Source organism: Hemicordylus capensis, chromosome 2 (genome assembly GCF_027244095.1).
Source record: "Hemicordylus capensis ecotype Gifberg chromosome 2, rHemCap1.1.pri, whole genome shotgun sequence".
NCBI lineage: Eukaryota > Metazoa > Chordata > Lepidosauria > Squamata > Cordylidae > Hemicordylus > Hemicordylus capensis.
Genome location: NC_069658.1, coordinates 404,139,871 through 404,244,131, shown reverse-complemented (window position 1 = coordinate 404,244,131; position 104,261 = coordinate 404,139,871). Strand labels below are relative to the sequence as shown.

Below are 104,261 nucleotides of genomic sequence, written 5' to 3'. Positions count from 1 at the left end.
CTGCATGCATGCATGCATGCACTAACATGTGTGTGCTCATGTGCACACAGACAGGCACAGAGAAAGCTGGGTGATCTCATAAGCTTGTTTAAGCTAAAAATGAGGGGGGCAAAGTACATTTCTGGGTACTATGTTCTCTCTAACAGGAATTCCCAGCTGTTGCTGACTACAACTCCTATAATGCCCAGCCAAAGGCCATTGCATCTGGGGATGCTGGGAGTTGTAGTGAACAACATTTGGGAATCCTTGTTAGAGGGCACACGGGTGGGCGAGCTGTGTGTCCCATTGTAAAATTTCTGAAAAAAGAAAGGGGGAGCAACTGGGGGTACAACTACTTTTCTGAAGGGGCGCTTGCCCCACACTTGGAGCCACTCTTGGTTGAGTCCTGGCACTGAAAATCAGATTCTGAGGGTTGAATGCGCTGCTTCTCCAAGACGTTCCCGTTCCTACAGCTGAGAGCTGTACACCCCACTTTGTCGCTGCGTACTGACCGGCAGAGGGCGACGGAGAGCAGAACAAGACCCAGCCCCGCCGATTGAACGCTTCTATGTCACCAAGAGGAAGCCTCCCGCGCGCCTGGTTGTTTGTGTACAGTTTGGAAAGATCTCCAGGGGACCCGAAACAGCAGGCGGCAGACAGAGCGCGGCGTCAGACGACGCGAGCAGAGAAAAGGCTGAGCTTCACAGCAGATCCCACATGGGGAACGGCGGCGGAGTCACCAAAGGCGAGACTCAGATAGGGCGGCGGCAGCAGCAGCAGCTTGCAAGAGTTCTCCGAGAGGGGAAGGCAGCGTGATCCTGGGGAGGCAGCAGAGAGGGCGCAGACAGTTAACATAGGCGGGGAGGGGGAGTCACAGGGAGGACAAAGAGGGCTCGGATGATCTTGAATGGCGGCCCCGAAGCCTGCCCCCACATTACCGGCAAGGATTCATTGAGCCTGAAACGGACCAGGAAGGGAGGGAGAAAGAGCGAGGTGGAATTGACCAGGCAAAGGGCTGCTGCTGCTGCGGTCGTTCGTACCTCGGAGCGCACCTGCCATGATCATGAAGGAGACGAGTGATTCCAAGGACCAGCAGCTCACGGTGGGTGGAAGTTGCTGCTTCACGCATCCATCTCCTGACGGGGCTGTAATGACAGGGTGCGGGGAAGCTCAAAGGCGGCAGAACACGTGGAAAATTCGGTAGAGCTCTCCTTCGTCCTTGGGGGAAATATTTATTTATATCATTATGAATTGATAACAAAGAAGCAAAACACAGTGGAATGGGAGTGACATGAGGGTGTTGGGGAGAAGGTGTACCTGAGAAGTCGGCATGGGTGGTCTTAAAGAAAGAGTCCACTCGGGTCTTATAGAGACTCTTATCAAAATGGGATCCAGAGCTTAGCTCGGTGTCCATCAGCAAGTCTGAATAGCGGTAGGTTATGCGGTGGACTTGGCTAAATCCTCTCGTGCCCCAGACCAAAGAGGTCAAGCCGCTGCGAACATCTTTCGCTTCAAATAATGACCTGGGGTGGGAGGTAGACTCTGTCCGACTTCTCCCTCCCTCCCACTAGTTTTAGGAGCTGTCAAAGCTATTGGCTAACTATTATAATCAAAAAATAAGTGGTCTCTCTAGACTTCTGTAGCTAGCTAGTCATTGCCTCTGTGTTATTACTGTTAAAAGAAATGTAAACTATTGGGCATCTTAGTAGGGAGTCTAAGGAGCTGTGGCTGCTTTGTGAAAGTATCCAGTGATACAGAACTCTGCATTTCTTGTGTATGGCATCTTCTTGAAGGATCTCATGTTTGTGAATGAATATCTGGATAAGGGGCAGGGAGGAGTGCTACCCTGCACATTATGCTGATATGAAGACAACAGAGTATCTATTATTCTGCACAATGAGGAGATCTCTTGGATTATCAGTATTCAGATAATTATGAAGTGTTATTTATTTATTTGGTTTATATACCGCCCCTCCAAAATGGCTCAGGGCGGTTTACAACATACTGTCTATAAAAGCTATTGTATTTTTAAAGTTATACTGTCACCATCGATGCACCTTGATGGGAGCAGAAGTGAAAGAAAGAAAGAAAGAAAGAAAGAAAGAAAGAAAGAAAGAAAGAAAGTCCGCCATCCCAAGGAACTTATAATTTAAAATCAGACAATGGAGAGAGACAATGGAGATGGGGGGAAGAAGAAAGACAAAGGTAGTAAAGGATTCATGTGCACATAAATGCAGTTAGGCAAGAGAATGGTTCTTTCCGACATGCAAGTGGTCACTTGATGCTGCAGTCATTAAGCAATGAAAATACATGGGTGAACAAGGTCAGGCAGGTCAGTCCTTGTCATACAAATTAACTATGTGTTAGTGCTCCATGTATATTCAATCACTTGTCAATTGCACTCTGCAGTTAATGTGTGGAAGGGCTGGCTTCCTGACCGTTTCTGAATGATGTTCAGGTATGAGGATGGATGAGGTTCTACTGTGTGCATGTGACAACATGGGCTTTAGTAGAAATGAGCCCAGTGGTTTGAAAATAGTGTGTGCATGCAAGCAGAGTAGGAACATAGGAAGCTGCTTTATACTGTCAGACCATTGGTCTATCTAGTTCCATATTGTTTATACAGACTGGCAGCATTTTCTATGTGCTGTTGTATAAAATGGGATTTTAAAGTAAAATCAGAAGCCATCAAGGAACATTTCCAGATCTGCCATTATGTTGTGTCAACAGCAGAGGAAGAAAAAGAAACGAGCAGATTTTGCAGACATAAGCAACGAGGCTAGATGTCTGCAGGAACTCTTTGTTTTGAACTCTCTAAAATCAACCGTGCTCCACTTCTAAAATGCACTGTCTCACCTGGAACTTGTATTCCCTAGGTTCTGTGTCCTAAAAGGACTTTCCTTTTGATTTCAGACACCATGTTACAAATGCGGGAAAATTACTCTGCACATGCATAAGGGTACTTCCTTCATGGGTTCAGTCCCAAGATTCCAGGGTTGCATCCTAGTCAGATTCAGCCTTGACATCAAGGGGGTGTACATCAGCAGGTGATATCTGGTTTTGCTAGCACTCCCATCGTAAGGGGGTATTTTGGTCAACAAACAGCTTGCATTATTGAGCATCTTGCAGCTTCCACGGTTGACTTTAGAGGGCGAAAAGGGGAAAGAAAGAAAGAAACATTGTTGGCTCACGTGGCTGAAGCTGCTTCTGTTGGTCCATGGCTTGGCAGTGTGTAAAGCTAGAGATGCTGCTCTCTGGGCGGTGTTTCCTTTCTTCCAGGAAAAATAGTGTAATTGTTTGTGTGCGGCTGCCTGCCATGGCCTCTGAGAGACACAGATGATTGTCTCTCTAGGCAGGCAGTGCCTCAGGTGAGGTGTACTGGGCCAGGAGGAGGTGGAATACCTTGACCAGAAGTGCCTTAAGTTTGCAGTGGAAGGAATACTCTTCTTGCTCTCTGCCTCTGCATGGTAATGGCAGGGAGGCTCGTGATACCCATGCAGGTCATGATTCTGCCTACTTCTTTCTCCTTCCTTGCTTTGCTAGCTGCGAGATACTTCTATAGCTCATCCATTTCCTCCTTGCATTCTAGGTGGCCCTTCGCATCCGGCCCATCAGTATGGCCGAGCTGGAAGAAGGAGCCACACTTATAGCCCACAAAGTGGATGGCCAGGTAAGGATGGGAGCCTTTCCTCGCTTCTCATGATGGGGCATGAAGGGGGTTGTATACTATTTGGTGGCTCATAACTAGTTGAGGTGGCCTTTGAGATGCAAGAGCAAAGAAAGCTTCAGGAAGTGATTTGGTGGGTGGGCTTTCATTCTTTATATGCAAAAGAAGAAGGTGATTCCATAAAATGTGACTGCAGGCCACAGACAGGCAGTGCAAGCTGAGTTCAGTGGCAGAGTGGGTGTGGGTGGGGAAGGGCATCATCCGGTCTCTGCCTGGGAAGCACAACATCTCACTTGGAAGTACTGATGCCTAATCCCACAGCTGGCTGGCATTTCTGACTGTATCTCACCTGCTCTAGAGCTTAGTTTTGGCACTGAAAACCGATCTGACCCCTGGTTCAAATAAAAATCTTGCATGAGGTGTTAGGAAAATTTAAAGTGGGCGGAAAGGGAGGGTCCCGAATTGACATCACATGATAAACTCATGAAGAGTTCCAGAGTTCCTAGAACATGGTTTGTGAAGTTTGGCTATAGACCATGTAGAAGTGAAGGAAAAATGCATTTTAAGTTTTAACTTGCTTCTGTTATATATAATTCCTGAATGTAAATGATTTGAACTCATATAGTTAAATCTTCATGTCTATGTATAGATTCCCATTTAAATATTGGAATTATCTCCATTAAGTGCCAATATCATTATTTCTCCAGTGATGGATGTTGACACGGAACTAGAAAGATAGCCATGCTTCTGCAAATTTTAGAAAGACCAGCAGTAAAGTGGCAACACAGACAACTCCAGAACTTAGAGTAACTACTTCTATTCCCTCCTGAAAGGCATAGCTAGTCAGAACATCCTCAAATGCAGTGGACCAAGAGTTCACAACTTCTTTTGTTCTATAAGGGTTTCCAGAGCCTTCTGGGGCTCTCCTTCCTTTAACACACAGTCTCCGTCTCCTCCCCACCTTTCTTTTGGGCCTTTGTTTCTAGCTTCTCTTGATCTCTGGCTTCTCTGTCTACCCTTCCCTCAGATAGTATTTCTTAGCCCACCACTTACCCTGTCTGCACCCATCAGCCCTGCCATGCTACTGGCTCACAGTTCTTTCACTCCCTTGTTCTTCTCTAAGGATTTGTCTTCACAACAAGGTTAGAAATGAGCTTTTTCATTCAACAACGCATTGAGATTCCAGTTACAGAAAATCCCCATACTGTGGTTTCAGAAGCTATATTTGTGCTGTTAAGCAAGCATTGCCCAACTGAGGCACTGAGAAGGGGTGGAAAGCACACCTTAAATTAATCCCTGGGTGTAACTGCACCACTAAATGAAAGTTTAATGCTTGTGTGATGCTTTTAGAGCAGCTGGCAGCCTTTGCAAATCCATGAAATGTAGCTATCCAGGAGACAGACATTTTGGCTGGCCTGAATATTCAAGGTCATTGGGGGCACAGGGTGTGAAACAAGGCTGGGTTAATCAGGAGTGTAACTTCCCCCACATGCTGGGAAGCCCTTTCAAGCCAAGAAAACCCTCGGACACACACCTTTCCTCCTGCCCATCTCACAGTTTCCATAGAACACCATCATTTTCCTCACAGCATATAGAAACCTCAACTGTCCTTCTGCGTCAATGTCTAGATAGCCCTAGGTTCGCTTTTTGACCGATTTCTGCACCCTCTCCAGACTAGATTTCCCATGAGCCTCCCCCATTGTCTTCCCTCATTACCATTTTCATTGCCTTCCATCTTCAGCTGTTCTCCTTCTTATAGCTGCCATTTTAATTTTATTTATTTATTTACTGCATTTATATAATACCACCCTATACAAAAAGTCCCTGGGCAGTTCACAATACAAAAACCACAAAATCATCAACATAATTAACATTAACCTAACATTTTTTAGATGCCAGAACCAGGTTCAGGGGGGAGATCTTGCCAGATATGAGTGTTCTTTATTGAACCCTGAGATATGCATTTTATGTAGCCTTCCCATAAAATGGGTGTTATAGTGGTGATTCTCAATCTTTTGCTGTCCTCAGATTGCTCAGAGCACAGCCAGTAAACCAAGGTAGGTCCCCAACCGGATGCTATTTGTGGTCCCCCCATACCCCTGTTGAACCGCCTCTGAATTGTGCCTCATTAGCAGCTGACAAGGAGCCATGCTTAGTTCCCGCTTGCTAGAATCAGGAGGGAAATTAGGTGTGTTGATTCAAAGGATATTTTTTACTCCCCTTGAGAGTTGCTGGGAAGAGATGACTTCTGTTGACCCAGAAAGCTTGACTCCTGGGACCCAGATCGTTGGTCCCTTGTGAGAACCAAGCTGTTGTGACCTATATGTTACATGTAGTAGGGTTGAGGAATTGCATCAGGCCTGGGCAAGGCAAGACTTTTTCCGATTTCCTTTGGGCTGGAAGATAGTCTTTTTCAGAGAGTTAAAGTCAGTTTGAAAGGGAGATGAGTGCTGGGATATGTACGTATCCCACTTTGACCTCTGGCAAACAAGAGTCTCCAGTATTTATTCATGTATACACACATACACACATACATACATTTCTATCCCGCTCTTCCTTCAAGGAGATCAGAATGGTGTATATGGTTTATATTATCCTCACAACAACTCTGTGAGGTAGGTTAGGCTGAGAGATAAGTGATTGGCTTTGCCCAGAGTCACCCAGTGAGTTTCATGGCTGAATGGGAATTCGAACTTGGGGCTCCCCAGTCATAGTCCAACACTCTAACCACTGCACTGGTTTTAGTCAATAGTAGTTGCAGGTTTAGTTAATCATGTTTTGGTAAACAGATATAGGCCCAGTTCAGACGTAACAGGAAACCAGAGTTCCATTCAACTCCGGTTTCCTAACCCAAACATCCAAATTCAGGGAAATGGAGTTTGCGGGGCCGAACTCCCTTGTCAAACTCCACTCTGAACCTTTCTGTCAGAGTGGAATTTTGCCACCGCAAACACCATTTCTGGGGTGCCAGCATTACATCTGAACACTGGCACCACAGTTTGGGCCCCACAGAACCGGAGTTGAGGAAGGAAGCTCCTCCCTCACTCCGGCTCAATTGGCTTTGTGAGCTGTCCTTCAGGAATGAAGGAAGCTTTCACAGCCAGCTCCCCTGCCACTCTGCAATTTCACTGACTGCAGAGAGGTAGCTTTCCCCAACATCCGAATGCGGATGGGAGAGCAGGGAGATGGGGCGCGGAGCCACGGGTCCATTGAACCTGCAGATCCATGCTACCTCTGAACTGGGCCATTGTATTTGGATAGCTGTACGACAAAAGAAGTATGTGCATCTCACAGTATGCTAAACGTCTTTCAATAACTATTGTCTGTCTCCTGCTTTTGATTGTAGAAGACATTCATAAATCTTGTCTCTCCCTCTGCCATTGTATGTTTCTGCCTGTCATCCTGCAGTTGTAATATTATCAAAATGCTAAACAAAGGACAAATAGAGGCCATAATCAGGGTGCTACTGGAAACATAATGAAAGCAGGAAATGAAGGTGCATCAGTTAAAGTCTGTTTTTACCTGCCTGGGGAATGTTTCTTTGTTGGCTTTCCATGTTCTCACACTTCTACAAGGAACCTAAGGTAGTTAGGGGCAATGCGAGAGATGATGATGTATAAGCTGAAACGTAAGAGGAGGTTATCAAGATAAGGACAGATCTAAAATCTGTGACAGGGTAGTGAAGGCAGGGAGAGGTAGAAAACAGAACATTGGATGGCTGGAGATTTGCAGATGGGATTCAACTAGGGGGATTATGCAGCTGGTTCAGGATATGGTCATGAATGGTGAATGTCTATGTGCAGAATCTCTTGGACTAGAATAACGGAGGGAAGTCATATATACTTCGTTATTTCAAGTATTTATGTGTTGCTTTTTTACTTAGAAGTCCCCAAAGCAATATGCAATCATCATCATATGTAAAATAAATAAATATAAATCAATCAATCAGGCAGCTGCAAAATAATATACATTTAAAACCAACTAACAAAAATAAAATGTGTACAAACAGTAGCAGAAATCAGTTAAGCAGTAGCCAACAAAATGAGTAGAACCAGTTCACCTGCAGCTTTTGGCCAGTCAGTCTATATTTCATCTGCTAACATGCACATGCAATAAGGACATGTGTGCACCATGAAAGCAAATGTCCTTTCTCCCTCCTGGCTCACTGGGGCCCTTTCCTCTCATCATAAGGAGAGGGCAGTTTGTCCTGCATATTGACAAATCCTTGTTGTATGTGGTCAGGCCAGTAGATGAAGAATTGTCCAAACTGGACCAATATCACATTGTCATGTCTATTTCACTTCATGTACATGTGATAGAAAGCCACAATTAGCTGTGGCTTCCCAATGCACATACAAAACATATATTTGTGACAAAATGGATGTGTGTGTGTGTGTGTTCGTCGTATATAACAATGCACACACAATGTACTTGTAGGTTTCCTGTCACAGAAATGACATTCATGTAGAAATCATTGTGGGCTAAATGGTAAATTAGATGTGACAAGTCCCTGCGTTGTGGGCAAGAATCAGGGTAGTACTAAGAAGAAACTGATGCCTCGAAGAGGTAAGCGTCTACCAACGGTTCCTTCGATGTATCCGGTCTTTGTGCCTCGCTGCTTCCTTTGCTGTGGCTATCAGTTGCTTTCTTTCTGTGTGGCAACAGTAGGAGCAGAAACTGTGCAGATGTCAGGTTCTTCAGAAAACTGGAACTGGCTGAAAATTGTAGGAGGTGGAGTGCCCGTTGATCACTGCAATTATTCCTGCTACCCCAGTGATGCTGCATGAATTTGTTCCTCCCCTTCTCCTTGAACCGGAGTTGCCTTGGAGACCCCCCCCTCCCCCATGCTGCCCCATCCAGCTGAGGACAATGCTTTGTGGCCCATGCCAGCAAATTGTTTATGGGAGTGACTTGTTGCCATGACAATAATGCACTGGATTCAAAAGGGAGGTTAAGCAGAGGGAGAAATGACACTAGAACTGTTTCCGGGGCACAATACGGAACCAGTGGAGAGATGATTAGAAACCTCTTTTTAAATTTAAGACACACACACACCCTTCTGGCCTGACGCCTTGTGATGTCTTGCTGTGGTGCCATTAGCCAGGACTGAGTTTTAGTTAGAGCTTCAGCCTGCAAAGTAAAAGTAACAGTTCGTTCTCTCTCTCTTTCACCCAGCGGATAACAATGTGCTAATTATCCACAACAAGCCAGGGACATTAACTAAAGAGCTGGTTTGGATGGTATAGCCAGGCCCATCCACCATGCAGTTAGGGATGTGAGTGTGCATGCCCTGCTCCTTCCCTCTCTCTTCTGCTTTTCATAATGACATGATTTGGTTCATCCAAATCATCCCTAATTTCATGGTAAGTGAGGCCAGTTGAACATACCATCCAAACCAGCCCAGAAACATCTTATGCCTTTGTTGGATCACAAGTTATCACTGGTTTCCAGTCAAGAGGAAGACCTGGCCCCCTGGCATTTCCAGTTTCTAAAATGAGCATTGATTGAGGCACTGGGCCTTTTTCCTAAGCCTGAATTCTCATTTATCTTGTCTGCAACCCAAGAGGAAACCTCCTGTACCCAATACTTGTTTATTCTGCCATCCTTGCCAGATGGGACATAACAATTCTCCCTGTTCCTTTGTGTTTGTTTATTGATTTAAATATGTGCACATTTTAATGTGCCTGTTGACCTCCAGTGAGATTATCCTATAAAATGTTCAGGTAGACGAATAAACAGACCAAATCCTGCCGTGAAGAGCTGCTTTCCAAACTGGCCATGTGGCAAACAAGTCTCCTTTTTGTGGAATTCCAGACCAGGGGTTCTTCTCTGTCTTGGCTTAGCATGATCTAGGGAGAGGCTGACTTTAACGGCAGGCCTTGTTTTTCAAATCCTCACTCAACAACCTCAGGATCTGTGGAAATAATTTGTAGTCTTCTACAAATCCTGATATATCTGAGAAGAAATTCGTAAGTAGCAACTAGGGAACATCGGAGAGTAACAAATCAAATCAAATCAAATCTTTACTGTTACGGTCATTTGACCAGCAAAACACAAAGTACAAAAACTTTACATAAAAGCGAACTTGCTCAAATAAGTAATAAACTGTTAAAACATAAAACAGAACCGTAATGCCTGAGTTCATCCATTACATAAAACAGAGGGTTCCATGTATTATAATAATCTAAAATGTAATTCAATCCAACCCCATTACATTTCTTATCCTAGTTTTGTTAGCCAGAAAACAATACTTCGCCACATTATAAGATACTACATCCCAATGGTCTGTTAAAAGTAATTCCAAATAGAACTGCTCAGAACAACTGGGGTATGCTGTTAAAAAAGGACTTATATATCTCTCCTGCAAAGTTCAATAAAACTGACAATTCAAGATAACATGGGCCGTTGACTCAACTTCCCCAGAACCACAATGGCAGACATGCTCCTTATAGGGGATCTTAAAGTATCTCCCCTCCCGGATAGACGTGTCTAAGGCATTACACCGGGCCAGCGTCAGAGCCCTCCAGAAACTAGGTACTAATATTTTATTAAGGTATCTTGCTGGGCCAGACTATGATGTATGATTACCTAAATAAGTGTCAGCCCCAATCTGGCTCCTGTCCATCTGTTTCTCCATATCCATAATGCGTTGACGCAGACATGATCTCGCTCTCCCATAGCCCAAGACAACCAAAGCATCACTGGAGAAGCCATAGCAGTTCAACCCCTTCTCCACATAGTATTTCCACCTAGACCTATATATATATCATTCAACACTAAGGGTTCTAGTCCTACTGGCTGAAAAATCAACTTCAGCCAGTCTTCAAATATTACCAGCCAAACACTTGCCTCCACCCAAATCCAGCCTGCTTCCAATCGTAGAAATGCATTAGAGACACTAGGGATGTGCACGGTCCGGAGAAGTCCGGACCGGCACCGAAGGGGGGCCTTGTTTTTAGGGCGGGGAGGGCTTGCTTAGCCCTCCCGCCTCCTTGCCCCCGCCAGCGCCCGTATTTAATATTATAGGGGCGCTGGAAACCAGCCGCCCCCCCTCCCGCCGCCGCCACCGCCGCCGCCGCGAAATCACTCTTAAAAACATCCAGCCCTCCCTCCCTCCCAGCTAGCTCCGAAAAGTATACAGTATACTGTGCTTGATTGGCCAGCAAACTCGCCTGACCTGACCCCATAGAGAATCTATGGGGCATTGCCAAGAGAAGGATGAGAGACATGAGACCAAACAATGCAGAAGAGCTGAAGGCCACTAATGAAGCATCCTGGTCTTCCATAACACCTCATCAGTGCCACAGGCTGATAGCATCCATGCCACGCCGCATTGAGGCAGTAATTGCTGCAAAAGGGGCCCAAACCAAGTACTGAATACATATGCATGCTTATACTTTTCAGAGGCCCAATATTGTTCTATTCTACAATCCTTGTCTTCTTGGTTCTATGTAATATTCTAATTTTCTGGGATTGTGGAATTGGGGTTTTCATGAGCTGTACGCCATGATCATCACAATTATAACAAATTAAGGCTTGACTTATCTCGCTTTGCATGTAATGCGTCTGTCTCATATATCAGTTTCACCTTTTAATTTGCATTACTGAAATTAATGAACTTTTGCACGATATTCTAATTTTCCGAGTTTCACCTGTAATAGCTGCTGCTGCCCTCGAGGCATTTTGCATTATATATTCTTTGTGTGCATTCCTCCTAGTATTGGTCTGGAAGACTATACCCAAATACTTAAACTGTGATACCTGTTCAAGTCTATGTCCATTCAACATCCAACACTGCTTCTTTGGTTTGTTGACAAAAACCATCACCTTGATCTTTTAATAATTTATGGTGATCGCCTGTGAATCACAGTAGGACACCAAAGCATTAAGGGCTCTCTAGAGGCCAATTGGGGTCCGTGATATAATCACCACGTCATCTGTATATAGGAGTATATTCAAGTGTCTATTGGCCAGCTTAGGGGGATTAAAATCCTGGTTATTCATCTGAGTAACTAAATTATTAATATAGAAATTGAATAACATTGGTCACAAAATACACCCCTGCCTGATCCCTCTACTCGTTCTGATTTCATTTGTAAGATACCCTTTATTACTGCCACACACCCTTATTCTTGTATTCTCATGCATCTTAATTATTAAGAGTAACAACCGCCTATCAATGGATGATCTTACCAGTTTTCCCCACAGGATTTCCCTTGAGGTTAAATCAAATGCATATTTAAAATCTATGAATGCAGCATATAATGTAGAATTTGACCTTCCTGTATATTTTTCGGCTAAATGTTGAAGTACCAAGGCTGGGTCTGCTACCGAGCGACCTGCCCTAAAACCATTTTGCTCCTCTGCTAGGATCTTTTCTGTGTCAAGCCAATCTACCAGACGGTTATACAAATGTCTAGCATACAACTTACTCACTATGCTAAGAATACTGATAGGATGGTAATTCCCTGGCAGCTTCCGATCACCCTTCTTATATATGGGGACCACAATAGCAACTCCCCAATCTTTTGGTACACAAGCTGTCCTGTCAATATAAGAAAACAATGCTGCCGATACACCATTCTAAATTGCAAGATATTACCTCCGCCGATATATAATCGGCACCAGGTGCTTTCCCTGGTTTTAATTGTTTGACAAGCGAAGCAATTTCTGCACATAATACCAATGGCCATTCAGTTAAGGTGTCAGCATTTAGCTTTGGAACTTTGAAATTTGCTTCCAGTTTCCTATACAACTTACGAAAATGCTCTTCCCAGGCTGCTGCTGTTATTTGACAATCAGACCTTAAAGGACGCTTACTCTGTCGTGCAATAATATGCCAGAATAAAGAGGAATTTTTAAGCTGAGCAGCCTCTATTAACTGATTCCACACAACTCTATCCACTTCTCTCTTTTTAGTTTTCAGTAGCTATTTATAATGCCTCTTGGCTTGTACCAAAGAATATGATGGCATTGAACAGGGCTTTCCCACATGATACTCTCGAAACAGTTTCTTTTTTGCGTCAATGCATTCCTTATCAAACCAGCTTTTAGATCAAGGAAAATTCCTTGACCCTCTCTTATCCTGAGCCCGAGTCAACAGAGGTTTAAGCAATGCTACTACTTTTTGATAGACTAAGGGAGTTTCTGCATCTATGAGCCCCTGGTGTCGCAGTGGTAAAACTGCCACCCTGTAACCAGAAGGTTACAAGTTCGATCCTGACCAGGGGATCAAGGTTGACTCAGCCTTCCATCCTTCTGAGGTCGGTAAAATGAGTACCCAGAATGTTGGGGGCAATATGCTAAATCATTGTAAACCGCTTAGAGAGCTTCAGCTATAAAGCGGTTATAAATGTAAGTGCTATTGCTATTGCTATTGCTATCCCCCCTAAAACTATCTCATCATGTATCAGACTAAGAGGTTCAGAATGAAGAAGTAAAGTCACCCTTTCTCCCAGGTCCACTGACCATTTAGCTCTAGATGGAAGAACGTCCAACTTGCCTTCCCTAAAATTAGAGGGCTCCAACTGCGGGAACCATCAACCCAGGGTCAGATATAATTCACTAGGTAAATGGTCACTATCTGGGCAAGGGGCAATTCTACATTTCCCCAAATAACCTAAAAGGTCAGAGGAAATAGCCATATGGGTGATAGAGGACCATGTATATAACCCTGAGCAAGCTGGAGCAGGGGCGTAGCAATGTTGGAGTGGGCCCAGAGACAAGATTTTAAAATGGGCCCCCCCTCATTATAGCTCATCTCATAAAGTAAAGAAATCTTAAATGAGGCTGAATAGTGGTAACAAAAAGCAGAGTAAAATATATATGACACAATAGAACATCATCCTAAATTATTTTTAAAAGGTTTTGTTGTGGACAATGCAAGTCATTTAATGGTACTAGAGAAAGACATGCTGTTCTGGTAGCTCCAGGTCTTAACACTCACATCAATTTTGGAGGATGGATACAACTGAAGGAAGCCCGGGCGGGTGCGCAGCTGGGGGAGTCAGTCATGTGACTTGCCTCTGTGGCCCCCCCCCCAAGGCAGTGGGCCCCCAGACAACTGTCTCCCCTTGCCCTATTATAGTTACACCCCAGAGCTGGAGGAAAGGTAGGATAAAAATGTAAATAATAGTAAACAGAAAACAAAGCATATCAGGATCTGTAAGTCAATAAACCAACAAAAGCAAAAAAGATCCACGTAAGAACAGTATCTATAATATATGTAATATATCATAAAAAGTAGATAATGGTAAAAAAAATGAACATCATATCAGATTACCACATAGGTACAATGTCAATTAAACAACAGATCACATAAATAACTGAATGATAAAATATCTATATACGAATATGATAACCATCCACACAGTATGGAACAATGGAAAACTCACATGTCCAAATATCCATATCTGTATCTTCTGTGGATCTTCTTTGCTTTAGCTGGTTTAATAATATTAATATTAATTAATAATTATTATTAATAATCATGCCAAGATACAACAGGGAAACTCCTATGTGTTGCTTTAGGTTCATAACAACTTTTAATTTAATTTAATTTAATTTAATCTTTTTCATGGCATACTAGTAGGCTCCATACTCCCATACTCCATACTGATTTTTAAATTTTTAATCTGTTTTTATCTTTTGTGATTTTTATCTGTTTATGAATTTTAAATGTTTTATATTTTATATTATGTTTTAATCTGTACACTGCCTAGAGATTTCTATATCAGGTGGTACAGAAATTCAATAAATAAATAAATAAATACTAGTAGGTCTCAGCCTGGGAATTGTGATCCTAACTATTCTAAACAGAACTTACTCACACCCCGCCCCACTGCCACAGCCACCACCGCCACTACACAACCTCACCTAACATTTCCAGTGTCTACTCCTCCTCCTCCTCTAGCAATGATCCATCCCTTAAGGTTCCTTTTCTCTCCACATGTGTAGGTTCTGTGCCTTTAACAGCTGTGTTATACAGACAGGAATCAACTGTTGAAGCTGTTTCTTGGTGTGGGCATGTAAAGCTTTGCCTATTGAATTGCTGCCTGTCATTGCAGCCTCCCGTCTTTCAAAAAGTGACCTTCTGTTTATGAGTCTTGCTTTCCATAGTAGGTCACCTTCTCTCTTCCTTCAGATCCTCTGGTCAGGCTCCAGGACAGGACTGCACAGAGGCCCAATTGTCTGAGTGAAGTTATGAGGTTGGCCGGCAGAGTTTTTGGCATGGTTCACAAAGCGCCCATTAATGCCCACTGAAACAATGTCCTGATTCTCCAGGCACAATGGGCAAGAGAGCTGCCAGCACAGGCTGTTCTTGTTACTACCTGCAGCTTCACCTGAAACAGGGTGAGCATTCAAATCCAAATGCTAGGGGAAAGAGTGGGGCATGGGGAATATATTTTGGTTGTCTAGATCCACTGTGCACAACTTCTCTCTATCCCCCGCATCGTAACCACCACCAAAGTACCAAAACCTAACATGTTCATGCCACACTTCTCTGAAATCCCAAGCAGTCATGTCATCCTCACTGGACCCATCTCTACCCTCCTGTCCCAGATATACAGTCCCCTCCCCTTCTTTCCACACTCTTTTTGCAGAGTCAGCATGCATATCCCAGAAGTCATCACTTAGGTAATCACCTGCACATTCATCTGCTCATGCCTGGAACACTGTATGTGTGTGTGTTGTGTGTGTGTGCTGGCTGAGTGCTTAGAAGGGAATGCCGTAGTTGTTCCAAGGTACAAGCTGGAATATTTTTGAGTTACTTGTAATTTTGCCTAATCATCCAATCGTTATATGAAGTCTAACTAGAACTCCAATTTGATAAACTACACACTTTGCTTCTCAAAAAATTCCTTTCCCTGTGTTTGGTTTCTCTCCCCACCCCTGCAACTTGGTGGGCTATACTCCTATGCACACTTACCTAGGACTAAGCTACATGGAACTCAGTGGCACTTACTTTTGAGTAACCATGCACACAGTTGAACAGTTAGATCAGATGAAGCCTGCTCTACTTCAAAAGGTAACAGTAGCCTACACAGGCTATAAATGGGTCCAATTAAATTAACAATTACTTTCAAAGGAGATCTCAGTCAACTGAGCTCAGTCAGTTCATGAACGTTAATAAACTCCTTGACTCTTTGGCCTCTCCTCTGAACCTCAGAGCTCGCTCTCTCTCCCCCTCCCCCCCCATACACAGTAGCCTTCTGAGTCTGACCTTAGTTCAGTTGGACTCTTCCATCTACAGTTAAGCTCTGCTCTGCTCTGCTCCCACCACGTGAGCACCTGTGCTTCAGAAGTGGAAGTGCATCCTCTTGCACACATATCTCTTTTGGCGGCATCTACACAGCTTTACTAAGGATGTCATTTACACAGCTTTACTTCGTTTTTGTTTTTATTTTGCAGCTGCCTGTTGATGATTGTATATTGCTTTGGGGACTTCTAAGTAAAAAAGCAACACATAAATACTTGAAATAACTAAGTATATATGACTTCCCTCCATTATTCTAGTCTAAGAGATTCTGCACATAGACATTCACCATTCATGATCATATCCTGAACCAGCTGCATAATTCCCCTATTTGGATCCCATCTGCAAATCTCCAGCCACCCAATGTTCTGTTTTCTACCTCTCCCTGCTTTCACTACACTGCTTAATTATCTCTGCGAGAGCTCAGCCCAGACTGGCCAACCTTTAGTGAGACTCTAGCCCCCCCCCCATCCCACCCCCATGCTTCTGGGAGCCCTGAAGCATCCCATAAGGAACAGGGACAGGAAAGTTTCCATATTCTTTCTAAAAATGTCCAGAGACTGACTTAGCTTAAAGTAGGAATATCATCACTGAGAAGGAGCATAAGAAGAGCCCTGATGGATCAGGCCAAGGCCATCAAGTCCACCATGCTGTTTCCCACAGGGACCAATCAGATGCCTCTGGGAAGCCCACATGCTGGGCATAAAGGAATTCCCTGCTCCCAGAAGGCCTTGCACCTTGCATAGTGGCCAGTCTGACTTCAGCAGGAGATAGCACCACCTTGCAAATCTAAGAGAGCAAGGAGGATTATATGGGTGAAGGTGTTACCTTCATACAGATGGAACTCAAATCATCTAGGACTTTAGGTGTCAAAACCAGCTTCATGTCAAATCCAATATTTTAAGACTTTTAATTAATTAAAATCCCTAAAGTCAAACAGTATCCATAATTGGAATTGTTGAAAAATACACCACAGCTAGGATTCCAAAGCTCTGTATGCCCCCAATAATAGATTGTGTGGGTGAGGGAAAAACTGGTTGGAGGACTGGGACTGTGTGTGTGAGAAGGAATCCTGGTTGGGCGGTGTGGGCAGTAGACTCCCTCCACTCTACATCAAACCCCAGATCATCGATGTTGGCTGCCTGCACCACCCAACCCGGATTCCTTCTTGCACACAATCACTTCTCGATCCTCCTTTTCTCCCAACACATGATCCATTCCTGGAGCGAACACAGATCCAGAATCCTAGCTGTTCATTTCTCTGACAGATTGGATTGTGAGAACCAGCCTGAAGTATATAAATTATTATATCCTAAGATAAACTTGGAGCAGCCAAGGACAGACTAGAGCAGCTAAACTTGGACTTGGCTCCCGTGGGAACCGCCAGGAGCCAAGTGGCTCCAGCGACACCTCAGCAGCCATCCCAGCTAAGAAGCTGAGCTCTTAAATGAAGTCAAGGAAGCGAGTGTTCCCTTTACCCCATTGAACTGATCCTCTGTCAGGGCTGTCTGCTTTCAGCCGGCACTGAAATACTGCCTTTTCAGCCATCACTGGGAGGATCCCCACAATGTACCATGCACTCGCACAGTGCATTGTGAGATTTCCGGGGGCCCCGGGATGATGCATTCGCAGTGCTGCCCACAGCAATGGCGGACCATTTGGGCATCCAATTCGTTTCTTGTTCACTCCACATTGCTCGTCTCCACGTTGCTCGTCTATGGGGAAGGCTAGCTTCTGCTGCCTTCTCTGCCACCCACCCTCAAACCCTCTCACAGTCATGAGAAGTGTGTGTGTGTATGTGTTCTGCAGATGATTTAACTGTGGATAGTTGAGTTGCCTAGTTGAGATATTACATAGCTGCATCATTTTTATAGCAAGGGAGCATTGCTGTTCTCATAATGATTCAAATCTACAGTTGATCTGAAGCCCACTGACTGAACTTTGGACATTTCAGTTCCACATGGATCCTCACCTTAAATGAAATTATTTATTAATGTGTTCATCCACAAAATTTCAATACCATTTTTCAATTAATGTTTCCAAAGCAATTTACGAAACAACACTGAAACTAATTAGTAAGTACTCTGTTAAAACACCTAAGCAACTCCATACACAAACCTAATAGGAAGTACAAATTCTCAAAGGTGCAAGATGATTTTTACTTGCTTCCTAAATGTCATAAGAGGCGAAGTGGACTTCCCATGGGAGAGTGTTCCAGAGCTCTGAGACAGCAACTGAAAAGACCATGCTTTTTGTAGAAGCAAATCTGACTTCCAAATAAGATGGAACTTGAAGCTGGACTTCATCAACAGATCTCAGATTTTGGGCAGGTTTACATGGGAGGAGATGCTCCCTGCACTAGCAGGAAGGGAAAAACCAGTTGTGTGAATCTTTATTATTATCAGAGTGAAAAGCTGATCTTCTTTGGGATAATTTATACACTAAACAGCATTCTATGTGCAGAGATAGAATCACCCCTCTTTCTCTTTGGCCAGAGAATGAATAAACATCATATGAAAACCCTGCTAACTTGGCAAAGAGGCACATTTTAACATGGTGATTCTCTTTATTTAGCAGGGGGAGAGTAACTTGCCCTATTCACCCCCAGCACATTACCCCTCCAGTGACTGTTGCTGCTGGTGTCTATTTTATGTTTCTTTTTAGATTGTGAGCCCTTTGGGGACAGGGATCCATCTTATTTATTTATTTATTATTTCTCTATGTAAACCGCCCTGAGCCAGGGCAGTATAGAAATGTAATGAATGAATGAATGAATGAATAATATGATTTGTTTCTTGGTCCTTGTGTAGACTTCCTTCCTCTGGACATTTTCCAGTATATGCTGTCTCTTGAAATACAGGCATATATGGTGTTTCAGATACATGCTTTCTAAGAAAATGCTTCCCTACTTCTTCTTGATGGTCCCCTTTATTCATCATAAAGAAATACATTATCCCTTTTTAAGGTGCAGTGTTATTCAATGAGGTCCTGTGCTTGGCACTATGAAGAGGTCAGAAAACAGACTGATGTGATCCATAGATTTCATTGCTCCTCTCTTCCAGATCTGTCTCCAGAATGAGTTGAGAGCTAGTGGACCTCTGGACTGTCAAGCATGTTAGGGGCCATTGAAAAGCAAAGCTTCCCTTCCCTTTGTAGAGCAGGCAGTGAGTGGTGCTCAGGATGGCAAAGGAACCTTATTCTGCCTCTCCTTGCTCCCTCCACTCTGTGCCTGAGCTGAGTAGCAACCAGTTCGGCTTCTTTTGCCACAATTGCACCTTCCTAACAAAATGTGGTACGGTTGCTTTAGTAGCACTGAACTGCCTTGAAATGCTTTTGTGTGGCCATTGCTGCAAAAGCTAGCAGGTGGAGGCTTCTACAATGTTTTGAAGGCCCTGGGAAATTGCCCTGGTATTTGTTCTCTGTTTAATCTACCCCTGTGCCTTTCCAAGCCACTCTTTCTGCTGCCTAGTATGGTGATTGCCTTACACAGAGCCCCTTTTAAGGCCTCTTGGTGAAACCCAACCTAACGTTGCTGGCTGTGGCAATCTGATCTCTGCACACACAAATATGACAAGCTGTGCTCTTCGGGAGCCGTTGCTGACATCTCTTGTGTTGCTGGTAGCCACGTTTTTAACAAATTACCAGTTCTGTTGCTCCTGAACAGTTCAACTTGAAAAAGCCTTTCCTTCCTCAGCGAAAGCTTTGTGGTACCTGGGTTCTCTGAATAAATAGTATTTGTGGTTTGCATATGATCACCTTCAGCCAGCTGCTTGGGATGGTATGACAGAACAATTCCCAGGGAAACATCCTCAACATTATAAGAAAACTCCCTGGGAGTTCAGATGTATTTGGTTAAGCTTCATAGGGAATTTGTCTTGTTTCTGTGTAAAAAAAAACCCCAACCATTTCTTCTCCTTTTTTGAGAAAGCCCCAAATGCTACACTCTCTTCTAGCCAACATGCGTCAATTGGGATTCAGAGCTGCCTCCCCTTCCAGTAATGTTAACCTCATAGCACCCATATATCTTTCGGTGTCCAGTGTCCCCCTCTAGTTGTTGGCCATGTAGGGATTAAGCCTGGCAAACGGACACCTGGCCTGGCAAACGGACAGCCTAGCAATGACCTCCCCATGGCTAGTATGGTCCTATCCCCTTTGTCAACCCAGATTAGGGTTGGCAGAGATCAGAGAAGCTCACAGGAAGATTAATTATTTCCAGGCAAGAGGGTGGACCCTTGGATTAAGAATAACCATCCATGCAGCAGCTCTAAGTGACCAGACATTCTCCTTGACAGCTGTTATGGCATTTGCTTGTGCTACTGTTACAGGTGAAACTCGAAAAATTAGAATATCGTGCAAAAGTTCATTAATTTCAGTAATGCAAATTAAAAGGTGAAACTGATATATGAGATAGACGCATTACATGCAAAGCGAGATAAGTCAAGCCTTAATTTGTTATAATTGTGATGATCATGGCGTACAGCTCATGAGAACCCCAAATCCACAATCCCAGAAAATTAGAATATTACATGAAACCAATAAAACAAGGATTGTAAATAGAACAATATCGGACCTCTGAAAAGTATAAGCATGCATATGTATTCAGTACTTGGTTTGGGCCCCTTTTGCAGCAATTACCGCCTCAATGCGGCGTGGCATGGATGCTATCAGCCTGTGGCACTGATGAGGTGTTATGGAAGACCAGGATGCTTCAATAGCGGCCTTCAGCTCTTCTGCATTGTTTGGTCTCATGTCTCTCATCCTTCTCTTGGCAATGCCCCATAGATTCTCTATGGGGTTCAGATCAGGCGAGTTTGCTGGCCAATCAAGCACAGTAATCCCATGGTCATTGAACCAGGTTTTGGTACTTTTGGCAGTGTGGGCAGGTGCCAAGTCCTGCTGGAAAATGAAGTCTGCATCCCCATACAGCTCGTCTGTGGAAGGAAGCGTGAAGTGCTCCAAAATCTCCTGATAGACGGCTGCGTTGACCCTGGACTTAATGAAGCACAGTGGACCAACACCAGCAGATGACATGGCTCCCCAAATCAACACAGACTGTGGAAACTTCACACTGGACTTCAAGCATCTTGCATTGTGTGCCTCTCCATTCTTCCTCCAGACTCTGGGTCCTTGGTTTCCAAATGAGATGCAAAAGTTGCTCTCATCAGAAAAGAGGACTTTGGACCACTGAGCAACAGACCAGTTCTTTTTTTCTTGAGCCCAGGTAAGACGCTTCTGACGTTGTTTGTTGTTCAGGAGCGGCTTGACAAGAGGAATACGACATTTGAAGCCCATGCCCAGGATCCGTCTGTGTGTGGTGGCTCTTGATGCACTAACTCCAGCCTCAGTCCACTCCTTGTGAAAGTCCCCAACACTTTTGAATGGCCTTTTCCTGACAATCCTCTCCAGGCTGCGGTCATCCCTGCTGCTTGTGCACCTTTTTCTTCCACACTTTCCCCTTCCACATAACTTTCTATTAATGTGCTTTGATACAGCACTTTGGGAACATCCAACTTCTTTTGCAATTACCTTTTGAGGCTTTCCCTCCTTATGGAGGGTGTCAATGATGGTTTTCTGCACAACTGTCAAGTCAGCAGTCTTTCCCATGATTGTGATTCTTAATGAACCAGACTGAGAGACCATTTAAAGGCTCAGGAACCCTTTGCAGGTGTTATGGATTGATTAGCTGATTGGAGTGGGACACCTGGAGCCTAGACTGTTGAACCTTTTCACAATATTCTAATTTTCTGGGATTATGGATTTGGGGTTCTCATGAGCTGTACGCCATGATCATCACAATTATAACAAATTAAGGCTTGACTTATCTCGCTTTGCATGTAATGCGTCTATCTCATATGTCAGTTTCACCTGTTAATTTGCATTACTGAAATTAATGAACTTTTGCACGATATTCTAATTTTTCGAGTTTCACCTGTAAGTGCTATCCTCTCACAACACCTCGGTTCTGCTCATGTTCCTCAGGGCATGGGAAGATCTATTCTTTCTCATAGTGTTAATGGCTGAATTCTAGATTCCAGTGGGTCTAGATCCCTTGGGTCCCCAGATGTTGTTGGACCACAACTCCCATTGTGGCTGAGGATGATAGGAGTTGTAGTCCAGCGACATCTGGGGACCCAAGGTTGGGAACCTCTGCAAAGACAGATGTGGCCTCTTCCAAGCCAATACAGAAGACTCTTTGGACATGTCTTATGTTCTGTTGATGACAGGCTTGTGAATATGCCACCAGGTAAGAGAAGTAATATGTAAACTGGTAAGTTCAGTGCAGCACCATGAGGGTTCTCCACTGGTTAAGCTGGGGGGAAAGGAGTGGAAGGAGCAACTCAGCAGGTTCCCCATCAATTCCTAGCTTCCTGCTTGTTAAACTACTTTTTTCCTCTGTGTGTTTCCCAACACCACAGTGCTACTTATTACCGCTGTGCCATCTAATTAGTCAGAAGCCAGTTCCCAGCCCCAGACTCAGTGCCCAGGGGGATCCGAGTGCACTTTGCTGGTTATTAAAAGCTATTGTACCTTTGGGGACACGATGCCAGAAAAACAGGCAGATGTTTCAGGAAGGGAGGTGCTACAGCTGCCTACAGTAGGATGTTATTAGATCTAAAACTTCCGTTGGCCACAGGCAATAGCCAGGTGTTTCCTGAAACCCCTTAACATCATGATGTGCATCGGGGTTCCCAAGCTTGGGCCCACAGATGTTGTTAGACTACAGCTCCCATCAAACCCAGCCACAATGGCCCCTCCAGCCACAATAGCTGGAGGCCATTGTGACTGGGGATGATGGGATTATGGTCCAACAACATCTTAGGGGCCCAAGGTTGGGAACCCCGAACCCACACCATCTCTCCTAGAGTTCTCTGCCATCAGGGCGCTGAATAACAACAGCTCGTTAGCAAGACTTTAAAAGCATTGAGATTCATACTGAAGTACAGAAGCTGGCACACTGGTATGAATATTGGGAGCCCTGTCCTTCTGCCCCCGCTCAGCCAACAGAGCAGCATCTTCTACTCCTGCATGCCAGACTCCTGTTTCTCAGGGCACCAGCTTGCTTCATCACCAGCCACTGATCTAGAGGACCCAGAGCTAGAGCACACAACCTACAGTTCCAGACTGGGTACAATTATCCACTTCCCCTGCCCTGGCCCTGTCAGTGCTCATGACTGGGGCAGCTCTAGAAGAATTAATCTGGAGGAACAACGGAGGCCATTATTAGTAGTGTGATGCAATGTATTAGGAGTGTGGTGCCTGGGGATCAAAATACTGGAAAGCATTTGGGGTGTGCCTCCTACCCTTCACTACCCTTTTGAGTCATCTCAAATGGAGATTTCTAAATTGCTGATGAGCTACGAGACCTTTGGATTGAGAACCGTGTTCCCTCTAAGGTGTGCACACATGCATCCGCTCACAGATTTTCTGATGTCTGCTCAGTTAATTTTAGATCCCACTCAGGTTGAATCAGGAAGGTCCCACTCTGAATTTACCTGCGCACACACTGCCTTGATACTGCCACCCAGAACAAAATTCATTCCTCACACAGATGAAAAAAATTAGAGAGAACACTGATTGAGAACCTATGGGCTCTGGGTCCTGGAGAAATACAGTCAAAATGGGCAAAGGATGATGGCATGGGTGGTGTTTACATTTCTGAGCTAGGTGATTGTGAGTCCTGAAGAGAGGCAAGATTCCAGTGCCAACGTTCTGCTGGGGAGGGACAATAGTTTTTTTGTTTTTGTTTTTTTTAAGTTGGAGATGATATGACGGAGGGGTAACTGAAAGGCATCATTGCCAGCTGCATCTAAACTTACTTCTTTTGTCCCACTATCGCTCCTGGTCAAACACATTTTGCAAGCTTTTGAGGCACTATTTGAAAAAACCCTGCAAATCCTGGGGAAATAAATAGTGGGACAGAAATAATTGGTGCAGCCATCATTCTATTCCACTTTCCAGCTGCTTCCCTGTGCTTGGCATTTACCTCTAATCTGTACAAAACCCTCACTGTTCCTTGCAGATGGTGGTCCTAATGGATCCAATGGAAGATCCTGATGACGTGCTCCGCGCCAACCGGTCTCGAGAGAAATCCTATATGTTTGATGTAGCCTTTGATTTTGCTGCTACCCAGGTAAGGGTAGGGACCTGGACATCAACACCCATTTGCCTGGGTTACCATAAATGGGAAATGATGCATGTGTATAACAACTACCAGATGTTGTTGTTTCTTCTTCTTCTTCTTCTTCTTTGTCATCATGAAAAGTAGCCACAAGGAGGCTTGCAAATTTGATCAGAAGAATGGCAGGGAGAATTAAGAGGGAGTATTTCAACTTTTCCTGAGGGTAATTTTTCCAGGCAAAATCACCTTCCTCACACACCTTTTCTGATCATATATTTTCCCTTGAAAGAGGAAAAGTAGCTGGGGGTAAGGACAGTAAAAAAAATCACCAGAGGGGAAAGTATTTAAAAAAACCCTCTCCCCCTTGTCATTCACTCCTGACTGCAGCCTCTAAGGCTGCTTTTCAGTTTTTAAAAGTGTGTGTGTGTGTGTGTGTGTGTGTGTGTGTGTGTGTGTGTGTGTGTAGTGGAATCAGGAGATGATTACACATCCATCTGGATGGTTACACCTTAGGAAATGGTTAAACAATGAGGCTGTTCTCATGCGCAGCCTAACTCAGGCTAGGGAAGCCCAGCCTGGGTTAGGCTGCACGTGAGAACCGCTGAGATCAGGCCCAATCCCAGCAGGGCAGCACCGCCTAGTCTGGCTTTTTAGCCCGGCTTTTAGCCTGGGTTGATGGCGCCAGTGTCCTAGAGCACCTGTCTCCTGGGGGACTCCTCTAATGCACCGCACTCAGCACACAGTGCATTGTGAGATATCCAGAGTGCAGGAAGCATCGTCCCGGCCTCCAGAGCTCCACGCTGCCTGGCGCAGCAGTGGATCATCTGGGAGCATGATCCAAGCTCCCAGCAACATTTAATGGCTCACCAGGGGGAAAGGTGAGATTCTTGCAGCCTCCCCCACCCGCCCGTGTGAATGGCCCCAATGTCATCTGCCATGTAATGTCCCGTTTGACTTGAAGACAATTCTGTAATCCCAGCCTCCCGCTTCTGCCTGTCGCAGGTGCAGTACCAGGTGGCAGGTGGGATGGCTTTGCCAAACTTCAAGCTCCAATTTCATCAGCTCTATTTCAAACTAATTTGCACATCAGAGAGAAACTGGAGCTCCTTGAGTGAGATCTGCCACCACTCTGCCAGTTGCTGCCCCTGGGGTGAGAGCTGGGAAGGGGGTGGGAGTGGGGAGCACGGGGGAGATCTTTGTGGAACAAAAGTGGCTGACAGCAGATGACCAAGCGGATGTATTGTCACAGGTTGGACAACCTTGCAGCAATTCACTAAATTTGATCTGGGCATAGGTGAGGAGCGCTGAATTCTCCTGCTATTTGAATCCTAGCTCCAGTTTGTGTGGACCTGTATTCGCTACATTAAAATGCTGTGTTTCTCAGATAGTTGTAGAGTGAACTCTCTCAGGAGGTCTAAGTAGTTGCTAGGGAAGTTGGGAATACACACAGACATTCTCACACACACACACACACACACACACACACACACACACGGTTCTCAGCCAAGTTTTTATGTCCCTTGATTGGCCATTAAGGCAATCATTTCAGCCTTTCCTGCCTTCCTGGCAGTGTAATAAGAATGGTTGTGTATGAGTGATGTTTGATGTTGCCTCACTGCCCTCACAAGATATTTCAGACTATATGGAACCAGGCCACCCTGGCCTACTTCTCATCCAGGATGAGAGCAGAGAGATCTTTGGTCTCGAGACTGCTTTTCCTGTTAATTCTTCCCTGCATGGGAGACCACGTGGGAAAGTGGAGAAGATGGATGTTTGTTATAGCCAGAAAATGGCTAGGTATGTTTCTGCTACTTGCAAAGGAGCATGTCTAAATCTGAGAGGCTTTGACAGAAACCAGAGATGTGTCTGTGCAGCAAAAGAAAATTGTATCTGTCCAGCTGTTCTCAAAGTGCAGCAAGCATTCCCTGTGCAGATTGTGCTTGCCATGGAACATGAAACGCAGAGCCCAATATATTTCTCTGCCCCAAGCAGTTTGCTCTTTGGGGTGCATCCTGGCCTCATCGGTGACATTGCAAGGAATCCTCACCCTAAACATAGGGATGCCCCAAGAAATCCCATGGGTTGCTTATGCAAGTCCAGCTGGCCCCAAGCCTAGTTATCTTGAGGAATGGTCATTGTCTTCCTGGCTTAGAATGGTCCACTGTGGCAGCACTCCAAAACCTCGGTCATACTGTGCTGGGCTAGCAGCAGGACTCTAGCTAAGCAGACGAGCTAAGAGCAGACAGTGTTAGAGTAGGGCTCTTTGGGAGCTGTGCGCACTCCTGTTTTCTAACTGGGATTAAAAATCAAGGGAAGCGAGGGAGGAAGTGATCGTCTTCTAAGAAGCAGCTGGGCTGGGGGGCTTTTCCTCCTACCTTGTTAAAGAGCTGGTTGTGGCTGGCGGGTGGACAGAGCCCTCCGACCCTGTTCCTGCTTAGCGGAAGATCACTTCCTCCACTTCGTACCTTGCTTTTAAACACAGATTATCAGGAGAAGGAAACACACGCAGCTCCTGAACTTGGATCAGAGGCTTCTCTTACTCAATTAATGATTGTGCGAACCTGCCTAACACGTCTTATCGTCTCTTTCCTCATATGTAGGGCATTTGTCTCCATTGTTTCCATGGCAACTGGTAGTTTCTTTGATACTTCCATGTATTCATCTGTCCCTGCAGGAGATGGTCTACCGTGCCACCACCAAAGGCCTCATTGAAGGTGTCATCTCTGGCTACAATGCTACCGTTTTTGCCTATGGCCCTACTGGTAAGAGAACCGACTCTGGTATGGATGAGAGACACTCACCAGAGGCCAATCTCTCATTTCTCCATGGCCCAGCCAAGGTCCAGTTGCTGTGGACATTCAGGTTTTAGCTCTGGAAGTGAAGGAAAAAACCTCAGAGTTGCTTTCTCTCAGCCTAGCTGTATTGTCTGAGTGGGAGGCAGGTCAAGACATCTTTGGACCAAATGCCTTGGCCATGTCAAATCATGCTAGTTTTGGAACAAGCCTTGCTCTGCCCCATCCCAGATAGGAGAGAAGCTGCCCATTGGCCAGTGTTAGAGGACACTTGAGTAAAGAATGTGGAATGAATCATCATCCTCCATCCTTCAACAAAGTCCTATACCTCCCCATAATCTGACTCTAGCATAACTGCTCTGCTTAACCTATCCCTGTCTAACCAAAATTTTAAAAACCCACTCGAGAACATCCATCTGAGAAAAGACACTTTTAATTCCTGTCATCTCTCTTCATCAGATCTTCTTTTTTTGAGCATAAAAGCAAGGTGTCTGAGAGAGAGAGCCATGAACTTCCTCTAACTGAGGTTGTATGTGGGAAGGGGCCCCCCTCACCTTGTGTCATGGCCCTTCTGGAGGCTTCCAACGTATGAAAAATGACCTCTGATGGCATGGGAGCAGGTCCAGCAGCATGGAGATGCTTTACGAGAAAAATCAGGGCCCTCTTCAGACATTATGTATTTTTATACAAATATACATGCTTTGTGTGAATGATTGTACATGCATTCAGTTTAAAAGTGAACCTGGGTGCATGCCTCTTCAGAGGCAAGGTACAGAAAATGTGCTACCATACATGCCTCGAACATAACGTGTAAATAGCTATACATATATACAGGCCTGCATGTGTGTATACTGATTATACGGGTGCTGCACATAACATATGGATAGGTTATGGAGTGGTAGAGTTCAGGGAGGAGAACTGGTCTTGTGGTAGCAAACGTGAACTGTCCCCTTTGCTAAGCAAGATCTGCCCTGGTTTGCATTTGAATGGGAGACTACATGTGAGCACTGTAAGATATTCCACTTAGAGGATAGGGCCACTCTGGGAAGAGCACCTGCCTGCTTGCTTGCTGAAGATTCCAAGTTCCCTCCGCCCTGGCATCTCCAAGATAGGTCTGAGAGAGATTCCGGCCTGTAACCTTGGAGAAGCCACTGCCAGTCTGTGGAGACCAGGCCTGCTCAACTTCGGCCCTCCTGCAGATGTTGGCCTACAACTCCCATAATCCCTGGCTATTGGCCCCTGTGGCTGGGGCTTATGGGAGTTGTAGTCCAAAAACAGCTGGGGGGCCTAAGTTGAGCAGGCCTGGTGTAGACAATATTGAGCTAGATGGACCAATGGTCTGACTCAGTATAAGGCAGCTTCCTTTTTCCAATAGTTTCAGCTTTGGGTGTCATCCTAAATGGAAAGATTTTATCTATTTACAACCAACCTTCTCCCTATTCTACTTCCAACTTCAGGCTGTGGAAAGACCTATACTATGCTTGGCACAGACAACGAACCTGGCATTTATGTACGGACGCTCAATGATCTCTTCCATGCTATCGAGGAGACCAGCAATGACATGGAGTATGAAGTGTCCATGTCCTACCTGGAGGTGGGCCTGGGATCCCCTTGGGAGCAAGGAAGGCATGTGTGCGAGAGACTGCATAACTAGCCATCATGTCCCAGAGATGGAGAGAGATTGCTCACTGATAAGGTGTCTGGTTTCCCATCTACTGTACGCTCACCTACACAACCATTTTTAGAAGGTTCCAAAGACAGAGCTACGCCCTCGTTGCTTTTCCTTACTTGCATTCTGAAGGTGTGTGCAGGGAAGCCACTGGAGATGAGGCTGAAGCACATCTTTATAAATAATTAAAAAACAACCTTTGTCATGCACAGATGTGTAAGTCTGATATGCCACAGGCCAATTTCTTGGAAGCTGGGCTGCCAGGCATATCTCAAATTCACATCATCTATTTGCACAGAACAGAGATGCACATCAACTACTTCCCAGCTACTTTTCTACTTCCCACACACACACACAAAGAACTTTAGTAGGAAAGAGTTGCCTGGGAAGCCACACTCCCCACTTTAAAGCATGCTCTTGTCCAGCAGTTCCTAACCCCTTCAATTAGTTGTCTTCCCCCAGACACCCCCTCCATCCTTTCTGCCTTTATGGCTGGTGTGCACACCATGCTCTACACAGATAATCACCTTGGTAACACACCAGGAGTGAGGCTAGTATAATATTGACACATGTGAGCAGCTCGGAACAAACAGCCACCCAACAACAAATGACTGAAGGAGCTGGACTGTCGTCAAGATCCTGTTAAGGGAACGACAATCTTTTCTTCCCCACTCCAAAGGAATGGCAAGTGTTGGGTCCCCCATTATCTGCCCACCTTCATCTGCAACCCCTCTGTGCACCCTGCACCCCTCTATAGCCCAGCTCTCCACTTCCCCCAGAACAAACTCCTTCTCAATGCATATTCAGAATTTATCCCATGGCAGCCAGTTTTCCAACAATGCGGATGTTTCAGCTGACATGTGCATGCTTCTGCCAAACACTGAATTCAGCCCAGACCGCTCTGGGCGCACTCCACCACTTTGCAGGCATTGGCAGTGGCATGCTACCAAGACCCAATCCAGGCTGAATTTCGTATGTGGCAAAGGCATCCGCACAACCACTTTGCTGTTGACTGGTGCAGTTTGAAGTTAGCACAGGCTGACTGAAAAGCATAGTTGTTGCCACAGGCTGAACAATCACATGCAGGAGGCCCCAATCTCACTCCCAGCTATTGTGCTTTCTTTGCACTTGCTAGAGGAAACTGGATGTTCCTATTGGCACTATGGGTATTGAACTGAACTGGCTGTCACTCTAATTACCAGTGCCAGGTGTTCACCATAGATATGAAGGGAAGCATCCATAGAGAGTCATGGCCAGCGATGGCTTGCAATACAGAACCAGAAGTTCAAGCTGTTGGTCACACTAGTCTTTTTCCTGTCTCTACGACCCAAGACATAGCTGCAGTTGTGACAAAGGTCCCTATTTATATTCTTGGGGAAGGGATGTGGGGAGTTGAATTTGTAGCAGTCCAGATTCCATGATCTGGCTTCCTAAAAGCTACAGTAGCCAACTCCAACTTGCACAGTCCTTCAGCCCACAGGCGCCTGCTCTTTTCCTTTCCACTAGATCTACAATGAGATGATCCGGGACCTGCTCAACCCCTCCCTGGGCTACCTGGACCTGCGTGAGGATTCCAAGGGCATCATTCAAGTGGCTGGGATTACTGAGGTGTCCACCATCAATGCTAAGGAGGTGAATAGGAATAAAGCAGTTATAAACGTGGAAAGAACCAGAGGGTCATGCACGTTACTGCTGCCAAATGCAGTTCTGCAGGATAGTGGTCTCAGTTCCTCACTCGATATTCGCAGAAGCTAGCCATCACTTTTTATCTTTCACGATAGCCAGGGTTGGCCCTAGGATTCATAGCTCCCTGGGCAAGCAGTACCTTTGTGGCCAACCCCACCTCACCCTGCCCCACATGGTTAGTTTATCAGCATTGTGTGGCTTATACGGGATTGCAGACCCTACTAGCGTTAACATGCCCTCCTGTTCCCAGGCTTTCCCAGCAATGAAACTGAAAACATACCTACCCAAACAACCTGTAGAGCTTTGAATGAGCTGCTTTCCTTCTCCCTGGCTCACTACAGATAACACATTCAATAAGCAGCGAGCCACCAAGTTCAGCTCAGCGCCTCCCTTCAGGAGGGCACCCCGGGGCCACCCACCTGGCTCTCACAGCCCTACGGCTGGCCCTGGCTGTAGCTCGTTTGGGATTGTTCTAATTGAAGATCCAGATCCAGCCCACTGGGTTTAAAGAGCTAGCAGCCTTGATTCGACCGATGAGCAGTTCATCTAGCCCAGCATCCTGACTCACACAGTGGCCAAGACAACCTGGTTTCCCCTTGTTGTTAGAGACGGCGTCAGCTCAGCATCCTCGCACAGCATCCTGGCTAGTGGCCCATGAATAATCTGATCCTTGTTTTTTACTCTCATATTGGTGTTTCTGTTGCTAGAGATTTGAGCACTTTCAGGCAACCTGATTGTTTGTTCTGCTACTTACTGAGAGGTGAGACAGGCCTTAAGCTGGGCATAGGACTGAATTCTTAATTGGTGGTTCTTATTTGCATTGGATTTCATTTTTGAGACAGAGGAGGAAAACATTGGATGAGGTGAGGCAAGAATCAGTCTTAAGAGGAGACAAATCAGCCCAGGGCTTTTTGGCAATCACTAAGTTGCTGGGGTTGCTAGAGGGACTTTGGAAACTGGGTTGCACAACTACAGGTGTAGATTCTCTTATCTGGTTTCCTTCCTGTTCAGGAAGATGACTGTTCAAAATCTGGCTTCTCTGGAATATATTGCCCTTGTGAATGTTAAATGAAATTACCAACAAGAAAGAGTTTCAGATCCATGTACTGGGTAAAAGGTCTCGCAGAGCATAGCTGTCCTCTGCAACCCTTGGCTCCTTCAGCTTCGCAGGTAGTTGCCTCCCCCCGCTTCCCGTTCTTGGGCTCCCCCATGAGCTTTCCTCTCTGGATAGCTCCTTTTGCCTCTCCCCCTTGTCTCCATCCCCCCCACCTTAAGTGGCTCAGCAGGGAAATGCTTGGCTAAGAAGCAGAAGGTTGCCGGTTCAAATCCCTGCTGGTACTATATCGGGCAGCAGCAATATAGGAAGATGCTGAAAGGCCTCATCTCATACTGCATGGGAGGAGGCAATGGTAAACCCCTCCTGTATTCTACTAAAGACAACCACAGGGCTCTGTGGGAGCCAGGAGTCGAAATCGACTTGAGGGCACACTTTACTTACTTACTTATTTGTCTCCATCCTGGCGCAGAATTGAACAACACTCATGGCCGCTAGTTTTACAAGGGTGCTCTCTGCCTTCACTTCTCTTCCACGCAGATAATGCAGCTGCTGATGAAAGGCAATAAGCAACGGATGCAGGAGCCAACAGCAGCCAACCGGACTTCCTCACGCTCCCATGCGGTGCTACAGGTTACCGTGCGTCAGAAGAGCCGTGTCAAGAATATTATGCAGGAGGTGCGCGTGGGCCGACTCTTCATGATTGACTTAGCTGGCTCTGAACGGGCCTCGCAGGTATGAGGAGAAAGGAGCGACCCTCTCTGCAATTAGCATGCACCACCGAGACTTCCAGAAGAGCAATGGAAAGGACTCTGGTGGGAAAGAATAGCAAGGGGCACAGACACAGCTGCTCAAAGTGGTGGAGACAACACCTCAGTACTGAAACTCTGGGCCTCCACTGTGGTAGTCATAAGCATTGGTGGACTTTCACAGTTACCTCAGTTTAGAACTTTGAAATGTATATTGTTTCCTGTCCTTTTGGTCCCAGAGAGAAAAGTTAAAGTAAGAGTGAGAGTACACCAACCTTGCTTTAAAGAGAGCTAGCTGAAATGGGACTGAGGTTCCCGGCTCAACCATGACATTCACTGGGATTAGGCGGCCTTGAACCAATTATGGTTTTATCCAGCCTAGCTTATCTGACAAGGTTGTTGTGAATGGGATCATCTCATGAACACCACCTTGAGCTTCTTGGAGGAAGAGTGACATACAAATGTAATAAACAAAAGTATCCATTTTAAACTCTCTTGTTCATGTGAATATCATCAGAGTAGGCCCCACTCAACATCTTCCCAAAGCGACAGAATGAAATCACGTCCTTTACGGAAAATAACTCCTGTTGAGCTAAGAATACTGAAGTGGCGCACAGCCTTCACTTTCAGTCCCCATTTGTTAGCCAGCACTGAACGGCAGAACCACTATGCATAAGAACATAAAAGAAATGGATCAGGGCACAGGGAGCATGAGGGAAATAGATGCCAACCCACTCTCCACATTACAGTCCAGAAAAATGGCTCTGCTTAGTCTTTGTTGGAACAATGGCTCCCTTTTCATGTCCATCCTACTCTCCTGCTCCCACAGACTCAGAACCGCGGGCAGCGAATGAAGGAGGGGGCTCACATCAACCGCTCCCTGCTGGCTCTTGGCAACTGCATCAATGCACTCAGTGACAGGGCAGGGGTCAAGTATGTCAATTATCGGGACAGTAAGCTCACCCGCCTTCTGAAGGTAGGTATGCCATGAGTGGGCTTGGCAAGGCAGTGGGGGCAATCATCTGCCAATAAGGTGAAGTTGGCAGACCTTGAGCTAAATTATACATTCTGTCAGTTCTCCTCTTCCAGAGGCAAGCCAGCGCAAGCCAGGACAAAGGGCATTTTAAGCCAGCTGTAGTACTCCTGAGTGTGGAACTAAACATTACACAAAAAATGGCAGTCCTGTGTCTAAGTTCTCACCTTCCACTCCTCCTAGTAGTAGTAGTAGTAGTAGTAGTAGTAGTAGTAGTAGTAGTTCTTTTATTGCAGCCATAGACCCAACAAAAACAAAGGTGACAATAACACAGCCGTTCAGAATTACAATAAGTGGAATAAATATAACAATACATACAGGTAAGACTAAAACTACCATAAGATCAAACTTATAAAAGACCATGGCGGGATGTCTGTCTCATCGCCCCATAAATAAATTTGGCTACCACTCTGGTGACTTCAGCATTGGTATCAGCCAAACAATAATTAAGATAAAAAGGATCAGACCTACCAGGGAATTGCTCTCCTCCTAGTAGGGGTGTGCACGCACGCTGGCCACTTCCGGTATTACGCTGACCGGGGCAGCAAGAAGGCACACAGCTGCCCCGTGCCAGCAATTATGACCGCAGCGCCAGCAGGAGAAACGCGGCGGTAGAAGTAAGGACACCCTCCCCTGCCTTAAAGCAACCCTCCTGGGAGTGTACGGAACCAGTTCTGTGCACATCCCTACCTCCTAACGTTCAGTACTACTATCCCTTGTCCCGAAGTGTGTTTCCCTCGCCCTCTCCCCATCATTGGCTGTTCCTGGTGGGGAAATGTGCAGTATAATGACATCAAGACATGGGCTAAGTTGCACTGGGTGTTATGGAGTGGGAGGGAGCAACTCCATAAATGACGCAAGCAGCGGGTACACTGATGCAGGGCAAGCAGAGGAAGCATATGCAGGGATTCCAGTGTGGGGTGTGGGGACCAGAGGGCTGTGCCAAAGGCTTCACAGAAATGTCTAGTACAATTGATGCCTTGCCCTGATGTTCGTTTCTTCACACACACCCCTCTCCCCCTCTACATTGTTGGCTGTTGCTGGCAGGTTAACACACAGTGCAATGGGAAACAGGTGGCCCCTGCATGTAGACTGGGTGGCCTTACGGGGCTGCAGGGCGACTGTGCTCCCTCTGACCTATTTTCAGCCCTCCTGCCTTGCTCTCTTACCCCAGGACTCGCTGGGCGGAAACAGCCGGACAGTGATGATCGCTCACATCAGCCCTGCCAGCAATGCCTTCGAAGAGTCACGGAGCACCCTGACCTATGCCGAGCGTGCCAAGAGTATCCGCACCACGGTATGGTCCTGCAGACCCTGCTTTGCCCACTCTTCAGCATGTCCAGATTTCTGATCAGTCTCTTGCATCAGGCAGGCATCCTTGTTTCATTCAAGTCACACAGTCTTCAGTTCTCCCGTCCTGAGCATCCAAACTTCCATGTTGGCACTGACCTAGCCTGTCACAGGCTTTAGGGAACAAATATTATTCCAGAATGTGACAAGTCTGTAAGACATGCTGGTTGCCTCATTTCAGCACAGCAGTTATATGCTTCCTAGAGGCATCTGTCTTGTCCAGATGGATAGAGAGTTCTGGAATAGATGGACATTTGGTCTGATTCAGCAGGGCTGTTCTTACATTGTTACTTACGGATGGACATCATTACTCCAGTGTGTTCTACATTCTTTTAGAGAGCAACCTCATAACTGTTCCACCCCTGCAAAGTCCTAAAACTTCCATCAAGCCCTTCCAACACTCCAGCTGCACTTTTACACCACCCCGTGCTCTCTAGCACATTTGTTTGTTTGATTGTTTGAAATATTTCTGTACAGCACAGAATGCAAAGTTGGTATGTTGTCCCACATCTGGGGGCTTACGGGAATCCATATCATCATCATCATCATCATCATCATCATCATCATCATCATCATTTTATTATTGTATTATTATTGTATTATTATTTAAGTACCCTATTTCAACAACAAAAAAGTTCTCAAAGTGCTTTACATTGCAACAGATATGAGAAAATGGTTCTCTGTCTGAAAAGGGATCACACACTAAAAAAGAAAACACACACACACAAAACTAGCAATAGCCACTGGAGAGAACATAAGAACAGCCCTGCTGGATCAGGCCCAAGGCCTATCTAATCCAGCATCTTGTTCCACACAGTGGCCCACCAGATGCCTCTGGGAAGCCCACAGGCAAGAGGTGCAGACATGTCCTCTCTCCTGCTGTTGCTCCCCTGCAACTGGTATTATTTAGAGGCATCCTGCCTCTGAAGCTGGAGGTGGCCTATAACCATCAGAGAGATGCTATGCTGGGTTGAACTGGGACAGTTGCTATACCCCTGCTAAATATAAGAGAGCCACCATTATGAAATGGTGCTTCTTGCCCAGTTAGCAGGGGTGTTGCATATTGGATGCTACATGTGCTCTCAGCACTCATTCTTCTCTCTCTCTCTCTCTCTCTCTCTCTCTCGGCAGGTAAAGCGTAACCTTCTTAATGTTTCATATCACATTGCCCAGTACACGAGTATCATTGCTGACCTGCGTAGTGAAATTCAGCGGCTGCAGCGTAAGATTGAACAGCAGGAGCCACGCCCAATGCGACCTGACATACGTAGTATTCAAGGTAACGCGGGGCGGGGAGCCCTGCAGGGAGTCAAAGAGATGTCATGGGTGTGAATATACTCCCCTGCAGTACTGTATTTAGGTGTGTATGAATTTCCTCAACTCTGCCTGCAGTGGATCCACAGAGAGGGGGTGTGTGTGTGTGTGTGTGTGTGTGTGTGTGTGTGTGTGTGTGTGAGAGAGAGAGAGTGTGAGTGTGTGTGTGTGTAGGTGTAGGGTGGGGCGGCTTGATGCTTCTAAATGAAGTGGGAAGCCTGCAGGTCATGGAGTTTACCATTCAGACTAGAAAAGATTCTGCCAGATAGATTCGAAGGTGTGTCAGAGGTTTTGGGCAGCCTGGATCTAGGTGGGAGGGTGGGATGCCTGGCTGCCCTGGAAGTGCCACGGAGTGACGGGAGGAGGTGTAGGGCATGTCTACGGTTGCTGCTCTTTGACTTTGACATTTTGACTGGTCTCCTTGCATCAGTTGAGCCCTTCTTCTCCCCTCACCCACTGTGCATCACAGCTGAAGTACAACTCCACGGTAACTCCTTTGAGAGGCAGGAGATGGATCAGCTACGAGAACAGCTGATTAGCACCTTCCGGGAGCAGATGGATGTACGGCGCCACCTCATGGAGCTGGAGAACAATTACATGGAGATCCAGATTGAGAGCTCCCGCCACCTACTCGTTATTGCTGAGTAAGCAGGGAGTCAAGGGTGGGCAGGACACATTCCTGCATCCTTGGGATGCCCCGTGCAAATTCTCTGTCAGAGACTGCGCTGGGAGCCTAGGAGCTAAGCTACACACCATATTAAACATGTTAGTATAGCTCCATCTTTTTTAAAAAAAATCAGCTGAAGGGGTCCCAAATAAAATAAAAGACAAAGCTACAGTGAGTTTGTTTAATGTCATGTGCAGTCTGACTCTTAGTAAGGGTGGGAGATAAACATAGCTGGGTGGGTATCCCCATTGCCATCTCTTGATTGTGATATACCCTCTCCACCTTCCTTCCTCCTATTCCTCCCCCCCACCCCACCCCCACCCCGTCCACAAGCTGGGAGCAGGAAAAGGCACGTCGGGCACAGAAATGGCGAGAAGAACAGAGGAAAGAGAGCTACAGCAAAGATGAAAGCGAGAAAGACTCTGACACCGGTGACGACCTCTCAGATGTGCCAGAGCCCCAGGAAGTGACACTAGCTAGGGAACACATCACCGCCCTCCTGGGAGAACAGGATAAACTTCATAAGCAGAAGGTGTCTGAGGCCAAGGAGGCTGAGGGGTATCTGCTGAAATGGGGAAGGAGGGGAGCCCGGGTCTACAGACAGAGGGCTATTGCAGTGTCTGTGGGGTGGAGCAGTTTACAGTCCTCATGGGTCCCTGTAGCACGAGCTCCGTTGCCTTTGCTGGCCTTGTGAGCCTGCGTAACTCTTTCCTGTACCAGGCAGAGCTGGAGAGGCGGTTCTGGGAAGTCCGGCAGCGAGGGCACCGGCTGGAGGAGGCTTTGCCCTGGCGCATCAGCTCAGAAGAGCAGCGAGAAGTCCTGAGCCTGCTCTGTAAGGTCCATGAGTTGGAGGTGGAGAACACAGCCATACAGTCGGGTGCCCTGCTCAAGGACAACCTCATCCGGCACCAAGAGCGAACTGTGCGCCGCTTTGAGCGCCACCACAGCCTTTGCCACCGCATAATCCACGAACAACGGCAGGTCATTCATGGTATGGGCCACAACTGCTGCTCAGTGGAGAGATATGGAACCTGCTGCACCTTGCAGTCATGGGCCATACTGCACTCTCTGAACCAGGCAGCTAAAGAGGAGGAAACTCCATTACCGATCTCTTACATTGATTGTTAGGGCCATGAAACGTCAGTGTGGCGAGCTACAGAGCGTGGCTGATGTGGCCCTCCCACATTTTCATTCAATCTGACGCAGACTGCCCATGTGTGCAGCTACAATTAGATTAATTTTGTGGCATATTGCAACGCTGTTATACTCTGACTTGATGCCTTGACTCAATCTGGTGATGCCATTGCATGGATGCCTCACACAAACTGGCCATGCCCAATGCATTTTTAACAGGGGCATCAGCACCACTGCCTCCGTGGCTGTAAGGGAGCCATGGTCTCAGTTCCATACCAAAGTGAAGCCTGTAGGGTATATTGGTTCCTGCAATGTGTAACCTCCGCCTGATCCCTCTTTCTTGTCAGAGTCTCAGCTTTTGGTGCCATCTCACCTGGAAGAACTGTATCAAGCCTACCTGCATGAGCTGGAGGAAGGCAACTTGGACCGTGTTGCTGCCATTGACCGTGCAGCTGCTAGGGCCCTCAAGGTAACATGCCACCCCTGGGACTGAAGCCTTTAGACCCTAATGCAGAGCAAAGCCCATTGGCTACACCTATATCCATACAAAACTCATTCCCCATGACACCATCTGCTCATAGCAGAGGCCTAAACCTGTTGGGTGTTCCATTATGCAAGAGGCCTGACCTCATAAAGCAAAATCTTTGGGCTGTTCACACCAAGGGACCTAGCCAGACTTCTGCTCCAGTACATTCTTGGTGAGATCCTATCCACACTCAGCAACCAAGTCAGGAATGAAGGCAGGACTTTTCCAGCCTACCCACCTTCAGTGGAGATCCGGTCAGAGAGACAGCCTTTATAGGGCAGAGCCAGCTTCACTCCAGTTTTGATCCATGGGCACATTAAAACTGCAGCTGAATCCTGGAGAAGTCAAGCAGTTTGCTCCATCAGAGGGCAAAGCTAGCAGTAGAACTCTTGTTTCTTAATGCTTTGAACTACCAGTGATGTTACCACTTGGCCACAGTATCTTCTTTGACTCATCAGCCTCAACTGTGAACTTTGGGCAGAGAAGACATAGTTGCATTGTAGGGCTGTGCCGAAATGTGATTTGGCATCCAAATCGTGGGAAGATCCCTTTAAAACCAAGGGCTTACACCTCCTCTTTAGAGGTGAGCAGGTCCATACCTGCTCTCCTCCGATTGCCACCATTGCCATAATCCCAATGCTTCTCCCAGCTATGCCCATGCGCCAGCAGGGTATCTCGCAGCTGCCCCTGTGTGACGCCAGCATGCAGATGGCCTCCGAGCATGCATGGTGGCCATTTGTGTGGTCACCATGGTGGCTGCATGGTCTGCATGGTTGCTGATTACACAAATGGTCATCACTCATGCACGAGGGCCATGTGCATGCCAGCATCACACAGGGACAACTCAGCGATGCCCCGCCGGCACACAGGCATAGTTGGGGGGAGCACCGGGATTATGGCCATGGCAGCGTTGGAGGAGGAACATGCTCCCCTCCGTGTTAAAGGGACCTTGTAAGCCCTCAGTTTAATATGACGACGACAACGATAGATATTTCTATACTGCTCCTCAACCAACGTTCTCAAAGTGGTTTACATAGAAAAATAAATAATACATAAAGAAGATGGATCCCTGTCCCCAAAGGGCTCACATTCTAAAGAGAAGCAAAAGGCAGATACCAGCAACAGGCACTGGAGGGATACTGTGCTGGGGTTGGCTAGGGCCAGTTGTTTCCCCCCTGCTAAATATGAGAGGTGTATATAAATATAAATAGACACTTTAAACGGTGTCTCTTTGCTCAGTTTGCAGGGGTTTAAAGGGATGTGCCTGTGACTGGGATGCTGAATCACATTTCGGCACATCCCTATTGCATTGCTTTGCTTTGCCTTGCCCTGCTGGGCTGTCAGAGCTTGTATGCTATTTGCCCTGCAGGAGACATCTGTGCCAAAGCTCCCCCCACTCCCAGTGGAAAGTATCCTGGACTCTGACCAAGAGAGCGTAAGGACACTGGGCTCTGAGTATCAGCAGCCGCCTCGACGGGATTCACGGAGGAACACTCTCCCACCCCTTGTACCAGAGACAGACAGGTAAGAGCCATGTGGTAGCTCAAGAAGTGCGTGATGGGGGTTGCAGGAGGGTAATTCCAAATCAGCTGGCCCTCCACAATATACACAGAGGGGTTGTCCGAGAAACCTTGGATAATAGATCTCCATAGTGAGAGAGTAAGTGGTTCCAGAGGTGCTTCAGGGAAAGAGCAATTTAAGTTAGAACAAGTGGACATGTGCAAAGTTTAACAGAAAGATGATCATCCACATGTACACCATCATTTCCTCTTCATTCTGCCTTCTCTCCTCACCTTAGATTCTCTCTTTTTTCCTATCTGCCCCCACTTCCAATTTCATCTCTTCTTTCGTATTCCTTACCCTGCATTTCCTTTCTTCCTCACCCTTCAGTTTATTGTCTACATGTTTTCTGAATCTTGTGAGGAAGGTCTTCAGGCTGCTCTGCCAGGCATGTCGGGGAAGGCACCCAGCCTGTCAGGAAGCAGTTCCACTCTAGGGAACTCTTGTCAGCCTGGAGTGTCTTGTTTTCTCCCTCCTCTTCCTTATAAAGATCTTATGAAGACTCCCATTCCTGGAGCGTTAGGGGAATGGGATAAAGCAGGGCATGCCCTAAAGCTGTGCTGATGTCATACTGGAAATCTACATGCTTAGATTTGAGTGTTTTTGTTTTGTTGTTGTTAGCAGCATCAGCAGCATCACCATCAATTTCTACATTTCTACATTTATTTATTTACTTGCTTACTCATTCATTCATTCATTCCTTTATTCTGAGTGGCTATATTCTGCCCCAAACCTTCAGGATTTATGGATTGTATCACAAATGTGTTCCAATGGAGAAAATGTTTTATCTGTTTATCAGTATGGTTTCTGGCACTTCAGTATTGTTGTGTAGATATATATGCTCAGTGCATGATGGATATAGTTGGTGACTGTTTGAACTGCTGCTTTATAAAGGCTGGCAAACATTCCAAAAAGATACAGTCCCCTTTTAAAAAAATCAAACTTAAAAAATATATATACTTTCCTTCCAAAGGAGGAGAGTAAAATCACTTATATAGATACACCCACAGCCTATGGGGAGCTGCCCTGAACAAACTGTCCATCTTGTCCCCATCTTGTCTAGTGCTGTTAACCTGAAGAGGCCCTGTCAATTAATCTCAGGCAGAAACCTTTCCCAGCCCTTCCTCCTGAGATCCTTTATCTGGAAATGGCAGGGATTCACCCTGTGACCTTTTACAAGCAAATGATGTGCTCTGCCACTGAACTACAGTGCAATCAATGTGAACTGTACAGATGAAAATCTTTTACCCTAGACACGGGTCAGATATTTGGCAGTAGAGCGAGTGTAGGAACCCCAGTTGCTGCCATATAGCTTTAAAATACAAGGGAAGAGTGTAATTTGCAGTGAAGAAATGGGTGTGTGTGTGTGTGTGTGTGTGTGTGTGTGTGTGTGTGTGTGTACCATTCTTTGTCTGCCACGTTTCCCTTGCAATTCCCTTATTTTCACTTTTTTCTCAACAACACGGCAAACGCATGCCTGGAAACCCTGGATGGGCAAAAGGCAGCTGGGGGAGGGAGTTGCAAGTGAAAAGAGGCAGGTGGGGGAGGAGGGTTAAGCATCCCTCACCTACCCATTCCCCTTGCAAACCTTGCCCCAAAGCAAGGCTGTGTCTGTATCAGAAGCTCTGTTTCTACCTGCAGGTCTCAGGCTCTAGTGTTCACAGGTTATCTTGCTTTCTCTTCTCATCAGTGAAGCCAGCCAGGTGTTCAAGACCAGTCCACGAGCGCGGCAGATCAAGAATTCGGTGGTAGTGACACCTCCTCCTATCCATGTCAACGGCATGATCAGCCAAGAGGTGTGAGCAATAGAGAAGGGAGAGACTTCATATTTATTTTTATTTGTTTTCATATTTCTATCATGCGCTTCCTCCGAGGAGCCCAGAGTGGTGTACATGGTTTATGTTTATCCTCCCAACAGCCCTGTGAGGTAGGTTAGGCTAAGAGATAAATGACTAGCCCAGAGTCACCCAATGAGTTTCATAGCTGATGAGGATTTGTATTTGTTTCTCCGCAGTCCTAGTCCAACACTCTAACCACTACACCTCACCGGCTGTGGGAGGGATCTGAGAATGCATGAGCATTCATCTGTACAAGAAAGAGTGTTAGTGGGTACGGTTCAGCAAAACACACATAATTTCATAGCACAACCACAGTATGGAAGAGCATGCTAAGCAGAAAGCTTCAGACATGGCAGAGGGGAGCCAGAGTGCTGCTGCAAATCCATGTCTCATTGACCCACTGCTACAGGGCCCATTCCCACATTCTTTTCTTTTATCTATTTAACATGTTTTAACAAGTTCAGATGTTAGAAATGAGTTATGTTCAACACTTGTATGAGTGTGCAGTGTGCACAGGTACAGTCATTCACATGCTATGCTGAATGCAGTTACAGAAGAATGCTTCCTATCTGTACCATGCATGTAAAGGGCTTGTATCCAGGTTCCTTTTAAAAATGAACACAGGCATAATCATTCACACAAACACATGTATGAGTGTACAGACATCTGTTCATTCATACAGGAAAACATCTGGATCAGGCTGCACTGGTGGTGCCATGCAGCCTGCAAGGGAGGGTGTGTGCACACAAATGAGGCCAATAGCTGCAAAGCCCGGAGAGAAGTTCTCTTGACCTGCCTCTCTCCACAGCATGTACCCCGAGACAGCCTGGTGAGCCTGGGCAGCCAACGAAATTCCTCCCCTGACAGCAGCGATCATTGTTCTGATGGCATCCTCGCATGTGGAGGTAACTGTAGCCCAGACATTTAATGGTTAAATATGTCCCTGAGGGGCCCTCTGCCTCTTCTCAGTCCTGTCCCAAGTTGACAGCAGCGGAAGGAAATTTTAACAGCCTCAGTGTGTGGAGACAGGGGCACTTTCAGAGGACAGGACTTCCAGAGGAAGGTCCAGTCCCCTGCAGGCCGGGGGTGGGTGGGGCCTCCAAATGCTGAGCGGCCCGCTAATTTAAGTGGCAGGATTGTCCATGCAAAATGTGGTATCTCTCTGCAAATCAGTGGGATGTGTCTTATTTGGAATCTCTTCTAAAATTACCCCAAAAGGGGGAGGTTTCCTGCTTTTCCTGAGCATGTTCTGATGTAAAAATAGTGCATTACAGATTATCTGGCGGCAAGGGCAGGGATGCCCCGCCCCTCACCAAAAAAAAAAGGCTCTTAGATCCAGGCTCCAAAATGATCTAGGTGCACCACTGTGTGGAGGTTCCCCTTTCTGTTCTGAGATACCCAGCTGTCTTTCCAGGGGGTTCCTGAGGGCTGCATGACTTTCAGGAACAGAGGTGTGCAAATGGAAATAGCTTTTGCAGTGAGAGGAAAGATGCGAAAATGCCCCCTCCCCCTTTGGGTCTGCTGCACTAGAAGCCTTCAGCGGAGGGCACTGAAAGCCTCCCATGAACCCACAGCCCTTCTTCTGTCTACTGGGCTGCTCATTGTGCCAGCCATGAGGATGCAGATGGATATTGATTGGATTGGATTGGATTTGTATACTGCCCTTCCAAAAATGGCTCAGGGTGGTTTACATTAAAATATTGTTATTGTTATTTTTATTACTATTACGACTATTATTAATTAACCTATAGTTTAGAGATGTACAAAGGGAGACTCACAATAATGGGGAGAAGGACTCTTTGCCCCCTGCTCCCACATCCCACAGCACACCCGTCTCTCCTGGCAGGTCTCTCTGTGACCTGCCCCTAAGGAGGCCTCCCCTCTCACACTTTGCACTGTTAAAACAACAGCATTTCTTTTGCTTTCTGGCATTTCAAACTCAACCGTCTCCACAAGCAGGACTCTTTGTAGTCGGGGCCAAACGCTAGGCCAAGGAAGCATGAATTACGTTTGAAAAGGCCGGATGGGCGCTTGTGCTTCTTTGACATATGCATCCTCCATTGGCAGAACGCAAGGCAATAGTGAGTGGCACCAAAAGCATTGCCGTGAAGGCTGCCCGACGCCGCTCCCGCGTGCTGGAGTCTGACCGACTGAACCTGCTGGAGCCAACCAAGGAGTGCAGTCGCCTTTCCCTGCACTCTCTGAGTGAGAGCGAGGACCCCTTGTGCCGGGAGACTCCTGCTCTCTGCCAGCCCCCCAGCCCCAGCCTGCAGCATGCTGTTAGCGAGGACAACCTCTCCAGCAGCACCGGTGAGACTGTCCCGAGAAGGAGTGCCCCCAGACGCTCTCCTGGCCACTGGCTTCAAGCTAGCAAAAAGGGAAACAAGAAACTGGAGAAGAGGGAAGAATCGCTGGAGGTGAAGAGGAGGAAGCGAAGGTCACGGTCTTTTGAGGTCACTGGCCACAGGGTAGGTCCTCCACATTTCAGAACCTTTCAGCCCAGTAGAATGCCAGCATCTGGAGGATTACCCCCTCATTATTCAAGGCTGTGGGGCTGAGTGAACGACCACTGTGGTGTTTCAGCCATGGCTGAGGCTGGGGTGGGGCTTCACTAATTGCAATGGCTGATATGACATGCAGCTTCCTGTCACCCTAATACTCCGCTCCAGGGCTGCTGCAGAATGCTAAGGCGCAGAGTTGGGAATGCTCAGAATGAGCAGTGGTGCTAGCAGTGCTTCCACTGTTTGCCACATTGCAGTGAATGGGGAGAATGGCACAAGTGCTACTTGTGCAACCACTCATTCTGAGCAGCCCCAACACTGCCTTGGCACTCTGCAGCAGCCCTAGGGGCAGAGCATTTGGGTGACGAGTGCATCATGTCAGCCAATGTATCTGTCAGGGACAAACTCTGAGCTTCTGCTGCATTCTTCCAGGCAGCCCTTGAGTGGACTGTAGCTCTGCTTTCAGAGTGCCGGCCATTGCTCCAGCCCCTTTGTTCTTTTTCATGACACCCCCATGGGCCTTTCAAATATGTCTGTATAGTGGGAAGGCAGGCTGGTAAGGCTCACGTGAGAAGCTCCCCCAGGACCCACAGCTCTGAAGTTGCAGATCACAAACATTTCCAACCAGGCTTTGTCTCCTCATTTGAACATTTTGAAGAGCATCAAGGTCTTTGGATCTGCATGTTATCAGCTTACCACTTTCATGCTAAACCAAATGCACAGGAAGTCCACAGGAAGGGCCTTTGCATTCAAGGTGGCACCTTTCCCCCTAGGTTCCAAATCAGAAAGCAGGTCTTGCAGAATAAATAACTTGTGCAAATACCCAGCTGGCACCTCTCTGTGGTGCATATTGTCTCTCGATCCCCCCTTTGAAATCCTCCTTGCAGATGTGCCTCCCCAGAAAGTCATGGTGAGGTAAAGGAGATTCCTGACCCTTCCAACCGGTTGACTGTCTTTGCCCCCTGCAGCTCCCATGTCCAAAGAACAATGCTGCCCGCCATCATCCACTAGAAAGCAGTTCTGAGCACAAGATCATGGCAGCAGGAGGGACACTCGGCACCCGCGGCATCGGAAAAGCTGCAGTGCAGTTCTCCAGAGTGAGGCTCCTGCAGGCCCAGCCAACGTCAGGTAGGTGAATCTGTCAGGCCAAAACTTGCTGTTAACTCTTGTTCACCACTATGGGTCCCAGCAGGGAATTTGGGCACCGCTGCTTATGGAAAGCCTGTGTGTTGTTGTCATGGTTAGGGTGCTGGATTCTGTCTGAGTTGACCTGGGTTTATATCCCTACTCTGCCATTAAGCTCACTGGTTGGATTTGGGCCAGTCACTTTCAGTCTCACCTACCTCACCAGGGTTGTGAGAATAGAATAGAGGATAGAGAGAACTGTGTACTAAGAACTAGGCCTGTGCGATCATGTCGACCCAACAGACATATCCGACCGAAATGACTTCTACTGGACCTTGTCAGAGGCAGTTCCAGCACAACAGCAGGGAGTTCCCAGTTGGCAGTCAAGAGGCCCCTTGCTGTTGTGGCAGAACTTGGACTCATGCCCTGCCCTCTCCACCTCCCCCAGGGGACAGGCGTCATGAGGTTGGGAGCACTACAGCGGCCACCTCACCTTCTGCCAGCTGTTCTGCAATTTATGAGGAACTCCCCCACCCCACCCCAATTATTTTCTGTCTCTGACTGGCACAGGGGCTTCTGGGACTCATAGTTCTTCCTGAGACTGCCTGAGAAGAAACTCTGAATCCCAGAAGCTCCCGTCCCACTCAGGCACCTTGACAAGAATGTTGGGGGAGGGGGGAGTACCTTCTATACTGCAGCATAGGTGGCAGATGAGGCAGCTACTGTCGTGCTGCTTGAAGAACAAATGAATCCTCACAGAGCCTGTCTCCTGCTCTGCTGCATCAGTCACAGGTAAAGGAAGAGGAGGAGAGGAGAGAGCAAAGCAGGGCAGGGTGGCTTGGGTGGGTGTCCAACAGACATGTTGGCTCTCCAGCCTGACACGATACAACACAGCAGTTGGAAGGGGCAGACATGGCCCCTCCCAACTATGCCACTGTCGTGCCGTGTCAGAATCTGCCGTTGTGGGCTATGCACAGGCTTAAGACCCTCAGCCCCTCGGAGGAAAGGTAGATATCAACCAACTGTTCCGTGGATGAATTTGAGGCGCTGAGGGATAGTACCGTTGCATCAGGAAATCCCTAGTCAGAGGATAGTGGAGACGCAAGCACAGATTAATGCTAAGAAGTGTCTTCCTTTCCCCTTCTTCCCCTTCAGGCCCCAGTGAGGCCTCTTCTCTCTCTGTCACCTCCAACCAAACTGGTATCTCCAGGAAAACGGCCCAAGTCAGCCAGCGCCCACGTCTGAACTATATCACAGTGAATGGCACCAACCCACACGGCAAGGAGGGCAGAAACCGACGGTGTTAAGAGCTGAGGCAACCCAAACAGGTCAAAAAGGAACAAGAAGCTGCATTGGCTGCCCCGTCGGGAGGTGAAATCGCCAAAGGCACTGTGGGAAGGTAGTTGACTGCACAAATGGCTGCAGCAAACGGAGCAAGGGCCAAGAGGCTATCTGGTGGGTTGTGGTTGTTCCTGTCAAGGCTTCATCTTGTCACAAAACGTCTTTTCAGCTCCTCAGAGGGATTCTTCAACCTGAAATAAGTAACTCTCTGGATGGGCGTCAATACTTGTACCCTCAGAGTTGTCTGTTGCCGCTAAGTGGGATGGGACTGGAGAACCCCTTACTCCATAAGCACAGATCTCTGCGCCATTGAAATGGAAGTACTTGCAGCTCTGTTGTGCTTTTGTGCTCGTGGAGAACAGGGCACCACAACCTTTGTGTGGCCTGCAGGGAGATGAGTCGCCACACACTCCGTCTGTAGGCTATATTTTTGCATCACATTAATTAGTCAAATACATTTCAATAAACTGGAATCTTTTAAATTAGCACTTTTCTAGAATACTCCTTGGAGAAGTAGGGCTCTGGGAATAGGAAGGGGCAATGCTTTCATGTGGCTTCAGGTATCGTGACAATCTGCGGGGAAAGAAAACTGCAGTTCTATGCCCCTGAACTAGTGGACCCTGTATCAATACAAGACAATAGCTCCTTTCCAATCAGAAATTAATGCTGGTTACGTGAAGGGATATTACTTATATTATTGAAAATATTAATATATCACTTCTTTCACAAACAAACAAAAGGTCTCAAAGTGTTTTACATCATTAAAAGGTGTGAGAAAACAATTCCCTGTCCCAAAAGGACTCGCAATCCTAAAAAGACACAAGAGAGATACCAGCAACTGCCACTGGAGAGAAGCTATGCCAGTCTGTATAGGGTCAGTTGCTTTTCCCTGCTAAATATAAGACAGCCACCACTTTAAAAGGTGCCTCTTTGCCCAATTAGCTGACGGGATAGTAGACATCTCTGAGATAATACAGAATTTCTGGGTACCCTTCCATTGGGTTGAATGTTGCAAAGCTTTATTCAAAAAATGTTGCCATAAGAACTGGCAAATGGTGTATGATGGAGTTACAAATGTTGACTTTTGTGTGCCTAGTGAGCTGAGACAGGGTAGGGTGGGGGCATATAAAATATTTGTTGCTGCTGCTGAATCTGGCTTGTAGGACTTGGTTCCTGCCAAATACCTGCTTCACATCCAGCTGACACCTGCAGTCTTTGAAACCAACATTCCTAGGCAGGGGTGGGCTAGCAGCAGGCTAAATATAGGCTTGTAGAAACCCTTGGTTCTTTAGAATGCTCTTAGAATGGCTGTTCCCAACATATTGCACTGGAGTCTGCACAGGAGCACTACCTACCTTTTTCCTGCCTGACGTCAACAGTCTCAGTTTCCCTCTAAAATCACCTGTATTACAGGACTGGTTCAGCTACTGAGTGGCCCCCTAGCCAAATAAGATGCCCATGCTAGAATCCTTTCCATTCTTGCTTCCTTCTCAATAGGACTTTCCAGCTCTGAAGGCTGACATCATTTCAGGAATACAAATCTGAACTGGACTAGGCCTTGTCGTGAGTTTGATTTTAGCCATACTCTCTTTGGGCATATCATAGAGTCAGGGTCACTCCTGTCCCAGTGCCTGACACTCTGCTGCTAAACATTTGTATTGGTGTATCTTCATGCGGCATTGGTTCATGAACTAGAAACGTGCCAGGGGCAAGACCTCCGAACCCATATTGCATCACAAAATATCACATGTTTTGTGATGGTGTACTGGTAGGTCTGCAGTACAAGTCCCATCCTAAGCAGCTGGGTGGGGCACAACAAGACTTAGGAACCTAGGCAGCTGCCATATACCAAGTCAGACCATGGGTCCATCTAGCTCAATATTGTCTACCCAGACTGGCAGAGGCTTCTTCAAGGTTGCAGGCAGGAATCTCTCTCAGCTGCTTTGGAATTTCCCAACCAGGTCCCCCACCCCCTGCACCACCTTTTTATTAATGGCACGCAAGTGTAGCCTTGTTCAGCCATTCTGCATGCTTACAACATGCGATGTGTGTTCGGAAGTCTTGCCCCTGTCATGTTTCTAGTGCATCAATCACCCTCCCAGTCACACTCTTCCCGCTCAGGGTGGTTGACTGAAGAGGCAAACACCCTAAGCATGATGGCTGTCATTTTCATGATTGGCAGGCTGGCCCTTTGCGATGTCTCCATTAGCTGCATCAAACATTCACCCAACACAGACCAAAAGCAAGATGTTCCATTTCTTTCTCTCTCACACAGACACACCTTAGCCTCAGGTCAGTGATGGCTGAAACAAGATTTCAGGTCCTCCCTCAGCCTATTTTACATGTTACAAAGTTCAACACATGGTGGCCAACATTCCCCACAGCTGTATGGTGATGGAGGGAGGTGCAGGGATGCTGCTGCGGATGCTTAAAGCAGCAAGGATGCTGCTGCTGATATGTGAGCCTGAAAGCAACACCCCTTCAGTCTTTCACCATTGTACTATTGAATGAGGACAACTCCAGGGATGCTGCTTTAGGCCCACATGTTGGCAGCAACATCTTCACTGCTTTAGGAATTCGCAGCAGCATCCCCATACTTCCCTCCATCGCCATACAGCTGCAGCAGGGAATGTCAGCCAGTGTGCACATGCATAGATCTGTACACACATACAGTTATGTTCAACACATGTACAGTAGTGCACTTTCTATCTGTACCCTACATTTGATGGGGTGGGGTGGGGGTGTACCCAGGTTCATTCTTTAAGTGAGCACGTGTACAGTCATTCACAGAAAAAGATGTACATGGGCCAGTTCAGATGAACACAGCCCAGCTCATGCACTGAGGGTGGGGACAAAGCATGAGCACGCCCACCCTGATGTCACGAAAGGATGTCCCAACGCAGTGCTGGGACATCCTTTAGTCACAAAAGACAAGTGATTTAGATTTAGATACATATAATCAGTGTTTCTGGAGTGCATATAGAGGGGCAATTTAGATGCCCCTAAATCTACCTGATTTTAGATTTATGGCCCCTCACACCATTAAAGGACATCCCGGCAGCACACTGGGACATCCTTTAGTGATGTCAGGGCGGGTCTGGGTGCGTTCTCACCGCATCCCCACCCTCCACACATCAGCCAGCAGATGCTCTTCTGAACCAGCTCAATGCATATAGACATCTGCACACAGGTACAACGTAACGTTGTATGAACAGGGTTCCTATTTTGACGGACACCTATCAGATTTCTTTTGTCTTCCTGGTCACTTTTCTCTAGCCAAGCATGTGCTCTGCTACTGAGCTATGGACGCAAACACACACACATACACCCCCCCCCCCCAATACACTGTTGTTCTTTCTCCTCTTTTCCAAAGAATTCATGGTATTTTAGTTACAATTCATAACCAACGCAAAGATGACCTTATTCCTACCCTTCTCCTCTTATACTTCTTTGTGCAACAGAAGTAGTTTTAGAATGCCAGCAGCAACCATAGGCTGAAGAGGTGTGGAGGGAACAGAAAGGTCTGGAATGCTTGCAAATTCAACATTGCGGAGGGATCCACCATTGGAGCAAACGCAACAGCCACTACCTGGAAAGTGGGGAATGGAAGCAACTTGGATAGCCTGAAGACAGAGGAGCAATGGGATATTAGGAAAAGGGATAGTTTGGGGGAAAGAATAACAATGGGATGGAAGGAGCTACTTGTCAGGCTGTGATAGGAGCTGTGTGGTGGGACTAGGCCATGGAAGGGAAGCTTGGTAGAAGACAATGAGAACTCATGTGAGCAGGAAAACTCATGAAGAACTCCATGAGCAGAAAGGATGCTGCAAGCAAGATTGGGAAACACTCCTGTCTCAAAGCAATATCATATGGTCACCTTGTTGTCACACTTCCTGTTCATATATAAAGCGCCATACCTCTACCTACCCCACAGTCTGCAATTCCTTCTGATCTGCCCCATCCCCTCCCCCAGTTTCAGATGAGGTTTCAGCCATTGCTATGCATCTCCCTTATAGAGTTTGTGGCCATAAGGTATCATGATATATATAGAATCACAGCATTCATTAGGCCATTCTGGAGTAAATCCAGTCTTCCTTGACCAAGCTAGTAATTATTATGACTCCATGGCATCCATGCCCACATAATCAGAACTATAGCCACAAATAGTTCCCCCAATCATTTCTCCCTCAATATTAAGAATGTGTGCCTATACTAGGAAGAACAACTTGCATGTGAAAAATATGGAGTCAACCCATTGGTGAAAGTTAAGGTTTGGAACTGGTTAATAATTTTTTCAGACTGCCGAAGGTGGAATGATAAAGATATCATTATCTATGGTGTGTCCACTCACCCTATTTTCACATTTAGTAAAGAAGCTGTGTAGATTTTGGTACTGTTTCAAGAAACCTGCACGACTAGACATGACGATGGGGCAGAAAAAAATACATCTGTATACAACAAAGGCAACAATGCCACTTTCAACGCTTAAAAACTATTGTCTGTCTCTAGCTGAAATTCTTAGAGGAGGACCATCTTCCAATGATAAAGAGATGGTTCTGTTGGTATATTGCTTCACACATGACAAATTCTTGAAGCTCTTTCCAGGTGGTGTCAAACCTATTAGGGGACCTTGGGGGAGGCTGTAGACTTGCATTTATAAGCAAATGAGGATGACAAGGAAAACATTAAATATTACTACAAAGGGGCTTACTCTACCAGGATGTTTGGTTCTTTGCCTAGGTCTGTCACCTTCCGACAATTCTATGAAATACCACCTCATGGTGAAGACATAGAGTGCATAAGCCAGGTTCTAAGAAGATAAGGAAGACAAAGCTCTTGCTAAAGGTATGTCTTTGAGAACCACCTAATCCAAAGCACCACTGAGATTCTCCAGTTCTACCTGAGATCCTTAAAAGAAGAGGGAAAAGAGCTAAACGTAAGCAGTAGAAATAGAGATAAGGGGATTCCCACCCTCCCATGACTTTAACTGTTTTAACTGCCCAGCTATCTAAAAAAGAAGTCCCCAGTTTTGCAGGTGCAAAAGATGTTTGTGTGCGAGGAGCACTGTGGGCCTCTCTGGCACACAGATTGCAAGATGCAGTGCCTGTGTCAGCCAGCTTGTACAGGATGGTGGATGGGATGCCATTCTGCAGTACAAACTAGCAGCTCCTACCCGCCCCCTACTTGCATCTACTTCTTGATCTTGATCAGCGAGTGGTAGACTGGCTTGATGATGATATGAAGGTGCAGAGAGTTGTCGATGAGGTATTCAGAGGTGCGCTTCTGCAAGTCGGCATGCACCAGGAAGTCGGCCACTTCATCTGTGCTCTGGTGGAAGCTGTAGGCATGCTTGACAAAGACTTTGCCCTGCTGCCTTACTCCAACCAGAATGGTCTTCTGGAAACTGACCCCAGCAAAGTCAGAGCTAGTTGTGGCTGGTGTGATAACCAGACGTGGGCGCCCATCTTCAATCCTGATGGACTGTATGGCCCCAGAGACAGAGTCAGAGTAGACAGGGCGCAGGCTGACTGGGAGCCAGCGTGGGGAGAAGAGGACGTTCCAGGTCACCCGCTTGGCAGAGTCATGGTTGCTAGGCCCCAGCTGGGTCTGGAAACTAGTGCTACGGTCATCTCGGGCTGGGTTGTTAATGACCCACTGGGAGCCCCAAGAGGTCGAGAGGTAATTGCGAGGCAGGAACATGCTGCAGTTGACGTCAAAGTATTTGGCAAAGTGGATTGGGGAAGCAGAATGGAACTGGAAGGCTTGGAAGAGCAGGTCCTGCACAGCTCTGTAATGCTTCACCATCACTGGAGACTGCTTCTGCAGATGGAAGAGGTGGCTGGGGGAGATCATAGGGTAGCGCACAGACCTCAGCATCTTGGCCACAACAGGGTCCTCGGGCTGGTGGGTGGCAACCCACTCCTCGACAGCCGTGTACAGCTCCAGTTCGCTTTGCAGGACCAGGTCGGAGCGGTCAAGCAACAACAGCAGCAGGTCTATGCTCACCAAGGCCCACTCAGCGCTGCTCATCACAGCAGAGAGGTTCCAGGCCAGGAACTGGAGGCAGCTCTCCTGCAGAGCCTCATCCCCAATCCTGACTGCATAGTGGTACCAGCCCACCACATGGCCCTGGTTCGACTCACTGGCCAGGTGGCCCTTCATATACTCAGCCACCCCTCGCTGCAAGCTGGAGACACGATATTTGCTGGCTAGTCGGTGAAGAGGGATGGCTTGGTGGAGGAGGATGGAGATCTCACCACAGTACAGATATCTGGAGGAGAAAGGAAATCTGAGCTCATTGTGAACCTTTTTCTTCACTCCCAATTCAACAACAGTCATGCTCACAATCTCCTCTCCCGTGGCACACAAATTCAGGATTATAGGATATAGCCTAAGATCACAAGATGTATCATCAGATTCAGATAAATCCTCTCTTTTTTAAAACAAACAAACTCAGAGTCAAACTTTATGGTATACATTAACATAATTCACTGCCTAGGGATGCACATGTCTGGAGGTATATAATTATGATAGATAGATAGATAGATAGATAGATAGATAGATAGATAGATAGATAGATAGATAGATAGATAGATAGATAGATAGAATATCATGAACCCAAAGTCCCACTTCTTTCATGTAAAACAGTGCTGGAAGGGACTGATTTGGAGTAAAGAAGCAGCATGGTGAAGGGAGTTCTTAACCCTTCCTCCGCCTCCCACTTTTCCTTTCATTTCCACAGTTCCACATGTGCATTTACCCTTAGCAAACATGCATCTGAAACCTCATGGCGAAAGTGGAGGGAGTAGAGTCAAAAAATGGTGGAACACTGAAGCATTAAGCATATACAGCTTTGGGAAGGCAATAAGGAAAACTTGGAGACACACAGAGTGCATGATATGCTCAAGTCAGCCATGCAATTAGGGACATGCACGAGTTCATCTTACTCTCCCTTCGAGTGCAGCTTTTTCTGTCTCCTAATCATGAGGGGGGGTGGGGTCATTCATCTAAACTGCCCCCTCAAACATGATCTAAAAGTCACATTAATGTTCAAACAAACCAGCTCTCCACATTATCAGGGGAATCCCTGGGGTAAAGGCCATTGGGAGGGCGCGCGGGATAGATCGATGTGTGTTCCAAGTTGCTTGGTGGGATGGGCTAGCTCAGACACATCATCCAAGCCAGCCATTGAAAAGGGCTAAATTCTCTCCCGCAGCATCATGGTCGCAATTCAATGCAGCTTTAAAAAATATATTAAAACAGACAGGAGACCCAAACACAGATCTGCAGCTTCCCACCTAGTTTGGCTCTTAGAGGCCAAGCTCTCACTCTCTTTACTCTCAGCCACACAACCACCACTCTTGTCTTCTCCTGGCCCAGAAGAGTAGGCCGGTGTTGTGTCGTAGAAGTGAGAGACAAGTTCCAAGGGGGGCTATTTACAAAGATAGCTTTCTCTGTGACATGGTCTAGGCTGAGACAGTTCCCTTTCTGTTCTTTTCCCAACTCTGTTGATTCCATGCAATAATGCATGTAAGGACAAGGGTCAGCTGGGTGACAGGCCATTAGGAGAGATTGAAGGGCAATTAGGAGCAGATGGGCAAATACTAGGGGCCTAGTCCCTCTGCCCCTCAAAGCCAGCCATGGGATGAAGAGAGGCCAAAGGAGGTGACTTGCTCACTCTTTCCTTCAGACCCATTCTGACTAGGCCAATGAATGAACCCTCACTGCTTGTGTGTGTGGAGAACTTACAGGACTTAGGGTGGGGCAACTGGGGCAATTGCCCTGAGCCCGTGCTGGCACAGGCCCCACTCGGCACACTGCAGTGCAGCCTGCCCTCATCTCTCTCCCAGTCCCAGCCACTTATTTTTCCCCACAGGCAGCCCAGCCGCAGCCAATCTTTTGTTTCTGTGTGCAGCTTGAAAGGCTCCCAGACAAGCTGCTAGAGTTCCGTCTCTGGCAGGGCTTCCAGAGAGGCCTCCATACAGGCCTCTCTGAAGCCTGAAGTTCAGGAAAGAAGCAAGCAAGCCGGCAGGCAGGCAGGCAGGCAGAGAGTGTCCAGCACCAGAGCTCTCAGACCCTCTGCCCAGCCCAGCCAGCCCAGCCCAGCCTTAGTAATGGAGTTATGATGATATTATAAAAAAGGTTAAACACCCCACTTTCTGCCCTAGCCTTTAGAACACCTGTCCTGGAATGACTTGCCATAGGGCTTTGGTATTGAGCAGAGATGTAGGGCAGGGTGGGAGGAATAGATATATTTAAATTGAAGTGGATTGGACAAATTGTTAGTTTTTTAAAAAAAAATCCATAAATCCTGTAAATGGCTTGTTTCATGGCAGAAAATTACAAAAACTTCTGGGACAAACAATATATAATTGGTTGGTTGGTTGGTTGGTTGGTTGGTTGGTTGGTTGGTTGGTGAATGCACTATGCTCAAGTTGATTTGCAGCCCAAACGGTCTGAGAACTGTGAAGCATGTGTTGTGCTTTTTATTTTTATTTCTTTAGAAATGTATTATATGTCCAAGCTGGTTGGACATGTCCAAAAAACCTCACTCACACTATTTACACTATATGTCATCAATCAGAATGATTCTTTAAGGATATGAAATGTTAAGGAGGCCCCGCACATGCTGATTCGCCCCTAGCCCCGCACCCCGCTAGGGACGGCCCTGAGAAAATATAAGAGCCTCCTACCTGATGAACTTTTCAAAGAGGGCAGCACTGTCAGGTGGTTCATGCAGTGTGAGGATTGTTTGGTTGTGCAGAAGGCTCTCAAAGATCTCACTCTGCAAACTGAGCATCAACTGGTGGGTGTAAAAAACCTTGATTTCATCAGAGCCAGTTGTGTGCACCCGCAGGGTGGTGTCACTGCCATTCCCGTTGTGCAGGAGCTCTTGTAGTCGCTGTAGCAGTGACAAAGAGTGGTTGATGGTAGCCACCGTGGAATCCGCACTGAGGTCTGCTTTCTGGACTGCAGAGGACGTGACACAGAATAGGATGAGCAGAAGGTGGTTATGCGACAGGGAATCTGAAGGCAGACTGAAATATTTTATTTTATTCATTTCATTGATTTGTATGTAAGAGAAGGTTGCATGGGAAAGCACTGAGCAATTTGAGATTGTCTTAATTAAACCAGCATTTATCACGCACGTGCATACGCGCCAGCCACTTCTGGTATTATGCTGACCAGGGCAGTGAGAAGGTACTCAGCCGCCCCGCATCAGCGGTTTTGGCAGCAGCGCTGGCAGGGGAAACGCAGCAGGGGGAGGTAAGGACACCCTCCCTGCGCCTTAAAGCAATCTCATCAGATACTGGTGTGTGTGATCTTTGCATATGACTTTCTCAGGCATTGAGAGAGTGATGCAAATAGGAAGCTGTTTTGTCAGTGAAAAGTTGGAGAGTATGAAACAGGAATCTGCCTTCCACTGATTCAGACCAGTCTATCTGGTATATGACAAAAAGGCACATGTTTAAAGTGGTGATTCTCTTTATTTACCAGGGGGAGAACAACTGGCCCTATCCATCCCCAGCACAGCATCCTCCAGTAGCTGTTGCTGGTGTCTATCTTACATTTGTTTTTTAGATTGTGAGCCCTTTGGGGATAGGGATCCATCTTATTTATTTGTTTATATCTATGTAAACTGCTTTGGGAACTTTTTGTTGAAAAGCAGTATTATATAAATATTCATCGCCATATTCATCTATCTACAACCAAAAAAAAAAAAAGCTTTTCTTTTGTTTGGGGGACTGAAGCCCCCTTGAAATATGAAGATTTCTAAAGAGCCTTAGTGGTTGTCAGTCTGTACTCCTAGTGTGTATGAATTAAAATGCTAGCAATTATTAAGCAGCAATTAAGATAACAGGAATTTCTGTTATGCAATGGAAATAGTATTCATTCGTGTGTGTGTGTGTGTGTGTGTGTGTGTGTGTGTGTGTGTGTGTGTGTGTGTAAGTGTAATTTTCTTTTTGTAATCTGTTTGTGTTCCTTCTTATATCTTTTGGTCTGCCTGTCAGCCCAGGCTTAGGACTATTTGTTTGAATATGAGCTGAATACCACAGTATATATACTTGTGATCTCTCTCTCTCTCTCTCTCTCTCTCTCTCTCTCTGCCCACCCCCCACCGCCCCCACCAGAAATGGGAATTTCTGTTAAATAAACTCATTTAGTGTTAAATCCCTCCTAAAGGCTTTCAAGAGAACCTTAAAGACCTATCTTTTTAGTCTGGCTTTCAATATCTAGTTTGAATTTTAATTTTAATGAATTTTAATCTGGTTTAAATGTTTTCTGATTTTAATAGTTTTATTACATGTTTTTTTATTTTAATGTAAAGCGCCCTGAGTCGCTTTAGGAAGGGCAGTACATAAAATGAACAAACATAAATTCTGGTTATGCTGTATTGATGCAGCTGTCTATAAGTGTAATAAATTTGTTGGGTTTACTTCATGTTAGTCCTGTTTAGAGCAGACCCATTGAAATAATAGTACTTAGGGTGCAATCTTATGCCTTTTTCATGACTAACTTTCAGTTATTTCTGGGTCTACTCTAAGCAGGATTAACACTGGATACATCCTGTTGTGTTTTGATTTCTATTGACATACTTTCTGTATACTTTATGCACACAGAAATAAACCTGCAGACACCCATGACAGGGACCTATCTATTTCTTGTCCCAGGTCCCATTCCAACCTTGCTATGCCCCTGTGAGAGGCTATTCTGCTCCCTCCTTTTGATACAGGCTGTCCTGCTCCCTCCCTCACCTCTTCATCTCCTGCTGTTGTCTCTAGTTTTCACCAGAAATAAAGGTGCTATTAATTCTATAGTGCCTCATGAAACACTTTTCCAGGGTTCCATAGTAACTTTACAGGTATGCAACTAGTATGTTGGTGGAGACAACTACATGGGTTTTTCCTACACAAAGAAATTGTTTTCCCCACCAAGAAATGCCTTCCACAGCATTAGGATCATGTTCAAAAGGCACCTCTCTCTCTCTCTCTCTCTCTCTCTCTCTCTCTCTCTCTCTCACACACACACACACACACTCATAATGTGGCATTGATCCTTACAGATATCCATCCCATATCACACAAACAGGGAAGAATGACTTCAGTATCATCAATCCCCAAATCCAAAAAACTCATGAATTTAAAATATACATATGCAAATCCATGCTTGCCCGACCACAATAATCTTTCCAAATCAATGGCCATCCTTAAAATCTAATTAACTTTACAAATAAATTAAGGCCAGTATTTTCAACATGTTAGCATGTTTCACCATTGAAAGCTTCTAGAAACCTTGCAAATTCGTAATGTTTGCGATGAAATCATTAACGTCTGTAGCCCTTGACTGCTCCTGACTCCCAATACATTGAGGGTGGTAATTAAAGTCACCCTGCTCCTCACATCTCTGCTTCATCCTCGCTAGCTCCTGTGGGTATCCAAGCATTCACTTACTATGCTTGGGAGCTGGATTGGAGCCAGCAGTTTCACAGCCGTCATTAACTCAGTGAAATCACTGCCACACCAGATGAATTCAATTCTCTCCTTGAGCCAAGTGACACTTCTCTGCCTCCCTTGGGAAAGAAAGCTTAGCCTGTTCCTCCTCTCTGTATCTTGGCTTGCCAACTTGGGCAGGGATAAAAGGTTAAAATGCAAAAGAACCCCACTCCCTCTAAGGACAAAGCAGCACAGTGGGGAGGGGGAGGGAGAAAGCGACTTAAAGGGGGAAAGACCAACTGGCTATTTCCATGAAAACATCACTTTTGTTGGATCCTCTCGAAAAGGAAGAGTGTTTGTGACTCTTTGCTCCAGAGCACAGAGGGGAGGGCTGTGAAATATCCCCCCCCCTCCTCCAGTAGCCTTCAGATTGTTCATCTTCCTGCCTGTCCCTGTGTGTGGTCTCCGCACACCCAGTTTGGTTTGCTATTTGCATAAGCAGCCACTCCAAGCCTTGAGAGAGGGAAACTGGTGTGCCTGCTTGACATTCAGCAAACAAAAAGCTCACCGCATGTTAATGAGAAAGCCACTCTCTGGGGAGGTCAGTCAGCCTCTGCTAAACAAGTGTGTTATAATATTGACTTGGAACATATACATCATCTTTCATGCCTAATCCCAGGAAACACCCTTAGATGTGACCAATCTGGTTTGTTATAAAACATCTCATTCTCTAATAACTATCATATTCAGACTTTGCAAATTCACCCAAGCTACTGAGATCCAGTTCCCTGCCAAAAACAAGGGGCAAGGGAGGAGCGCTGTGTACCATTTCGGAAGGTACAGCAATGAATCAGTAGTTCACACAAAATCCTATTCAATGGGTACAGATATGCGCCAACTTTTCCTTCATCTCGCCCTGCCACTACTTATGCCCTCAGTGAATCTGGCCCACATATAATATCTTTTAAATCCATGTCTTATCCAGAGGATTAGCTTCTTCTAGAAACAGGAGCGGCACAGTTAAACCAAGCTGAGTAGGGGATTGGAAATGAGAGATGCAGCCTTTCGCTTCAGAGGGTCGGCTCCAAATTCATCGCGGAGAAAATGCAGGTACTGTGTGCATTCTCTCTGGGGTGCAGTCCAGTTTCTGGTAATTCGGGGTTTTGTGTCATTGGACGTTGCGGGCAGAGAGCTGAACCGGCCAGACTTTCAAGGTCAAGGTTACAGGGAGCACAAGCTGCATGAAGACTGTGCCATGATGGGTGCACAAATGACATTCCCTGTCAGGCTCTCCCTCTAGCTGAATGGTCTAGTGATTGGGGAACGAGCCGTGACTTGAGTGACCTGGCTCCAGTTCCTTAGGCAGCCTCCTTGCATAACCTTTGGGGATCTGCTGTACGGAATAATTTGCCAGTGCGATCCCTCTCTCTCTCTCTCTCCCTCTCTCTCACCTTGGGATGCTAAAGCTGTGGACCTAAATACAAGATTGCACTTGCTCTGTGGCCAAGGCGTCCGATTCCCTGCTTCTCTGTCCTCATCTATGCAAGAGTGTAATCCACTCGGTGAACACACTTTCGTAAAGAGACTCTTAAAGATTCTGCCACAATACTAAAGTTCTGCAACACATGTCCCACTTTCTAGGCACTTCGGTGGCAAAGTAATCAAAGTTCCTCGCAACACCCCAGCAAGCTTGCCCTGCAGGGCTCCTTCCCAGCCACCGTTCTCCTTACCTGCTTGGACAGCCAGGCACAGCAGGGACAGGGCAGCCAAGGAGCAGGCCCACCGCCTGGGTGCCGCGTGACGGACCCCTATGACTTTAGCCATGGCTCCTTCCTGGAACGTCTCTGCGGAGGGAATAAGCCCTCCACCGAGTGTACAGTATAATGTGTCTGACTCTTTATGTAGGACACTGACTCTCCCAGCCCCGCTTGCCATTGATTGGTGGAAAACTAGTAACAGCTGTTACCAAGGAAACCACATTAGATTGTGAATTGATTCCTGTTGGGCATTGTGGGGGCTCGCTGGGTCGCTGGCTGAGCCTCCCTGGGACAGCAGGACTACCATGGGCCCTCCACATGCAGGAAGCAACATGCTCGAGGAGGCCTCAGCTTGTACATCGATCCTCAGAGGTTCTTAACTTGTTGTTGTTGTTATTGAGAATATTTATATTCCGCCCTGCAATTTAAAAAGTTTTCAAAATGAATAACATAGCAGAAGAAATAAAATAGTTCCTCCTGTCCCAAAGAGACTCTTACAGGGCCTGCGGAGCCTGCCTCTCCATCCATTTCCTGCCGCTGGATAAGTCCTCTCCAGACCTGTTTAGTGCTGCCTGCCAGGCAGGGGTATAGTGGAGGCAGGGGTGTAAGTATAATAGGGCAAGGGGAGACAGTTGTCTGGGGGCCCACTGCCTTGGGGGGCCCCCCGCCAGAGGCAAGTCACATGACTGACTCCCCCAGCTGCGCACCCACCCAGGATTCCTTCCATTGTATTCATCCTCCAAAATTTATGTGAGTGTTAAGACCTGGAGCTACCAGAACAGCAGGTCTTTCTCTAGTACCATTAAATGACTTGCATCGTCCACAATTTACAAAACCATTTGGAGCTGAGCTTCAGTGAGGGGGTGGGGCGCATTTTAAAATCTTGTCTCTGGACCCACTCCAACCTTGCTACGCCCCTGAGTGGAGGTTGGGGAACACACAGGGAGGGTGTGCCGGTACTTCTCGGCTTCTTTGGCTGTTGGGGTGGGCATGGCCATGATGGGGGCTGTCGTGGAGAGCACCTTCTGCACTTCTGCAGCTACATCACTGCTGCCAGGACTTACAGTCTGGCTAGAACAGGACACAAGGCACACGTCGCATCAACACTGGCCCAGGAGCCCATCCCCTTCAGGGCTGCCCACCCGCCAGGACTGGCCTGGAGCCTCCAGGAATCAGCATCAATCTTCTGGTAACTTTTAAAAGCAATCCTGGCACTTTTGACAGCTTGGATTTGTGAAAAACACTAGGGGGAGATCTCAGGGGAGAGGGGCAAACATCTCTCCGGAAAAGTTTCAGTCAAAGTTGGCAACCTTAATGAGAAGGCCCACGCAGCAGCCAACCCCGGAAGCCACAGTTACCACCCTCCTGTGGTGATAGTGATAGTGCAAGATCCTTGGCTGAGAAACATGGACTGCTTCTGCCTTCTCCCAGCACCCACTGGCATCTGAAAACGAAAGCATCCCCCAGAGGCCTCTGAATTATTCCCCATCTGAATGTAGGATAAACTGGCACACCACCACTACCACCACATACATTTCTAGATTTGCCAGTGGGGAAGATGGAGAGAACCATTGCTTGCTTCCAACATCTTGCCCTCCCCTCCATTTGCTGATGTGGAGGACGAGGAGCCCCTGCCTTCCCACTGTCCCCCTGCCCTGCCCTGCAGGGTTACAGAACCCTGGAGAGCTCTGAGTGAGCACCTTGCTCCATAAAGTTGCAGTGAGGTTTTAAATACCTCCAGGTTCAGACTACCCCTCCTAGGCCCATCCTCCTGCCTACAGAACCGAAAGATTTAAAGGGGCAGCCTTCTTCCCTGGAGTCCTGCACTCCTGCCTCCACTCCATCAGTCCCCCTCCTGGTCTGCTGCATCGCTTGAGAGAGCGTGAAGAACTTGGCATGGAACAGGCTGGTTCACTGGAGGGGTAAACTTGAGGAACAATTCCTCAGTGAAATTTTTGGGAGGGAGAGGAAAGACACTTGGGAGGGAGACATGGTTTGGCAGGGGAGAAAGGCTCTTGTGGGGAGATATGAGCTACTGGGTTTGGCAGGAAGACAGTTTGTGGGGAGATATAGGTGGTTGCTAGGTTTGGTGGGAGGAAACATGGGTTACTGGATTTTGTTGGGAGCGAGTTAAGTAAAGTGAGGAGGGAATCCCTTGAATGCTTAGTGGGGACCTTCAGCCCTGGTTCATTGGTGAGGCTCAGGCCCAGGTGTGCCAGTTCCAGAGTTTCTGGTTCTGGGGTCTCCCAGCTGGCAGACTCAGGCTTAAGACTGATGCCAGGGCTTGGGGCTGGGCTGGGCTCCAAACCTCTCCCTCTGCCTCAGTGTCAGACTCTGCATTACTGTTCAGGGTCACATCATGATACTACTTGCTGCCACCTAGTTCCCCCCACCCACCAGGGTATAATTACCTCATGGCATTAACATGCCAACAGCCTCCCCAGTGCTTGAGCTGGCCCTCGGTGGCATTAGAACACCTGCACAGCACAAAATGGGCTCTCCCCTTACTGGGTGCCATGATGTTGGCACATGGACTTCCCACTCTTGCTTGGTCACACACACACAAAATTGCAGCACACTCCAAGTGGATTACGAATGATTTGAAAACATGCAACTCCTGGCAACACAGGAAAATGTCTCAGCTTGGAAAGGGTGGTGACGTCTCAGCTCCGGGAAGTCTTGGAAGAAGCAAATTATCTGAACCTATTTCAAACTGGCTGTCAGGCGGGCTATGGGGTTGAGATGGCCTTGGTCAGCCTATTGGATGATCTCCAATTAGGAATCAACAGTGGGAGTGTGACTCTCTTGATCCTTTTGGCTCTCTCGGTGGCTTCCGATACAGTTGACCACAGTTTCCTCCTGGAGCACCTGAAAAGGCTGGGAGTGGGAGGTAATGCTTTGTGCTGGTTCTGCTCCTACCTCTCAGGTAAGTTCCAGATGGTGTCACTTGAAGATGGTTGCACTTCAAAACAAGAGCTATTGTATGGGGTCCTGCAGAGCTACATTCCATCTCCAATGCTTTTTAACATCTTGTAGTGACCAGACTCCCCACCCCAATAGAGTTAATAGGAAGTGAAACCTTATTCTTGATTGACAAGCTGGCGACCCCTGGCCTTGACCAATCAGTCCAACCGCTGGGTGGGACATGAGAGCTGTTGGGGGAATGCTGGGAACAAGAAGGGGAAAGTGGAAGGAGAGTGCAGAGGAACAGGGAATCCAGCATGGAGTCTGCAGGAGAATCTCTGAGGGTTAGAGATTGTGCAGGGGACTTGATCTTGCTAGGAATTTTGGTGAGTTTTCAAGGGTAAGAAAGCCAGAGTTTTAAGGCTTCAGAATCTAGCATAACGAAAAGGATGGTTAGTCAGACTTTATGTTAGGAGTTATTTAGCTTTCTGTATGTGCTTTGCATTTCCTGAATATCTGTTTCTGTAATGGAGTAAATAAACTTTCATTGTGTACCGCCTTAGAAAGATCTGGGCGCTTTGAAACATTCTTGCAATCAACTAAGTGTTTTTGAGTGCATCTAAAAAAACCTCAAACCTCAGACAAACCAGTCTGCAGCAACTTAATAAACTGTTTTTCTCTTTTCTTTTTACAAGCCTCCTGTAGTTGGTTATTAACTCACAATAGAGGGGGAGAAAAGGATGGGGCTAGGAGCCATCTCATGCCCAATGTCTTCGAGAGCTCAGCAAGCTATCATTAGCTCCACGTGCAGGCGAACGCCTAAGGAAGCAGTTGTTTTTATACTTGCCTGTTAGCAAGAGGGAAGCAAAGTGAAAAGAGGATTTTTAGTTATCCAAGCCCTGTTAGGAAAAACTTTTAAAGGGTGGCAGCAGTAACCTACCAGAACCTCTGTTTACCAGAATCTTTTCTTAACTTTCGGGTCGTGAAAGTTAAAGATTAAAACCCCAGTCAGCTCAGAGGCAGAGGTGACTCATCAAGGAAGCATCCCTCATGCAGAGCTGGTTAGATCTGGTCAGCCAGGTAATCATTAACCTGGTTGAGTCAAAAGAAATCCTCACACATCTACATTCAACTGCTGGGAGAGCTCATCAGGGGATTTGATACAGGATGTTATCAATATGCCGATGACACCCAAATCTATTTATCCATTCAACTTCATAAGGAAATGACCTAACTTCCCTAAATGCCTTTCTGGAGGCAGTAATGGGATGGATGAGGGAAAACAAATTGAGGCTGAATCCAAGCAAGACGGAGGTACTCATTGTGGGAGATCGAAACTTAGGAAGTGGCTTAGCTCTGCCTGTTCTGGAAGAGGTTGCACTCCCCAGAAAGACCAGGTATGTAGTCTGGGAGTACTTCTGGACCCAAACCTCTCCCTGGTCTCTCAGGTTGAGGCAGTGGCCAGGAGGGCTTTCTATCAGCTTTAGCTGATATGCCAGCTACGTCCATTTCTGGTGCATATGCTGGTGACATGACTACTGCAACATGCTCTACATTGGGCTACCTTTGTACATAGTCTGGAAACTGCAGTTGGTTCAGAATACAGCAGCCAGTCTGGTCTCTGGGATTACCCAAAGAGATCATATTACACCCATTTTAAAAGTACACTGACTGCCAATAAGTTTCTGGCTGGCTGTCAATATGTCTGGTTGCCAGTAAGTGCGGGTTATTACCTATAAAGCCCTGAAAAGCTTGGGTCCAAGGTATTTAAGAGAATGCCTTTTTCTTCATGAACCCCGCCACCTATTAAGATAATCTGGGGAGGTCCAGTTGCGGCTGCCACCAGCTCGGTTAGTGGCAACTCAAAACTGAGCCTTTTCTAGGGTTCTCCAGGAACGCTAGGGTTCTAGGGTTCACCTTGGAACGCACTTCCTAACGAAATTCGAGCCTCCTGTTCTCTGGATGTTTTTAAGAAGGACCTGAAGACGTACCTGTTTAGTCAGGTTTTTGTGTATAGTTTTAATGTTTTAGGTTTTAGTGTTTTAAATCTGTATTTTAAACTGTTGTGTTAAATGTTTTAATTGTTGTGGCAGCATCAGAAAAAATGGAGAGTGGCATAGAAATGGCAAAGTGCATGTCTAGGTCCCAGATAGTAGATTTCTGAAAGGGGGAGGAGGGACAAGCTCCGGAGCTGCCCTTGCAGGAGACACATTTTAACATGTTGTTCATCAGGATCGAGTTATGTTCCTCTTTCTAGGCTGCTTTTCCATTTATAACAGCTTTCAAAGCAGCTTACAGTGCAAAAGAGATACCAACAATAAAACCATACCAAATTATGAAAACATAAATAATGAAAGCAAGAAGCCGCAGCAACAAAATTCAAGAACACAACAGCACACAGCCAGCCAGAAAAGAAACAATTCAGGTTACATGCCTGATGAAAAAGAAAATGTGAAAACAACCTGATAAAAAAGCCTGCAGTGTGGAGGCCCAAGTGAGGCTCCATGGGCCGGGAATTCCCCAGTCCAGACATCATGATCAGGAAGGCCCTGTCCTGCCAGTGTCCTGATGGCAGCAGGAGATGGAGCACGACCTTTGCCGCTTATCTTCCTAAGCGGGCAGGCTCATCATAATGGAATAATGCCATCTGAGATGACAACATGCTAAGGCTGCAAGTTTTAATTGATTAATCAGTATAGTTACACAACTACAGATTTATTTTCAACACACCACTTATTCAATGACTTCAGGATTCTTCAAGGGTTATTATTTATTATTATTTCTTGATTTTTTTATACCGCCCTTCCTCATTTGGCTGTATCACTGTATAGGATGCATAAGTATTGTCTCAGTCTTGTGGTTTACAAAAGCCTTGTCTACAGCTTTACGTTCCAAAGAATATAGAAATTAGCAGGCTGTTTAGTTTGTCTTTCAGGGTGAATCAGCTACTTCTAATGCCTCAGCAAACATACAGCCACCAGCATTATGGGAGCTGCTTTTGCATGATGTGATCCCTCACTGCAGTGATGTGTATGTGAATAATACAGCCATTTGAGCAGTTAATTGCATGGGAAAGAGCTACGTGATGACCCTGATGTGAAGGTCGTGAAGAGATGTGAAGAGGTGAGGCCTAAGAGTCAGGGCCACAAACTACTCAATTAGACAGGTGGTGTCAGCACATCTTTTTAGCCTGGGTCTTGCACAATACTGGTGAGTCTTGAACTTGTTTATCTTTGAAGCTATTTTGGCTCTAGTTTTCCTACATGAAAATCACTTTCATAAGAAAAAGCATATTCACACTATGTACTTTGCTATTTGTTTGGGTAATTGGTCATACCACCTTAGTGCATATACATGCAGCAAAACAGGCATGTGTGCAGCTGTACATAATACAGCTACATTTGCAGCCATATTGTGCAGGAAACTATTGTCTAGAAAAACTATTGTGTGAATTGTAGTCCTGTTTACTATAATAGGAAATATACCATATCCCCACGGTCAGTGAACAAGAAAAGATTGCAGACAGCTTTCTTTCTAACAATGAGCAATAACATACATTTTAATGACTCAATGCATTCTCATAGCTCAAAGAGACTTCTAAGGGTCTTCAAAAGGACACCTTCATTGAGGTTTTGCAATGTAGAAATACACTCTTAGCAATAGCAATAGCACTTACATTTATATACCGCTTTATAGCCAGAGCTCTCTAAGCGGTTTACAATGATTTAGCATATTGCCCCCAACATTCTGGGTACTCATTTTACTGACCTCGGAAGGATGGAAGGCTGAGTCAACCTTGAGCCAACCTTGAGCCCCTGGTCAGGATCGAACTTGTAACCTTCTGGTTACAGGGCGGCAGTTTTACCACTGCGCCACCAGGGACTCTCTTGCACAACACAGTCATTGTAACCAGAGCTAATGACTAGTGGAAGCCTTAATTATGCAAACACTCCCCAAAGAAATCAGAAGACAGCTCCATCCTAAGTCAAATGGCCACTCAGATTGTCTTCTTGACCACCTTCCTACTTGCCAAGAGGGCCCTCTGAACCCGTCTGGAGACAGAGAAATCATGTGTGCGGCTATCCTGTGGGTCTGTGTGACTGAAAGGGGATTGAATACTGGATTCTGCCATGTCAACCATCAACCCACACAGCCCACCGGACCATGCTGTCTGTATCTGCAGTGTGGAAAAATCAGAGGATTTATATCACTCATCTCTGGTTTTCAACAACAAGAAATCCCTAATGTGAGGTTATCAGGAAGACAAAAGGGACTCTTGAAGATGCGGGATCTGAATCTAAGTGTCTTGGCCTTCTCCACCACGTCATTCCTAGGTGAAAATGATCTGGGTGGTGACATGGAAGTTGTTATAGGTTTAACACAGATGTATACTGTGGCCTAGAAAACAGAATACATTCTTGCAACTATGTCTGTGTTGTCTCAGGTGCAGTGTTCCCTCTATGGTGCGCGCATGTATGCGTGCTCTGTTAATTTTAGATCCCACTCAGATTTATTAAGGAAGATCCCACTCTGAATGTATGGGTGCAAACACCTAGTTCTGCTGTCCGGAACAAAACTCATTCCATTCACTGATGGAAAAAATTAGAGAGAGCACTGCTCAGGAGCATTGCTCGGCTAACCAAGAATGCTGCTTGCTGTTGTTTGTGAACATAACTTGGCTGGTGGGCCCTGGGGGAAAGGCCGCAGCCTAGACTTGGTGGAAGGGATGACAATCAGGCAGCAAAGCCAGACATGAAACACTTGCCCAGGAGGAGAGGGGAGAATTTAAACAGGCACTTCACTTGCCTGTTTAATGCAAAAGCAGATGCCAGCATACATCCCGTCAGTCCAGACAGCTACTCAATGAATGGGAACAAGCTAATATTTCCCCCAGCTGGGACCAAACGGGATGCCGTTTGGATGAAGGTCAGAGAGTCTGCCGGAGCATGGCTGGAGGGCAGGGGCGGCTGTGGGTGGGAGCAAAGTCGTGCACATACAGATCATGGAGGCCTCAAGGTGACTCCTGCTGGCAAGAGGCCATGCTAATGGCATCCTCATAAAGGACAACAGGATGAAGAGGCGGGTAAGCGTGGCCAGGAGTGGATTCTGGCCCACCCATCCAAGCCACAACTTTCCAGGGTCCCAGAGAGAACCTCCCAACCACCACCCCCCATATGGCAGTGCACTCAGCACAGCAAGGCCAGCCAAGCTCTTAATAATGATCACCTCTGGCAATCCCCACGCAGCCTTATCGGACAATAGCCTGCCACGGCTTAATTTCCTGCAACGGAAGCCACCCCCTGCTGGTGTAGGAACCTGAGCCCAGAGGAATAAGGTTAAAAATAAATAAAGGTTGCAGCGACAGTATAGGCCCAGATCCTTTGGGAGCATAGCTACGGCCCTGGCTCCTGGCATCTTTGCATTTACTGGGCAGATCACTAGAAGACAGGAGAGATTGACTTCTTTGAGAGCAATGGGGCAACATACCGCCTGCACGCTTGTCCTGATATTTCCACAAGTCAGGAAGTTCCTCTTATTCTAACGGAAGCTGAACATTGAGGAAAGGGACCTAGAGTACCTCCTATGGTGGTGGTCTCGGATTGGGAACGCTACAGCTGTGAAGGCTCATGGGAAACATGGCCCTGCTCTTGACTTGCCGTCCCACCACTGAACCAAAATCCAAAGTAACTGGTACAGCAACTCCACTCTTAGGGCAGAGATGCCTTTCTCTAGGTGAGCCAGTGCAATGTGTCCGCACCTGCAGAAGGTGTGGATTCCAACCAGCTGCCCAGACCTCCCAGTCCTGGATGCCTTGCCAACCCTGTCAAGGAGACAACAACAGGACCTGCAGCAGAGACTGGTGGAGGTGCCAAAGGGATCATCTCCTGAGACAAATTCAGCTGCACTATAAATGGTGCAGAAAATTCCCACACATAGATTTAAATCCCCACAGTGGGTTGCTATTTCTGGGCTTCCTTTGAGGATTTAGAAATGGAGCTTCCAGATGTTTATTTACTGACACAGTTATCGTGGCAGCTGATTCCTCTTCAATCCTGCCCAGATGGCTGAAGCAAATATGTGTGTCTTAAGAGTACCCTGAGAGCCTGAAGCTTCCTGTGGTCCCCAGGTTTTTCAAGCCTCCAGCTCCTTTCTGGACTCTGAGATGCAGGCAGGTATTTGCCAATATCCCACCCACCCACCCCTGCCATGGCCCAGGTCATACGTTACGCAGAACTGCGGGTCCAGTGGACCGGCAGTTCCACACCCCACTCCGGCCGCACTCCTGCACACGTTCTTACATTCGGGAGAGGAGTCTCTCTTCAGTCAGCGATACTGCAGAGAGGTGGAGGAGCTGGCTGTGTGGGCCTCCTTCTTTCCTGAAGGACAGCCTGCACAACTAATTGGAGCCAGAGTGAAAAGAAGCACAGGAAAACAGGCTCTGAAACACACAAATAGGCTGTGGAAGGCTGATGGTAAGGGGAGAAGAGGCTTCATAGTGCCAAGGGATTGGATGATGTTTGGGCAGATAATAATAATAATAATAATAATAATAATAATAATAATAATAATAATGGACTTCCGACTACAAACAGACAAACATCTGTCACACAATACACCAGATATCACTGTAGTCGAGAAGAAAGAAAAACAAGTCAAAATAATCGACATAGCAATACCAGGGGATAGCAGAATAGAAGAAAAAGAAATAGAAAAAAATCACCAAATACAAAGATCTACAAATTGAAATTGAAAGGCTGTGGCAGAAAAAGACCCAAATAATCCCAGTGGCCATTGGCGCCCGGGGTGCAGTTCCAAAAGACCTTGAAGAGCACCTCAACACCATAGGGGCCACAGAAATCACCATCAGCCAATTACAAAAAGCAGCTTTACTGGGACCAGCCTATATTCTGCGACGATATCTATAACAATTGACAATAAAATCCAGCCATCCCAGGTCCTTGGGAAGGACTCGATGTCTGGATAAAACAAACCAGTCAATAACACCTGTCTGACTGTGTAAACAAGAAATAATTCGATTTCTATACCGCCCTTCCAAAAATGGCTCAGGGCGGTTTACAAAGAGAAATAACAAATAAATAAGATGGCTCCCTGTCCCCAAAGGGCTCACATTCTAAAAAGAAACATAAGACACACACCAGCAACAGTCACTGGAGGGATGCTGTGCTGGGGCTGGATAGGGCCAGTTACTCTCCCCCTGCTAAATAAAGAGAATCACCACAGTAAAAGGTACCTCTTTGCCCAGTTAGCAGGGGATCCACATGCCAAGAGGCGGGGTGGAGGTGGGGGTGGGGGTTACTGACGACCTAAGTTCACATACACAAAAAGTAATTCCCACCCAGGCAGCGAATCGGAAATCACTTTGTAAGCACATTTCCCCCCCAGGGCCTCTGATGGCCTATAGGTGGCATTTCTCCTCCAGAGACAGGGCAGTGTGAGAGTTTGTTTTACAAGTATTCACAGCAGTCTGGTGACACTTTTGCAAGGCACCCTGTACATAAGATGGGGACCTCATATATGGTTTGCACTGGACATATGCGTTTCAACTATATTCACAAAATGGCATGTGTGAAATGGCTCAAGGAGCTATTAGTCCTGATTGCCTGTTTCCCTCTCCAAACTACCATTGTGGTTTGTGGCGGGGGGTGGGGGGAGTGTTATAATCCCCACTCTCCCAATGTATATTTATGTGTCGACTAATACATATTAATGGTGGGTTTAATATACAAGGGGCATAAGCAACCAATTTAGATTTGGCAAAGGTCCTCACCGGCAACCACCCACAAAGTCACAACCCCTAGACTCCATCATGCCAAACAGGCTTCTGAACATAAGACTCTGCCTTCTTGGCTTACCTAGACCCTTGGCCTACCTAGGCTCCAGGGCGCCCCCTGGGGGTAGCTGGGTTTTGTAAACTGACACCAATTTAAGGACAGAACTTTATCTTTATGACAGTGATGATATCATCTTGGCATTTGTTCCAGAGCTGCTGCTGGCTTCTGTGTGCGCCCAGAATACTTGGAACATGTTTACTCACTGGGAACAGCACTTGCTTTGTTAATTCTGGGTCATTATTTCTTTGGGGGCAAAGAAAAGAGAGAAGAGCTGGTCTTGTGGTAAGCAGGTTCCACCCTGGTTGCATATGAAAGGGAGACTAGAAGTGTGAGCACTGTAAGATATTCCCCTCAGGGGATGGAGCCGCTCTGGGAAGAGCATCTAGGCTCCAAGTTCCCTCCCTGGCATCATCTCCAAGACAGAGCTGAGAGAGATTCCTGCCTGCAGCCTTGGAGAAGCCGTTACCAGTCTGTGAAGACAAGACTGAGCTGGATAGACCAATGGTCTGACTCAGTACATGGCAGCTTCCTATGTTCCCATGTTCCTAAAAGCATAGAGATCAAACGGGGACTCAGACTAGTCCCCACTGACTAGCAGCAGCTCTCCAGGCAGGTTCCAGGCAGGAGTCTTTCCTAGCCCTACCTGGCAATGCCAGGGATTGACGCTGGGGGCCTTCTGTGTGCAAAGCAGGTGCTCTCCTACGGCTGAGCTACATGCTCATTCTGTGCTTGCTGGATCAATCAAGAACCATGAGCAAACATTGGATCCACATTCAAATGTGCATCAGAGAGAGTATCCAAATGCATGGCAAGCTGTATGTGCATCCTGTTCTTATGCACATCCCTGTCCACGTTCTGGCACAACTTGTCACATCCCTCTCTTGCAGCAAGATTATAGCTAGATCTATGTGCTTGTTGATTAATCTGGAAAAGCTAATCCCCTGCCAATTCTATGCACACCATCACTAAAACAAATTCTTGCCCCCACTTCACTAACAAACAAGCATTACAAAGACGGAGAAATCCACCCCTTTGCTATCCACATTGTGAATGTGACTGAGTGGTTAAAGAGTGCAAAAGGGTAACTAATCTGCCTTAATTGACCCTAAAGAGGCAGACCCAGTACCAGATGGGCTTTTTCTGATTACTAATCAATCCAAAGATTCATTTCCAGAAACTTACAGTCTCTTTGAATGAGATTTCAGTAAATCTGGTTAGCTGTGAGTTTCTAAGGTTGATTAGTTTGCATCTTTATTAAGAAGTGAATATTTATAGAACCAATCAAGTTAAATTGTTAACAAACTAACTAGTATTTTTGGTTTATTGATTAACAATTCATTTGATTGGTTCTATATTTCAGTTCATTAATATTTGATCAGCTTATAAAACTTTACGTGATCACAGGTCATATTCTTCATTCACAAAATTATCGCATTAATATTTAACAGTCACTTCATTCATTCATTCATTCATTCAGCCAATGTGGTGTAGTGGTTAGAGTGCTGGACTAGGACCGGGGAGACCTGAGTTCAAATCCCCCTTCAGCCATGAAACTAGCTGGGTGACTCCGGGCCAGTCACTTCTCTCTCAGCCTAACCTACTTCACAGGGTTGTTGTGAAAGAGAAACTCAAGTATGTAGTACACCGCTCTGGGCTCCTTGGAGGAAGAGCGGGATATAAATGTAAAAAATAATAATAATAAATAATAATAAATATGACAATTTCAGAAGTGGATTAGCTCAAACTAGAGAATTAACAAAAGTAAACATTCTTCAATAGTCACTGAAAAATAAAACTAACAACAGTAATCAACAGTTACTGAAAATCTCAGGGCCATTTAAAGAATCATGATTCTTCAAACACAAATATCACTTCCATGTAGGAAAAGGTGTGTGTATTTGACAAATAAGCACCCATCAATTTTCTCCCATACAAGAAAATTGTTATCTGATGTGGCCCTTAGTACACACAAAAAATCTGATATCCCCATTCATTTCAGTATTAATTTTACTACTGCTCTTGTTGCAACTTTAAGGGGGAACAATAAGGGGTTTACTTTAACTTCTCATTTACTAGGGAGGGAGAAGGAGGAGCATAACCCTTGAGCAGTTTCCCTAATCTTGAATTACCAGACAAAAGACTTCATGAAATTAGTTTTTGGACTATGAGCGCCTCCTAGTGGCTGCATGCATGGACTGCAGATCCAGTCTTTCCATCCACCACACAGCCCAATTAGCTGGTGCAATACAGGGGAAAGATGCCTGCTCTAAAGCAACTCATCGTCTTGACAACAGATAGCAGCTCACTCTTAAAACTGACAGTGCGGTCTGCTAGCTTATTTTTCTTCTTTCTCAGAACCTATGGTTAGCTGAGGCAGGTGCCGAATGGCAAAACTCTGTCATAGTCTCTGTTGCTGTTCACACTGGGAACAAAAGATTTCAAGTGTTATTTGCCACTGTCTCCGTAATGGGCAAGCCAATACTGCTGGAACACCTGCCCTTGCTTAACTGCCAATGGCTGAATCAGATAACGAGGGTCCTTGGGATCCAAGGGCAAGGGCAAGTAGGAAGCCACTGAGACTGGCTGAGTTTGTTGGCAATCATCCCTAAGCATCTGCATCACAATTCTAGACTATTACTAGGCCACAGAAGGGTGGACTGGTCTGTTGCACAATTTAGATGGTATAACATTCTCAACCAAAAGACCTTTTATTGTGCAAAGAAAAACTAAACATTGGTAAACATAAAACCATAAGACATTTCGGTATGACACACCATCCTGAGTTAAGTAAAAACAAATGAGCACTGATGAAAACCTTGGTTCCCCAGCTAAGTTCCTTAGATGTGATAACACACAGTTCCCTGACTGGTGGAGAGATAACGAGTGAGGGAGGTGGGGGGAGAGAAGGGGGAACACCTGATTCTTCTCAGAGGCCAATAAACTTCATGGCATCAGCCAGCGGCTCCTGAGCATTAATTAATTTCGTTGAGAGTTTGGAGTTAACATGTGCATTGCATCACTGACTTATCGACTTATTGGTATAACATTACCAAGGTAAGGTAGTGACATTACTCTAGGTAAAGCGCTTGACCCAAGTGGTATCTGTACACCATGAACTAAATGCTCCCAATGAGGGTGGCCGTGAGTTATTAACCCTTCCAGGGCTTATCCATTTGATTTTCTTTCCCAGGCAATAAGTGCACAGTTGTTGAGTTGTTCCTCGTTGGCAGCATGGGATCACAATGTCTTTCCTCAAGTATAATTCCTCTTGCAGGGACGCCACAGACGAGCAGCACTCAAAGCAGGGTGTTTTGTGGCTGGTGTGACTCTTTTTCAAGCAAGCACATCCATTATAATGTAGACTGGATTGCCCAAGTGTCATGGGCCCTTCCTGGAAAGTGCCAAGGTCTTAACCAGCAGTTCTAGCCACAGCGAGCCCCACAGAAAGGTCCAACACTGGCTTCCCCTAGGTACCCATATCTTATGGGGGGGTGGGGTTCCGCTAAACATTTAAAAGGCACCAGTCACCCACCATGGGGCAGGCTAGAACCTGCAAACTGGAGGTTACTGGTGCCTTGGCTTGACTGACAACCACTAGTTGTATAACCTGGAGATCCCAAAGTTACAGATTCTAATGTCAGACCTTTCTGAGTGACTCATGGTGGCTAGTAACGGCTAGCTGTGCATCTAGAGATCCCAAGGCTGCAGATTTTGGCCTCATGGTGGGCGAGCTGAGCCATTTAATGGGGAAATCTCCAATAAGATATGGGTCACCTAGGCAACGCTAATATTGTGCCTTTCTGGGTGGGCCAGCAAAAAAGTCCCTGAAGGCCAGATCCAGACCCCGGACATTATGTTATGTGGTCCTGCTAAAAGCTATAGTGCTTCCCCCAAATTCCACCTGGTAAATGTCCAGGAAGAAAAGGCACATGCAGAAGCAGCTTCATCTCCAGTAAACCTTTCTCATTCATTTTGGTAGATGACAATGCAACAACTTTTTTGAGCCACAGAAAGGACAAAGGATCATCTGGTTGTAACACAAGACACTAAGCCAGGAAGAGTTATATCCTGGCGAAGCTCCTGTGCCTCTTTTATGTCTTCCTGTACGTTTACCAGGGCGATCTCTAACAAGTGGCCAGAAAAGCTTCACTTGTTGAATTTCTGCCTGGATACAGCCCTCTCCAGCCCAGGTATAGTATTTTCAGCTCAATCTAGAGCTGAAAGGCCAAGGCAAAGTCTGAGTGCATGGAGCCTCATTTCTAAAACAGCGCAACATATGAGACTATACAAAGCCTTTAGTGATTATATGGCACAGAAGTTAAGGTGGGCCACTTACTTGCCATTTCCACTCTTTTTAGAGCATGAGTGAAAACTGAAAGCAGTTTAACTTGCATCTTAACCCCTTTTAAAATATTTTAATATCTATCATGTATGATTAAACGTACGTACATATTGTTAATGCAAGATTTTATCGGGTGGCATGAGGCTCAATTTATGGGACAGCTTCATGCACACGACTGGCTGTAAAAAGGTTCTATTGCATGGGTGGGAGATGTAGGACATTGGCAGTACTAAAGCTATATTGTACAGCTGGGAGATATAGGTCATTGACTGGCACTGAAAAAGCCATACTGCACAGTCGGGACATATAGGTCATTGATTGGTGGGGGCGGGGGGGAAGCTGTAGTACCCAGCTGAGAAACAGTCAAACAAAAAAAGGTCACACCACCTTTTGCTGGGCTGGGGAGGGGTGGCGGCGGCATGTTAGATCACCAACATTCCCCCAGGCAATCCAGCAACAATCCCAGTCGTGTGGCTCACACACACACCCCGCCCATGAACAGCGCTGTTGTCAGCTGCATGGTGTTCTGGAGGCCAGGAAAATACATCCTGGCCTCCAGATATCCCACAATGCACCACATAGCAAGCAGAGTGCAGTGAGGGATTCCTGCGCGAATCGGGTGCTCTAGGTGCCCAGCTCTGTGTCTACTCAGGCTGTGTGCAGCCCAAGCATTCATACAACCCTGTACCTGGGTTAAAGGGTGCACTCATGCCATTTTACCCAGGCCTCGATCTCAACGCTTCATACAAGGAGCCCTACCTATGAAGGGCTGCCCAAGCCTGGGAGGGCTGCTGGTGCGGACAGCCTCAGTAGGTCATTTAGGAAGCCAAATGGCTGGTTTTGGAGGCTGGCAAAACAGCCAGGTTATCATGTTAGTAGTTTCTTTTCTAATTTGTCCAAGTTTTATGTTATTCAAATTTCCGTTTGGCTGAACTTGGTATTAGACAGCATTATAGTAGTGTCAGTGGCTGACATGACGTGCAGCCCTCTGTCCCTGCAGGTCCTCAAGACATCTTCAGCATCTCTCTACTGAAGGCTTCTTTCCCCAGCGGCACCGAGGGAGAAGTGATGTTTTTGCCATTTCCAGTTGTATAAATCTGTTCCTGAGGGTTGTGCAGTGGCAGGGTGGAGGAGGGAGTTCCGAGGGTCCACAACATTGCAGCGAGGGGGTGGAAGAATTTGTGAGGGCATACAAGGCAGGGGCAAGACAGCAGAAGAACTTGCTAGGGTGCACAAGGTGGCAGCTAAGTGGCCAGGGGTCTTGCAAGGACATATGAAGTGCCATCAAGCTGGTGAATGGACGGGTGAGGGTACACAAGGCAGTGGTGGGCTGCCTCTGGACATGTAGGTTCTGCATCAGACATATACTACCCACTAGGAGCAACTAGAATTCTGCCTTTAGACATGAACATTCTATACCAAAGGTATACTGCCTCTGAATATTATTATTATTATTATTAATTACATTTATATCCTGCTGTTCCTCCAAGGAGCTCAGAGTGGTGTACATGCTTATTTTTATCCTCACAACAATCCTGTGAGGTAGGTTAGGCTGAGAGATACATGACTGGCCCAGAGTTACCCAGTGAGTTTCATGGTTGAATGGTGATTCGAGTTCGAATCATTCAAACTCAGGTCTTCCCAGTCCTAGTCCAACACTCTAACTGGAAACTCCACTTAGCCACCGTGCGTAAGAGAAACTGTTATACTTCTGTTTCCCACAGTGACCAATTCGATTTTCCTTTTCTAAAAGACTGGAATTTCAATAATCCAAAACCCTTTGGTTTAAGATGAGAGTTAAGGTGCTTTCAGTTTTCAATCCTACTTTAAAAAACATGGAAATTGCAAGTCAAGGCCCATCTTAACTTCTGTGCTATACAAGCTGTAAATGTTTTGTATATATTATGTTATATATTATGCTGCTATAGAAATGAGACTCCATGCACCTACACTTTGCCTTGGTCTTGCAGCTCAACATTGGACTGGAGAGGGCTGCCTCCAGGCAGCAATTCATGGGTGCACTTCCCCAATCACATGGTAGAGATGCCCCTGAGGCATTTCTGCCTGATGCATCTCTACAAAGCTTTCCCAAAATTAGGGGTGTTCACAGTGTGGGGTACATCATGAATGTGCTGAATAAGAAATTGGCTTTAGTAGTAGTATTGCTGGAATAATGGTTGGGATTAGGTTTTTTAAGCATTGCAATAAGTGTAGGTGTGTGGGGTAGTCTGTACTATGGGGCTGTGATGTGGCTATTAGTCCTGTTCCTGCTTCATACGGTGAGAAAGCTAGGAGAATAATGGGCTGGGTTGCAATTGTAGAATCCTTCTTAATTTTGAGGAAAAGACCCCTGCTGCAGACAATTGTACAGCTACCTCCTCTCTAGCAAAGCAATCTTCCCTGCAGTAAGACTAGCCCCTTCAAAAACACCAAATTCCTTTTTTTAAACAGAGAAATAAAACATTGGCTCTGGATAAGAGCATTCTCAGTTGACAGTGTGGAGATACGAATAAGACAAATATTTATATACTGCTTTTCAACAAAAGTTCCCAAAGCAGTATACATGGCTATAAATGAAATGGCTCCCTGTCCCCAAAGGGCTCACCACCTATAAAGAAACATAAGACAGACACCAGCAACAGTCACTGGAGGGGTAATGTGCTGGGGACGGATAGGGCCAGTTGCTCTCCCCCTGCTCAATAAAGAGAATTGCCACTTTGAAAAGGTGCCTCTACTTTGCTCCATTAGTCAGGGACAAGATTGGAGAGAGAAACACACAGATGAGAAGCAAGGTGGCCCTTTGACCTTTTTAGATGTTGAGTGTGGCTGCATTGTCACCCTGCACACACCACTATCTGCCGCTAAGTAAGTGCACCGAACTGGGCAAATATGGATTCTTGTATTACTAGTGGCAACAGTGCTCGGCCCTGCTTCCATTTGTGGGCTTAATTGCCTGACAGTCCATCTGCCAATGGCTCATTTAACTGCTGCAGTGAAAAACAACAGCTTGCCGAGGCAGTGCGCACAGCCATACAGGGGAAAGCAGGGTGGCGGGTGGGGAGGATGCATAGGGAGAGAAAAGGCCTGGGGCCATGAATGCAGGCTGGTGAAGCCTGTGTGCCTCTTTGGGATGAGAGGCCTCCTAGTGCCAGAGGGCAGCAGGAGGAAGGACTCACCATTGCCATGGCTGAGCAAGAGCCGTGCTGGCCTCTTTTCAGACAGGGTCACCTTCCCCTGGGCCCCGTCCAAATTATTCTCTGTCGGAAGCCACTCTGCATTCGCCATCTCTGAGGAGGCTGCTTCTGTGTAGCCCAGCTCTGACTGCCTGTCTCTCTCACACCTGCAGGTGGTGAGAACCAGGGGGCAAAGTGCTTGGCAAGGTGTCCCCCCCCCACCCCCCGCCGCCACAAAATGTGCAGGGTTTCTATAAAGTGGTTGACATTTTTTAAAAAAGTGACCATCCCTGCTGATTGTCGATTCTCCTGCTGCTTCCTTCAAAGTTGTTAGTTCTTTCTTTCTTTCTTCTCCTCCTAGGATCTCTGCTCTGAGTGTTGCAGTTGTTTGCAGTTGGTGGAAAGAGAGAGGAAGTCAGCATCTGGTGAATGCTTCAGATGACCAGGCAATCCTGTGATAACTGCAGTCTCCACACACAAAAATAAGTGTGGGTATCTGTCCCCAGTATGTTAATAGCAGCACATATGGTTTAACATCTAATATACCATTACTAGCCGACCCGCACAGAGCATCTGTGCGCTCTTTGGGGCCGGTTGTTCCCCCCTCCCTCCTGCCCCACTCTCCTGCCCTCCCTCCCCCTCCCAGCCAATTTTCTCCTGCCCTTCCTCCCCTTGCCCCACTCTCTCTCGCCCTTCCTCCCCTCCCCCTTGCTCTCCCCCCTCGCCTTCCCTCTTGCCCTCCCCCTCCCCTCCCCTCCCCACACTGAGTACCTTACCTCCACTGCCAATCAGATGGCTTGCCAAGATGCACATTCCATGGCACACCTAGGACAAATATGTAGAGAGAGTTACATATAAGTACACACATGTGTGGCTCACCCACGAGGCAAGGTGAGGCAACGGGTATGCCATGGGGGTGCGAGTGAGGGCACCTTGCCCCACCCCTCTGCTCTGGGCATCACCCACCCATCCGGGACTGCTGCCCCACCCCACCTCCTCCTCTGCCAACCATGGTTTCTCCAGCCTTCATCAGTGGCCCACCCCGCTTGCAGGTCTGGCCCAGATTCCATCTTCATCCCCATCATCACCAGCCCTCTCTGGGCCACACAGTGGCTGTAACTTGGAGCCTGCTTGCTTCCGTGGGTGATGAGGGCAGCTGCTTTGCCAGCTAGCCTCTCCCCACAGCAAAGCTGTGCAATCATCAGTGTGCTTCCTTTCACTCACTCGCTCACCCACCCACACTCTCTCTTTCTACCCTCCAGTAGCAACCAGTGGAGTGCTGGAGGGAGGGAGAAAGCAGTTTCAGAGTCTGGGTTTTCTTTGGCAAGTAGGTTAGAATAAGCCGATATATGTTGGGTTTGGACATTACATCCATTATCAGTGGTAACAAAAAATGAAGAGGAGAGAACGTTTAAAGCTTCTGTTTGCAGCTTCTAATAAATCACAGTTTTCCATTTTCTGTGAATATAGAAAACAGTGGTTTGTGCAAATTATAGCTACTTAACAGATCAGGATCACATTGTGGTTTGATAGCCTGGTTTGTTAGCTGACTGTAGATTTCACAAACTACAGTTTCCCATCTCTGACAAAATGGGAAACTGTGGTTTGCTACCAGCTATGAATGGAAGCTTCAGATTTCCTCCCCTCAAATGCAAGGAAGGGGGAAGGTGAGATGTAATACATGAACTTGAGGCTCACTGTGGTGCATTCTCATAACAATAACCCAGTTTGTTGTTACTTTTGAATGCTGTCAAAAAGTCACGTTTTGATTTAATGTGTCGAAAGTGCTCCTAAACTATTCCCTCTCAAACCTTTTTACGCTTTTCTTCATCCCTGCAAAATTAAGATAAATGATTGGGGGATAAAGAGATCTGTCCCCAGTCCTTCCAGAAAGTACAGGACTTAGAATTTAGGCCCAGGTGTCAAGACTGGGCTACTGGCAGCAACGGCAGAGGAATCAGAAGACAGGATAAAAAGGCGAGCCAGGAGCCAGGACTAGTGTCAAAGAAAGAATCAGGATGGAAGTCATGAGCCAAGCCAGAAGTCAGAACTGAGACGCAAGTGAGGAGTCAGGATGGAAACAATGAAGAAACCCGTGGAAATGCTCCTTCCACATCTGCTGCCTCAAAGCCACATCAGAGCTTGCTTTGAAATCCACAACAATCCCAGTGTGGAGTAGACCATTACAGTGACAGTAGGCTGCGCATCACATCAGTCATTATTCCTGTCTCTGGCCAAAAGGTGTCAGGTCATGAGATTCAAGGTGGGCGACACCTTCTCTCTGTGGAGCCATCAGTTATAAGTGGTATGAACATTACTGTTCTGGACACTCCATTACAGTCATATCTGACTACTTCTCACTCATACCCAAAGAAGCCTCTTTACTTGATCCTCTTTACTCCAGATTTGTGGGGGGCGAGGGAAGAGACAGGATGGCATTTTTTCCATTGCTGGGGTTTTTCCACCATCTGAGCTGAAGCTTCCTGTTTGCTTTGGGATAGTGAGTGCAAAGCTCCATATCAGTCCATCAGATCGCTGCTGAACACCTAGTACTATTTACGTGAGAGAATATTCAGCAAGAACCAGTGAAGTGTGTGAGCAGTAAGAAGGGGTGACATGATCAGAAGCAAGGCTCCTCTCTTACTAAGCTACAGTCTGATTGTGGGGCCCATACCACTGAAAGTCAAACCCAACCAAAAAAAAGAGTCCCATTCTAAAAAGGGCCGGTTCGGACCATTTTGGGGATGCTCCAGCCCTTCCTCCGGTGGCCGTGGCCATTTTGGAGGTCATGACCCAGGCCACACAGAGGCCCATTGGGCATGAGTGGTGGCCTCCAAAATGGCTGCTGCTACCAGCAGAAGGGCCGGGACAATCAAAAAATGAGCCGAACTGGCCCTTTTTAGAATGGGAGAAGGCCAGTGCAGGGAAGGGGAGATGGCAGAGACACACACACACCCGCGGCCGCCAAGTCAGACCTGGCGGTGAGTGTTAAAAATTTCTTTTTTAAAAACTTAGAAACCCCGAACTGGCTCTTAGCCAGTTTGGGGGGATTTGGCTCGAGATCAACCCGAACTGGGCCCAGTCCAGCTCGAGGGTGAGTCCTCAAACCAGCCCAGTTCAATGGTGAACCGGCTCGATTTGCAGCCGGTTTGCACATAATTGGAGGGAAGATCACTGCATTCTTTAGTCACCAAATTCCATTGTTAATCCACACCACAAGCTAACAATAATGTGGGTAATAATGGTGGGGGTTACATATGCAACAGTTTCCCCCATTTGTTGCTTCCTGCAGAACAAACATATGTCGTGCTTCAAGGTGACAGTGGGCACTTTTCTTCCTACACGGAGGTGGACTGGGACTAGAATGTTTGTCACAGTCACAATCCAGCACATTTGCACTGTTTTGGTGGGCACAGGGAGGCACAAAGGAGCATAAGAAGCTGCCTTATACAGCGCCAAACCCTTGGGGTCCATCTAGCTCAGTATTGTCTACACTGACTGGCAGTGGCTCTCCAAGGTCTCTCTCAGCCCTACCTGGAGATGCTGCCAGGGAGTGAACCTGAGACCTTCTGCATGCCAAGCACATACTTAACCACGGAGCGATGGCACAGCAGACAGTACTCACATGTAGTCACTCATCGAATGGCAAACCAAGGCAAACCTTCTTAGCAAATGGGACAATTCATGCTCACTACTGCAGCCTGGCTCTCTGCCCCCACTGCAGCTGATGGTGGCACATCTTACTGTATTAGGTCGTAGGTGCATCTGACTGTGCTGGACTATGTTCCATGTATGAAGTGCCCTAACTGTAGCTAACATATTGGAATAGTATGTGACTTTCCAAGTCCTGAAAAACAAAATAATGCACATTTAACCATTTGTTTCACAAGTTACACTAGACACTTTGATTTCCTAATGTTATATTAAAACTCAGCTGCAGAAGCAACCCACACTGGTGTCCTCTTAAGAGTGAATTAAGAAGGTTAATCATTGTTCTTTTTGCCACCTGAGAATAGGGTGGGGGGAAAGGAGGGCCTGTTCAGATCATCCCTCTTCTGTGCCCTTTGTGCTTCAATATGTTAGTATGTTGCTTTGTGTGTGTGTGTTTTGCAATAGCTACTGTTAAATTCACAGTGCAAATGTATACATGTCTCCTCGGACCCAAGTCCTCCTACTGTGTTCAATGGGGCTTATTCTCACGCAAATGTGCATATAGGGTTGCAGACTCAACATATGGCTTTCTTGAGTCTGGATGACAAATTCTTCAGTCAGGGTGTTTCATATTTTAATTACATGTATGGTTGGAATTGTGTTACATGCAAATACATGCAATAACAATCCAGTGGCTGCTTTTCCCAGGGAAAACCTGCTCTGCGGGGTATTGAGAATGGCAGGGGCATAACAAGGCTGGAGTGGGCCCAGAGACAAAATTTTAAAATGGGCCCCTTGCTGATACAAACACACACACACTTCACAATATATAGTCATGTGACTTGCCTCTGGGGGGGCCGCTCGAGGCGTGGGGGGCCCCAGGCAGCCGCCTCCCCTTGCCTAATAGTAGTTACGCCCCTGGAGAATGGTGATGTGGCAGGGATGGGGTGCTTTAAAAAAGCCAACCTGCATTTGGAACCTTATGGGGGAAATTACGGCGGGTGATTTTCAGCACAGACATAGCAGGCAGGAAGCCTAGGCAGATCTCACTTCTACAGCTGCTCTGCTCCTAATCCCACTTCCAAGGCTGAGAAAGCAGCAGTCAGGCTTCTATTATATGCATTTGCTAGGCCGTTGCTCAAGGTATGGGCAATTGTCTTTCATTTTCTCAGTTTCTCCACAGACAGACAAGTCTGCTGCATCGAAGAATGATTATGGTGCCCCCTGGCGGCCAGTTTTCCACCTATGCTGAGCCTGCCCAATCACACACTCTCCATAGACTGCAGTCTACATCAAGCATGCACCTGCTGCTCAGCCTGCTCCTCCCTCTTCCAAGCTCTCTAGCTGCTCACTCAGCCTGTTCCACACTCCTCTTCCTCTCTCAGGGCTGGCTGTCAAGAACAGGTTGGGTGTGCGGAGGAGGCAATGCACCGTGTAGTCGCCTAATCAGGGGGAACTGGCAAGGACAGCACCATCCACAGCTACAGGATAGCAATTCCTGTGGGAGAAGCATCAAGGTAAGATTCCGTCAGGATCCATCCATGGGGAGATGGTGAATATCTGTGTGTCCAGTCAGTGGCAATGTGATTTGGACTGTATGTATCCACAAGGCCATGGAAGGGAACACATATGCTGGAATAAACCTGAGACTTGTATAAGCTTTATTTAGACATTACATTGTATACAGGTGTCTGGACACACCTATATGTTTTGTGAGAATGACTGCGCATGCGTTCTTCTTAAAAGTGACTACTCTCAAATACAGGGTGCAAATAGGAAGAGGACTGCTACGCATGCGTTGAATGTAATATGTCAGTATCTGTACATGTACACAGATCTGTATGTGTGCATGCTGTACACAGGTTGTATGTGTGTGGAACATAGTGTCAGTGGCAGCTCAAGGCCTCTCTGTGCCTGAGGCTCCCCTTGTGTGCACCCTCCGCCCCATCCCCCCACTTTTTTAAAAAGCAGGAGCAGAAGGGCATCTTGCCACCTCAGTGGTGTCCCAATAATGTGCAGCCTCAGCTTGCCTGATGGAAGGGCTGCCCCCACAGACCATGTGAACAGGGCTGTCATGGTGCCATGAAACAAAAATTCAAGCAGGAGACTGGACTGCCACCCAGCTCCTGAATGGGAACCTTTTCTGCTGCTGATGGACTAGTACTCACTGTGCTGACTGCCCAGCAAACTATCTACAAGGTGGCTCCTTATCCCAGACTTTGAGTGTGTGTCATAGTTCTGTCAGTCAGCTTTTTATGGCTTCCTTATTCCTTTAGGGGAAATGTGCAGACATGCTGTTTCTCATATAGCACAGCTGACTGACTGCTCTAATTGAAGAGGGAAGAGGCTGAACTGGTCCAGGGGAAAGAAATCTGCCTCCAACCTCTCCCACCACCTGCTTCATCTTGGACATGACAGTCTGGAGGCAAAGCAAGAGAGCCTCAACTTACATTCACACAGAGTTTGCTCCTCTGGTTTTTAAGACCTGCCATATATAGTTAAATTAGGGAGCTCCAGCTCCAGGATACACAAGGGAGCTATAACATAATCAACAATTGCCTGAAGTGGCCACAAAAATGACCGCATGGGTCCCTCCTCTTGTAATACTATTATTTGCTCCCATGTTTAGTGGAAGCAGAATGTTAATGCAGATGTTCTGGGGTTTGGTGGAGAAGTGATAGTATAGGCTGTGATTCAATGGTATTCTTGATGCCTTGTTCCTTTGCCCCCCTGTAGCTGGCGGGGGCTGAGAGAAAATGAACACGACGGAACTGCCATGGACCAGCAATGCAAAGGAGCTCGATGGGGAGGAAGGATCATCGCCTTGTGTTGGTCTTGGCGCCATCATCTACTATTGTATTCTGTTGTGCCTGGGGCTGCCAGGTAAGAACAATGTGCCAAGGAGAGGGTGATTGATTGATTGATGTGCTGTCAAGTCAGTGTCGACTCTTAGCGATCACATAGATAGATTCTCTCCAGGATGATCTGTCTTCAACTTGGCCTTTACGGTCTCTCAGTGGTGCATTCATTGCTGTTGTAATTGAATTCATCCACCTTGCTGCTGGTCGTCCTCTTCTTCTCTTTCCTTCAACTTTTCTCAGCATTATGGACTTCTCAAAGGAGCTGGGTTTTTGCATAATGTATCCAAAGTACAATAGTTTGAGCCTGGTCATTGGTGCCTCGAGGGAAGATTCTGGACTGATTTGTTCTATGATCCATTTGTTTCTTTTCCTGGCTGTCCATGGTTTCCTCAAAATTCTTCTCCAGCACCAAAGCACACAAAATAGGGAGGAGTTGGAGAAACAGCTCATGAAAGAGGAATGGAAGCAGAACCTTAAGACAGTGCAGATTATGAGCTCTGGGTGCCAAGGAGGGTGGGATCATGAGGATGAGATTTGGGTGAGGAAGTAGCAGAAGCTTTGGGAATTGGGTGTGGAAGGGTGCTTACATGAAACAAACCTAAGAAAAGCCAGAACTTCCACCAGCTCTGCTTCAGGAGGATGGAAAGCCAAGGTGTCTGCTGGTGGCTGAGCAAGTAGAAAACAAAGCAGCAAATCTTTAAACAGCAAAGTTTCAAGTGGCAGCAGTTGGATCATATGTTGCAAACTGAGGAAGATCCACCACTTGATTTCCAAACCAGAAACATTTTTATATTTCTTTCACTTGCAAATGTGGAGAGATTCATTGTTACCCAACCTTTACGTTCTAGTAGCTTTCATCCATCATACTGACAAGTGGCACATGGAAAACTGCCAGAAAGTGAACTCCCTTACATTAAGCCTAAATGCTGCTAAGTGATTACTGCATTATAAACAGAGGGGTGCAGAGTCCCACAAAGAAGGATGAAGCAATACCATGTGTGAAAGAATACGATGAAATATGAGAGATTGGGATGAGAATCAAATGTATTTCAATGCAATTCTATAGTTTTTATCTTGTTGTGGCAACCATTGGAAGTAAAAATAAACTATAAATGGGAAAATAAAGTGTGGCATATGATCACAGATTAATCACAATATAGTGGTCTTCCTATCATGCAAATTGGTGGGCTTGAATTGCCCTATGCTGTGCAAAACAGGGATACTTGGAGAACAGCACATAGGGATGACACTAAGATTTCTGAATTTTTGAAGTTATATAATCCGCATAATTGCCACTGAAATATCAAACTGTTCAAGGTACTTTGCCAAGACATATCCACCAAAAGATCCTTCTCTTTCTTTGTGACCACCATCTACATCAGCTAGAAATATTTGCTGCAGTGCTAGAGAATGCATTTTATCATGAGAATTCCCAGCACACCATAACATGCTGTCAGGTAACAAATGAAAAAAAAAAAAAAACCAGGAGTGATTGATCAGGGAGAGGAAAGATGGTTAAGGACAGATCCCTCCTAATGTAATCTGTTCTGGAGTGTTATTTCCAGAGCTCAGCACTAGAGGGGGTGATGATCTCATGTCGATGTGTGGAATTCTGATGCAATTTTTGGCTTGCCAGTTTGACAGGTGCAGCTTGTAATGGGTCTCTTCTTTAGAGAAATTAGGCAGGTGGCTCTGAAAAGGGTGAAGAAGAAGATCACAGATGCACTGGGGGAGGGGAGAAGGTAGCACAATCAGACCTAAATCGGGGGGCCCTAATTGTCACAAACAAGAGTGCCTGCTTCCACAAGTGAGGAGGAGATGGTATTTTTAACATTATTTTATTATCTCGCAATATGTTTTTGCATTCTTGTGATGTATACTGGGAGTTTTTAATGGAAGGGAAGCATACATTTTTAAATATAGGACTGATGCTGCTCCCACAGTGGCAATGAAAGAGGAAAGCCATTCCCAGTGGCCAGACAGCTCATATTCAGGGCTGTCACCACCTGGACCAGAATTAGGGGCAGGTGAGGTGGTCACCTGACCAAGTTGCCAAGTTTTTTTGGAGGGTGGGGGTCACCAGACATTTCAGTCACTCTGAAAACTTACAAGGTTCTAGAAGATTTGCAGAAACAAGTCAGGGTGTTTTGGGTGGAGGAATTGCTTATATCTGGTATGAATAACTACAGATTTACAGATCCATATATGCCAGATACTAATTATGCTCCTGGATCTTATTTGTGGTTTTTCTCCTTGCATATCCCATCTATGTGCTCTCTTCATCGCCTTGCTTTCCTCTCTTCCTTGTTCCAGTTAACATCTTGACTGCCGTTGCTCTGTCCCGCCTAGCTGCCCGCACCCAGAAATCCTCCTATTGGTACCTCCTGGCCCTCACAGCTTCTGACATCCTGACTCAGGTCTTCATCATCTTTGCAGGCTTCATCGTGCAGGCAGCCATCCTGGCCCGTGAGGTTCCTGGTGCTTTTGCCCACACCATCAATGTGCTGCAGTTCACAGCCAACCATGCCTCCATCTGGGTGACAGTACTGCTGACCATGGACCGTTATGTGGCCCTCTGCCACCCACTGCAGTACAGGGCTGTCTCCTATCCTGCAAGGACCCAGAAGATTATCAGTGCTGTGTTTGCCATCTCTCTGGCCACTGGAATCCCCTTCTACTGGTGGCTAGACGTTTGGCATGACAATGACCCACCCACCACCATAGACAAAGTCCTGAAGTGGCTTCACTGCTTCATTATCTACTTCATTCCCTGTAGCATCTTTCTGGTGACAAATTCCATGATCATCTGCAAGCTCAGGCACTCTGGTGGGCCCAAGCGGTGCCTGAGCAAAACCACAGCAATCCTGTTGGCCATCACCACTGTTTTCATCATCCTCTGGGCTCCACGGACATTTGTCATGATTTACCACCTCTACATGACCTCAAGCAATCAGGTCCAGGGAGTACATCTGGCTCTAGACATTGCCAACATGATAGCCATGCTCAACACCTCCCTCAACTTCTTCCTCTATTGCTTTGTCAGCAAGACCTTCCGGCGTACTGTGTGGGAGGTGCTGGTATCTCTCAGGCTTCCATGCAAACAATCACTAAGGGAAGAAATCCCCTCTGACCCAGTCCTGAAACCACTGGGGGTCTTGGATAGTGCTTCACTCTAGGAAGGTTATCTTTCTTCTGCAACCAGTTCTGAGTTTTGCTGAAAGACAGCTCAATAGGTTGATGGATCCCTGGAACCGATAGGTTTGGTGTATAATATGGTTCTGGACCAGGGTGTTAGGTAACTGCATTGTTGGGTTTAGTGAACACTCATGCATATCTACAGATATATGTCTGCATATACTTGCCTATATATTTGCATATACTTGTACCTGTGCATGTATGTTTTTATATGTGTAGAAGGTGTGTGTGAGAGAGAGAAACTTTAGGTGCATATAGACAACCATTTAGAAGGGGAAACTCCATGTACATGCATCCACATAGAAAGTTGGTTCTGTATCATTCTAGAACCCAAAAGATCCCCAAAAGACAGTTCTGTAACATTCCACCAAGGGGAACATGGCAGCTGATCATCTGCTGCCTTTGACCACTCAGTGAGCCAACAGTCACCATGCTCCTACAACCACTCAGAAATCCAGGGAAGTGGGGAATGCAGTAACACAACACACAGTTGACCTTGCCACTGGAGGCTACAGATGACTGGCTTGCTTCACAGTTAGAGGGCATCACATGGGGAATTTTTAAGCTGCCACCAAGTAAGTGATCATGTCAACCAGCGTGTTGTAGTTCACAGAGAGACCAGGGTTCAAATCCCCCCTCAGCCATGAAACTCATTGTGTGACCTCAGGCCAGTTACTTACTGAGGCTGTTCTCATGACATGGCTGCCTGGGTTACCCCAGGTGACTCGTGTTGTCTGGAGTGCCGGGAGGAGTGGAGGGCTCCTGACTGATCCAGACCTTACAAGTCCCACTTTTTAACCCAGCATTTAGCCGAGACTAGGAGACCTTGGCAGGGCGACTGCTGCTGGGTTAAGAGGCTTCCCCCGGCCCACCGCCATTTCCAGCAGTGAGCCGAGGGTGAGGAGTGGCTGCACTCACGGTGTGGGGCATCCTGGGATGCGGGAGGGGAAGTCCTCCCATGGCCCGCTCTTGCCGCCACTGCACCGCCACTCATGTGGGCATGGGGTGCAGTAAAGTGCAACACAGCCGCTGCTCATCTGTCATGGAAGGCTGCCAAGCTCCTGCCTTCCCTGCAGCTCTTGGAAGCAGCAGCCAAGGGTCATGGGCACAACACCTCCCTCTCTCTCTCTCTCTCTCTCTCTCTCTGTCTCTCTCTGTGCCTAACCTACCTCACAGGATTGTGGTGAGGATAAAATGGAATTAATGCCATCCTTGCTGCCCTGAGCTCCTTGGAAGAAAGCTGAGATAAGTATTGTATGATGCCATCTTGAAACAAGCCAAAATTACCTGGCTTCTTTCTCTGCCCAGTGGGCCAATTTATCCTCCTTCTGGCCCCTGTGTGGTCATGGAATTATCATTTTTGATGTGTGAGTTCAGCAGTAGCACCACTGTCCCTTTTTGCCCGAGAATTTTTTTGGCTTAATAAGAGGGAGGCTCTCTGCACTGATGAAAACTCAGGTTTCCGCCCCTCCAGTTCACAATAAACATCCAGTTCATGATCAAATATTTCTGGGTTTCTGTTTCTTAAATTTACTCAAAGGCAGAAATTGGGGGAAGCATGGAATGGGTTGGTGTACGTAGGTAGGTGGTAGATGACTGGATGCATGCACCTGCAACCTGGGCTTTGTTTCTACATTACTAAAGAGATTAGGAGATCTAGAAGAAGCTGTTCACTGAGAGGGGAGACTAGCAGCTTTGGGGTTCTAAAATGTTAGTGCAAAGGAGTGAAACAAAGCAGGTGATGTGTCTGTGTTAGGCGTTTCTAGATGATCAGGGGGGAAAACCTGCAGATTTCCCCCTTGGAATATACAATCCAGCACCAGCAGCATGATACCCTGTCTCCCTGCAATAGGTGGGGATAGCTTTTCTGCAAATGGAACAATCTTGCAGGGACTATTGTAGTCATTTTCACTTTTTAAATCAACAGCAATATGCACGGCAGCACTGGAGAGGGCATCATACCCTCCAAGAGCTACTGCTTAACATTGTTAGAGCAAAAGGTTGATAAAACAGCAAGGCATTGATGTGGAGGAAGGTGGTGGCCTTGCTTGTGTTCACCAATTGAGGGGGGGTCTTTTTAAAAAGCTCTTACACTTGAGTAGTACAGCAGAAGAGCACTCGGCTCTAAAGAATTTTGCTACATAGTAAGAGGTACCACATGAGAAGTTCTAAATAATTCTATGAAAAATTAAAAATTAATAAGTGGGAAGAGTGTTGCTCAGCACCAATAGCATCACAGACATCACACGACTATCCAATAGAGGGCCTTGGTACACACACATTGTTACCTAACATGCATAGCTATTAGGGGGTGTGATGAAATGGGGGTGATGCTATGCTTTCCTGGGATCTACCCTCAATAGAGAGATTGCTCTGATCCCAAATCTAGGAGCACACTGCTCCTTCAAGGTAGGCTGCCACCAATTGAAGACTGATCTAAAGCCACTGACCAGGCTTAGATATGGCTTCAACAAACTAGAACTGTCTGGCTTGGGACTTACAGGCACTGTATAGCTAGAGTCCACACAACGCAGCTCTAGACAACAAGATATTCTGAAAACAACTCAACAGTAGCAAATGACCTTATGAGGCATATGGGGAAGTGTTTTGCAAGTAACCATCCAGAACCTTTACGACAGACTGAAGCCACTTCTAAGTATATGAACTGACAGATCATCCTGGAGAGAATCTATCTATGTGGTCACTAAGAGTCAACATCAACTTGACAGCACTTAATCAATCAACCAAAGAAAGGCACACAGGAATTCAAAAGAAAATACAAAACACATTTACTAACTGACTAGCACTGAGTTTTATCTTAGTCTATCCACCACCACCCAATTATTACAGAGTTTAGCCCCCCGCCTCCGATTAGGGTGGAATTCCAGGAAGACTCTCCTTCTCTTTACTATTGGATAAGTACAAAAACCCTCCACATTCAGCTTACACGTAGTGAGAAAACTTCGTAGAGTTGCTGAACAATCAAATTGAGGCATGTTTGCACCAGAGTAAACCCCTTTCCAGTCCTCTTTTCCTGAGTTAAAAATCCATTCAAAGAGTCTGGTTAAAATTGCAAAGAACAAAAATAAAAAATGATCTTTATTCAAAATACTACAGATGGTTTCCATCTGAGGCTCTCTCTCAGCTTTTAGTTACAGGTAAAAGAAACACTCAGCAGTTGCAAGAATACTTCAAAAAGCACCCTCAGGTGATATTGGGGTGGCACACTTTAAAAATCATGGTTACCCTGTTGCAAAGTGCATATATGTAGGAAACTACAAAAGCACCCTTAAAAGCTTACAGGGACATTTGCATCACCCTAGCTGGATAGATGGGTGCAGGCTATTGTTTCTTAGCTTAAACACATTGTGTTTTCTTAGGTAAAACACAATAGAACAGTTGCAAAGATATGCAAGGCACAAGGAAGATCATGCAATATCAGTAGGCAAGTCCTTGGCTGAGAGAGCATCAGCTTCTCACAGCTTCTCCATTTGCAGATGAAAAAGGGTGAATACTGGCCACACCTTTGTAAGCCATGAGGGAGGGGGTGAGCTGGGATCAGGCGACTGTGGGTCTCACATCTGTCCTGTCTGTAGTCCAGGGGCGTACCATCCATTAGGCAAGAGGAGACAGTTGTCTCCCAGCCCACTGCCTCAAAGGGCCCCTAAGAGGCAAGTCACACCCATCCTGACTCTCCAGAGCCCACCCGATTGCAGCCCACTGCTCGGGCGGGCTGCACAATGGCCGGCAGCTTCTCCACATTCATAGAGAATCTTGCCTATTGTGGGCTTTTCTTTTGACCTGGAAATCCAGGCTGTGTGTTGCTCTATCCTTTTACTAGCTCTTCAGTTGCAAGTGTTGACACGAGCCTGGCATCGCCCTCAGCCTTATTTATTTTATTTATTTATTTTATTAGATTTTTATACTGCCCTTCCCAAAATGGCTCAGGGTGGTTTACAGTATGATGAAAACAATTAAAACTATTAAAACACAATAAAACCAATTAAACAGCAAAATACCTTGGAAATCAGGGCAACAATTTAAAACAATTAGTCAATCATTTAAAACCTGGAAGGCCAGGCCAAAGGACAGCAATGATCTATGAAGGACAGCAATGATCTCAAATTATGAATTTCTGCCGGGAGTGCATACCACAGCCCAGGAGCAGCTTCAGAGAAGACCCACCTCTGCGTTGCCACCAGACGAACCGGTGGCAACTGGAGACGGACCTCCTCAGATGACCCTAACATGCAGTGGGGATCATGCAGAAGAAGGCACCCTCTTAGGCCTTTGTGCAGCTGCGAGGTTTCCTCTGGCATCAGCACCAGAAGCCTCCACCTGTGGTGCACCAGAGCAGGAGGTGATGGAGGCTGTGGAGGGTGCTCACCTCTGGGAGCACGGAAAAAGAGATAGCGAGCTGGGTCTAGCAGAAGCATTGGGCACGGGGGACACAAGGCACCGGCCGCCTCTCTCTGGCATGTCCTACTGGCTGGACTTCTAGCTCTTCCTCCTCTTCAACCTGGTGCTCTTCTTCATCTTCATCTGTCTGCTGCCCTGAAGTTGGACGCAGCCCCGGTGGGTGAGTCACTGCTGCAGGAAGGAGAGAGGTGGGCCAGCTCCCAGTTCACAGCCTGGATCTGCCAGGAGTGGTTCCCCTCGTTATGCGCAATGGTGGGGTTTTTATTCCACATCAGTGGCGACAGTTATCTGGCACACAGCCCTTCTGTTGTGCTTTAGATCAAGGCTTCTTCACAACCTGTTCAGCAGCATCTGGAGTATTATCACAGGTTGGCACCCCCATGCTTTAGAGCAGGGATTCTCAAACTTGGGTCCTCAGGTCTTATTGGACTTCAACTCCCATAATCCCCAGACTCAGGTTGGGGATTATGGGAGTTGAAGTCCAATAACACCTGAGGACCCAAGTTTGAGAATCACTGCTTTAGAGTATTCAGAGCTCCTCGTGTACATTACCCCAGGAAGCCTTACAGTAGCCCTATGAAGCAGACCAGTATGATCATTTTTGTATTGTGGAGGAGAGCTGTGTTGTGTTATGTGAAGAGAGTTGTGTTTGGGAGAACTGGTCTTGTGGTAGCAAGCATGAATTGCCTTCTTGTATTTCACAAAGTTGATACAGTTGTATTATTTGGTTCTGCTGTTGTAACTGTAGTTACAGTGAGGGAAATAAGTATTTGATCCCCTGCTGATTTTGTCCGTTTGCCCTCTGACACAGAAATGACCAGGCTATAATTGGAATGGTAGGTTTATTGTAGCTGTGAGAGACAGAATAACAACAAACAAACCCTCAAAAGCCCAGTGCCCAAAAGTCAGCGATGGATTTGCATTGTAGTGAGGGAAATAAGTATTTGATCCCCTATCAACCAGCAAGATTTCAGGCTCCCAGGTGTCTTTTCACTATATGCAGGTAACGAGCTGAGATGAGGAACACCCTCTGTAAGGGAGTGCTCCTAATCCCAGCTTGTTACAGTACCTGTATAAAAGACACCTGTCCATAGAAGCAAGCAGTCACTCAGCTTCCAAACTCACCACCATGCCCAAGACCAAAGAGCTGTCGAAGGATGTCAGGGACAAGGTTGTAGACCTGCACAAGGCTGGACTGGGCTACAAGACTATCGCCAAGCAGCTTGGTGAGAAGGTGACTACAGCTGGCACGATAACTCGCAAATGGAAGAAACACAAAATAACTGTCAATCTCCCTCGGTCTGGGGCTCCATGCAAGATCTCACCTCGTGGAGTTGCAATGATCATGAGAACGGTGACAAAGCAGCCCAGAACTACACGGGGGGAACTTGTCAATGATCTCAGGGCAGCTGGAACCATAGTCACCAAGAAAACAATTGGTAACACACTACGCCGTGAAGGACTGAAATCTTGCAGTGCCCACAAGATCCCCCTGCTCAAGGCAGCACATGTACAGGCCCGTCTACAGTTTGCCAATGCACATCTGAATGATCCAGAGGAGAACTAGGCGAAAGTGTTGTGGTCAGATGAGAGCAAAATCGAGCTCTTTGGCATCAACTCAACTCGCCGTGTGTGGAGGAGGAGTAATGCTGCCTATGAGCCCAAGAACACCATCCCCACCGTCAAACATGGAGGTGGACACATTATGCTTTGGGGGTGTTTTTCTGCTAAGGGGACAGGACACCTTCACCGCATCGAAGGGACAATGGACAGGACCATGTACCGTCAGATCTTGGGTGAGCACCTCCTTCCCTCAGCCAGGGCATTGAGAATGGGTCATGGATGGGTATTCCAGCATGACAATGACCCAAAACACACAGCCAAGGCAACAAAGGAGTGGCTCAAGAAGAAGCACATGAAGGTCCTGGAGTGGCCCAGCCAGTCTCCAGACCTTAATCCCATAGAAAATCTGTGGAGGGAGCTGAAGGTTCGGGTTGCCAAACATTAGCCTCAAAACCTTTCTGACTTGGAGAGGATCTGCAAAGAGGAGTGGGACAACATCCCTCCTGGGTTGTGTGCAAACCTGGTGGCCAACTACAAGAAACGTCTGACCTCTGTGATTGCCAACAAGGGTTTTGCCACCAAGTACTAAGACATCTTTTGTGAAGGGATCGAATACTTATTTCCCTCACTACAATGCAAATCCATCGCTGACTTTTGGGCACTGGGCTTTTGAGGGTTTGTTTGTTGTTATTCTGTCTCTCACAGCTACAATAAACCTACCATTCCAATTATAGCCTGGTCATTTCTGTGTCAGAGGGCAAACGGACAAAATCAGCAGGGGATCAAATACTTATTGCCCTCACTGTACCTTGTAACTGTAGTCTCCTGTCCTCTGATAATCTGCTACACTATTTTACATGTGTCCAAATTCCAAAATGTTCTTCTGCAGCAGAGACATGGCAACAGGAGAAGGAGAGGAAGGCAGCGAGGGACCCATTTTAAAATCTCGTCTCTGGGCCCACTCAAACCTTGGTACGCCCCCTGCCGTAGTCTCAAACCTGTCCCTAGTTCATCTCCCCTCTGGGTGGTGAGCTGCAAAGTGGCCCTATCTTCTGTGTCAGATAAGCTTAGAGAATTGGGGAAGGGAGGGTCTGTTAGACGTTGTGGACTGAAATTATGTTCTCGCTTCAAGATGATGGAGGTGTGCGTTTGTCACAGGGGCAAAGGGCTACCACTTTCTATTGTTGATACAGGAGGCAAGCATATTTTCCCAAATATGCCCAAAACTCTTCTTCAGGCAGAATGGGATGGAAAGAAACTCCCAGGTTTCTATACAACAAAACTGAAATGGTGAACTCCGTTGATGGTGGGTGGATGGAACTTATCTGCCCAGGGTGGAAAAGCAGGGAGTTGAATGACTGAGATATATCAACAGTGTTGGGGGGGAAAGAGGGCAGTGAGAACAGGAACTGAGAGCCAAGGTACAGGAGAACTTGCAGAACAGTCCTGAGTGAGCAATGCCTTTGCCCAATAAATGCCTGAGCCAGGACAATCCATTCCACACTTTCAAGAATACGGCCACTCTTCTTCTCCTAACACCCCACCCCCTTGCTCTTGCTCCCATAATATTTTCTTTTGGATGAGTTTGTACTTCTCCCTCCCTCTCTCTGAAAAGCTCCTTTCACAACCGTTCTCAGTGCTCTCGAATCTGGCAACATCCCAAGGAGCTCCAAATACCGCTGCCTGGGAGAAAGGCTGGTTCTGTTCTGCCATGCTTACATAGACATCATCCGATGCTCCCACACGTGTGGATAGAGGCATGCATTTCAGATGTAAGCACTATGTATGTGCATGCATGCACACACAAACACACACACATATGCGTTTGTAAGGCCATGCATAGACATACAGATTTGTACTTCTGATTTTTACATGCATACACAGAGAACACATCTTCCAGAACGTAACGATTCTTGGCTGATGTGTCACCTGAAATAAGAGTGAAGCCTTCTTCTATCCCAGACAGTATGGACCAGTTCTTACTGAATTATCTGTACCTGGACTTTGCCTCTTCAGACATCAGATGGGGACTTAAACAATTAATTGCTCACCATTTAAAAATAAATAAATCTCAGACTGAACTCAGGTACAGTCATTCACACAAAAATAAGTACATGTGTACAGATACCTAAACACACATAGGAACATAGGAAGCTGCCATATACTGAGAGACTTATTGGTCCATCTCGCTCAGTATTGTCTCCACAGACTGGCAGCGGCTTCTCCAAGGTTACAAGCAGGAGTGTCTCTCAGCACTATCTTGAAGATGTCAGGGAGGGAACTTGGAACCTTCTGCATGCAGTTGCTCTTCCCAGAGCAACCCCATCCTCTCAGGGGAATGTCTTACATAGCTCACATGTAGCCTCCCATTCAAATGCAAACCAGGGTACACCCTGCTTAGCACAGGGGAAAATTCATGCTTGACCAGCTCTCCTCAATATAATGGCTGAACAGGGTTATAAAGAACTGCATGTCAGGGCCAAAATTTATAGTCTAGTCTTTTCCTTGACATGCTCGTTCCCCATGTGCAGGGAACTGTTTTATGGCTGCTGCCCTCCCAAACACAACAGTCTTCTACAGATTTAACGGAGGGTTGATTCCAGGAACAACTCCATTTTCTCCTTCTCCTTCCCCTCCCTTTTCCTTTCTGACTCTCCCCCTCCCCACTCTACAGGATGCCCACTGGGCCAAAATTCTAATCAACAAAACTAATCAAAAATCTAATCAAAAGTGAGCTAACATGGTATAGTGGTTAGAGTGCTGGACTAGGACCGGGGAGACCCAAGTTCAAATCCCCATTCAGCCATGAAACTAGCTGGGTGACTCTGGGCCAGTCACTTCTCTCTCAGCCTAACCTACTTCACAGGGTTGTTGTGAGGAGAAACTTAAGTATGTAGTGCACCGCTCTGGGCTCCTTGGAGGAAGAGCGGTATATAAAATGTGAAAAATAAATAAATAACAAAACATAAACAACTACTAGACAGAATACAACAGGAACATTTTGAATGGAGGCACATTCAGTCATATCACACACACACACACCCCTCTACATATTGAAGAGTGGCAACCCAGACACAGGTTTATTATCTCGGGGTGAACTTGACTTGGATAGTGGCTATTTCTCCTCTCCCTTCCAAATGCTTCCCCCATCAGCCTGCCACACATGGCTTTACCCCATTTTGTATATCCTGTACAGCAGGCGTGGGCAGACACAAGGCTTCTGGCAGCGACTTTTCTTTTGCCAGAGCCTTGAGAGCTACCAGCACAAAGTAGTGACTTGGGGAGCTGGTGCCAGTCACAAAATGGTGTCTTGGGGAGATGGGATCAACCACAAAATGGCAGCTCATACAAACATTTGCATAAAACAGAAAAAGGGATTTTAACATCAAAACCCCTGAATTCCAGGCACATTTTGCCACAGGACTGGAAGGTGGCCAGAGGCACTTCATTATGGGGGAAGAAACTGGAGATAAATGTAAGGGAGAGAAAGTAAAAGCAACCCTGAGCACTCACAGAGCACAGCACAGAGATTAGAAATGGCGTAATTATGTCTCCCCTTAACCAGCCAATCAGATTTGTGGTGTTGCCTAGAAGGGAAGGGAAAGCAGAAGTAAGCCTAAGAGCCTGGAGAGCTACTTCAGCTAAGTCCAGAAGCTACCTAACACCCACCCCTGCCATACAGTATTTCTCAGTTATGTTTTCCCCTTCTGGGAATGTAACTCCAGCACTTCTTCGTTCCACACACACAAAAATGCTGTGGACTAGCTCCTTGGTTTTCAAAGACTGACAAAGGATCGTTCACAACAGCACCAGTCTGCAATCTCACTGCTAGCACAAGAGGGCAGAAGAGATAGGGTCAGAGAAAAGGGAATCATTGTGACAAACATTACAAATTAAAGTAACTGGAGTTTTTCACTCTCTTCTTTGACATTTCCCCCAAGTGTGATTTCTTGAAAGCAGGGGAAGAAACTTCTACTTTTCAACTAAAGTTATCTTCATACCCAGGTGGCTGAGGATTGTTGCCAAAGTTATGCATTCCATAACTTCAGTTTAGCTACGTGAATCTAAACCTGCACTGTGCTACTGCTGAAGCACGGCAGGCATCTAGTCACCTAATGTTCAAGGGCTCCCCAGTGTCCTTGCTCAACATGTTGGGCTCTTCAGACTGCCAGCGTGGAGCTGGAAGACACCATAGATTCCCACTCAGTCTATTTTTCTAAGCAGTGCAGTCCTCCTGGTGCTGTGGCTTTTGCCTTGGTGTGTTTTTAAACAAGAAGGCTATTTTGGGAGTTCCCATCATGCAAAGGGGAAAAGGCACCTTGCATGTTATGGGAAATTGTTATTGCTTTCCCCCCTTTTCTAAAGAGAGAGATGGAGGAGGAGAGAGAGGAGTATTTCTCAGAGAAATACCAAGGGGTTGTTGGAACTCAAGAGAGCAAACAGTTGCCCAGTCATTTCAGTCAAACAGTTTTGTGATGCAGAGAGAGTTGCTTTAAAAAAATAATAATTAAACTTTAATGTTTATGTTAAGTACTTACACAAAATAAATACGTTAGCCTTGATTTTTGCTTTTACGTTGACTTAGTATATGTTGGGACAGAAAGGAAAAATCTTTATATTCCATCAGCACAAATTTCTGACTACAGAGAGCTTCTCTCTAGAGCAGGGGTAGGCAACCTTGGCTCCCCAGCTCTTGCTGAACTACAACTCCCATCACCCCCAGCCACGATGTGCCATATTGTAGCTGAGGTGATGGGAGTTGTAGTTCAGCAACAGCTGGAGAGCCAAGGTTGCCTACCCCTGCTTGACACTTGGCAAGGAGAACCACCCAGATTTTATGGTTAGCATTAGAGAGTCAGCACTAAAATAGTGCTAGCATGATGTGGGCTAGAAATTTATTTAATATGTTGTTCAATTTATATACCGCCTCATTAAAATAATCCCAAAACAGTTTACAGTATAATTAAAACAATACACAATTAAAAGTACAAATATTTTAAAATTTAAATATAAAAACTACTACATCTCTAGTTTAAAAGTTTTAAAACCTATCTATTTTATTTATTTTATTTTTTACATTTTATATCCCGCTCTTCCTCCAAGGAGCCCAGAGGGGTGTACTACATACTTAAGTTACTCTTCACAACAACCCTGTGAAGCAGGTTAGGCTAAGAGAGAAGTGACTGGCCCAGAGTCATCCAGCAAGTATCATGGCTGAATGGGGAGTTGAATTTGGGTCTCCCCGGTCCTAGTCCAGCACTCTAACCGCTGCACTATGCTGGTACAATATCCTGTCCTCACATAATACACTGTAGGTAGGCAGGCTTGCTGCAAAGAGGATCCTTAGGGATGTGCCTGAAATAGATATTGACATTGCAGTGGGGAAATGACTTGACTAGCAAGCCAGAGGTTGCTGGTTTGAATATGGGAAACACCTATATTGGGCAGCAGCAACATAGGAAGATGCTGAAAGCCATCATCTCATACTGGGCAGGAGATGGCAATGGTAAACCCTTCCTGTATTCTACCAAAGACAACCAACAGGGCTCTATGGTCACCAGGAGTTGACACTGATTTAACGGCACACTTTATCTTTTGAGCTCGAAAAACAATGCAAAATGCTGGAAACGTTTCATCAAAACATTCAAAACACTCAAAAATCCCCATAGGATCCTAAAGGGAAAAGTTTAAAATTTGTTTAAAAATTTTATATACCAGCTGCCTGCTAAAAGCAGTTTCATTTGTTAACATTCCAGGAACAGACTTTGCTACAACTCTGATAAAGTTCCAGAGGTGGACTGCTGTCCCTTTAGTTAATTGACCAGCTTAGAAAAGTGAGCAGAGGAGTGCTGTGGAGTGGGATGGAACACAACACATTCTCAGTGTAAATTCCATGTCCCATGTAAAGTCTATACATGCTGTGTGGGACATCATTTGGGTTATTTTAGTTACTGCTGCTACCTTGGACCAAGGCCTCTTTTCTTGCCAGGCTGGGGAAGATTCGGGCATTTGTGCTGGCAATCCTACGTGAAGATTTCATTGTCACTCAGAATCAGACCTTCTCCTGTAGAAAGAGAGGATAGCCCCATAGGAGAGAAAACATGGCCTCTCTTCATCCATTCCCACATTAGTGGCTTTTGCCTACCACCTTTGCACTTGCTTTGTTCACTCACACTTCCTTCATCCTTTGAAGTGGAAGAGTCCATCACACAAGGTCATACTCACTGCTGATCTATTTAATTAAAAAAAAAGAAAGACCTAAGCAAAAAGAGCTATTCCCTCTTTGCGCGCGCACACACATACACACAGCTTTTCTATGAGTGCTTCAGTCATTAGGGGCTGATTGGATCTACTTGGCAAGCAGAGACAAAGGCATGGCTGTTGTTGACTGCACTCAGTGTCAGTTTGACTTCATCCGCTGTGCCTAAAACAAAGGACTTCCTGTTAGTGTTGCTGTGTCCTCAGGCACTTGCTTGCTGGATCTGCTGGCCATGCTCATTGGGTGTCTCTCCTCCCCACACTTCCCCAACTCATCCCACACAACAACAACATATGAACAGACACATAAGGTTGGTGACAGCTACTCTGTAGCAGATATTGCCTCCCCCACCCCCAGTTTGCTTAAAGCAGGCACAGTTCATTTTTTAAAATGGCCATATCCACATGTAACATGGAACCATGGGCCCAATGGACCAGTGGTTCCGCTCCCCACCCCCACCCACCCCTCTCCTGTCTGAATTTGGACATAACGGAGAGCAAGGAGCCTGCAGTCACCAAGACTGCAGAGAGGAGGGGGAACTGGCTGTGTAGGCTTCCTTTTTTCTTGAAGGACAGCCCACACAGCCAATGACAGCCAGAGAGAGGGAGGATCTACCTCCTTCAGCTCCAGTTTCAGGGAACACAGCCTGCCATTCTACATTCGGACATAACACAGGCTGCATTCAACCTTTGGTTGGGATGGCGAAACTCACTAAAACCCAAGGGTTCGAACTGGAGTTTGGAGAGTGGAACCTTGGGTTGCTCTCAGCACAAAACAGTTTGGAAGGGGTGTCCTGCTTTCGGATGTACAGATTCAGCAACCTCTGGCCCCTTCAGCTCCAGTTTTGCATTATATGCAAATACAGCCAACATTCTTTTTGTAAAAATACACCACATTTAATTATGCATTTTTTAAAAGATGTTTAGACTCCATCACTCTGGTTTAAGAGCCTTCAAGGCAGCTTGAAATCAGTAAAAGGCAATGGCTGACATGATGCAAAAAAATTACTCAGAGTAGTCCCATTGATATTAAATGGGAATTAAATGCCTAACTTGTCCTTTTAATTTCAGCAAAAATTACCAGAAATTACCTTTGAGTAATTTCCCTCATGTCAGCTAATATAAACAGTGGCTTATCTCGAGCATGGTGTCCTGCTGATCGAAGAGTGGGGTGACTGCACTGGTTCTAAGCAGCGTCCATGTTGTTTCCATGCTTGGAGAGCCTCCATGGTGATTCAAAACCATGTCAGAGCTGAAGTGATGCATCTCCCATTATCTACATGTCTATTTCTCCTGGGTGTGCCCAGGAGAAATGCATCCCGGCAGCCCAGCTGATTGGCTGGGCTGCAGGGCCGCCTGATTGGTCCTGGCGGCACACCCAGGAAAACCAGCAGGCCAGGAGTGTGGGCGGCCATGGTGGCCGCGGAGCCGAGGCGGCGGGCCCGGGCGGAGCCGAGCCGGCAGCTGGCTGGCCCGGCCCAGCCGCGGAGGCCCGGCCGCAGGGAGGCCAGGGGCGGCGGCGGGGGGCCCGGGCCAGGCGCGGGGAGGGCGGCGGCGGCGGGGGCCAGGGTCGGCGGCAGGGGGCCCGGGCCAGGCGCGGGGAGGCCAGGGGCGGCGGCGGCGGGGGCCCCGGGCCGGCCGCGAGGAGGCCAGGGGCGGCGGCGGCGGGGGGCCCAGGCTGGCCGCGGGGAGGCCAGGGGCGGCGGTGGCGGGCCCGGCCACGGGGAGGCCAGAGGCGGCGGTGGCGGGCCCGCTTGAGGCACAGATGCTCTGTGCCCGGGCCCACTAGTTCCTAAGAAAGAGGCATCGCTTCAGCGCTGACAGAATTCTTGGTCACCACAAAGTCTCTGCGAGTTTGGTAACAGTGTGGACAGCAAAGGGCAGAACCTGCACAAGCATCCTACTCTTGGATGGGTGGGGCATTGCACTGTAGGGAAGCCAGTGTAAAAATATCATTAAAATGTAAACACCCCAATAAAACAATCCAAGTACAAAAACCAGTATAAGCACACACAGCAAGGATCTTAAAGGCCATTAAAGGAACACCATACCACTATATTCTGATCATGCAGAAGCATTGTAGTGAAGCCCACACATGTCTAGTCCTTAGCAGATAACTGAAACTATCCATTAAGTAGGAACATATGAAGAAGGAAGCTGCCTTGTATCAAAATTTATATACTGCCCTGAGCCATTTTCGGAAGGGCAGTATATAAATCAAATAAAGAAAAAAAACAAAATAAAATCTGACCATTTGTCCATCCAGCTCAGCGTTGTCTACACTGACGGGCAGCAGCTCTCCAAGGTTTCAGGCAGGAGTCTCTCCCAGGCCTACCTGGAGAAGCCAGGAATTGAATGCTCTCCCACAGAGCTACAGCCCCATCTTCTAAGGCAGGGCTTCACAACTCCAGCCCTTCAGCTGTTTTTGGACTACCACTCCCATCATCCTCAGCCACAGTGGCCAGTAGTCAGGGATGGGGAGTTGAGGTCCAACGTACGCAGGAGAGTTGTGCAACCCTGCCCTAAGGGGAATATCTTACTGCAGACAGTACTCACATGTAGTTACCCATCCAAATGCAAACCAAGGTGAGCCCTGCTTAGCAAAGGGGACAATTCATGCTTGCTACCGCAAGGCCAGCTCTCCTCCCCAGGGAGGTTACAGCAGGATTTTTACAAGTGCTTTCTCTGCTCCCTTCCCCTGTTGTACTTTGCACCATTTTCAGTCATGCCTGACACCCTTCCTTTGTCACAAGATTGCTGTCCCCTGGAGATTTCACCTACTTCACATGGTTCTATTGTTGTCTAATTTCCTGGTGATAGAAGTCAGCCTCTATACCTCTTACTGGGCCAGCCTTAGGGGTGGGTGAGCCGGTCCGCCAGGGCTCCTACCTGAAGAAGGCACCAAGCTGAGCTTGGTGGCTCCTTGTTTGTAGAGTATACTATCTGCTCTGACCTCTTCAAAGGCGTACCATGATGGGTATGATAAGGCTACAGTAGGTGATTGGGGTGTTCTTACATTAGAGAGAGCCAGCGTGGTGTAGTGGTTAGAGTGCTGGACTAGGACCGGGGAGACCCTAGTTCAAATCCCCATTCAGCCAAGAAACTAGCTGGGTGACTCTGGGCCAGTCACTTCTCTCTCAGCCTAACCTACTTCACAGGGTTGTAGTGAAAGAGAAATTCAAGTATGTAGTACACCGCTCTGGGCTCCTTGGAGGAAGAGCGGGATATAAATATCTACACAGACTGGCAGCAGCTTCTCCAAGACTTCAGACAGGAGTCTCTCTCAGCCCTATCTTGGAGGTGCTAGGGAGGGAACTTGGAACCTTCTGCATGCAAGCAGGCACATGCTCTTCTCAGTGTGGCCCCATCCCATAAGAGGAATATCTTACAGTGCTCACATATCCCCCATTCAAATGCAAACCATGGCAGACCCCCAGGGATTAATTTCCACAGATAAGTGCTGTAAACACCAGACCCGCTGACCTGGAAGCCTACTCCCTAATCATAAGCACATTGGGAGCTGGCTGTCAACACCCCAGTGAAAAGGGAAAGCTCACAGACATGCATGTTATTAGTATTTCATAGGTTCTGGGGCTACAACTTCAGGTGGTGCAGAACATTATTATTATTTATTCAATTTCTATACCACCCTTCCAAAAATGGATCAGGGTGGTTTACACAGAGAAATAATAAATAAATAAGATGGATCCCTGTCCTCAAAGGGCTCACAATCTAAAAGAAACATAAGACAGACACCAGCAGCAGCAGTCACTGGAGATACTGTGCTGGGGGTGGATAGGACCAGTTACTCTCCCCCTGCTAAATAAAGAGAATCACCACATTAAAAGGTGCCTCTTTGCCCAGTTAGCAGGGGTATAATAGAATAGGACAGCAAGGCTGCTTACTGGGACTGGCTGTTCAGAACATATTACACCAGTGTGCTATACCAATTGCACTGGTGGCCAGCCAATTTCCAGTTTCAGTTCAAAGAGTTGGTGCTGACCTTTAAAGCTCTAAATAGTTTGGGGCCCATCTACCTGAGAGAGCACCTCCTTCAATACATTCCTACCCATTCCCTATCCCTAAGGTCATCTTCGGAGGTGTTCCAGTGTGCATCGACCTTTTGCACCAACTATTTTAATGACCACTAGGGGCATTGGGAGTACAGATATTTTATCATTCATTCATTCATTCATTCGATTTCTATACCACCCTTCCAAAAATGGCTCAGGGCGGTTTACGCAGAGAAATAATAAATACATAAGATGGCTCCCTGTCCCCAAAGGGCTCACAATATAAAAAGAAACATAAGACAGACACCGGCAACAGTTACTGGAGGTACTGTGCTGGGGGTGGATAGGGCCAGTTACTCTCCCCCTGCTAAATAAAGAGAATCACAACATTAAAAAGGTACCTTTTAAAGGAGTAAGGGTCTCCCTAGCTGTTCTAATGACCCCTGATTGGACTCCTCGGGTATTTCCTGTGAGAGT

General features: G+C 46.6%; 3 protein-coding genes across 10 annotated transcripts; 2 read left to right on the top strand and 1 right to left on the bottom strand.

Moving 5' to 3' along the window:
• Window positions 1-535: 535 nt before the first annotated feature.
• KIF19 (kinesin family member 19) lies at window positions 536-46,845 on the top strand. Of its 6 annotated transcripts, XM_053299331.1 has the most exons (21): window positions 1,063-1,081; window positions 3,569-3,649; window positions 5,675-5,703; window positions 23,923-24,033; window positions 26,696-26,783; window positions 28,271-28,407; window positions 29,989-30,114; window positions 31,763-31,957; window positions 32,801-32,947; window positions 34,179-34,301; window positions 35,486-35,633; window positions 36,138-36,312; window positions 36,669-36,867; window positions 37,056-37,326; window positions 37,817-37,938; window positions 39,365-39,519; window positions 41,246-41,351; window positions 42,202-42,298; window positions 43,461-43,861; window positions 44,863-45,022; window positions 46,175-46,845. In XM_053299331.1, exons 4-21 carry the CDS (start codon window positions 23,923-23,925, stop codon window positions 46,324-46,326), a joined length of 2,913 nt encoding a protein of 970 aa, XP_053155306.1. In that variant the 5' UTR covers window positions 1,063-1,081; window positions 3,569-3,649; window positions 5,675-5,703; the 3' UTR covers window positions 46,327-46,845. The 6 variants fall into 6 exon arrangements, with proteins under 6 accessions (XP_053155303.1, XP_053155306.1, XP_053155305.1 ...); XM_053299328.1 differs by lacking the exon at window positions 5,675-5,703 and having other exon boundaries at window positions 536-1,081; XM_053299330.1 differs by lacking the exons at window positions 1,063-1,081; window positions 5,675-5,703 and adding an exon at window positions 1,097-1,179.
• BTBD17 (BTB domain containing 17) lies at window positions 46,771-59,650 on the bottom strand. Of its 2 annotated transcripts, none has more exons than XM_053299334.1 (3): window positions 59,526-59,650; window positions 55,054-55,330; window positions 46,771-52,631 (listed from the first exon to the last, which is right to left on the bottom strand). In XM_053299334.1, exons 1-3 carry the CDS (start codon window positions 59,617-59,619, stop codon window positions 51,551-51,553), a joined length of 1,452 nt encoding a protein of 483 aa, XP_053155309.1. In that variant the 5' UTR covers window positions 59,620-59,650; the 3' UTR covers window positions 46,771-51,550. The 2 variants fall into 2 exon arrangements, with proteins under 2 accessions (XP_053155309.1, XP_053155310.1); XM_053299335.1 differs by having other exon boundaries at window positions 55,054-55,262; window positions 59,526-59,631.
• Window positions 59,651-82,862: 23,212 nt separating this feature from the next.
• GPR142 (G protein-coupled receptor 142) lies at window positions 82,863-88,233 on the top strand. 2 transcript variants are annotated; one of them, XM_053299336.1, is made up of 3 exons: window positions 82,863-82,992; window positions 84,212-84,358; window positions 86,650-88,233. In XM_053299336.1, the coding sequence occupies exons 2-3, from the start codon at window positions 84,232-84,234 to the stop codon at window positions 87,510-87,512; spliced, it is 990 nt and encodes a 329-aa protein (XP_053155311.1). In that variant the 5' UTR covers window positions 82,863-82,992; window positions 84,212-84,231; the 3' UTR covers window positions 87,513-88,233. The 2 variants fall into 2 exon arrangements, with proteins under 2 accessions (XP_053155311.1, XP_053155312.1); XM_053299337.1 differs by lacking the exon at window positions 82,863-82,992 and having other exon boundaries at window positions 84,153-84,358.
• The last annotated feature ends 16,028 nt before the right edge of the window (window positions 88,234-104,261 follow it).

Excerpts from the sequence above, each read along its gene's own strand:
- KIF19 (XM_053299327.1), top strand. The coding sequence starts at position 2,261 with ATGCTGCAGTCATTAAGCAATGAAAATACATGGGTGAACAAGGTCAGG. Across the intron at positions 37,327-37,816 it reads ACAACGGCAGGTCATTCATG|AGTCTCAGCTTTTGGTGCCA; the intron begins GTATGGGCCACA and ends CTTTCTTGTCAG. Across the intron at positions 39,520-41,245 it reads CTTGTACCAGAGACAGACAG|TGAAGCCAGCCAGGTGTTCA; the intron begins GTAAGAGCCATG and ends TCTTCTCATCAG.
- BTBD17 (XM_053299334.1), bottom strand. The coding sequence starts at position 59,619 with ATGGCTAAAGTCATAGGGGTCCGTCACGCGGCACCCAGGCGGTGGGCC. Across the intron at positions 55,331-59,525 it reads GTGCCTGGCTGTCCAAGCAG|TCCAGAAAGCAGACCTCAGT; the intron begins GTAAGGAGAACG and ends CGTCCTCTGCAG. Across the intron at positions 52,632-55,053 it reads CTCTTTGAAAAGTTCATCAG|ATATCTGTACTGTGGTGAGA; the intron begins GTAGGAGGCTCT and ends TTTCTCCTCCAG.
- GPR142 (XM_053299336.1), top strand. The coding sequence starts at position 84,232 with ATGAACACGACGGAACTGCCATGGACCAGCAATGCAAAGGAGCTCGAT. Across the intron at positions 84,359-86,649 it reads GTTGTGCCTGGGGCTGCCAG|TTAACATCTTGACTGCCGTT; the intron begins GTAAGAACAATG and ends TCCTTGTTCCAG.